The following is a 132852-nucleotide window of genomic DNA, read 5'->3' as shown; positions in this document are numbered from 1 at the left end:
GATTTACAACAAGCAGAGAGTGAGTATATGAAGACCAGAGACAGAAAGAGTGTTGAGCCACAGGCACTTTCCTATCACCCTGCTTTTCCCTCCCCTTGATCAAAAACATGATCTCTCTGAGGTCTCTGAGCCAGTACACACACACGCAGGCACGCAAACACACATTTCACAGGTCCAGATGGAGATGCTATTTGAATTCCATTAGTGCAATCCATCCCATCTCCTTTTGTTGAGTCTTTGACCTCATAAGGTTGGTGATAACATTGGGGGCAGTAAATCGTGTGAATGGAATCTACCTAGTTACTCATACAGGCAGAAAGGTGGGGTCCAACTCCTGTGTCTCATGGATATTCACATGCATATACAACACACTATAGGGGGAGTTAAAATAAATAGAAACAGAAATGTCATGTCATAGGAAACCTGTAATATCGGTTTCATTCAGTAGGGTATGTGAGTGTAATGCCCATTCCAAACTTTCTCACCGGTCCTAAACCAATAATGACAGACACTAAAAAGAAAGAAAAAAAGAAAGCCCACACACCTGGATTTAACCTTTGCATTTGGAAACAACATATTATGCCCTGGACAAGCTGTCTTTGTTTCTTTATACTGTATCGCAAAATGTACCTCTCTCACCACATTCAACCACATATGAATCTGTAGACAGATGCTTTGGCTTGCTAAGGAACATATTAACCACTAACCAGCTTCACAATGTCACTACCAGTAACACTTTTTCCACAAATCAGCCAATCCTTCAAAAATAAATAAGCCTTACCTCCTTTGCTTGTCTCCTCTCCTGCAGTAAGCTAATGTTTACCTACTGCTCCGGATCCTCCTTTTGGGAACTCAGACTCATAGCACATAACAAGGAGGGTGTTACTTTTTGAGAGAGAGAGAGAGAGAGGGGGGGGGGGGGACTAAGAGAGTAAGGGGGAGAGAGGTTGACAGAGAGAGAGAGAGAGGGGGGAATAGGAGAGTAAGGGGGAGAGAGGTTGACAGAGAGAGAGAGAGGGGGGGGATAAGAGAGTAAGGGGGAGAGAGGTTGACAGAGAGAGAGAGAGAGAGGGAGGGAAATAAGAGAGTAGGGGGAGAGAGGTTGACAGAGAGAGAGAGGGGGAATAAGAGAGTAAGGGGGAGAGAGGTTGACAGAGAGAGAGAGGGGGAATAAGAGAGTAAGGGGGTGAGAGGTTGACAAAGAGAGAGGGGGGGAATGAGAGAGACAGAGGATGGGGGGGAGAGAGAGAGAGACAGAAGATGAAGGTAGAGAGAGAGAGACAAAGATTTGGCCAGTAGATGGCAGATAGCAATACTGGGTGATTTGAAAAGTCATAGTCAATCGATCAATAATATAATTGTTTTACTAATTGACATCATTTGAGTCAATTGGAGGTGTACCTGTGGATGTGTTTCAAGGCCTACCTTCAAATTCAGTGCCTCTTTGCTTGACATCTTGGGAAAATCAAAAGATTTCAACCAAGACCTCAGAAAAAAATTGTAGACATCCACAAGTCTGGTTCATCCTTGGGAGCAATTTCCAAACGCCTGAAGGTACCACGTTCATCTGTACAAACAATAGTACGCAAGTACAAACACCATGGGACCACGCAGCCGTCATACTGCTCAGGAAGTTGTTGTCTCCTAGAGATGAACGTACTTTGGTGCGAAAAGTGCAAATCAATCACACAGAACAACAACAAAGGACCTTGTGAAGATGCTGGAGGAAACAGGTACAAAAGTACCTATATCCACAGTAAAACGGGTCCGATATCAACATAACCTGAAAGGCCGCTCAGCAAGGAAGAAGCCACTGCTCCAAAACCGCCACAATAAAGCCAGACTACGGTTTGTAACTGCACATGGGGACAAAGATCGTACTTTTAGGAGAAATGTCCTCTAGTCTGATGAAACAAAAATAGAACTGTTTGGCCATAATGACCATTGTATGTTTGGAGGAAAAAGGGGGATGCTTGCAAGCCGAAGAACACCATCCCAACCCTGAAGCACAGGTGTGGCAGCATCATGTTATGGGGGTGCTTTGCTGCAGGAGGGACTAGTGCACTTCACAATATAGATGACATCATGAGGAAAGAAAATGATGTGGATATATTGAAGCAACATCTCAAGACATCAGTCAGGAAGTTAAAGTATGAATGTATGTACTTGTAAGTCGCTCTGGATTGCACTTTTCGCACCAAAGTACGTTCATCTCTAGGAGACAACAACTTCCTGAGCAGTATGACGGCTGCGTGGTCCCATGGTGTTTGTACTTGCGTACTATTGTTTGTACAGATGAACGTGGTACCTTCAGTCGCTCTGGATAAGAGCGTCTGCTAAATGACTTCAATGTAAAATGTAAAGCTTGGTCGCAAATGGGTCTTCCAAATGGACAATGACCCCAAGCATACTTCCAAAGTTGTGGCAAAATGGCTTAAGAACAACAAAGTCAAGGTATTGGAGTGGCCATCACAAAGCCCTGACCTCAATCCTATAGAACATTTGTGGGCAGAACTGTAAAAGCATGTGCGAGCAAGGTGGCCTACAAACCTGACTCAGTTACACCTGCTCTGTCAGGAGGAATGGGCCAAAATTCACCCAACTTATTGTGGGAAGCTTGTGGAAGGCTACCTGAAATGTTTGACCCAAGTTAAACAATTTAAATGCTACCAAATACTAATTGAGTGTATGTAAACTTCTGACCCACTGGGAATGTGATGAAATAAATAAAAGCTGAAATAAATCATTCTCTCTACTATTATTCTGATATATCTTTTTTTGTTGATGTTTTACCCCTTATTCCCCCCAATTGGTAGTAGTTACAGTCTTGTCTCATCGCTGCAACTTCCGTACAGACTCGGGAGAGGCGAAAATTGAGAGCCATGCGTCCTCCGAAACACAACCCAACCAAACCCCACTGCTTCTTGACACAATGCACATCCAACCCGGAAGCCAGCAACCAATGTGTCGGAGGAAACACCGTGCACTGTGCCCGGTCCGCCACAGGAGTCACTAGTGCGCAACGGGACAAGGACATCCCTGCCGCATGGCTCTTCGGAAGTCGGAAGTTTACATACACCTTAGCCAAAGACATTTAAACTCAGTTTTTCACAATTCCTGACAATTAAGTAATTCTGCAAGAAAACGTGGCAAAGAAATGAACTGGTTGTCGTGAATATAAGGCGTTATGTTTGGGGCAAATCCAACACATCATATCTACAAGTACCACTCTTCATATTTTCAAGCATGGTGGTGGCTGCATCATGTTATGGGTATGCTTGTCATCGGCAAGGGAGTTTTTAGGATAAAAGTAAATGGAATAAAGCTATAAGCATGGGCAAAATCCTAGAAGAAAACAGACACTGGAAGACAAATTCACCTTACAGCAGGACAATAACCTAAAACACAAGGCCAATATACACTGGGGGTTCCTTAGCAAGATGACACATTTGCAAACATTTCTAAAAACATGTTTTCTCTTTGTAATTAAGGGGTATTGTGTGTAGATGGGTGAAAAAAATATTTAATCAATTTTGAATTCATGCTGTAACAACAAAATGTGGAATAAGTCTAGGGGTATGAATACTTTCTGAAGGCACTGTAAATAAGGGAAATAACAAAATACAAAAATATTGGCAGTGTCACATTTTTTACATAGCAAAACAAAAACAGTAAAATCCATACTGAGTTGGGCCTCCAGTTCAATAAGAAACTGAGTAATAATCGAGTTTAGAAAGACATTTCACATTGCATGGTGGAGGAAGACATTGCGTCAGTGAGCATTAATGCTACCAGACGTAACTACAGACATCCTGGTCTAGATACAGTCACACTGTATCAACAAGCATCTCCATGACCGGAAACACCACTATCTGTGTCCGTATCCGTACTGAACACTATTATCACATATGACTATTTGTAGTGTTAAATAGCAGATGTATCTAATGAAATAGAAAACACTGGCATCAATGCAATTTGATTCAGTTGTGGTAAACACTTCAGTCATCCAAAAAGACAATGCAAAGATGCACCAAAAGAAGTGCAATGGAAGGCTGGTTAGCCAACAACAACCCCATAGGATGCACTGCACAACATAGGGACTTCCACTCAGGCACTTAGCTAACTGTGTATCTGCTCTCAATTGTGCATCTGTAAAAGTTTGTGAGGGTTTTAGGTGACAAGACACATTTCTTCAGCCTCCTGAGGTTGAAGAGGCGCTGTTGCGCCTTCTTCACCACACTGTCTGTGTGGGTGGACCATTTCAGTATGTCCGTGATGTGTACGCCGAGGAACTTAAAGCTTTCCACCTTCTCCACTGCTGTCCCGTCGATGTGGATGGATGGGTGCTCCCTCTGCTGCTCACTCTGGAGTCCACGATCATCTCCTTTGCTTTGTTGATGTTGAGTGAGAGGTTGTTTTCCTGAAACCACACTCCGAGTGCCCTCACCTCCTCCCTATAGGCTGTCTCGTCGTTGTTGGTGATCAAGCCTACTACTGTTGTGTCGTCTGCAAACTTGATGATCGAGTTGGAGGCGTGCATGGCCACGCAGTCATGGGTGAACAGGAAGAACAGGAGGAGGCTGAGCACGCACCCTTGTGGGGCCCCAGTGTTGAGGATCAGCGAAGTGGAGATGTTGTTTTCTACCTTCACCACCTGGGGACGGCCTGTCAGGAAGTCCAGGACCCAATCGCACAGGTCGGGGTTGAGACCCAGCTTGGAGGGTACTATGGTGTTAAATGCTGAACTGTAGTCAATGTACAGAATTCTTACACAGGTATTCCTCTTGTCCAGATGGGATAGGGCATGCTTACTTATCTTTAGACTCTCAGTTCTAATGCTTACCATCATATGACATCAGCTCATCTATTAGGTCAGCCACACCTAAAGGACACAGAAAACATCTCTCTGTAAGAACACCACACAGGGAGTAAAGCCGTTTTAGTACATGAACAGCCCTCAGCTCCCTCCCAAACCCAAGAGTTTGCCTCCCTCCCATTTCCAGACCCCCACCCTCATCCTCCAACCCTCCACCACCTCCTTCAATTGGTCTCAGGTGTCGGTTCATTTCAGCAGGCAGCCCACTTCCCCTTCTCCCCCTCAAACCCTAATCCCTCCTTCACATTCTCTTTCCTCCTTCAGCTGGTCTCCTATTGAGCTTCAGAACTTCACCTCCCCTTTCACCTCCCTCCCTCACCCTCTCTCTCCTCCTTAATCCCCATTTCAAGCATGGACTGGAGCTCCTGGCCTGAGTGTCCTCCCAGAACCCCTTGTTGGTGCTGGACGCCCGTTGCAGTGCCGACTAACAACTGCTGCGTCGCTAGGCTGGCTGTCGCCTGGGGGTGGCATTCTATAGGAGTGGAAGAGGGACAAAAGGAGTTAACAGTAGCCTGACAACTATGAGCATAGAGAAATGCTGCAGACTTGACAGTGTTCCAATTCTGTCAACCACTCTCGTTGATTTTAGATACGATAACAACGATCATCTTAACCCTCTTTTTAAAAAGTCCCTTCATTTCTTAGATTACTACACGCTAAGATACCACCACCACCACCATTGACCACCAGTCATTATTACAAATGACCGTGAACTCTGAGTGAATGGCCTAGTAGTCCTTACCCATGTGCATGTCTGGTGGGGTGGAGGAGGGTGTAAGATCCTCATTGTGCCTCTGCAGGGGCGCCATCCTGTGGTCAGAGATGTGGTGTGTCACAGGGCTGGGGGACAGGGTAGAGACCGAGGGGAGGGGGAACCTCTGCAGGCCAAAACAGCTTCATCATTTCTTTGTGTTTACATGGTTTTTCTTTTTTCCCCCCGATGTATTGCGACTGTTCAGTTTTCCTCAAGATTAGTTTTCTCAGTAAAGTCCATTAAAATTTCTCTTTAGGTGTCTGTCAGTATTGTCTAGTCTGTTGTGTCCATTAACAGGCTGCAGACAGATTGGCAGTGAGACAGAAGGGGAGGATCTATGACATCACCAACGTGCTGGAGGGAGTGGGGCTCATCGAGAAGAAAACCAAGAACATCATTCAGTGGAGGTGAGTCAAGCGGCTGCCTATCGTCATCAGGCTTAATGAAGTCCCTGGATGGTGTTTATTTCCATGCAACACATCCGAAAGCCCTATGCACACACACTCCCATTCAAACCCCTTCCATCCTGTCCCAGAGGGGAGAACTTGGGCTGCCAGACAGAGGAGGTGGTGGAGCAGGTAGAGGTGCTGAAGGCCTAGCTGTGTGAGCTGGAGGAGCAGGAGAAGAAGCTGGACAGCCAGAAGACCTGGCTGGAGCAGAGGATCAAACACATGAACGATGACTCCATCGCCAGCAGATATCCTTCAGCATAGCGCTTCCTCGCACTGTGGGGGAGGTGAAGTACTATGTGTGTGTCTGTGTTTCTGACTGAAGTCATTCAACACGTGTACGGTATTTCAAAGTTTTGCATAAGTAATGCATTGTTTTGTGAGTGATTTGTGTAGAGGTTTTGAGCTGTGTGAGTGTTTCTCAATCCAGGATTTGGCCCTAAAAGACTGGGCAAACTACTGGATTAGAGAGAGTGAAATTTGAGATTGTAGTTTTGTCCTGTGTTCGTGAAGGGTCTACTATTATTTCTAATGAGGAACGATCGCCAAGGATGAAATACTTAACCAATCCTTTACTAAAAAATGTGACGATTCCATACATTAGTTACGTCAGCTCAGTTTTATGCTCTTTTGTTCTAGTTCTTCCAGTTTATGATTATAACTACTTTGCTCCACGTTAGTCTTAGTCCCTACTCTTTCCTTAACACTAACGCCCACGTATAAGTATTGACCCACGAGGACATTTGTGATGTGTTCACTGGAGACTCTCCTGGCGGTGGTTGCTCCCTCAGGAACACGACTGGAGGTGCAGGTGCCTGAGTCGGTACGTTGGTACAGATCTTAATTTGCGTTGCAGGAAATACAGATGAGCTTCGTGATTTACATAAATTCACTGAAAAGCCACACTAACACACGGTTATATTACCAGTATTGCACTTTCCATGTAGCTAGTTTTGGACAGCTAATAGCCTAACCAATGATCAAGCAACATTATGTTCTAAATGTTCAAATCCTTTTGCTGCAGGATTATTTTGCTGTGACAAAATAGGCCAAATTAAGATCCTACATGTGTAGATACATTTTCTGCTTTTTTTTTTCTAAATGAGAGAGAATGTGACCTAATGTTTTGTTTAAACTTCACAATTACTCTAACTGATAATAAGGTGTATGATGTAAGAATAAATAAATCATATTTTACAGCAACAACCTGGTAGGTCATGAGAATAATAGTTAAACAATATATCACTTTATAGCAACTCGAATTCCCAGAAATAGTCTCCCTAAATGATTAGTAAAGGAGTGTACAGGGATTGACGTATTTTTGGGGGGCTGCCCAAATATGTAAATTAGCTATTTATAGCAGAAGTGCCATATTTTAAATGCTTTTCACCCACACAGGGGAGGAATCCGAAAGATCAGTACCGGAATTCTTTGTATTTTGGTCATTATCAGTAAAATAATTCTCAGAGCAGGCTCAACTTACCCGACTACCATTAATGCAATACATTGTCTGTCTTTCACTTTAACAATGGGGAGGAACCAGAAAGATCAGTTTTACTGTACTGGAATTCTTTGCAGTATGGTTGTTTTCACTTTTTTAAAAGGCAGAAGCTGCGCGACCAGATTGAACGGCCCTGTTCCACACCCCAGGACGCCTCTTTCCCAGAGGTAAACAGTCCTATCACTTTCTACACATGTGTTAGTTTACGTATGTCTCTGCCTCATATTTAATTATTTTTTATTTTACCCCTTTTTCTCCACAATTTCATGGTATCCAATTCGTAGTTACAGTATTGTCTCCTCGCTGCAACTCCCGTATGGACTCGGGATAGGCGAAGGTCAAGAGCCGTGCGTCCTCCAAAACACAACCCAATCAAGCCGCACTGCTTCTTGACACAATGCCCACTTAACCCGGAAGCCAGCTGCACCAATGTGTCGGAGGAAACACTGCACCGGCCCGGTCGCTAATGCGAGATGGGACAAGGACATCCCTGCCGGCCAAACCCTCCCCTAACCCGGCCGATGCTTGGCCAATTGTGCGCCGCCCCATGGGTCTCCCGGTCGCGGCCGGCTTCGACAGAGCCTGGACTCTAACCTAGAATTTGAGATGCAGTGCCTTAGAACCACCTCCGTCGAGACGTCCCTCTAAGGCCCTTCTGCTAGCCCCGGCCTGCTAGGTGTCTGAATCGCCGTGTCTCACACCAGCCCAACCACTCACTGGACACCTATTGATCACCCGGCTACACATGCCCCTCCCTAATATCAATATGCCTTGTCCATTACTGTGCTGGTTAGTGATTATTGTCTTATTTCACTGTGAGCCTCTAGCCCTGCTCAATATGCCTTAACCTATCATTTAGTTCCACCTTCCACATATGCGGTGACATCACCTGGTTTAAACGTCTCTAGAGACAATATCTCTCTCATCATTACTCAATGCCTAGGTTTACCTCCAACGAGCTGCAGACGTTGCTGAATGGGGGCAGCAGCAGGGACGGGACACAGACCTATAGCCAGTGCTACAGTGGGTAGAGGCGCAGGTGAGGCCACCATGGGAAGAGGTGACAGCGCTCTCACTCGCGACCAAAGGGTTGTGGTCAAAGTTTGAGAGACTGCGGCTGGCTGATGGCGTGCTACAGCGGGCATGGAAGGAGTCAGCTACGGGAGAGGAGAGGTGGCAGGTGTTGGTCCCAAAAGCACTGCGGGAGGCTGTGCTCCAGAGTACTCATGTGTTAATGCCAAAATAACATAAAACAGGCAAGCCTCCCCCCCAAAAATGTGGGGCTCTGCCACACCTGCCCTGAATGACGGGTCACCACTGGATACAGTACCTTGATACTTATCTCGGATCTGCTAGTTACAATCAATTCGATTTAGCCAAATATTAGATTTTGTCATTAGTTGGAGGTTATCCAGCAAGTTTAGCAACTTTGGTCATTTTACCTTTTTGTTTGACTGCCATTACAAAGTTTGTATGATTGACAACGCCATTGCCTACTCGTGTCCTGAGTGTGCTCAGTGGAAATAGCATAGGCCTACTGCTGAAAAATCACTGAATTGAGGAACATGATAAAGCTCTGAATTTATGAACGTTCTGTTTCGCAATTAACGTCACTGGCAATCAAAGTTACTGTATCATGACTTGCTGTGAAATCTTTACATAGCAGCTGCAGCAATAATCTTATTTTAGGAGAACCCTGGCATAGCAACCGTTGGTTATAAATGCTTTTAATAGGCACTTAAATTAGGTATTTCCCGGGAATCTGGATAAATATAAATTATTCCCGGTATTGAAACTTGGTAGATCTTTGGGAAATGATTAATGCCTACAGCAGACTGGGTCTAGAGGTCTGAGTTGGTGCTTCAGTTATCCATTGAGCTGTGTTGGGCAGTGTTCAGCTCGGTCCTCCACAGTTTGGGTTGGGTAAAGATGCAGGGCTGACTGGCATTACCAAAAAGAGAGAATGTGGAGTTATGCAGGTTAATACTTGCCCTGAAAGATGATCACTCATTTTGCCATGCAAAGTAAAACAAGACACAAATAGCAGAGTTAGCAATATCATTTAATCCTTCTCCCTCAGCATAGAATCACTGTTGTACATAAGATATTTTTATTTCTCAATTTCACAGGTTAATTTCTCTCTTCAAACTTCCAGTTTGACTTAACTCTCATATCAAACAAAAATAATAAAGCAGATTGTATTATACAAAAATGCAAACCAATTTTCACACAGTGAATTCTCTTACAAAGTCATAAAATGGCGTAATAATGTCTACATCCACATAGGAGGAAGATAATTCTAAACATTCCTTAATGGAGTATAATATACATATAAAAACGTTTTTTCTTTCTTGCTGAAATCAAACCTGTACCTTAATTTAAGAGATATATTACAAGGAAGTAATCATATAAAAAAGCCATTGTGTTTTTCAAAAAAAAAAATGAAATGAAAATGTGAGCCCAAAACAGCAGTAACACAATTGTGATTCCAGGGAGAGTTGGCTGCGTGAAGAAGGGGTAGGCAACAGTTAACTTAGAAACAAATGAAATCAGGTCGACTGACATGAACATTGCTCTTCCCAGAAACCACATCCTTGTTACTTCTCCTCAGCTATGGAATTTAAAGGGACAGCTCACTCAAATCAAAGTTTGTTGCACATTTTAGACCTCAAGTGGTTTAATGTTGATTTGAGTCTACATCCCACCCCATCTAGTGTTTATTCAGCTATATGCCTAAACCCAATGAGTAGAAAAAAAATAGGCACTGAATTAGAATGCCCATCTTTGCCATTGGTTTTGGGACTGAGGCTTAGAGCTGGATCTACACAACAGATGGCATGGAATGTGAGCTCATGTTTGCCTAAATGTAAAACTGTTACCATTGTTACTCGATGGATTTTCAGTTTGACCAAGTCCCCCTAAAAGAGACGCAATAGTCCATAAGCCAGAATGAAGAAAATTATATTTACACTTACTTTCCTGTTTGGTCCTTTTGGTGGTAGGTGGCGGAGATACGGTATTCACAGGAAAGTGTTGTTTACCCGACTTTTTGCGGCGGTGGTACATTCTGTCGCTTGTATTTTCAAGCTCTTGACGCATTGCACAATATGTAAAACAATAGCATAATGTAACCGAATATAGCCGACCGAACGTGCAATCAGCTGGAAGTGTTTGCCATTCTGTCTGTTCGGTTTGGCCATATTGTGCAAGTGTCTGTAACGTGCGAATTGCATCAGTATTGGAAAATAAAACCAGAAATACACACCGATATACAGACCTGCGTACTGAAGGTCGGGTTGATAACACTTCCCTGTGGATATTTTGTATCAGATTATGTCCAACATAGGGACAAAATCAGCAGACAACAAGTAAAGTAAGTTGAAATGGAGTTTGTTCAATATTCTGACTTGTATTGGGATTGTTTGGGCATGCTGAGCCTACATTTTAGAGACGACTGTTTAAGTATGTCACTCTTGGATTCAAAAAGAGGCTAGCCTCATGTCAACATTAGACCACTGTTGAGATGGGAAAACATTGTACAACATTTGGAGTGAACTCGCTCTTTAAGGGTCATGGCTGGAGGGACCTTGATAGTATTTCCTTAAGCAGAAATAACAAGTGTGGGCAAGCTAATTTTCATGACTATTCTGAAGCAAAGACAACCTGTGTGTGGATGAGAGCAATGCTGCGTTAGACAGTTTCCCTGGACAACATGATGCTTTGCCTTGTGAGGCGATACGTAGATCACCGTAAGACTTGGAAGTCAGTGATTTTTCACTCAACAACGACCGAAACAAAAACAGAAACACGTTTTGTTATAAATATGACAAAAGGTGACTGACAGGTGAAGAGAAAAAACATGCATGCCAATTCAAATTGCTTTTAATTTGGTTAGTGTGCTTCCAAATTATCTTACTGTTGGTGGATGGCCGAGGAGTATTCCTTGAGAAGCAAGCCTTTGACTAAATTAAAGGCTTACCCGGCTTACCTCTTAAAAAAACAAACATCACATTTCTAATATTTCCACACTGTCACCCAGTACAGCACACTTCACTTTGAAAAAAATCCATAGTGTACCTTTTCTACAATACAACCTAGCACACACAACAACAAAAAACTGCAATTTTCATCATTAAAATGAGTCTTCTTTCGGAAGCATATTTCAATATTGAACTTATTTGTTTGAACACAAAAAGATTAAGTGAATACACATCAATGCGCACAGAAGTCCTTCAACTGGGTAAGGATAAAGTCTGTGTTGGCAACCAGTGGACAGGGAAAAAATAACATTTAGCTGATTCTAAGTAGAGATCATTTAATATAAATGCTGAGCGAGTAGAATAAGAGTTGGCACGTTAATAGTGCTTAGTATATTAATGTATGTATACATACTCATATGTATAAGTGAGTTTTTTACCTAAACAATAAAATGTATTAAAGAGCAGCCTGAGGCTTGAAGTGTGGTTGGAAAAAAACAAAAACCATTGCCCCCCCCCCCCCCCCCCCCACACACACCTTAAACCCAGACAAAAAGCTGTATTTCCCCTTCCCCAAACTATGAACCCTGATCGTCACCTCTATACTTATCGTTAACCGTTTGAGCACCAGGACCCACCTTTTTGCATTTCAGAACAACTCTTTTCGATGGCCAATCATGAGGATTGTTTACAAAAGGGAGAGCGCTCCTTAACGAGCGCCAACAATTTCCAGGACAGGGAAAGCAACAATAATGGAATGATAATGATGATAATAATACTATATAAAACTATATTGTGAAAAATATCATGAAAGTTTGCACTAAAAGTTTTCAAATTGAAGGTTGGGTAAGACTTTGGGCAGAGGCTTTGAGGGGCAAGACTTTCTGGCTGCTTGCTTTAAACCTCGCCAGGTTGAGGCCCAAGATTCTGGTCTTGAATCTACTAATCCACTGAATATGTGTCTCGATCCTGACTTGTTCTAAAATGAACTAATAGTATGTGGTTAAAAACAAATGGAATAGAAGGATTTTTTTAAAGTAAGCTCGTAAGATGACAATTTTTTATTTTTTAAGACAATTCGCCATTCTTTCGTTGATGATTGAGACGCACAAACCATTGAAATTATTGTTTGGCAGACTACAGCCACTTTCTACATGTATTAAGACAAAGATGATACATTTTTTTTGCATATTAATCCATTTCTCACTTCCCCTCCAATAACGGACCAGCGTTCAGGTAGTCCACAGCCCCTTAACGGCGATTTATGTGAGCGAGAGAAGAAAAAAAAGGGAAAGTAACTTCATAGAAGTTAAAGAGAACCAATGACAAGATAATCCCAATGGGGAGGATAACCAGATGAGGAGTTCTGAGGAAGATCAAAACTATCACCCCATATGATTCCATCCACACATCAATTCATTTTGCACCGAGGAAAATGTTCCTACAATGTGAAAATGCATGTTTTCTAGAACTGTGTTAACACTTATTACACTCCCTTGAGTGCATTTTCCACACTGCAGGTTTGATTGAATTCCAGCCCATCAGTACAACAGACATTTCCACGGCCAGCAGCAAGTCACACTACATCCCACGAGAAGCACATAGTAGGTTCCCTTATAGAAAACATGAGGAAAGCTCATTATCAAAAAGATTCATTTTGCAATCTTTAAAACAGAATGCTTTGGTTAATAATATACTGCTTTTCAAGTATGAAACAGATATGATGTATTCATAAAATGCACTAATAAAATCAGACTTCTCATGTGGTCTCATGTGGCTTGAAGCGGCCTAGTCTCGTTTGGTTCTGAAGATTGGCGGAACATCTTCACTCCCCCTTTCCCTGGCCTGCCTCATCTGGTCAACCACGTTTTACGATTCTGGGGGTGGTGTATTCCTGAACACTAGCGGTTACAACACTTATATTACTGAACGCGAACTGAACAGTTACGGAACAGTTACTATACTGACTATAATTGGTTATAATTGCCTTCGTAAGCTGTCAAAGGTATTGGAAACTATCAACAACTGTCATATCAGGCTATAATGGATTATAACAGATACTTATGTGATGCGTACGACCGCTGACATAACTGTCATAAACACCAAGACTTATGATACCGTTATTGATTTAGTATTTGGGGTCTTAAGGTCCCTGCAAGCTGCTTACCCTTAATGTGCCTCGTAATGGGAACAAAGACACAGAGGGGGAGAATTGAGAAATACTCTACCGATCGATCTACAATGGGTCTTGGTATGTGATGTCTATGTAGGGGGATAGCCCTCTGAACAATTATCATCATCATCATCATCATCTGCTTTTCCATTACTTTGAGAGGCTTGTTTTATCGTCCCAGTAAGAGAAAAGAAAACAAAAAAATAAATGTTATCAAATGCCCTGGTTTCCAGGCAATGAAAGTAAAAAAAAGAAAGCTCATTCACAGAACAAAAAAAGAAAGAAAAACTCCTATCACAGCAGATACTGCTCATCTTCTGTCTGTATGTTTTACACCACAGTGTCTGAGTAGGTGTTGTGTGTGTGGTCTAGGAGCAGGAATGGACCACACCGTTCTTCTGCAGCTCTGAGACTCCGGGCCCCGGCTCAGTACACAGGCTGAGCGAAGACGCTTTATTGGTCAGTGACAACATGGCTCCGCCCACACCACCATCCTGACCTAGACCGCTGGAGCCATTAGATACCTCACTACACACACCGAGAGAGAGAGAGCGCGAGAGAAAGGAGCGAGGAGAGAGGGCGAGAGCGAGCGAGAGAGAGCGAGGAGAGAGAACGAGAGCGAGGAGAGAGCGGAGAGAGTGAGGGCGAGAGCGAGAAGAAAGGGAGAGGAGAGAGCAAGGAGAGAGCGAGGAGAGGAGAGGGCGAGAGCGAGGAGAGGAGAGGGCGAGAGCGAGGAGAGGAGAGGGCGAGAGCGAGGAGAGAGGGCGAGAGCGAGGAGAGAGGGCGAGAGCGAGGGCGAGAGCGAGGAGAGAGGGCGAGGAGAGAGGGCGAGGAGAGAGGGCGAGAGCGAGGAGAGAGGGCGAGAGCGAGGAGAGAGGGCGAGAGCGAGGAGAGAGGGCGAGAGCGAGGAGAGAGGGCGAGAGCGAGGAGAGAGGGCGAGAGCGAGGAGAGAGGGCGAGAGCGAGGAGAGAGGGCGAGAGCGAGAGTGAGGGCGAGGTGAGAGGGCGAGAGCGAGGCGAGAGCGAGGAGAGAGGGCGAGAGCGAGGAGAGAGGGCGAGAGCGAGGAGAGAGGGCGAGAGCGAGGAGAGAGGGCGAGAGCGAGGAGAGAGGGCGAGAGCGAGGAGAGAGGGCGAGAGCGAGGAGAGAGGGCGAGAGCGAGGAGAGAGGGCGAGAGCGAGGAGAGAGGGCGAGAGCGAGGAGAGAGGGCGAGAGCGAGGAGAGAGGGCGAGAGCGAGGAGAGAGGGCGAGAGCGAGGAGAGAGGGCGAGGAGAGAGGGCGAGAGCGAGGAGAGAGGGCGAGAGCGAGGAGAGAGGGCGAGAGCGAGGAGAGAGGGCGAGAGCGAGGAGAGAGGGCGAGAGCGAGGAGAGAGGGCGAGAGCGAGGAGAGAGGGCGAGAGCGAGGCGAGGAGAGAGGCCGAGAGCGAGCAGAGAGGGCGAAAGCGAGGAGAGAGGGCGAGAGCGAGGAGAGAGGGCGAGAGCGAGGAGAGAGGGCGAGAGCGAGGAGAGAGGGCGAGAGCGAGGAGAGAGGGCGAGAGCGAGGAGAGAGGGCGAGAGCGAGGAGAGAGGGCGAGAGCGAGGAGAGAGGGCGAGAGCGAGGAGAGAGGGCGAGAGCGAGGAGAGAGGGCGAGAGCGAGGAGAGAGCGAAGAGAGTGGGAGAGAGCGAGGAGAGTGGGAGAGAGCGAGGAGAGAGGGCGAGGAGAGAGGGCGAGAGCAAGGACGAGAACGAGGACGAGAGCGAGGAGAGAGAGAGGAGAGAGAGAGAGAGGGCGAGGAGAGAAAGCGACAGACAGAGAGTGCGACAGAGAGAGGGTTACGATCATAAGATCATTCCATGTACAATGACGTGCTGTCCTGCTGAGGTGTGTGTATGTGTGTTCACTCACCCGAGGGCCAGAGCAATCTCCTCCAGCTGGGTCTTGTGGTCCTGCTGGCCATTCTGTGCAGCCTTCATCTTGTACTGGACTTCATGAGCCACCTGGCTGTCCTGTAGAGACCATATCAATACACTGTCAGCTCACAGTGGCACGCCTGTCTGTGCCTGTCAATCTGCCTGCCTGTCTGTCCCTCCGTCCGCACCTGTCCGTCCGCTCGCCCATTTCTGTCCGCCCGCCCGCGCCTGTCCGCTCGCTTGCCCGTCCGCGCGCCCGTTTCTGACCGTGCCCGCCCGCCTGAACGCCCGTTTGCCCGTGTCCGTCCGCCCGCACCCGCCCACCTGTACGCCCGTGCCCATCCGCCTGTTTGTCCGTCCCCGCCCGCCTGTACACCCGTTTGTCCGTGTCCGCCCACCTGTACGCCCGCCAGCACTACACACGTGATTCAAATCAAAGCCAGATGATAAGTTGAGTCAGGTGAGTAGTGCTAGGGCAAAAATCTAAATGTGCACCCGTTGGGCTCCCCAGGACCAGGATTGAGAACCACTGCTATAGGGTGTTGTGAGCAGAGCCAAAGAATTCCCATTGTAATTCCCATTGTACATCTTGGCCATGTTCTGTTATAATCTCCACCCGGCACAGCCAGAAGAGGACTGGCCACCCCTCATAGCCTGGTTCCTCTCTAGGTTTCTTCCTAGGTTTTGGCCTTTCTAGGGAGTTTTTCCTAGCCACCGTGCTTCTACAACTGCATTGCTTGCTGTTTGGGGTTTTAGGCTGGGTTTTTGTACAGCACTTCGAGATATTGGCTGATGTACGAAGGGCTATATAAAATAAACTTGATTTGATAACAGGCAGACAAACTACAGTTCTCCCCTCCATCTCTCCCGCACCATGGCCACCCGGCAGGTCCTCTTGCCAATCTCCCTCTCCACCTGGTGCAGCTCCATGCTGAGCTGTTCGCTGGACACCAAGGCAGCGTTGCTGGAAACCCCCACTGGACCGGGCCACTTCCCCTGCTGGCCCTGGTTCTGACATGGTTGGGAGGGCTGTGCCGCCAGGGCACTGACCTCCCTCTGAGGATGGGGAAATCAGGTCAGTCTTTTCCCAACGAAAAACCCCTTCCTACCATTACTCACACGCTTGGTTGCCCCCACACAAAAAGTCTTTGCCTTAAATGTTTTCAATGCAAAAAGTTGTGTTTGTCCCATATCTGTGTGTGTTTGTGAGAATACCCACCTCCATGCCATGGATCTGGGTCTGTTGGGTGATCTGCTGGTTGACCTGTTGGAGCTCAATCTTCAGATGCTCTCTGTCCTGAGCTGGCATAGACAGCCTGGGAGAGGGAAGAAGAGACCCAAGCCATCAGAGTTACTTATACATAACACATTAAAAGATGGATGGATGGATGCAGTGATGAGAGTGTTTGGCAGTACTTTTCACTGAAGTGTCCCTGAGAGGAGGAGCCAGTCTGGTGGGAGGGGTAGGAGGAGCCACCCCAGCCTCCGTGGTGCCCATAGGAGAACTCCGCTGTGGGCGGACAACGACACGTTAAATCGTATGTCTTAAACACGGTTTCGACTCGGTCATATTAAATTGTCCAATATGCTCATTTACTAAAGTCTCCGTTGCGACCTCTAATGAGCTCAACCCAGATGACAGATTGATCGAAGTAAAGTTGTAAGTAAGTTGATTGGTCTCCCTACCGGCCATGTGTTTGGGTCCCTGGGCGGAGGCCATGGCCTGCACGGGGCCTGTCGTCTGGTAGCCTGTCTTGGAGGTGCGTGAGATGGCCCCGAAGCGCGACACGGTGGGCTGGGGGCCGAAGGGGATGATGGGGTCGTCGTCTTTTACCTCCGCTCCCCGTCTGGACTGGGCCTCCATGGAGGGCTCCCCCCGTAGACCTTTACCATCCACATTCTAGAGGGGCAGAATGTAGAAGTGTCATTTAGCAGGCCACTCATTTAGTCAGTAAGAGTAGCAGGCCCTCAATTTAACATAATTTAACAGACATTCTACAGATAGATGGGGGAGAAAAATAAAGGTATGGATGTGTGGGTGAGATTGTGGGGGGACATTTAGCAGACATTCATCCAGAGTGAAATACAATAATGACAAAATGGACAGAACAACTAGCAAGTTAACAGATGCTCTCATGCAGAGCGAATCAGAAAAACGAATAGGGGAGAAAGAGGGGGTGGGAAGATGGTGAAGGAGGAAAAGAGAGAGACGACAGGAAGGGAGAAAGAATGAGAAGAAAAAGGGATGGTAGAAGGGCCGAATGAAAGCTAAAATCCTCCTAATCAAGCACATTTTCAATATTGCTCCTGTGATAACTGAACCAGTAATACTTTCAGAAACTCACTAAGACACGCCGCCACTATTCCAGCTGTCACTCACCATCATCTCCATGGCGCCGGGCGCCATGATGTCTTTGGGCTTGGCGTCCTTGGTGACAATATAGGAGCCGATAGTGTCACAGGACCAGGGAGAATACTGGCCCGCGTAGTCCGACTCCCTGCACTTCCCAAAGGCTTTGGAGCTTTCCTCCCCATACTATGGAGGCAGACACCGTTGTGTTAGTAAGTTACTCGTGCTAACAACACTGTAGAGCAACGCTAACAACACTGTACAGCAACGCTAACAACACTGTACAGCAACGCTAACAACACTGTAGAGCAACGCTAACAACACTGTAGAGCAACGCTAACAACACTGTAGAGCAACGCTAACAACACTGTAGAGCAACGCTAACAACACTGTAGAGCAACGCTAACAACACTGTAGAGCAACGCTAACAACACTGTAGAGCAACGCTAACAACACTGTAGAGCAACGCTAACAACACTGTAGAGCAACGCTAACAACACTGTAGAGCAACGCTAACAACACTGTAGAGCAACGCTAACAACACTGTAGAGCAACGCTAACAACACTGTAGAGCAACGCTAACAACAATGTAGAGCAACGCTAACAACACTGTACAGCAACGCTAACAACACTGTACAGCAACGCTAACAACACTGTACAGCAACGCTAACAACACTGTACAGCAACGCTAACAACACTGTATAGCAACGCTAACAACACTGTAGAGCAACGCTAACAACACTGTAGAGCAACGCTAACAACACTGTAGAGCAACGCTAACAACACTGTAGAGCAACGCTAACAACACTGTAGAGCAACGCTAACAACACTGTAGAGCAACGCTAACAACACTGTAGAGCAACGCTAACAACACTGTAGAGCAACGCTAACAACACTGTAGAGCAACGCTAACAACACTGTAGAGCAACGCTAACAACACTGTACAGCAACGCTAACAACACTGTACAGCAACGCTAACAACACTGTACAGCAACGCTAACAACACTGTACAGCAACGCTAACAACACTGTACAGCAACGCTAACAACACTGTACAGCAACGCTAACAACACTGTACAGCAATGCTAACTTGGAAACATAACTTGAACGTGCTAAAAGGCATTTTAGAAAAGTGTCATACAGGGCAGAATAATATAAAATAGTATAAAATTTGTGAAACAGGGTCGTCGCTAGATAAATGAGTGTCATAGCTAAAACAGCATCAAAAGCCCTGTTTTGTAAATGCTATAAAATGATTATAGTTCAACTTCCCAATTAGATAATGTCATGACCTTAATCCTCCCAGTTGGGAGTTAGGAAGGCTTACCCTTGTCAACAGTAACGGTTTGTTTTTGGTCTGTACCACGCAGAGCTCTGACTCCTTAATGTAGGGGTTCTCAAACTTTTTGGGCTGGGGACCCATTTTGTGAGAGCAAATTTATCAGGGAACTCTCATAATCAGAACACAACTCGAGTGCAATAAAAAATATTCTACAAGGAGTTGTATTATGACGTTTGCAGTTCATGGCTGGACAAACCAAGTCTATTGACTGAGCCTGGGATAGAACATTTAAAAAGGCCTCTTGGCATCAGAGAAAATGTTGCAGTTCTCAAGATAATTTCCAACAATTCTACAAATATTTTCATGAGATATTTTTTGTTGTTGCAGCTTTAAAGCTTAAATTACAGTGTATTTATGTAAAATAGTTTTGGGGAATAGTTTAGAGTGGAAAAAGTGATAATTGTACTGTGGATACCAATATCCCTGGTAGCCTCCCAGGCCCATGTTGCCCAGGGTTAAGAACATAGATTGTTGATTCAAGATATTACATTGTATTACACACATTCCACAGAATTCTTGGCCAAATGTCACTTAATATGTTGTTAGTAATATAGTATATTTTTCAGATCCTGCCGCGTTGCGTTATGTAACCCCGGTTCTCTGAAGGAAATGAAGACACCTCACTATGCGACACGCCCTCTTTTGTGGGTCATTGGTTGAAGCCTTAATCAAATCTTTCCCAACAGGCCAATCAGAGTTTTGTGGGTGTACACCCTGCGTGTCTATATAACACTCTGCACTGCTCTGGTTTCCTCATTCTACGTCACTTCACATGTCTATTTGGTTACTATCTGGTTACTAGCCCGTTAAGCAGCTTTCTTCTCAACTTAACTGTTCCTCTCGGTGTGGGATACCACCCCACCACAGAGCATTGAGTGTCTAATTTAGTATTTTCAGGAATTCTGCTATCAGCAGCTTCACTTTATCGAGTGAAGTTACCTCAGTTTGTTAGCAGCGCCTTTTGTCGTCGGCTAGCTACAGTACACCTGTTGCCTGGCCTACACACAATAGCAGGTTCTCACAATTATTTGCTACTTCTACCCAGGGTCTCTAGCTATCTGTCAGTGCCCACAGTGTTTTAGCTAGCAACCACTGGGCTAAACTGCCATTTGGTTTGTTTGGCTAGCACGAACGGTGCTTTTTCTTCAGTGTGTTACCCAGCATTGAAGTACCATCCCTTTAACATTCCCCCATAGAAGATAACCCAGCCGTGAGTTCTACCTCGAGTTAGTTGGTTTACACACCGTCCCATAGTGAGATGTCGAACCGATTAGACTGAAATAGAACCCACTTTGAGAACCTCTGTTTTAATGTGTTGACCCTGAGTGACCTAAGTTGTGTGTGTTGGTCTTACCTCTGGGGGGTAGTCACTAGGGAAGGCATGGGGAAGGGTGGGGGAGGCAGCGAAGGGTGGTGGGGAGATGACCTTCCTCTCTTCTAGTTGGGCCATCAGCTCCTTGCGGCGGTGGTGCAGGTAGTCCAGGCTGGGCTGGGAGGAGCGTCTGTACTGCTCCTACATAGTACACCACAGGACACAGTTTATCAGACGTGTTGAGGGGTATATGGGGTGTAGTGGATGTTGAGGGGTGTAATACTCAGTATTTCCATAATGATACTAAACTACCTGCATATTAATGATTAGTACCACGCATATAAAAATGCATACTATCAATAAAACGATTAAATATACCAGACTTCTGGTCAACTAAAGAGACAAGTGTAAATCTCAAGGAAGCTGCAGCTCACAAGACAACAACTACATAGTAGTCAGTCAGTGTATATGTTCACCAATGATCACCAACCTCCATCCTGGAGTGTCACAGGGTGCGTTAGCTGTTTTCTAAACCCAGTACTAACACACCCTGATTCAACTGATCAACTGCTCATCAAGACTTTACTCAGGTTGAATAGGGTTTTACTGTTGGCCTGAACAAAAAGTCTATATACCTGGGTTGCTGACCACGGACGTACACAGAGAAATATGACAGATTGTGGAGAAACCAAACTCACCCTGACGTTGGACCTCATGGATTGGGGCTGGGCCCCAGTTGGGTAGTACCCCTCTGGGGGGTACCTCTCCCTGGCCGGCTGCTCCTGTTGGTAGTGGTGGTTAGGGGGCATGTCCAGGGGAGCAGGGCTCATCCGGACCATGTCGTCCCTCTGCGAGGGGTATGGCTGGGGGCCAGGGTAAGGGCCATGGCGGCCCCGGGTGTCATAGTGGGGAAGGTAGGAGTAGGGGGGGCCGGAGTGGGGAGCTGGGTAAGGGCGCTCAGGAGGGCCATAGCCGGGATAGGGTTCCTGGTAGGGTGGTCCAGCGGGCTCGCTGGGGGCAGGGAGGTTTCGGATGTAGCGCTGGGTGGAGTACTGGGGGGGCTGCTGGTAGGGGTAACCTGGAGGACAGAGGGGGACACATTGACATGTTGATTTTCTTTACACGTTTTAAGTTCATATTGGTAATTTAGCAAAATCATAGGTTCAAAACACATTTTCTATTGACAGAGCTGAAATCAGTTGCTGGGAAATAATAAAACAGAAAATGTTTGCCATCAAATAAAATAAATGAAAACAAACAAACATTTGAACAACATAAAACGTTTCATCAACGTTCAGCATCACCTTGGGGGTACTGCGAAGGCTCGTACTGGGAGGCGGAGGGCAATGGGCGTGAGTCGGAGTAGTACATGTCAGGCAACTGCTGGGGGTACATCTGAGGCCCCCGGGGCATCACACCTACGGGCATCTGTTTGGGCATGGGGTCGCCTGGCCCCCTGGGGTGGCCCATGGCAAGGGGAGGCTGGAGGAACCCTTGTTTGGGCCCTGAATCCAGACTGAGGGAAGAAAAACAGAGCTCTGAATAATGCTACAATAAGTTTTTGCATCAATGTAAGAAGAAAAGTGCCAGATTTTATAGCTAAAACTCGTAAGTGGGTTTCCTACTTACAAGTCAGGGGGCGATCCCGGGGAGCTGCTGCTCCCGCCGTCCATCTTGGGCTTGCACAACAGGTCGTAGGTCACGCCGTCCGTGCCGCGAGTGATGAGCTGGGGCATGGGGTGTCCAGCTGAGCCGTTGGTAAGGGGCGAGGGTTTCCGAGTCACCCCCATGTCCAGAGGGAGACAGTCATCCGACAGCAGGCCGGATGAGCCAGGGAGGCGAGCCGCCAAACGCTTGTTCATCTTCCGGTACCTACGAACATAAAATACAGTTATCCTTGTGACCTGGGTGGCCTGCTATAAACATAATACAGTTATCCTTGTGACCTGGGTGGCCTGCTATAAACATAATCACTTATCCTTGTGACCTGGGTGGCCTGCTATAAACATAATCACTTATCCTTGTGACCTGGGTGGCCTGCTATAAACATAATCACTTATCCTTGTGACCTGGGTGGCCTGCTATAAACATAAAACACAGTAGTTATATAGTGGCTTTAAAAACAGAAAAGTCATCCTACTGTAGATTAAAAATAGTTGAATCTACACCAACGGAATAGGTTTTAAAACAGTGGCCTACTAAGCAATAACTCCATAGACTATAAACTAAGAATGAGGTTATCTGAGCAAAATACGATGTGGGTACAATGATGCAAATGGAAGAGAGAGCAGAGTTTGTGCCATTTTTTATTTAACCTTCACTTAACTAGGCAAGTCAGTTAAGAACAAATTCTTATTTTCAATGATGGCCTACCAAAATGCAAAAGGCCCCCTGAGGGGATGGAGGCCTGGGATTAAAAATAAATACAATATAAATAGGACAAAACACACACTACAACAAGAGAGACAACACTACATAAAGAGAGACCTAAGACAGCAACATAGCAAAGCAGCAACAGATGACAACACAGCACGGTAGCAACACAACATGGTAGCAGCACAAAACATGGTACAAACATTATTGGGCACAGACAACAGCACAAAGGGCAAGAAGGTAGAGACAACAAAATACACAAAGCAGCCACAAGTGTCTGTAAGAGTGTCCATGATTGAGTCTTATTATTTAAATTCAAACGGTGCTGGTTGTGAGATGTGGATATTTATATAATTAAATAATTTATACTGAACAAAAATATAAAACGCAACATTGAACAACTTCAAATATTTTACAGATTTCCAGTTCATAGAAGGAAATCAGTCATTGAAATAAATTACTTTGGCCCTAATCTATGGATTTCCCATGACTGGCAGGGGCGTAGCCATGGGTGGGCCTGGGAGGGCATAGGCCCACCCACTGGGGAGCTATGCCCAGCCAATTAGAATTAGTTTTTCCCCACAAAAGGGCTTTATTACAGACAGAAATATTCCTCAGCATCCCCCCTCCACCTCCCCAGACGACCCCGCAGGCGAAAAAGCCGAATGTGAAGGTCCTGGGTTGGAAGTCTTGCCAAATTCTCTAAAACAACGTTGGAGGCGGCTTATGGTAGAGAAATTAACATTAAATTCTCTGGCAACCGCTCTGTAGAACATTCCTCCAGTCAGCATGCCAATTGCAGGCTCCCTCAACTTGAGACATCTGTGGCATTATGTTGTGTGACAGAACTGCCCATTTTAGAATGGCTTTTTAATGTCCCCAGCACAAGTTGCACCTGTGTAATGACCATGCCATTTAATCAGCTTCTTGATATTCCACACCTGTCAGGTGGATGGATTATCTGTGCAAAGGAGAAATGCCAGGATGTAAACGAATTCTTTCAAAAAATTGCACCGGGGCCTCCCACTTCTCTTTCTATTCTGGTTATAGCCAGTTTGCGCAGTTCTGTGAAGGGAGTAGTACACAGCGTTGTACGAGATCTTCAGTTTCTTGGCAATTTCTCGCATGGAATAGCCTTCATTTCTCAGAACAAGAATAGACTGACGAGTTTCAGAAGAAAGTTCTTTGTTTCTGGCCATTTTGAGCCTGTAATCGAACCCACAAATGCTGATGCTCCAGATACTCAACTAGTCTAAAGAAGGCCAGTTGGATTGCTTCTTTAAATTAGCACAACAGTTTTCAGCTGTGCTAACATAATTGCAAAAGGGTTTTCTAATGATTAATTAGCCTTTTAAAATGATAAACTTGGATTAGCTAACACAACGTGCTATTGGAACACAGGAGTGATGGTTGCTGATAATGGGCCTCTGTACGCCTATGCAGATATTCCATAAGAATCAGCCATTTCCAGCTACAATAGTCATTTGCAACATTAACAATGTCTACACTGTATTTCTGATACATTTGATGTTATTTAATGGACAAACAATGTGCTTTTCTTTCGAAACCCCCAAACTTTTGAACAGTAGTGTATATATAATATATATTTCTGAAGATGGAGGGGGACTTACTTCTCCAGCTCCTCCTGAGAGTGGGCGAAGGTACAGCTGGCTCCTCGGGGACAGCCCCCCTTCTGCTTCATGTCCCGACACATGTACGTCTTGTATTTACTGTGCTGGGGAGGCTAGAGACAGAAAAACATATCCAATAAAATAATAGTGTCATTTTTAAGTTCAACATTCCAAATATCTGGAACAGTATTTACAAAACGTCTCAAAGTAGGAGTGCTGATCCAGGATCAGTTTAGCCTTTTATTTAGATCATAATTAATAAGGTTACATGGACAGTATGACGCAGTATGAATACGGGCCCTGATCAGTGACAATGAGCCAGAGTGAGAAGGACCTGTTGTGGGTCGGCTCCCTTCTTGCTGTGGTTCTGGATGAAGTCCACCAGGCCGTGGACCACCGTCTTCACCGCCACCAGACCCTTCTCCAGCTGCTCCCACATGGGAGGGGGGGCGTCTAGAGAGCCAGAGGGTAGGGGAGATATGAGTAAATACTTGACATGAAGGAGTATAAGACACATTATAATAGTGATGCTGATAACTTGGACATCTGGGACTGTCTTCAGCAATAACAATAACTTTACAATATAAATGATTGAAAAGGCATTGCACGCAAAGTACTAAACAACACAAATAGTCTTCACGCCCTCTCTTTCATACATAGGCTATTGCTTAAAGGGCTCTTAAAGGCCCAGTGCAGTCAAATACTGGATGTTCTTTTATTTACAGTACTGTTATATACAGTACTAGTCAAAAGTTTGGACACACCTACTCATTTCAAGTTTTTTTTTTTTTTTTTTACTATTTTCTACATTGTAGAATAATAGTGAAGACATCAAAACTATGAAATAAAACAGAATCATTAAATGAAATGGTCCAATACTGAAAGATTGTAATGACATATAGGTCAAAATCCATGGGTGAGATGAGTCTTAAGGGCCAGTGAGTCATGCCAATTTGAATCAGTCTGATAACACAACTTCTCCTTGACCACATCCACGTGAGCGCAGCTATAACAAACACACCCAACCTGTTCTACACTGATTGATTGATTCTTGACCACTTAACTAGTGGAAAGTACTGGGCAGCATTTCATTGCAGAAAGTTAGAGAAAGCTCCCTCTCCCCTCTGCCTGTGTTACCTGCCCTTCACTGATCTGATGGGGCTGAAAAGGGGAAAACAATAGTTCCTGGTACTGCTTTCATCCATTTTAGCCCTATCAGTTCCACAATGGGGACAACAGAAAAAGAGAGGTTGAGGGAGGTGGCAACATTTGGGAATGGAATACAACCCCAGTATGTCTGGTCTGAATTCTATTTTCAGTTGTATTCATTGTAGAAGGTAGAATAAGAATGTAGGTGTTGAGCATGCGTGTCTGTGTCTCTCTCACCGGGGCTAGGGTCGATGTTGGCCAGTAGTTCCAGGTGTGGTCGGAGCTGGTTAAGGTTGGCGGGGTCGCCCGTCCTCTGCAAGGCGATGGTCAGCTCCTGAACGCTCTGGGCAAACGACGCTGGCGTTTGCAACTGGAGGGACACAGGATGGGAAAGGATTAACGTAAATCCTATCAGCATCTGAGTGCCTGAACCTGGATCTTCTACCACTTTGTGTGGATATGATCATTCCTGTTCTCCTTGATCCTATTAGCATTGGTTTAAATAACATGTTTTCTATTGTGAAGCAAGAATGAACCCCCTGACAGAGGGCTGCTCCTTTAGTGGAAGCTCAGTACAATGTCTCTTATGTGGTTTCATGTGTGTCATACAGACAAATTCAAACTGATAAGCAGATGTTTACATGAGTTAACGTGGGATTTGTGTGAATGTGTGTCTGAATAAGTAACGGACACACACACCTTGTTGATACTGAACCACACAGGAGGTTGGTGACACCTTAATTGGGGAGAACGGGCTCGTGGTAATGACTGGAGAGGAATCAGTGGAATGGTATCAAATACGTCAAACTCATGGTTTCCATGGTTTCCAGGTGTTTGATGCCATTCCATTTGCGCCGATCCAGCCATTATTATGAGCCGTCCTCCCCTCGGCAGCCTCCTGTGTAATTAACAATACGACGTACATCAGGGATCATCAACTAGATTCAGGGCGGGCAGATTTGTTTCTTGAGCGGATGGATGGTCAGGGGGCTGGACCATAATTACAACTAATTTGTAGATTGCAAATTGACCGCAAGAAGCCCAAACATATATAATATTTGACTAAAACATAATAATTTCAAACCTTGCTTACATTTGTATACAATCACATATATCTCTCTTTTATGTGTGGGAATACTTATGAAAATATTTCATTTTTTGGGCTCAGAAAACCTGGGGGGCAAAATAAAAATCACCCGTGGGATGCCAATTGGGGAACCCTGATGTACATGACAACAACTTCTAGGACCAGTAACACACACCTTGTCGATGATGGACTGCATGTGGGACTTGTGGGACTGGTCCCCATAGAGCAGGGAGGACCACTGGTCGGGAGCGATGCGGAGGCCACCCTCCATGGCGATCTGCACAATCTGGGAGTCGTGTTCGCGCCGCAGTGCCTCATACGTCCTGAACTCCTCTTTCAGCTGCATCAGGGACGAGTCCTCGTCGCGCTTGGTCACCTATGCAGCCGTGGAGAGAGGGAGGGGTACATTAAGGTACGGTTTCTCTAAATGGTGGGTCATGATCAGGTGGTTGGTTGCAGCTGGTCCAGAAAGACTTTGGGAGGTCATGGCACAAAAATGTTTGGGAACCACAAGGCCTTTGCTGGGTCATGTTCACTGGGGCACACCGAAGCAAACATTTAAAAATGCTGCGCAACGGAAAACAGAAATGTATGCTTCTTGTTGGACAAGTTCAGTTAGTAGCTCCTAGTTTCCGTCCGGTTTCCTGTTTGGTGCCTAGTGAACATGACCCAGACCCAGGTCTGCGTTTCTGTATGTCATGCAGGTAGTCAGACCTACCTTGAAGCAGGAGGCCCTGTAGAGGAGCTGCACCACGTGGCCTATGCTGGTCTTGGAGGCCTGGGGGAAGCGTGGCTCTAACCTCTGGACCACAAACAGCACCAGAACCTTCCTGGACAGGGCCAAGCCATCCTCCAGAGCCAGCAGCACCAGCTTCAGAGCCTCCTCCTGCATGGCTGGGAGGGAGAAGGAAGCAGGTGGATTATTAGACCACAAATACACACATCAATTCAGACAGTTATGCAAATAAGACAACATAAACACACACTTACACTAGTAAATGTCATTGTATAAGACAGCATTTCTCGAAACTCACCTTGTGGACCCCCAAACATCTCACAATTTTGTTGTAGATCTGAACTAGCAGTGATTCAACTAGTCAAGGGCTTGAGGATTAGATCACTAGTTGAATCAGGTCTGATAGCTATGGAATAGATCAAATGGAACAGTTGGGGTTCTCCGAGGAGAGGTTTGAGAAACTCTGGTATAGTCAGGGCGTGTGTGTAACTTCCTCTCATCTTACCTGGGCCCAAGAACTGGCAGCCCCGGGCCCGGACGGCGGCCCACAAATTGGATGACAATTGCTGGGGGTTCTGGTGCTGTAGGATGAGCTCTGTGACCGTGCGCTCCCCTAGAGACCTGGCTGCCCTCATGGCCCGCACCCGGCCCTCCTCCTCCACCAGCTGACAGTGGACCAGGGTCACCAGCTTCCTCTGCATGGGCCGACTCAGCATGCTCTGGGCTGTGCTGCTTAGACCCACCCCTGGGGAGAGACGGAAGGGGGGGGGGGGGCAGACACACACCATTGAGAGTGGCATTGTCATCATTGTCCAAAGTCAGAGTTAGTTCATTTTTGTGTGGTGTGTATGTTACCTCTGTTGTTGCTGAGGGGTTTGAGGTAGAGGGCCAGCTCCTCTACACATTGCCTAGCCTCCTCATAGTGCTGTGAGTCCTCTGGGCTGGTGATCAGGGCCACCGGCTGAACCTTGGGAACCTGGAGGTAGGACACATAGGCATAATGGTATATTAATATAGGAAATTAAAACACGCATCACCTGTAATAGGATGATGAGCTGGTAAACGTGTCACTGGGTTCATTTACAGTCAAATGATTGAACAAATAACGTTATTATTAGTTTATAATATAATTAGGTTTCTTAATAATCAATAGTTATGTGTTGGAGCTTTGAGCGTGCAGTCCCTAAATTCACTATATGCAGTGACATGGAATTAAAATGGCCATAGCACTAACATCCACAGGAATGTCACAGGCCACCCACACAGTATGGTTGCTCAATAAAAGCGTTGCATCATATGTATAACTTAGAAAAAGGTGGAGAATTCTGAGGTGTGGTGTGATAACCATCAATTATGCAAACATTCCAAACAGCACACCCAATATAGCCACTAGTCCACCCACCCATAGATTGCTCTGAATGGGAATAAGCTGGTCTGGGGAAGGCAAGTCCAGGTAGTCCCTCCTGTTTCAGTTCACTTCATTTTGTTGGGTGCATAAGGAACACAACACAATTTGAATAATTGTAATTCAATGGGCAGACATTTTGCCTGGCTAACCAGACTCCAAGCAAATGCTACGCGACGCCTGCGGACGGTTTTCTCCAAAATGAGTCTGGATCCGAGTACCTCCCTGACCCTTCACCAAATGCAAACACATTCGGGGCTGTCTGATTGGTCCAGAAAGCCAATGGGTTGGGCCAGAGCCAGAACATGTGGGTAAAGCAGCAGTTTGAAAATGTGTCATTGGCTTTGATACTCAGATTGGTTAGAGACAATACAAATCGTTGATTGCTTTGTACAATAGCCCTCGTCACAACCAACGACTTCAATGATGGCAGTCTCAGACTAAATGATGTAGCAAGAGACAGAGGAGCAGAAAAATAATAATAGCAGTGTGAGTCATCAGGCTAACACTCACTGAGCAGAGAAAAATTACCTGACCCACCTCACAGCTATAATACCATTATGACACTAGGTTTGAGTAGTACCCAGATTTTCATACTGTTCCTGTACCATACCGGGGTATACAGGATTACCAGCAGCGCAAGGAGCGCTATTTCATTCCAAACATATAAAAAAAAGTTGTTTTACACACAAAACTAATTTAGGGATCTTGATCCAGGGGGGGATTGCTTGTCTCTGATGTAACCAAGAGGCTTGATCTTGCAAGCTAGCGACAAAGCTAGCAAGTTAGGAAACCAAACGCATAGCTGGAGCCCTGAGCTGACAATTTATTTGGCACATTTTAGATAGTTAACTTAGTTATAAGCAGTGGCGTAGCACAGAATTGCCCCCAGGCACAAGGTATATGTGATACACCGCCCAAGCGTAATTGACATACTTGGCTGGCTACGTGTTGAAACTTGTCAAGTCTAATCAAATTTCATCATCACAGCTTCTCACTTTTTAAAGAGGGAAAAAGTAGGTAGACAGTGTGTCTTAGCAGAACGCCTGGCAACTTCACAGATGAACGTTGCATCAAATTCCACGCCAAACCCTTCTGAGCAATGTCCTCTCACAACAAAATTATTGATTCCATAACTGGCTGACTACAATGTCATTACGACGCCAACAAAACCCATCCAATAAAGAATACATGGCATGTTAACAATCTTTCGTTTTGGCAAGCCAGTTAAGACATCTACTTTGTGCTTGACACAATACATTTTTCCAACAATTGTTTACAGGCAGATTATTTCACTTATAATTCACTGTATCACAATTCCAGTGGGTCAGCAGTTTACATACACTAAGTTGACTGTGCCGTTAAACAGCTTGGAAAATTCCAGAAAATGATGTCATGGCTTTAGACGCTTCTGATAGGCTAATTGACATAATTTGAGTCAATTGGAGGTGTACCTGTGGATGTATTTCAAGGCCTACCTTCAAATGCAGTGCCTCTTTGCTTGACATCTTGGGAAAATCAAAAGAAATCAGCCAAGACCTCAGAAAAAAAATGACCTCCACAAGTCTGGTTCATCCTTGGGAGCAATTTCCAAACGCCTGAAGGTACCACGTTCATCTGTACAAACAATAGTACGCAAGCCCCGTGTGGCTCAGTTGGTAGAGCATGGCGCTTGCAACGCCAGGGTTGTGGGTTCGATTCCCATGGGGGGCCAGTACAAAAAAAAAAAAAAAAAGTATGAATGTATGTACTTGTAAGTCGCTCTGGATAAGAGCGTCTGCTAAATGACTTAAATGTAATGTAAATGTAAGTATAAACACCATGGGACCACGGCAGTCGTCATACCGCTCAGGAAGGAGACGCGTTCTGTCTCCTAGAGATGAACGTACTTTGGTGCGAAAAGTGCAAATCAATCCCAGAACAGCAAAGGACCTTGTGAAGATGCTGGAGGAAACAGGTACAAAAGTATCTATATCCACAGTAAAACGAGTCCTATATCGACACAACCTGAAAGGCAGCTCAGCAAGGAAGAAGCCACTGCTCCAAAACCGCCATAAAAAAGCGAGACTACGCTTTGCAACTGCTTATGTGGACAAAGATCGTACCTTTTGGAGAAATGTCCCCTAGTCTGATGAAACAAAAATAGAACTGTTTGGCCATAATGACCATCGTTATGTTTGGAGGAAAAAGGGGAACGCTTGCAAGCCGAAGAACACCATCCCAATCGTGAAGCATGGGGGTGGCAGCGTTCATGTTGTGGGAGTGCTTTGCTGCAGGAGGGACTGGTGCACTTCACAATATAGATGGCATCATGAGGGAGGGAAATTATGTGGATATATTGAAGCAACATCTCAAGACATCAGTCAGAAAGTTAAAGCTTGGTCGCAAATGGGTCTTCCAAATGGACAATGACCCCAAGCATACTTCCAAAGTTGTGGCAAAATGGCTCAAGGACAACAAAGTCAAGGTATTGGAGTGGCCTAAAGAAAATCTGTGGGCAGAACTGAAAAAGTGTGTGCGAGCAAGGAGGCCTACAAAGCTGACTCCGTTACACCAGCTCTGTCAGGAGGAATGGGCCAAAATTCACCCAACTTATTGTGGGAAGCTTGTGGAAGGCTACCTGAAACGTTTTACGCAAGTTAAACAATTTAAAGGCAATGCTGCCAAATACTAATTGAGTGTATGTAAACTTCTGACCCACTGGGAATGTGATGAAAGAAAGAAAAGCTGAAATAAATCACTCTACTATTATTCTGACATTTCACATTCTTAAAATAAAGTGGTGATCCTAACTTACCTAAGACAGGGAATTTTTACTAGGATTAAATGTCAGGAATTGTGAAAAACTGAGTTTAAATGTATTTGGCTAAGGTGTATGTAAACTTCCGACTTCAACTGTATTTATATATATATATATATATATATATATATATATATATACACACACATACATACACACACAGTATAAAGTTAACACACCTCTCATTCAAGGCTTTTTCTTTATTTTTTTACAATTTTCTACATTGTAATATAATAGTGAAGACATCAAAACTATGAAATAACACATGCGGAATCATGAAGTAAGCAAAAAAGTGTTAAATCAAAATATATTTTATATTTCAGATTCTCCAAAGTAGCCACCCTTTGCCTTGATGACAGCTTTGCACACTTGGCATTCTCTCAACCAGCTTCATGAGGTAGTCACCTGGAATGCATTTCAATTAACAGGTGTGCCTTGTTAAAAGATCATTTGTGGATCTTCTTTCCTTCTTAATGCATTTGAGTCAATCAGTTGTGTTGTGACATGGTAGGGGTGGTATACAGAAGATATCCCTATTTGGTAAAAGACCAAGTCCATATTATGGCAAGAACCGCTCAAAAAAGCAAAGAGAAACTGCATGAAAGTCAGTCAATCCGGAACTTTCAAGAACTTTGCAAGTGCAGTTGCAAAAACCATCAAGCGCTATGATGAAACTGGCTTTCATGAGGAACGCCACAGGAAAGGAAGGCCCAGAGTTACCTCTGCTGCAGAGTATAAGTTAATTCGAGTTACCAGCCTCAGAAATTACAGCCCAAATAAATGCTTCTGAGTTCAAGTAACAGACACATCTCAACATCAACTGTGTAAATCAGGCCTTCATAGTTGAATTGCTGCAAAGGAACTACTACTAAAGGACACCAATAATAAGAAGAGACTTGCTTGGGCCAAGAAACACAAGCAATGGACATTAGAACAGTGGAAATCTGTCCTTTGGTCTGTCTGACGAGTCCAAATTTGAGATTTTTGGTTCCAACCGCCGTGTCTTTGTGAGACACAAAGTAGGTGAACGGATGATCTCTGCATGTGTGGTTCCCACCGTGAAGCATGGAAGAGGTGGTGTGATGGTGTGGGTGTTCTTTTCTGGTAACACTGTCAGTGATTTATTTAGAATTCAAGGCACACTTTACCAGCACGGCAACCACAACATTCTGCAGCGATACGCCATCCCATCTGGTTTGCGCTTAGTGGGACTATCATTTGTTTTTCAACAGGACAATAACCCGACATACCTCCAGGCTGTGTAAGGGCTATTTGACCAAGAAGGAGAGTGGTGGAATGCTGCATCAGATGACCTGGCCTCCACAATCACCTGACCTCAACCCAATTGAGATGGTTGGGGATGAGTTAGACCGCAGTGTGAAGGAAAAGCAGCCAAACAAGTGCTCAGCATATATGGGAACTCCTTCAATACTGTTGGAAAAGTATTCCTCATGAAGCTGGTTGAGAGAATGCCAAGAATGTGCAAAGCTGTCATCAAGGCAAAGGGTGGCTACTGTTTAACACGTTTTTGGTTACTACATGATTCCATGTGTTATTTCATAGTTTTGATGTCTTCACTATTTTTCTACAATGTAGAAAATATTTAAAAAAATAAAAATAAAAAATAAACTGGAATGAGTAGGTGTGTCTCAACTTTTGACTGGTACTATATATATATATATATATATATATATATATATATATATATATATATATATATATATATATATATATATATATATATATATATATATATATATATATATATATATATATATATATATACATACATACATACATACATACATACATACATACATACATACATACATACATACATACATACATACATACATACATACATACATACATACATACATACATACATACATACATACATACATACACACACACACACACACACACACACACACACACACACACACACACACACACACACACACACACACACACACACACACACACACAGTGGGGCAAAAAAAGTATTTAGTCAGCCACCAATTGTGCAAGTTCTCCCACTTAAAAAGATGAGAGAGGCCTGTAATTTTCATCATAGGTACACTTCAACCATGACAGACAAAATGAGAAAAAAAATCCAGAAAATCACATTGTAGGATTTTTTATGAATTTATTTGCAAATTATGGTGGAAAATAAGTATTTCGTCACCTACAAACAAGCAAGATTTCTGGCTCTCACAGACCTGTAACTTCTTCTTTAAGAGGCTCCTCTGTCCTCCACTCGTTACCTGTATTAATGGCACCTGTTTGAACTTGTTATCAGTATAAAAGACACCTGTCCACAACCTCAAACAGTCACACTCCAAACTCCACTATGGCCAAGACCAAAGAGCTGTCAAAGGACACCAGAAATAAAATTGTAGACCTGCACCAGGCTGGGAAGACTGAATCTGCAATAGGTAAGCAGCTTGGTTTGAAGAAATCAACTGTGGGAGCAATTATTAGGAAATGGAAGACATACAAGACCACTGATAATCTCCCTCGATCTGGGGCTCCACGCAAGATCTCACCCCGTGGGGTCAAAATGATCACAAGAACGGTGAGCAAAAATCCCAGAACCACACGGGGGGACCTAGTGAATGACCTGCAGAGAGCTAGGACCAAAGTAACAAAGCCTACCATCAGTAACACACTACGCCGCCAGGGACTCAAATCCTGCAGTGCCAGACGTGTCCCCCTGCTTAAGCCAGTACATGTCCAGGCCCGTCTGAAGTTTGCTAGAGAGCATTTGGATGATCCAGAAGAAGATTGGGAGAATGTCATATGGTCAGATGAAACCAAAATAGAAACTTTTGGTAAAAACTCAACTCGTCGTGTTTGGAGGACAAAGAATGCTGAGTTGCATCCAAAGAACACCATACCTACTGTGAAGCATGGGGGTGGAAACATCATGCTCTGGGGATGTTTTTCTGCAAAGGGACCAGGACGACTGATCCGTGTAAAGGACAGAATGAATGGGGCCATGTATCGTGAGAATTTGAGTGAAAACCTTCCATCAGCAAGGGCATTGAAGAGGAAAGATGGGTCTTTCAGCATGACAATGATCCCAAACACACCGCCCGGGCAACGAATGAGTGGCTTCGTAAGAAGCATTTCAAGGTCCTGGAGTGGCCTAGCCAGTCTCCAGATCTCAACCCCATAGAAAATCTTTGGAGGGAGTTGAAAGTCCGTGTTGCCCAGCAACAGCCCCAAAACATCACTGCTCTAGAGGAGATCTGCATGGAGGAATGGGCCAAAATACCAGCAACAGTGTGTGAAAACCTTGTGAAGACTTACAGAAAATGTTTGACTTCTGTCATTGCCAACAAAGGGTATATAACAAAGTATTGAGATAAACTTTTGTTATTGACCAAATACTTATTTTCCACCATAATTTGCAAATAAATTCATTAAAAATCCTACAATGTGATTTTCTGTATTTGTTTTTCTCATTTTGTCTGTCATGGTTGAAATGTACCTATGATGAAAATTACAGGCCTCTCTCATCTTTTTAAGTGGGAGAACTTGCACAATTGGTGGCTGACTAAATACTTTTTTGCCCCAATGTATATATACTACCGTTCAAAAGTTTGGTGTCACTTAGAAATGTCCTTGTTTTTGAAAGAAAAGCACATTGTTTGTCCATTTAAATAACATAAAATTGATCAGAAATACAGTGTAGACATTGTTAATGTTGTAAATGACTTGTTGCTGGAAACGGCTGATTTTTAATGGAATATCTACATATGTATACAGAGGCCCATTATCAGCAACCATCACTCCTGTGTTCCAATGGCATGTTGTGTTAGCTAATCAAAGTTTATCATTTTAAAAAGGCTAATTGTTCATTAGAAAACCCTTTTGCAATTATGTTAGCACAGCTGAAAACTGTTGTGCTCATTAAAGAAGCAATAAAACTGTCCTTCTTTAGACTAGTTGAGTATCTGGAGCATCAGCATTTGTGGGTTCGATTACAGGCTCAAAATGGCCAGAAACAAAGAACTTTCTTCTGAAACTCGTCAGTCTATTCTTGTTCTGAGAAATGAAGGCTATTCCATGCGAGAAATTGCCAAGAAACTGAAGATCTCGTACAACGCTGTGTACTACTCTCTTCACAGAACTGCCCAAACTGGCTCTAACCAGAATAGAAAGAGGAGTGGGAGGCCCCGGTGCACAACTGAGCAAGAGGACAAGTTCATTAGATTGTCTAGTTTGAGAAACAGACGACTCACAAGTTCTCAACTGGCAGCTTCATTAAATAGTACCCGCAAAACACCAGTCTCAACGTCAACAGTGAAGAGGCAACTCCGGGATGCTGGCCTCCTAGGCAGAGTTCCTCTGTCCAGTGTCTGTTCTTTTGCCATTGTTAATCTTTTATTTACCAGTCTGAGATATGGCTTTTTCTTTGCAACTCTGCCTAGAAGGCCAGCATCCCATTTGTGCTCTGTTGTTAACCACCATCCTGTATCCCTAACCCTAGAGACCCTGACGCCCTATCTAAAATCAAAACACTGGTGGGTAAAGAACAGATTCTAAATAGATTGAGCCACTCCCCTTCACCGGGTCTCAAGACTCACCTGTCCCCCCACAAGCTGCAGTAGGGCTGTGTTTACCGGCAGCTGCTCGATGTCGGTGGCGATGGCTGTCTGGTCGAAGGGGCAGGCCTTGCGGTGGAGCTTGTTCAGGCACATCTTGCAGACGGTGTGGCCACAGCCCAGCGAGATGGGCCGCCGCACCGTCTCCTCGAACGTCTGCGTGCAGATGGGACACAGCAGGAACTCCGTCCATTGTGGGGCTTGCACAGGCATCACTGGACAGTTTTTTTTTTTTTTTTTTTACAAAGAAAAAAATATATGGAAGATTCCACTGGAATCAAGATTTTTCTCCCGAACTTAATTGTTCTTCAAACGTTGTCACACATCGTGGATGCGCATCATGTCACGTGACAAATCCTGAAAGGGAGAAGGAATACAATCATAGTGGGTTAATAGCCTGTGGATAATACTGACACAGTGACTCATGCACAATGACATTAGCTGAGCCAATTACCTTGATACATCAGGGGTGTATTCACTAGGAAGCAAACAGAAACAAACGGGGAGGGACCCACCTGAATTTGTCCAATAGAAACTCTAACTGTTTGAACTTTGGACTAATGATTACACCCCAGATGACCCAAACCAACATTGTTTACATTTATGGCTGGCAACAAATGACATACCTACAGGCCACATAATATAAACAGCCCAAGCTTCAGGAGCTGATAGTGGATCTAATTTATCTTCTTGGCACAGGTCAAGCAAGCAATGTTACATTTAGCTACAACAATAAAATAACGTTAGATAAAACCCTTGGCCAGTCAGTGTTATGTTCGTTAGATAGCCAATTAGATAACTGACAGTAACGTTGACCTATCTCTCTCTCTCTCTCTCTCTCTCTCTCTATATATATATATATATATATATATATATATATATATATATATATATATATATATATATATATATATATATATATATATATATATATATATATATATATATATAATTGTATTATTTTATTATTAAATAATACCAGGCACAATATGATGGCTAACTTAAAAATGTACGTCTATAGTAAATAAGATATGCTGGTTAGCTGCACCAGGCGAATGAGTTCAACGCCCTTACAAATTCAAAACGGTTAGCTAAAAAGACAATCCACCAGCAAGGTGAATAAGGTCAGTTCAATGCCCTTACAAATTCAAAATGGTTAGCTTAAAAGACAATCCACCGGCAAGCTGAATAACGTTAGTTAGTATGATCACCATCCAGTGTCTGCTTTAACCAACTATCTGATTACATCTGGTTCAATAATTTTCAGAGAGCCAGGAAATTCAGTCTTCAGATAAATAATAAATGGCTGGCAACCCATGGCCAAATAACCGAACAAAACAACGACTGGCGTTGTTAGCCTATGGCCTGGCAAGTAGTAGACAAAGAGGAGGCGTAGCTAGTTACTACTGTTTGTGCTTGAGGTAACTTAACGTTAGCTAGCTATGCTGCGCAGAATGATCTAGCTAACAGTTTTAGCTAACAAGTTGATCATGCAGGATATAGCTACATCAATATATTGGTTTTTATTTAAAATAACAATTAGCTAGTTAAACACGCAACGTTACATTATCATCACATAACGGCTAGTTACCTGGCAAGTAGATACATATTTGGCGTTAAATTCGAGCGTCAATTAAGGTTACTTTAGCTAGCTAACGTTAGATAACTGGCTAGCTATGTTACTAGGTAAACAACGTTAGCGATGGGACGTTATGTTAGCAGTTAGCTAGTTGAGGTTAGATGGTTTCATTACTGACATGGAAACAACAAATGCATCAAACGTACGAATGTACTTAAAACTAACTAATTATATAACTAGCTAGTTAGCTACAGTAGTTACAAGTACAACAAATGACTAGCTGCAAGGGAATCGTTCAAGCTAACCAACCAGAATTGCATGTGGCAATATCTAATATTATGTATCTAACTAGCTATTTAGTTTTGGTATTTAGCTCGTTTTTTAGACGTCTACTTAACTCAACATCTATTATTTAACTAGCTAACTTTAGCTACTAATGGTGTGGCAATCAAATCGCTAAACCAGGTTGAATAATGTTGGCAAATAAATTGCAGCTAGCCAGCTAACGTACTGCTACGTACTTAGCGAGCTGTCTGGGACGCTAATGCTAGCTCTCAGTTATGCTAGCTGGCATTAGTACGCTAGGCTATCTCAGAAACTAGGCGTCCAAAATAAATAGCTAGTTAATTAAACATGCCTTTGTTAACTGTTCATAACATTTTTCGATTACATGCTCAAGTTACTCACTCATTCCAAAACACTTGGAAGATTTATCTGTCTTTAGGAAAATATTGCGTTATTAAATCGGTCGCCATGTCGACTGTGCAGCTTGGCTGCTACCGAAGTTTGAGACCAGTTCGAGGGTGTTAACTGGGGTGTATGCATTACTCTGATTCTGTTGCAAAACGTTTTGTCTGTTGCAAACGGAAACCATTTTCTCCAATACATTTTGCAACTATAACGAGAGTTTCTATTGGACACATTCAGATAGGTTCCTCACCGTTTGCTCTGTTTGCTTCTGTTTGGTTCCTAGAGGACACGGTAAAAGGTTTCCGTTGCACAACGTTTTTGCAATGGTTAGCTAACTTTGGAGTTGAACGAGGAGCGAGTCCACCCCCTGTTGGTGAGAGAATGCCAGTGTACAGTAAAAAGGTAGAGCAGCATTGTCACATCCAGTTGTGACATTTGCTGGATATGGCACGTTGCCCCATATCTCCATCACCAAAACATTTTTAAACAATCTCAGGGACATGTCAGTTCTTTCATCCAAAGCTCCGTTCATTTTAGGGTGGTAGATGGTAGGCTACATCTCCCCAGCTTCTCCCCTCAGCCAAACAGTGACAGACTCAAGCTTGAAATTAGGCATTTTGCCTTTAATTACAACATTACATTTTGTTCGCAAGCTTTGGGTAGCCCACAAAAAAAATGTGATGATAATATCATGTTGGGCGAGGTTCCACCAAAGATGCTCCTGCGCAGATTGTTTATGTGACTGAGCGCACAGACTCAGCCGTGTGTGTGCGGTGGGTAGCCTGCTATTGCATCCACTTACGCAACGGATAGCTTCAGTCAGCCAGGGTGAAATGAAAACACGCATTTTGTATTTCCATTTTTGTCTAATCCGTCTGATTTCTGAAGGGATTAACGGACCAATCATGAATATTGAGAGACCGCCTGTTCGCTCACTGGGAGCAGGTCACCGTCCGCTCGTGGACTCACTCCGTCTGAAGCTGGGCTGGCTGCCGTCAAACCATAACAGTGCAGAATAAAACGGAGAACAACAACACAGGAGAAAGTTACTTTACTTTTTATGACAAATGTTTCCGACAGCTAGTCAGTCGGGTCAGAGGATGTGTTCAAGCTAGCCGACTAAACTCCACTCTATGGTGAAGGACGTTTCTGATACTGGAGTTTAGTCCATTACGCTCAAGCTTGTGCCACAGAGCGCAGGTTTAGCTGTGGGTCGTTGTGCCTGCCCAATTTAAGTCGGCACGGAACGTGAGTTTCTTCAACTGTGGTGAATTGCATCTAAATAAGATATCACCAAGATCTTTCCAGGTAAATGATTGACCTTGTCATGATGTGTTTTTGTCCTGTCATTAATACCATTGTTTTTTTTGTCACTTTTAAATCATTTTGTGATAGTGTGTTATTATCCTGTTTGGTTCAATTGAAATGTCAGGGGAATTCTTTCAAAGTCAACTAGGTCATTCATCCATGTGTGATGATAGCCTACAGTTGGGTGCTTAGTAATAGATCATTCTTGTCCTTTTACTTAGTTTTATTAACACGTAACAGAACTGGACAAATCCAGTGCCTAATCATTCTGCAACTGATTATAAAGAAAACTATTTTTATTCTATTAGAATAAAATTACATGTAGCCAAATCCCTATTTTATTTTCTATAACCTCTTCATCAAATGTCTTTGATGACAACAACACTTTTATATTGTCAGTACATGCCAGCCACACACAGGCTTCTCATGCACTGGTGGCCTATTTCCATTCCAAAGGATTATCCTACGCAGTAATCATTGGATAAAGAGTACAAAGTGAATTGAATCCACTACTTTAGGCATCCTAGGCCTAGTGAGACTATTTTACCAGAGGCAACAAACAATGATCCTTTTTCCACATTAGGTTCCAATCAGACTTTTCCTCTTTGCCTTGCCAGCCAATGGAGGAGGAAGAGGTCCATATCACACAAACATTGGCTCCTGCCAGCTCTCCGCTTCGGTCAAGAGCCTCTGATGACCGGGGCCTCATCCTGAGTCTTGTCCCCAAGCCCAGCACACTCTCTCCCTCCTCTCCCTCGCTTTCCCCTCCCCCCCTCCATCCTTCAGGCTCTGCCGTCTATTCCCTGCAGTCCAAGGTGAATAATCTCTCCCAGAGAACCGGAGGGAAAGAGAGAAAGAGGGAGAGGGTGAGGGAGGACAATATGGCCTCAGAGCTCCAGGTAGAGGGACCTGTCTCATTCCAGGCCCTGCCCAAGCAGAAGGGCCGCGGCAGGGGGGAGGTGCCACCGCCTGTGCCCTTCCGGCACTTTGACCAGAGGAGGAGGTCCAGCAGTAGTGAAGACGAGGTAGAGGAAGAGGTGGTGGCCAGGGTACAGCTCCACACCGACCCGACTGAACCACAGAGGGAGAAGGAGAGCTGGGGTGCCATGGGGAAGGGAGCAGAGAAGGGGGAGAGGGGAGGCCCAGCTGGGAGTGTGCCGGGGCAGCCTCGCGGTTTGGGGGAGGGGGCCAGCTTGGAGAGCTTGGAGAATATCCAGTCAGACAGCACCGGCGCAACCAAGGAGGACCACCCTCCTTCTTCAAAGCCCGCTCCTGCATCCTCCTCCACCTCTTCTTCCTCCTCTCACAGACACTGGGCACCTCCTAAAGGATTCTGGAGGGTAGCACGCCCAGAGACTCTGATTCTGAATAGGGTGAGCACTCAGTCTACTGTGGGCACTCAGACTACAATGCCCATACTCTCGTCATTTGTACGTCTGAAGGACGAACCCCCTGCAAATGCCACCCTCTCAGGGCCCCAGAGTAAGTCAAGACTGGCTTCTGTGGATTCTGTAGATGAGGACAGGGACGAGAGTGAAGGGTGTTGGAACATGCTGCGTTCGGACAGCCTGGACTGCTACCTGGAGAGGTGTGATAAGAAAGAAGCGAAGGAGCCTATGGATCCCGTGGGGGGGCTGTGGAGGGCGGAGAGCTGGGAAAGTGTGTACTCGCAGGAAGGGGCGCTTTCGCTGGGGGATACAGTGGAGGCCAACCAGAGAGCCAGAGGGCGGTCAGTGAACAGACGAAGGAACACCAAGAGAGTCGAGGAGAAAGGCGGCGTGGACATCCCGTACCTCTGTGTTGACCAGATAGACAAGAGAGATGGTATGAAGTTCCAGTTTAGAAAATACATCTTGGTACACCTTGTTGTTAAACAAGTCTTTGAGAGGTAAATTCAATAAAAAAAAGAATCATATTTACCATGGCTGCATTTACAAAGGCAGACCAATATTTTTTTCCACTAATTGGTCTTTTGACAAATCATATCAGATCTTTTCACATCAGAATGTTTTTCAGATCTGATCTTGTTGGTCAAAAGACCAATTAGTGAGAAAAAAAATCAGAATTGGGCTGCCTGTGTAAATGCAGCCAAAGTATCCCATTCTGGGCCTCTCATGGTTTAAGAACATGGTAGAACATGTGCTGTGGGACAAAGTGTCCATCAAGAGAATGGGAGGTAAACAAATCACACTTTGGAACACAAATAATTTGCTCAATCATGATAGGGTTGGGGAGGAGGGCTTAGTTGCACGTTTTACATGCACCTCCTTTTAAATTAGATAACAATTGTTTTGTAAGCAAGCCAGGCGTAATTGATTGTTAAATTCAGGAATTATAAAGCATATCAATGTGTGCTTACAACTGTGATCATGTGTCAGATGAATTACTGTAAATTGACCATGAGATACAGATACAGAGCTATGCATTCTATTTCTGTCAGCACCTCCCACCATCAGGAGCACTTAGAGGAACAGATGTGCTGGTGTTGTGTAGCTATTTTTAGCGCTGTGTGTGTGTGTTACGCTTTGGCTAGTTCAACCTATTCTATTCAATTTGACTGAAATCAAATAACAAATTTGACAGCTCAATGTGATTTTTTGAATTGAATAAAAGCTTCTAAATTGCTTTCAACACCTCATGCGGTTTCACATTGAATAGTGGTGGGGAGCAATGTAGCAGCAGCAGCCTATCAGAAGAGTTGGAGGCACGGCATATTGGGGGTGAGGCTTTCAGTTTGTTCTTTTTGCCCACCTGTGAGAGTGAATGTCATTCCAGTTAATGTGGTCTATAGTATTTGTTATTCAACCAAAAATGTGTATTCACCTACATTTGTAGTGATACTTGCATAAGTACATCTGATACTAAAGAGCCAGATAAGGTTACATTGTTAAGGTAGACAATGCTTGATTGAGGCTACTAAATTTGGGCGTCTTGTGAAAAGAATATGTTTGGAAACATTATTTAAAGTTATTGAACCAACTTAATTTCTTGATTTACAAGAAATTGATTTTGATTGCTTCAAATCAAGTTTTTATTGTCACATGCTTCGTAAACAACAGGTGTAGACTAACAGTGAAATGCTTATGGGCCCTTCCCAACAATGTAGAATACTATAAAAAATATAATAAAAATGTAATTAAAAGTAACACAAAGAATAAATACACAATGAGCAATGATAGCTTGGCTATATACAGTACATGGGTACCAGGACTGAGTTGATGTGCAGGGGTAGGAGGAAATTGAGGTAGATATGTACATATAGGTAGGGGTAAAGTGACTAGGCAGCAGGATAGATAATGGACAGTAGCAGCAGTGTGTGTGTATGTGTTGGAGTGTCGTTGTAAGTATGTGCGTGTGTGTGTGTGTGTGTTTGTGTGTGTGTGTGTGTGAGTCCAGTGTGTGTGCGTAGAGTCAAAAAGAGTTAGTGCAAAAAGGGTACCGTTTGCTGTGCGGTAGCAGAGAGAACAGTCTATGACTTGGGTGGCTGGAGTCTTTGATAATTTTTTGACAATTCATCCTCTGACACTGCCTGGTATAGAGGTCCTGGATGACAGGGAGTTCGACCCCAGTGAGATACTGGGCCGTTCGCACTACCCTCTGTAGCGCCTTACGGTCAGATGCCGAGCAGTTGCCATAGCAGGTGGTGATGATATCGTTCAGGATGCTCTTGATAGTGCAGCTGTAGAACCTTTTGAGGATCTGGGGGCCCATGTCAAATCTTTTCAGTCTCCTGAGGGGGAAAAGGTTTTGTCGTGCCCTCTTCACGACTGTCTTGGTATGTTTGGACCATGATAGTTCGTTGGTGATGTGGACACCAAGGAACTTGAAACTCTCGACCTGCTCCACTACAGCCCCGTCGATGTTAATGGGGGCCTGTTCGGCCCGCCTTTTCCTGTAGTCCACGATCAGCTCCTTTGTCTTGCTTACATTAAGGTTCAGTGTTGCTTGTCTTGCTCACATTAAGGTTCAGTGTTGCTTGTCTTGCTCACATTGAGGTTCAGTGTTGCTTGTCTTGCTCACATTGAGGTTCAGTGTTGCTTGTCTTGCTCACATTGAGGTTCAGTGTTGCTTGTCTTGCTCACATGCATGGTTCAGTGTTGCTTGCCCTCGAAGCGAGCATAGAAGGCATTTAGCTTGTCTGGTAGGCTCGTTTCAATGGTCAGATCTCGGCTGGGTTTCCCTTTGTAATACGTGATAGTTTTAAAAGCCCTGCCACATCTGAAGAGCGGCAGACCTGGTGTAATAGGATTCGATCTTAGTCCAGTATTAACTCTTTGCCTGTTTGATGGTTGTAACCCAATTGAATACCTTTGGGTAATTCCAAATTAAAAAGTGAACTTGGAACAAGGTGAAAACATGGGTTGTATTTACATTAAATATTAGTTTGTATTTGTTATTTATTAGGTTTAACCAAAGGGGAAAAGTAAGTTAAGTGTTGAAATAAATAGGTTACAACTTGAAATATATGTTAGGTAATATTAAAATAAAACAGTTGTCATTGAATCATATATTTGGTTTCAACAAATGTAGTATTTTTCAATTGAGAAAGCCATACTCATTTACTTGTAACCAGTTGAAGTACATTTTTTCGGTTGATCCACAGTATTTTTTTTTATATAGTGCAGTGCACTGAGTGCAGGGCATGATCAGATGATAATGTTTTAATACCTCTCTGTTCCTGCCGTTATGGCGTTTATGTAAGGCCCATGAATCTGACAGGCATTAGGAGGATCAGAGATGAACTTGGGGACAGTCCATGGGTTTGATGTGATGTGGGGCTTATGGAAACCATTATGGTTGAGTAAAGCCCTTGGCAGTTTTGTACCTGCATACATGCTTTAACAATGCACTTCTGCTGCTATATTTGCATTACAGCTTAACTGTGAGCAACATATCCTGCCATAAAATGTATTTGAAGCATCTCCACCCCAAACTTCAACCATGTGAATTGAAATTGGTTTTGTATAACAATGTAATAGCATTGTGTAATACTCAGCTTGTCGAACTGTTCCTTTGGATTTGTAGCAATTGTTGCGTGAGGGTCCATTTGCATTGCATGGAACTAGGTTTGGAAAGCTTTATTTTAATGGGTAAAGTTCTGTTTTCAGTGTCTCCAGATGCATCTGCCTCCTGGAACAATGAGTGGGATTTAACCATTCCACAACAGGAGCTGCTTGAACTTCCCGGGTAAGGAATATCACACTAGTGTCTGTCTACATAGAAAAGTGGTAAGTGTGTGAGGTGAGGAACCACCTTTTTTAGGGATAGTTTTTGCCCCCTAAATATTATTTGTATGTAAAGCAGTCAACTATCCTGTCCAATTTGTTTTGTAGATTGAAACATAAGCTACGTAAAGATGCTAATATAGCATATAACATCAGATCACACATCTCCCATGAAACTGGAAGTAGAGGATAGGAGGCCTAGTGGTTAGAGAGGCGGGCCATCAACCAGAGGGTTGCCATTTCAAATCCAGCTCCTTACTGGGAAAATCTGTCAGGAAGTGAGCTGGCAACAAATCAAATGCTAGATGCCATTGTCTGCCATTGTGCCCTTGAACAAGGCACTTAACCCCCTACAACAACAGCTCCCCGGGCGTCCAGTGTGACAGCCCCCTGCACCTATCCAAAACCTGTATATGTACAGTTGAAGTCGGAAGTTTACATACACCTTAGCCAAATACATTTAAACTCAGTTTTTCACAATTCCTGACATTTAATCCTAGTAAAAATTCCCTGTCGCTTTTTCAGTTCTGCCCACATATTGTCTATGGGATTGAGGTCAGTGATTTGTGATGGCCACTCCAATACCTTGACTTTGTTGCCCTTTAGCCATTTTGCCACAACTTTGGAAATATGCTTGGGGTCATTGTACATTGGGAAGACCCATTTGCGACCAAGCTTTAACTTCCTGACTGATGTCTTGAGATGTTTCTTCAATATATCCACATAATTTTCCTCCCTCATGATGCCATCTATTTTGTGAAGTGCACCAGTCCCTCCTGCAGCAAAGCCCCCCCACAACATGATGCTGCTACCCCCGTGCTTCACGGTTGGGTTGGTGTTCCTCGGCTTGCAAGCCACCCCCTTTTTCCCCCAAACATAATGATGGTCATTATGGCCAAACAGTTCCATTTTTGTTTCATCAGACCAGAGGACATTTCTCCAAAAACTACACTCTTTGTCCCCATGTGCAGTTGTAAACTGTAGTCTGGCTTTTTTATGGCGGTTTTGGAGCAGTGACTTCTTCTTTGCTGAGCGGCATTTCAGGTTATGTCGATATAGGACTCGTTTTACTGTGGATATAGATACTTTTGTACCTGTTTCCCCCAGCACAAGGTCCTTTGCTGTTGTTCTGGGATTGATTTGTACTTTTCGCACCAAAGAATGTTCATCTCTAGGAGACAGAATGTTTCTCCTTCCTGAGCCGTGTGACGTCTGTGTGGTCCCATGGTGTTAATACTTGCGTACTATTGTTTGTACAGATGAACGTGGTACCTTCAGGCGTTTGGAAATTGCTCCCAAGGAGATATGGCAGCAGTTTTACGGGCGCACAACCAAATCCACAGATGATGCAGTCTCTATTGCACTCCACACTTCCCTTTCCCACCTGGACAAAAGGAACACTTATGTGAGAATGCTGTTCATTGACTACAGCTCAGCGTTTAACACCATAGTACCCTCTAAGCTCATCACTAAGCTAAGGATCCTGGGACTAAACACCTCCCTCTGCAACTGGATCCTGGACTTCCTGACGGGCTGCCCCCAGGCGGTGAGAGTAGGTAGCAACACATCTGCCAAGCTGATCCTCAACACTGGAGCTCCCCAGGAGTGCGTGCTCAGTCCCCTCCTGTACTCCCTGTTCACCCACGACTGCATGGCCAGGCACGACTCCAACACCATCATTAAGTTTGCAGACGACACAACAGTGGTAGGCCTGATCACCGACAACGACGAGACAGCCTATAGGGAGGAGGTCAGAGACCTGGCCGGGTGGTGCCAGAATAACAACCTATCCCTCAACGTAACCAAGACTAAGGAGATTATTGTGGACTACAGGAAAAGGAGGACCGAGCACGCCCCCATTCTCATCGACGGGGCTGTAGTGGAGCAGGTTGAGAGCTTCAAGTTCCTTGGTGTCCACATCAACAACAAACTAGAATGGTACAAACACACCAACACAGTCGTGCAGAGGGCATGACAAAACCTATTCCCCCTCAGGAAACTAAAAAGATTTGGCATGGGTCCTGAGATCCTCAAAAGGTTCTACAGCTGCAACATCGAGAGCATCCTGACTGGTTGCATCACTGCCTGGTACGGCAATTGCTCGGCCTCTGACCGCAAGGCACTACAAGGGTAGTGCGTATGGCCTAGTACATCACTGGGGCTAAGCTGCCTGCCATCCAGGACCTCTACACAGGCAGTGTCAGAGGAAGGCCCTAAAAATTGTCAAAGACCCCAGCCACCCCAGTTATAGACTGTTCTCTCTACTACCGCATGGCAAGCGGTACCGGAGTGCCAAGTCTAGGACAAAAAGGCTTCTCAATAGTTTTTACCCCAAAGCCATAAGGCTCCTGAACAGGTAATCAAATGGCTACCCGGACTATTTGCATTGTGAGCCCCCCCCCAACCCCCCCAACCCCTCTTTTTATGCTGCTGCTACTCTCTGTTTATCATATATGCATAGTCATTATAACTATACACTTATGTATATACTACCTCAATTGGGCCGACCAACCACTGCTCCCGCACATTGGCTAACCGGGCTATCTGCATTGTGTCCCACCCACCACCCGCCAACCCCTCTTTTACGCTACTGCTACTCTCTGTTCATCATATATGCATAGTCACGTTAACCATATCTACATGTACATACTACCTCAATCAGCCTGACTAACCGGTGTCTGTATGTAGCCTCGCTACTTTTATAGCCTCGCTACTGTATATAGCCTGTATTTTTACTGTTGTTTTTATTTCTTAACTTACCTATTGTTCACCTAATACCTTTTTGCACTATTGGTTAGAGCCTGTAAGTAAGCATTTCACTGTAAGATCTACACCTGTTGTATTCGGTGCACGTGACAAATAAACTTTGATTTGATTTGAGACTTGTGGAGGTCATCAATTTTTTTCTGAGGTCTTGGCTGATTTCTTTTGATTTTCCCAAGATGTCAAGCAAAGAGGCCCTGTGTTTGAAGGTAGGCCTTGAAATACATCCACAGGTACACTTCCAATTGACTCAAATGATGTCAATTAGCCTATCAGAAGCTTCTAAAGCATGATATAATTTTCTGGAATTTTCCAAGCTGTTTAAAGGCACAGTCAACTTAGTGTATATAAACTTCTGACCCACTGGAATTGTGATACAGTGAATTATAAGTGAAATAATCTGTCTGTAAACAATTGTTGGAAATATTTGTTCTGTCATGCACAAAGTAGATGTCCTAACCGACTTGCCAAAACTATAGTTTGTTAACACGAAATTTGTGGAGTGGTTGAAAATAAGTTTTAATGACTCCAAACTAAGTGTTTGTTAACTTCCGACTTCAACTGTAAATATGTGTCTTTTGGAGGGGTTGGGTTAAAAGTGGAAGTCAAATTTCAATTGGACCTTGTGTGCAATTGACCAATAAAGTGAACTTCTTTATAAATAATAAATACGAGCATTACAAAACTAAGCTGAATGCGTACACAAAATCTTCCTCCATTCTCCGTACATACAGGAATGGAAGAGTGTGTTGGTGACAGGGATAATCCACCGGCGTATCATACTATTTTGGCCACTGAAGCACATAGAACATAGGATCAACTGGAATACAGGGGATGAAGTACAATACCAAGGCTAAACTCGCTACCACGCCCCAGTCCAATCGGCTATTACATAAGAAGGCTTAGCGTAGAAGATTGACGTTCAGAGCTCCATTCTCTTTAACTCTATCCGTAGGGCGTATAATGTTCTTTGGATATGTAACTGTGCAGGATCAGCTCGGTACAACTGAAGGCACCAGATGTGTGGTAGCTTTGCAAACCACCTGATCTCGCAAGTTTACATGAATGTTCGCTACAAGGGAAATAGCGCAGAGGTAATTGGTCTGGTAATTATGAGGCTAGATGTGTGGTGCAGGCAAATGATTCAAGACAAAATACATTTCAAATGATTTCAGGGCTACACAAAATGTGGACTTTGACCTTATCTGTAGACCAGAATTTTTTTAATGAACCTCGTTAATCACATCAGCAATATGCTAAGAGACGTTTAATTCAGCAAGCCATTGATAGTACAGCAATATTGGACTACTGTCTGGTTGCCCCCAACCTCACCCCCCCCATCTTTTTCCCCCCTCCAGTCATTTCAATCGTTTGGGTTCGGATCCCACTGCTACCACCAATTGTGTACGGCAAGGATTTAGGAAAGGGTAGAACAACTTCTTTCTTCAATGGTGAAGGATCAATATCATAGAGGTAGATAGAGGGCACACTTGGACCAAAGCCTGCTTTAGCATGGGCAGCACTCAGCAAGGGCAGCACCATTGAGTGCTTTCACCATTTTGAAGTATTCAACTGGGTGGTACTTGCTATGGGTTAACAAAGAATCACAGAATTCCATCTAGGTCAGCAGCTTTATACCTGTTCAGACAATACACACTCCACCACAGTAGGTGGTGCTAATACACTCATAGAAGTATAATAATAACACATTGAGTATTTTAAAATGGAGATAGCCCCCAACGGTGCTTTCCATGCTGTCACAGAAGACACACCTTACAAAGTTAAAAGGTGTGCTATTTTTCCATATCTACAATAAATAAACAAACATGTAACCACTTCAATCGCTAGCTCAAAGACCACCCTGATCCCAAATTCTCCCAACAAACGATCCCGCATGGTGATTACCCCCTCTCCTGTCGAGAATTGGTACGACATTTCTATCACCTTCCCTATTTCTATGTCTCCCTCTCCAATTCACCCTCCATCTCTGTGTGATTGACAGCTTACACTTCAACCCTGAGGAACTTCCTCTGAGCCCCAGACATGAGCAGGCCATGCTCCTGCTGGAGAGGGCTCGGTTAAAAGCCCGCTTCAATCACGCCAAAGGGGAACGCCCTCAAACCCGCCGCTCCCATTCTGCCCAGAGATACAACCCGTAAGTCAGCTGTATCTGCAACTCTGTTGATCTCTATCCCCCCTATTAGTCTGACTACCTGATCGTCTGTCTGTCTGTCTGTCTGTCTGTCTGTCTGTCTGTCTGTCTGTCTGTCTGTCTGTCTGTCTGTCTGTCTGTCTGTCTGACTGTCTGTCTGTCTTTATATTCCGTTCTATATAAGTGTGTCTACCCCTTCCCACATCTCTCTCCTTTCAGTTCTTAATTTCTCTCTCTGTCTTTTTCTTTCTGTGTGATTGAAAAATCTGACATTATGTAACATCCAATGACTGATCGTTTCAGAATCATAACTCTGGTTTCTGATTGGATGTTCCACAAAGATGCAGGGAGTGTTATATAGTATGACTTATGTAACCATGTTGATGACACACACCATGATGTTTCAGTTTCTGTAATGGGTATTTTGTTCCTGAAATCCCCTCTTATATCAGTGGGATACATTCACAGCAAATGGTATTAGGAATACTGGCACTCATGAGAGAACACACACTCAAACACACACACTTAAACACACACACACTCAAACACACACATACACGGATTACTCATGTGCTTTCATGTATTTGTGTCAGCAGAAGTACTTGTATTTGTGACTATGGAAATATGTACAGGCTGTGAGTAAGAATATGAAGTTATTATTATTATTATTATTATTACATACAGTGTTTAGTGTGTTTCCCTGTTTTATCCAGCAGGAGGCAGCAGTCTGGGATTGATTCAGCACTGGTCCAAAAGGCTGTGGCTGTTAAACCCAAGGAAGAGCTGACAGCCCCTCCCTCATCAGGTCCGCTCCTGGTCCCACAATGCAGAGACCTCTCCCCTGGGGGGCATAATCGTCGGTATGGTAACTCACCCACGAGGGTGCGGTTTGAGGATGAATCAGAGAAGGAGGCAGAGTCTCGCTACCTGGATCGGGTGAGGGAGCGTGGGCGGGCCACGGGACAGAAATCCAAGGGCACTCTGGAAAAGAAGGCGGAGTCTAGCATAAGCATTACAGGCCTTACTCCAAGACTGGAGGACGTTGGTTTCACGAACGCTGCTTCTACCCAGGTAACGGAGGTAGTGGTGGTGTTGAGGAAATGTGAGGCTTGTGGATCCATTCTTAGGGATCCTCCAGTACCCGAACCAGAGACTGCTCCTCCCCAGTCCGGCAACGCGGAGGAGAATCAAAGCAGGAAGGTCTCTAACTGGGGCCCCCCAGCCCAATCAGACGGGATCCCCCAACCAGATCAGCCCAGCAGCATCCACCCCAAAGCGGCAGGGGTCACCTTCGGTGAGGTCCTGATTCTGGGAGAGGATACAGAGGGCGGGGCCGGGGGTGGAGTGGGGGAGAAGTCCTCCGGTTTCGGGAAGTTGAGGAGGCGCAGCAGGAAGGGAGAGAGCCGGCTGAAACGGGTCGGCTCGGGACATGGCCCCTATGGTGCCTCGTGGGCCCACCGTCGAAACTCAAATCCCAGAAACAGGGTCAACGTGTGCAGGCGAGCCGTCACCTTTGCTCTAGGCAGTCCTGTAGCTCTGGACCGCCCTCTGGTGGGAGCCTCCGGAAACAGCAGTCCCAAGGATAGTGACGCCCCCACCCCGCCACTGCCCATTAAGTCAGCTCTGAAGTCAGGCTGCAAGAGCAGGGTAAGTGGGCAGCGTGTGGTAAAGCTCCTGCCCTCGGTTCAGTATCACCTCATCAACCTGGATGAGGGGGCAGGGGGAAGCCCACAGCATGACCTCATCACCACAGAGCATCATGGGGATGGTCCTATCTCTGCCCCACCAGGGTCTCCCCCTAGCGCCGCCTTAGTCCCCTGCATCCGACCGTCGTCCCTCAGGTACTCCCCTGCAAGGATCACCCCTGACCTCCCCCCTGCGGAACTCTGGGAAACTGCTGCAGATGGAGCTGGTGAGTAGATAGAATGTATTGTGTTGGAAGGAACTGTAGACTTGATGTGATGTGCTCACTGAATGCTTCTTTCAGTTACACACATAAAATGTCTTCCAGGTCTGGCATTGAGCGGAGACATGAGTCGAGATCTGCTGGTGGCTCTTCCAGAGTTCCGCCCTGCGCTGCGCTGCTTGGGCGTGTCCCGAGCAGAGGACCTGAGGGCAGAGTTACTGAGAGCGGAGCACCTGAAGGCAGAGGCTCAGTGGGAGGATGGCCAAGAGGGGGCTCGGTCAGTATGGATCCCACCACTGACACCAAATTCAAGTCAGACCCATATATATGTTTAATGTGGCTCTGGTTCCTTTAAATGGTGTGTTATTCTTAATCTGACAGGGAGGCAACACAGTTTCTCTGAAATATATCTTGCAGGAATTGAACTATGCGTTGTAATCCCTAGGTGACAGATTCAATCGAACATAAACCACTGTTCACGCTTACAGCCTGCTTTTTTACATACAACTGACATGTTTTGCTCTGTCTGTATGTGTTGGTGACTTGTACAGGAGGTCTATGGCAGAGCGGGACGGCAGACCCAAGCTATCTCTGCGACGGTTCTTCTCCTCCATCGGGCTGCACAGTGTGGGCAGGCTGGTGAAGGGAGGGCGCTCCAGCAGCATGGAACAGCTCAGCATCTCAGCGCCGCGGGCCAGCTCCGCCTCACCCAGCCCCACCCACAGCCCTCACACCAACACCCGCCTGCAGAGGACCCCCTCACTACAGGCCCTGCACACAGTAAGCACCAGCTACTCAGCTCAGTTGAGTTCTATTCAATCTAGTTCAATTCAGTTCAGTTACATTTATTTATATTCAGTTCAATTCAGTTCTGTTAAATGTTTTCACTAAATTATTTGTCAAAGAACAGAAATGCATATGCCACTTTACTTTTACACCATTCTTTAACATTTTCTTATTGAGATGCAATTTTCATGGCTGACATTCAAAATACAAGAGACTGGCTGTGCCTGAAATCTGTCTTGCCTACTACTACTGCATAATGTCTACTAATCTAACTACATACAAATTAGAACGTATACTGTTTAGTAAAAACGAATGCAGTAAGCAATGAATATCAGCGTACTAGGCTCATCTTACTGGGAATGCATCCTTTATTGCACAATTGCATTGATTCCCGCCAGTCGTTCATTTTGGTACAGGGCCTCACCTTCTCTGATTATCAGCTGTTGTCAGACACACGTGGGTCTCGAAAGACGATTCTCTTCCTCAACAATGTGCAGCAAATTTTACTACATGAAAATCCAAAATGGGTATGACATCCTGGCATTTAAAGCATATTGAATTTTCTATTTTTGAAACCCACAAAATGCTTACTGTTTAGAAGGAAAGTTAGGTATTCAGACATCGCCTCTGTCTGTGAAGGTCAGGACTCAGGAGACAACATCAACTGCACGGATGATGACACCTGTTGCAATGTCCCTAATAAATACAAATGTCCTTCCCTGTCACCAGGTGTCCCCACTGGCCCAGCTTCGGAAAGCCTCCTCTGTGCAGAGTCTGGAGAGGAGAGTGGAGCGTTCTACCATTCTGGGAGAGGTGTCCGTGCCTAACAGCCTGGCACCCAGGTACTGTGTGTGTGTGTGTGCGTGTGCGTTTGTGTGTGCGTTTGTGCGTCGGTGCGCGCAGAGAGAGAAGGGAAAAAATAGATTTCTCATTGTGTCTAGGCTCTAAATCAACCAGCACTGCCAAAAGTACTCTGTATTTTCCGATTGTTCAAGCGGTAAAAAAAAAGTGTCATGGAACAGAAATGTCATTCCAATCAACAAATTTCAGGACACCATAAGGAACATAAATACTAGGACCGTGAATAATGTAATCCTTATTGACACAACACTACAAATCCAGGCATCTTTCCAAAAGCTCTTGAAGTGATGTCATCTAGACCGTATTTACACTAAGCAATGTTTGACTTGGCAAAATGCCTTACGTATATAAAAACAATATAGCTAGATTATTGTAAGATCCCATTTCCAATAGGAAACTGACCAACTGCCACTAATTTCTCATGAAGGTAAATTACCCCCACTACATTTCACTGAAATGTCTCTATATACTATCTCTACAGGATGATCCAGAGAGCCCTGAGCGTGGAAGATATGTTAGCCCCTCGGGTGGTGCGTCCCATGGGTCCAATGGGTAGGGTCGTCCAGGCCTTCCCTGATGGGACCCTCTGGTTGGAGCTCACCAGACCCCCTAACGGCCCTTTTGGGTTCGTCATCTCTCGAGGCAAAGGTCGACCGGTCACAGGTATATTAAAGCACTATTACTGTGTAACTGGGTTCCATTAGATGTAGCCTACATTTTAGTGTTGTGGATGTGAGGATGTACAGTGCATTCGGAAAGTATTCAGACTCCTTACATTTTTCGACATTTTGTTACATTACAGCCTTATTCTAAAATGAATTACATACATACTACAGTGTTCCTTATCAATCTACACACAATACCCCATTTTTGTAAATGTATTAAATAATATATAACAGAAATACCTTATTTACAAAAGTATTCAGACCCTTTGCTATGAGACTTGAAATTGAGCTCAGGTGCATCCTCTTTCCATTGATCATCCTTGAGATGTTTCTACAACTTGATTGGAGTTCACCTGTGGTTTATTCAATTGATTGGACATGATTTGGAAAGGCACACACCTTTCTATTGTAAGGTCCCACAGTTGACAGTGCATGTCAGAGCAAAAACCAAGGAATTGTCCGTAGAGCTCCAAGACAGGATTCTGTCGAGGTACAGATCTGGGGAAGGGTACCAAAAAAAGTTCTGCAGCATTGAAGGTCCCCAAGAACACAGTGGCCTCCATCATTTTTAAATGGAAGAAGTTTGGAACCACCAAGACTCTTCCTAGAGCTGGCAGCTCGGCCAAACTGAGCAATCGGGGGAGAAGGGCCTTTGTCAGAGAGGTGACCAAGAATCCAATGGTCACTCTGACAGAGCTCCAGAGTTACTCTGTGGAGATGGGAGAATCTTCCAGAAGGACAACCATCTCTGCAGCACTCTACCAATCAGGCCTTTATGGTAGAGTGGCCAGACAGAAGCCACTCCTCAGTAAAAGGCACATGACAGCCCACTTGCAGTTTGCCAAAAGGCACCTAAAGGACTCTCAGACTATGAGAAACAAGATTCTCTGGTCTGATGAAACCAAGATTGAACTCTTTGGCCTGAATGCCAAGCGTCACATCTGGAGAAAACCTGGCACCATCCCTACGGTGAACCATGGTGGGGGCAGCATCATGCTGTGGGGATGTTTTTCAGTGGCAGGGACTGGGAGACTAGTCAGGATTGAGGGAAAGATGACCGGAGCAAAGTACTGAGAGATCCTTGATGAAAACCTGCACCAGAGCGCTCAGGACCTCAGACTGGGGCGACTGTTCACCTTCCAAAAGGACAACGATCCTAGCACACAGCCAAGACAACACAGAAGTGGCTTCAGTACAAGCGTCTGAATGCCCGAGCCCGGACTTTAATCCGATTGAACATCTCTGGAGAGACCTGAAAATAGCTGTGCCGCGATGCTCTCCATCCAACCAGAGGTTGGCGTATTGCTGAGGAATGCTGTGGTAGCCATGCTGGTTAAGTGTGCCTTGAATTCTAAATAAATCACAGACAGTGTCACCAGCAAAGCACCCCCACACCATTACACCTCCTTCTCCATGCTTCATGGTGGGAACCACACATACGGAGACATTCACCTACTCTGCGTCTCACAAAGACACGGCGGTTGGAACCAAAAATCTCAAATTTGGACTCATCAGACCAAAGGACAGATTTCTAATGTCCATTGCTCATGTTTCTTTGCCCAAGAAAGTCTCTTCTTCATATTGGTGTCCTTTAGTAATGGTTTCTTTGCAGCATTTCGACCTTGAATGCCTGATTCACGCAGTCTGCTCTGAACAGTTGATGTTGAGATGTGTCTGTTTACTTGAACTCTGTGAAGCATTTATTTGAGCTGCAATTTCTGAGGCTGGTAACTCTAATGAACTTATCCTCTGCAGCAGAGGTAACTCTGGGTCTTCTTTTCCTGTGGCGGTCCTCATGAGAGACAGTTCCAGGTGACTACCTCATGAAGCTGGTTGAGAGAATGCCAAGCGTGTGCAAAGCAGTCATCAAGGCAAAGGTTGGCTACTTTGAAGAATCTCAAATATAAAATATATTTTGATTTGTTTAACACTTTTTAGGTTACTACATGATTGATTCCATATGTGTTATTTCAGAGTTTTAATGTCTTCACTATTATTCTACAATGTAGAAAATAGTACAAATAAATAAAAACTCGTGAATGAGTAGATGTGTCCAACCTTTTGACTGGTACTGTATATTAATTAACAAAAATGTCTAAAAACCTGTTTTTGCTTTGTCATTATGGGGTAATGTGTGTAGATTGATGAGGGGGGAAAACGATTTGATCCATTTTAGTATAAGGCTGTTGTCACGTTCCTGACCTGTTTTCTGTTGTTTTTGTATGTGTTTAGTTGGTCAGGGCGTGAGTTGGGGTGGGCATTCTATGTTATGTGTTTCTATGTTGGGTTAAATGTGTTGCCTGATATGGTTCTCAATTAGAGGCAGGTGTTTGACGTTTCCTCTGATTGAGAACCATATTAAGGTAGGCTGTTCTCACTGTTTGTTTGTGGGTGATTGTTGCTGTGTCTGTGTTTTGTTGCACCACACGGTACTGTCTCGTTCGTTCATTTGTTTTTCCTGTTTGTGCATTCTTCGTTATATGTAGTTCTCATGTTCAGGTCAGTCTACGTCGTTTGTTTGTTATTTTGTAAATTATCAAGTGTAGTTCGTGTCAGTGTTCGTCTTGCCTATTAAATTCTTTATGTCTACATATCTCGCTGCGTGTTGGTCCGATCCATGCTCCTCCTCGTCTGATTTGGAGAACGAATATGACGACCGTTACAGCTGTAACATAGCAAAGTGTGGAAAAAGTCAAGGGGTCTGAATACTTTCCGGATGCACTGTATATTCAATAAAAACCTAATGGCAGGGATTTTAGGTGGGTGTTTTAGAGGGCATTTTACCCGAGTGTGTAATGACATACTATTTAATGATTTTAAATTGACATATTCTTAGTGTTTGCACCATTACCTATTGTCCCCTCCCTCCCTCCCCATCTCTCTCTCTTTCTATCGCCCTCTCGGTCCTTCCCCCACCCCTCTCTCTTGTCTCAGGTGTGTACGTGGAGCAGGTAGGGGATGGTACTGAGGAGGGCCTGTACTCTGGGCTCCTGGGTGTTGGGGATGAGATTCTGGAGGTGAACGGGGAGACAGTGGCTGGACTGACCCTGGATCTGGTGACACGCCTCATGACCCGTGACAGCACTGCCTCTATCCGTGTCCTGCCACACCGTCGGAACCATCGCTGAGCAATGGAATATTCCATTATCCATTTCAATGAAAAAACACACTGGATACTGCGCCATGATGATGTCATGATGAAAACTTGAGAATGGAAATAGACCTAAAGAGATATTTTTAACTCAGGGAGAACAAAAGGAAGGACATAATACATCTCCTTTTCTATTATTAGGCCTAATCTTTGCAGATTCAGGCAAATGTTTGTGAATAAAAACAGATAAAACGAAGTATAAAGAGAATGTTGACCTGAAGATGCAAGTGAGATGATATACAGTGCCTTCAGAAAGTATTCATACCTCTTGACTTATTCCACATGTTGTTGCTGCAGCCTAAATTCCAAATGGTTTTTATTGATTTTATTTTCTCACCCATCTACACACAATACCCCATAATGACAAAGTGAAATCATGTTTTTAGAAATGTTGCTAATTTATTGAAATTGAAATACAGAAATATCTTATTTACGTAATTATTCACAACCCTGAGTCAATATATGTTAGAATCACCTTTGGCATTGATTACAGCTGTGAATCTTTCTGAGTAAGTCTCTAAGTGCTTTGCACACCTGCATTGTACAATATTTGCACATTATTCTTAAAAAAAATATTCAAGCTCTGTCAAGTTGGTTGCTAGACATTTTCAAGTTTTGCCAATAATTTTCAAGTAGATTTAAGTCAAAACTGTAACTAGGCCACCCAGGAACATTCACTGTTGCCTTGGTAAGCAACTTGGTAAGTGTATTGTTGGTTTAGGTTATTGTCCTGCTGAAAGGGGAATTTGTCTCCCAGTGTCTGTTGGAAAGCAGACTGAACCAGGTTTTCCTCTAGGATTTTGCCTGTGCTTAGCTCTATTCCATTTTTTTTTTTTTTACTCCCTAGTCCTTGCCTATGACAAGCATACCCATAACATGATGCAGCCACCACTATCCTAGAAAATATAAAGTGATGTGTTGTATTGGATTTTTCCCAAACATAACACTTTGTATTCAGGACATAAAGTTAATTGCTTTGCAACATTTTTTGGGCAGTTTTACATTAGTGCCTTAATGCAAAAAGGATGCATGTTTTGGAATATGTTTATTCTGTAAAGACTTCCTTCTTTTCACTCTCAATTAGGTCAGTATTGTGGAGTAACTACAATGTTGTGTATCCATCCTCAGTTTTCCTAACACAACCATTAAACTCTGTAACTGTTTTAAAGTCACCCTTGGTCTCATGGTGAAATCCCTGAGCGGTTTCCTTCCTCTCCGGCATCTGAGTAAGAAAGGACGCCTGTATATTTGTAGTGACTGGGTGTATTGACACACCATCCAAAGTGTAATTAATAACTTCAACATGCTCAAAGGGATGTTCAATGTCTGCTTTTTTTTTTACCCATCTACCATTAGGTGCCCTTCTTTGCAAGGCATTTGAAAACCTACCTGAAATTTGTGGTTGAATTTGTGTTTGAAATGCATTGCTCGACTGAGGGACCTAACAGATAATTGTGTGGGGGTACAGAGATGAGGTAGTCATTCAAAAATAATGTTAAATGCTATTGCACACAGAGTGAGTCCATGCGACTTATTATGTGACTTGTTAAGCACATGTTTACTCCTGAACTTATGTAGGCTTGCCATAACAAAGGGATTGAATACTTATTGACTCAAGACATTTCAGCTTTACATTTTTTGTGAATTTGTAAAAATGTCTACAAACATAATTCCACTTTCACATTATGGGGTATTGTGTGTAGGCCAGTGACACCAAATCTCAATTTAACCTATTTTAAATTAAGGCTGTAACACAACAAAATGTGGAAAAGGGGTGTGATTTCTTTCTGGGGTGTGAATTCTTTTCGAAGGCACTGTAAATAAAGACTGTATAATGATTATTGTGCGTTTCACAATAAATAGCCTATTGTGTCAAAGGTGAAAATGACATCTGTTTATTATTAATTGCCAGTTGCCTTAACTTGCACTTGCTATATGCACAATTAGGGCCTTATATTTGGGAATTTACACAATTTCTGTGCAACCCACTAGTCTACCTTTACCCACCACAAAGCCTACCTTGTCATAACATGAAGGAATCAAATTGCAAAGTTTGTCGAAAAAGCTCATTCATAGTAGGTCTACTACCAATGTGGTAAAAACTATTCTCAAAAGTTATTCAACACTTCGGGCCTTTTATGTTATTCTTATTTGTTTTGTGTGGCAGTGTCTCATTCTGCAATCATTTTATTGACTTGAATGAAATTAGTTGGGAAATAGGCTGTTTGTTTTTCTCTTTTTGTAGCAACAGCGCTCTCAGTCTGCTTCACAGGTAGGACGCTTGTGACCAGTGATCTAAAAGCACGTGATATTATTTCGGTCGTGACAGTCAACTTTACAAGTCGCTAACACAGAGGAAGGAATTATCAGTGGAAGTGGCTCAGGTGTCTCCAGGTGTTCTGTTTAACTTTAGCCGATGAGGTTTTCTCCGCAGTTTGAACTTATCAAGGTTTCTGAATATTAAATGTCTCTCAACACGTCTTTGTAGAATACACATATATTATTGGCCAAGTGTTTTAGCCTAGGCCTAGTTAAGTAATAAGCCTATATCCATCTCTATTCTACGGAAGCCCTTAAGTCAGCGTTTTACAAACTCGGTCCTCGGGACCTCAAGGGGTGCACATTTAGATTTTTGCCCTAACACTATGCAGTATCGAAACTCTTCCACAGTAGTATAGGCTTGTACATCCTTGCCAAAAAGAGGCTATCGAAGAGGGGAGGGCTGTCTTCCGTTTGCCTACTAATGAATTGACACACTCCTCGACCACTTATCGGTTTCCTGGTATTAGAGGAGAGAGGATAGAGGACATAGGTCGGCCTTTTGCCCAAACGAGAAACCCCTTATATGTCATCCAGTGATGGCGATGGCGCTTCACTGCTGATTTCTCCGTTCACTAATCCGACGAATGGGGCTGCTATGGGTTTATCTCTCCCACCCGTGTCTCCCCCGGGGGAACACCGCTAAATTTGCCATGAATCCCAGGCCTGGCCACTCCATACATAGGCTACATAAAAACAATGACACTAGGCCTATCAGAAGTCCTTTGATATTGAATCCATTTGTACATTAAGAAATGTAGCAAAGTATTGTAGTTTATTAACGAATAGAATATAGATTAGACCTACATTCAACTGAAATGTATATTACTATAATGATTATCATTATGATTATTAGGCTATTATTATTATATGGCTATTATTATCAGGCTTACTCTATAAATTATAGGGTTATTTTTTCCTAATGTTGATATGCCCTTAAGCCTTATGCACGACAAAGATAAACATATTATACCTTAAATACATATTTGTTTGTTTTCCAGGGAAAAAAAATTGGATCAGAAACATGTAACCACCTCGCTGAACCTTGAGCCTATTCCTCGCAACGTTGTAGTTACTGGAGCTGCATCCATATCTGTTTATGCTTTGCCCTCCACAAGCCTATATAGCCTACGACAGCCAAATAATAATGAATCATTTCATAAATAATGGGTTTAAGGTCTTATCGGGAACGAAGAGGCCGCTGCCGTGCGCTTATCTCGCCTGGCCACATTGCGGTCGTGTTCCGCTGCACAAACTGAGCGGGCGCCCTGGACGCAATGAGGAATAACTCAAACCTCACTTCCAGTTCCACACTGCACTTCACCAGCACAAAAAAAACTCAGACATGGATGACCCACTCACAAAATGGCTCCACTTTCACACTGACATCAACAACACGTCGGGAACGGTAAGCGCATACAATTCATCTATATTTCATTTTCCATACCTGCTTTGCACGCGAATTATTTTGAATTACAATTAGGAGTGTGTTTGAAGTGCTTTTTCGTTATTGTTCGTTCCGTGGACACGTTGGAAAGCATTAGAAACGCTATAGGGCCTTTTATTTTTCTCAGATTTAACCCCCCCCCCTCCCCACAATTATAGGCTCATTAGCCTAGGCCTAAATAATTATGTGGCTATTGGTTAAAACGGATTGTTTTGGCCTATTTTAATCTGTATGGATATAAATATTTATTGTCATTGTCTCATTGACAGTGGTAGGTTGTATTATTAGCCTACAGTTGAAAAAGATTGCCTTGTGGTTTCTTCGTTGTTTTGAGTTATGGTAGGCTACACACTTCAATACTACAGCATCTAAGCCTATACAGTAGAACAAGAAAGGGAACGAAAAATAAATCAAAAATTCTTACAAAAGCTCTGTTATGCCAACCTTTGTTCCAAATGTCTGTATTGGATCTTAGGCTATTGTTTAAACTATGGGAGAGAGAGAAACATTATAGAGTCGTTATAAAGGCCTTTTGATTAGGGATTTTTAAGAATCATATTCACTTACTCTCTTGTTAATAATATATTAATTAATACATTAAATTAAATAGGCTTATAATAATAGATCATTTCAAAAGCAAATAGGCTTTCAAGTGGCCTTTCTTGCAACAACAAAATAAAAACGTTAGAGGATTTGAATAAAAAAGTCATGTTCTAAAACATAAACACCAATTGCCATTTCAAATGCCACATTGAACGCTTGCTCCAGAGGCCTTGGTCAGGTTGTTGTTGAGATGTGAATAATGTACGAGTCAAAGCCCAGGTGTTTGAGGGGAAAGGACTTCGAAGAACAACACGGACGATTGACCATCAAAAGCAGTTCATTCAATACTGTTTTAGACTGACCTCTCATAATGTAGGCACCTTGTGCTGTTCATATTCTTTGTAGGCTTATTCGTTATTCGCATTGAATGTATTTCTTCTTCTTTCAAACATATTCAATGTGGTGCACTCAAAGACGTCCATAGGTATTCGGAGAATTTCAAGAAGTAGAACTAGGTTATTTTTTCATAATAGAAAACCCTTCGATGAGCCTTCTAGGACTTATTTAGGGGCAAATCCAAAATATGGAAAATAAGTAACTCGACCATAACCGACAAAATGACATGGAAGCGTGTTGGTGATGACTATTTGGGACATTGATGAGGACATGCACCACCCGTTTTGAATCAAAAACACGTAACAATTTGATGTGCAGATGCCTGCATTTTAGGGGTTATTTTCTTGCTAATTTCTAGGCTATACGAAATCAACACATTCTCTCTTTAAAATGTGGGGCTTTATACACACGACCCTTCACAGCAGAATAACAGCCATATAATGATGGAATCATGGAGTGATGAAATTATGGGGGAAAGTCTAGAATCTGAATCTGACTTGAAGAATCAAACACGTTTTTTTATAGATCAGTCTTATTTTAGTCTATCGCATGCATCTATTTACGAAACATGTTTCTGCCCCATAGTGTGGTGTTTTCGACAGCTGATTTATGGAAAGGCAGGACATAACTACAACGTGATGAAATTATGGAAAAAATTAAACCGGAGCTTTGTCCTGGAAGTCCCGGTGCCAAATCGTGCAGCCCACTGAAGCAGGATTCCACCATCAGGGGGAATGGATGCAAAGACCCGGAGGACTCGAAGGAGGATAACTTCACAGGGGAGGGGGTTAAAACAGATGACGCGCCTCTGCGGGACCCGCGCAACCGGACCATCATCCTCAACGGCGTTGCCAAGGAAACAGCTTACGACGCTCTTGACCTGAAAAGGGAAGTACCAGTAATCGAGCTCTCGAGGAGAGACGATATAAAGGCGGGACAGCAGAGAACGGACAGTCCCACGGTACCGATCACGGAGCTTCGCAGACCACCCGTGCCGTTGCCGCTGCCGCACCGAGACGCGCTGAACGACGCCCGAATGGTTCAGCTGAGCCCAAACGCGTTCCCTCTCCCAGCGCGAGCGATGCTTTACAACCTGGCGCAACCTCTCTCCGCAATCAACAGGTAAAATATAATAAACATCAAATAGCCTAGCCTTTATGCATTTGAAACAAATGTTATGTTTTCCTGATAGGTTTATTTCACCCTAAAGAATATAATCTATAAGCCTATAAGTTATTCGTCGTCATTTCTTTTTAAGGTATAATAATTATATGTAGCCTACAGTATTAGGCCTACCGATAGGCATACACCAAAACGTGTTTATAGCCTACCTAAAAATCGAAAAAAATTAGAAACAGACAAAAGTTCATGTAGTTGCTTGTTATCTAGGCAATTGGCTTAATCTACCTTCACAAGGGTATCTGTCAGTGCCTTGACCTCTAGGCTACCTGTGTTGATTAATGCAGTCTTTTCCTTGATTCATTTGAATGTGGAGGATTTCAGGTTAGTCTACTGCCTATACTCACACATAGCTTATGTGTTTTGGTTGTGAGTAGGGACACCGAGACCATCTGTGGTCCTCTGTAGCTCAGTTGGTAGAGCCTGGTGCTTGCTATGGCAGAATAGTGGGTTTGATTTCCGGGACCACCCATCCTGAAAATGTATGCATGTATGACTTAAAGTCGTTTTTCTAAAATCCTCTGCTAAATGGCATATATTATAGAGGCTATAATTAGGCTATCAATTTCATGAAATATTTAGGTATTGCTTCATACCTCATATTGGTGAGCTGTTATAGTCTATATGTGCCTGTGTGTAAATAGTGTGTGTGTGGTCACCTGTGCCTCATATATTTTCTCTGTCACTAGTCTTGGAGGAGAGTCGGAACAATACTGCATGTACCCCAGCAACAGGGTAAAGCACCGCCCAGCGCCTTACGAGGTTGAGCTCGACGAGGGTAGGCGCATTTTAGATCTTTCTAAGTATGGTAAGACGCACCTCTGCTGTGTCCTCCTGCTGCTTACAGTCTTCTCCTCAACCTTCTCCTCATCCCAACGTCATCCCATTCCATTTATCCCCTGGCATGGCTGTAACATGGGTAGGTATTTAATAAAATAGTCTACTGACCACCAACTTATAGAGAACTCCTAACTAAACCTAATCTTCTGAAATAGTCAAATATACATCTGATGTCTATGGTTTTAGCTTCTTAGAAACAGAATATACTGCATCTCATTTTCTCTATCCCCCACTCACAGTCAAATGCAGTTGTAGCATAAAGGGAGGGTGGAGGGAGTTAGGTGCTGTCATGCCAAGGCTTTGCTGCATAGTAAACTGGAGGATTAAGGGAGGCTGGGTGTGTTCCAAGAGAATGGCATGCACCAATGGGATATTCTATTTCTCAAATGCATCCCACAGTTTCTGGCAGAGCGGCAGATATTGTTAATCGGCTTCATGTACCAATATCTAAAAAACAACTTTGGAAAATACACTACATGACCAAAAGAATGTAGACACCTCGTCGAACATCTCATTCCAAAATCATGGGCATTAATATGGAGTTGGTCCCCCCTTTGCTGCTATAACAGCCTCCACTCTTCTGGGAAGGCTTTCCACTAGATCAGGGCTACCCAACCCTCTTCTTGGAGATCTACCGTCCTGTGACTTTTCAGTCCAAACCTAAATTAACACACCTGATTCTACTAATTAGCTGCTCAACAAGACCTTAACTAGCTGAATCAGATTTGCTAAATTAGGGTTGGACTGAAAACCTACAGGATAGTAGATCTCCAGGAACAGGGTTGGACTGAAAACCTACAGGACAGTAGATCTCCAAGAAGAGGGTTGGGCAGCCCTGCACTAGATGTTGGAACATTGCTGCGGGGACTTGCTTTCAGCCACAAGAGCATTAGTGAGGTCGGGCACTGATGTTGGGTGATTAGACCTGGCTCGCAGTCGTCGTTCTAACTCATTCCAAAGGTGTTCGACGGGGTTGAGGTCAGGGCTCTGTGCAGGCCAGTCAAGTTCTTTCAGACTGATCTCAATAAACCATTTTGTGTATGGACAAACCCAGATTTGTCCGTCGGACTGCCAGATGGTGAAGCATGATACATCACTCCAGAGAACGCGTTTCCACCGCTCCGGTGATCTTAGGCTTGTGTGCGGCTGTTCGGCCATGGAAACCCATTTCATGAAGCTCCCGATGAACAGTTCTTGTGCTGACATTGCTTCCAGAGGCCGTTTGGAACTCGGGAGTGAGTGTTGCAACCGAGGACAGACAATTTTTACTCGCAATGCGCCTCAGACCTCAGCAGCCCCATTTTGTGAGCTTGTGTGGTCTACCACTTCGCGGCTGAGCCGTTGTTTGTCCTAGACGTTTCCACTTTGCAATAACAGCACTTACAGTTGGCCAGGGAAGCTCTAGCAGGGCAGAAATTTTACGAACTGACTTGTTGGAAAGGTGGCATCCTATGACGGTGCCACCTTGAAAGTCACTGAGCTCTTCAGTAAGGCCATTCTACTACGAATGTTTGTGTATGGAGATTGCATGGTTGTGTGCTCGATTTTACACAGCTATCAGCAATGGGCGTGGCTGAAATAGCCGAATCCACTAATTTGAAGGGGTGTCTACATACTTTTGAATATGTAGTGTATATGATAATGGGTAACATACAGTCTCAGTCAAAAGTTTGGACACACCTACTAATTTAAGGGTTTTTCTTTCTTTTTTTACTATTTTCTACAATGTAGAATAACAGTGAAGACATCAAACTATGAAATAACACATATGGAATCATGTAGTAACCAAAAAAGTGTTAAACAAATCAAAATATATTTTATATTTGAGATTATTCAAAGTAGCTCCCTTTGCCTTGATGACAGCTTTGCACACTCTTGGCATTCTCTCAACCAGCTTCATCTATAATGCTTTTCCAACAGTCTTGAAGGAGTTGCCACATTTGCTGAGCACTTGTTGGCTGCTTTTTCTTCACTCTGCAGTCCAACTCATCCCAAACCATCTCAAAGTGTGTTGGGTCATTGTCCTGTTGAAAAACAAATGATAGTCCCACTAAGCGCAAACCAGATGAGATGACGTATCGCTGCAGAATGCTGGGGTAGCCAAGCTGGTTAAGTGTGCCTTGAATTCTAAATAAATCACTGACAGTGTCACCAGAAAAGCACCACTCCTCCATGCTTCACGGTAGGAGCCACACATGCGGGGATCATCCATTCACCTACTCTGCGTCTCACAAAAACACAGCGGTTGGAACCAAAAATCTCAAATTTGGACTCATTAGAGCAAAGGACAGATTTTCACCGGTCTAATGTCCATTGCTCGTGTTTCTTGGCCCAAGCAAGTCCCTTCTTCTTATTGGTGTCCTTTAGTAGTGTTTTTTTTGCAGCAATTCAACCATGAAGGCCTGATTCGCGTAGTCTCTCCTAACAAGATGATGTTAAGATGTGTCTGTTACTTGAATTCTGTGAAGCATTTATTTGGGCTGCAATTCGGGCTGTGAAGCTGGTAACTCTAATGAACTTATCCTCTGCAGATGAGGTAACTCTGGGTCTTCTTTTCCTGTGAAGTTCCTTATGAGAGCCAGTTTCATCATAGCGCTTGATGGTTTTTGCGACTGCACTTGAAGAAACGTTCAAAGTTCTTGACATTCTCCAGATTGACTGACCTTCATGTTTTAAAGTAATGATGGACTGTCATTTCTCTTTGATTATTTGAGCTGTTCTTGCTATAATATGGACTTGGTCTTTTACCAAATAGGGCTATCTTGTAAAGTGGCTGTTCCACTGGATGTCATTAGGTGAATGCACCAATTTGTAAGTCGCTCTGGATAAGAGCGTCTGCTAAATGACTTAAATGTAAATGTAAATGTAATCTTCTGTATACCACCCCTACCTTGTCACAACACAACTGATTGTCTCAAATGCATTAAGAAGGAAAGAAATTCCACAAATTACCTTTTAACAAGGCACACCTGTTAATTGAAATGCATTCCAGGTGACTACCTCATGAAGCTGGTTGAGAGAATGACAAGAATGTGCAAATCTGTCATCAAGGCAAAGGTTGGCTACTTTGAAGAATCTCTTGTTTACCACTTTTGGTTACTACATGATTCCATATGTGTTATTTAATAGTTTTGATGTCTTCACTATTATTCTACAATGCAGAAAATAGTACAAATATAGAAATATTTGTAGGTGTGTCCAAACTTTTGACTGGCACTATACATCACTGGAGGATGGTGGCACCTTAATTGGGGAGAACTGGCTCGTGGTAATGACTGGAGCGGAATCAGTGGAATGGTATCAAATACATCAAATACATGGTTTCCATGGTTTCCAGGTGTTTGATGCCATTCCAGTTGCTCCGTTCCATTATTAGGAGCCGTTCTCCCCTCAGAAACCTCCTGTGACATACATTTATGGACTCGTATCACCTATCACCGGATGCTTAAATACTTTCCCATACACTGTGGCGTAGTGACCCTACTGAACCCTACTGAATCTCCTATCCCACTTCTGACATCAATGTAGCAAAGCCAAGAATAGAGTCCAACCCCAGCAACATTGTGCTCGCCAATCCAACACTGTAGTTGGTGTGCCAAAGTCTGAAACCTCTATACATATGGCAGAGCTTTGACAAATACATGTATTCAGATTGTAAAAGTGCAATTGTCTAAATAAGTATGACAGCTCACTGCGTAATATCTTGTGCTAGTGTTTAAAGACCCCTACTTCTGGTTGCTTTATGATACATAATCAGCTCTTTAACCACAACACCATAGCTGTCTTCATAAATGCACAAGGCAGTCTCTTATCACTACGCTGGCTTCTTTCATGCCTCTATTCTCATTTTGTGTCACACTCCACTACTTTACCACCTTTAACACATTCTCATCACTTCTCGTTTTTAATTTACCTTGTGAGGAGGAAGGCTTTCATCTGAAGTGTCCACTTCAATTTTGTAAAGGAGTTAAGAGAATGAGCAAGCCTGACTTTAACAATGAAATTGACAAAATAAAACATTTGGACTGACTGAGTCTTACTTTTATTTGTGCATCTACCTTCCTACATCCCGTATCTCTCCCTGTTACTCCTGATCACCTTCTCCTCCCCTTCTCCTCCTCCCCCATCCTCTCCTCCTCCTCTCCTCCGCCAGCTGGCCAGCCAAAGATTGTACGACGGATCTTCACCAACAGCCGGGAGCGCTGGCGGCAGCAGAACGTCAACGGAGCATTCTCAGAGCTCCGGAAGCTCATCCCCACCCACCCACCGGACAAGAAGCTGAGCAAGAATGAGATACTGCGTCTGGCCATGAAGTACATCAGCTTCCTGTCCAACCTGCTGGATGACCAGGACGGAGGGGGCACAGTGGCCGTGGGCGACGAGACAGGGCTTCTGGTGGGGGGCTGTGAGGGTCGACCCCAGGGGCCCCGTCAGGACGTGGTGGGACTGGCCACGGAGGATGACCTGCTCCTCCAGGGCACGTTGTCGCCCGGGTCCAGCTGCGGGAGTCTGCCAGATGGGGACGGCAGCCCAGAGAGCTTCACCGAGGACCGGGACTCACCCACAGCCCAGAGGACTGTGCCTGCCCCGCGCGGTAGGGAACTGCGACGCAACGTGCGTCCACAAGACAGCGGCAGCCAGCGATGACGGTGATGATAATGGTGGTGACAGTCATAACGATGATGGTGATAGAGTTGACGATGAGGGAGTTGATGGTGGACCGCAGGAAAACACATGGATTGACTTATTTCCCTGAAAGATGGATGACTTAAATATGGATGACAAGGGATTCATCTAAAGAGCGGTGCTTTAGGTTCTGGAAGCATGCTGATGACAGAATATCACTTCGTCAGGATTCTAATCAGCTCATACTGAAGTCAATGGCAGCTTGCTTGGCATGGTCATTATTTGTTCAATTGGTTGACAAAACAACAGACTTGTAAATTCTGCATGCTTTTAATGCTGTCTATGACCTGGGTTGAGGGACACCTCATATTTCCTGAGTTGTGAATGTTCAAATACAGTGTGCTTCTGTTACACTATCATGTCATGAGTAGTATACATCCTATGTCATCATCATAGAAGTCACTCATGCCATGGTACCATGAGGTGACGCAATGGAGGTTACACCAGGAAATGGCAATGGGAATGCTGTCATGTTCTCACCTTGGGTTAAGATCCAACTTCACCAGTTGTCAATGAGGGCATTCTAACTCTTCTGAATAGTCAAGTTTACGACAACAACACAGCAACAGCATAGCTGTTTCACTGATAGCAATGGATTGATGTCAAATCCTCACAATAAAATACACACTTAAACAAGCATTAAAGACAATTATTTGCTTGAAAAATGTGTTATCTTAAAGTTTTAGCACTCACAACACATGATCAAACATGCACATATACCAAAATATTTTTACAGTGGTTCATGTCAAGTGATGTGATTCGGCAGTTTGATATATTTTAGACAGGGTTTTCATTTTTTTTTTTTTTTTTAGATTCTGCTCAGTGCTCCTTATTACATTCATTCAACAGTGGACAAACAACATGTTCTCTAGAAAATGTTTGACAAACACATATAATTATATAAATGTGGTACCTTATTTATATTTTTTGTCACACATAACTGATTAGCATTAAGTAAAACACCCCAGAGTAACATGGCAACTGACCGTGAACCATGTGCACACACACACACACACACACACACACACACACACACACACACACACACACACACACACACACACACACACACACACACACACACACACACACACACACACACACACACACACACACACACACACACACACATATCAAGTACAATCTGATTTCTGAGACACACTGCCATAGCATGTAGATGATGGACTTATGTGCAGCAAGGTAACTAGCAATTACATCTACCAGAGGATAATACATTTTCCTGTCAAGAGGTACAAATAGTGTTTCCGTAACTGATGTCCAATGAAATCATATGATGACTCACCCAATCATTTTGTGTATTATACATTTCTATTTCAGTGTTTTTTTCATTGTAATGCAGTTGTGATTTGGTATGGTACACTTAGTATATCACCTTCCTCTTCTCTGTTGGGATCAGCAACGACATCAGCAGTTTTATGTCAGTAAACAGTGAGATGTACATCCCTGCTGTTTGGTTATTTGATTGCTGCTTTTTCAGCAGACATTTAGTAGCCCGTCTTGGTACCTTTGGTTACTATTTTATGAACTACAGTAAAGCAAAGGGACATTGTAGTTTTAAGTAAAAAAGCATGTTTGTTGTATGATAAATATATCTATGACTATATGCAATGACTTTTATATAAAATGCTGAATAAAATGAACACACAAAAACGCAAAATACTGCCATACAAAATACTCCTTATGTGTGTTGTAAACCATGACAATTGTGTGTTCTAAACCAGACAATTTTTTCAATCATATTTATAACACAGATTTGTACATTTTTGTTTTGCATTTTTCTTTATTTACTTATTTCTCAGGAATCATTACCCATATATAATTAAGACTATGGAACTAATGTGTTAGGAATATTTGAAAACAACTTGTTCTTACATTTTAAAGCTGAATTCATCTCAAATGGACCAATCTCTCCCTGTAACACATCCTACTGCCAAGCAATGTGAAGTAAATCCATAACCCCCCACAAGGCATGCAAAACACTCCCACTCGAGTCTGGAATCCTCACTTCCTCTAAGCAAGTGACAACTTCCTGCAAAGGTCAGCATGGCTCAGTGACCTTCAGGATATCCTGCCATTGTGAAAGTGGTTCACAGTTTTTAGATTCTCCACACTCGCAGACTGTCTGCAGCATTACCAAACAATCACAACCAACATGGAGAGTTATTCAAAAAGTAAACCACAGACAAAGTAATAATCCATAAACGCTACATATAATGCATAATCGCTGTATCAACCATTTTATTTAATGATAATATTGCAGTAAAAATATGTTTCTGTTTTTGTATGAATTATTGTGATATCAGCTCTACTTGCACACATCACAAAAACAAAGTACAGTGTTTCTAGGAACACGGAGACACCCAGGTGTTTTAGGACCTCTCCAGTATTCCACAGTCGGCTATGACTGGACTGTGACCTCCATAACTATCTCTGTGACTGGACTGTGAACTCCATAACTATCTCTGTGACTGGACTGTGACCTCCATAACTATCTCTGTGACTGGACTGTGACCTCCATAACTATCTCTGTGACTGGACTGTGACCTCCATAACTATCTCTGTGACTGGACTGTGACCTCCATAACTATCTCTGTGACTGGACTGTGACCTCCATAACTAGCTCTGTGACTGGACTGTGACCTCCATAACTAGCTCTGTGTCTGGACTGCAAACATACATTTACCTGTAAACTGGAGACTATAGTCATACTGTCCATCTAAAAATAGTGTTTGAGAGAGAGAGAGCGAGAGAGAGAGAGAGAGAGAGAGAGAGAGAGAGAGAGAGAGAGAGAGAGAGAGAGAGAGAGAGAGAGAGAGAGAGAGAGAGAGAGAGAGAAAGAGTGACAAAAAGACAGGGTAAGTGTGTGTGTGCATGTGTGCGTGCACGCATGTGTGTGTGTATTTATCATCTCAGTGCAGATGGATGGCAGAGTGTCTCTTGCAGCCAAATTATTCTGTATGTTAATGAGTTGTTATCTGACGTGCTGCAGGAACAATACACTGACTCTCACACAGTGGGGATCCAGCCTGCTGGGTACAGATTACACTGCCTACACCACCATGGCAGTTATTTATATTTTCACACACAGTATACAGTATAGCAACACACACACACACACACACACACACACACACACACACACACACACACACACACACACACACACACTCAAACGTAAACAAACGTAAACAAACAGAAATGGTTTATCTCTTTTAATTTACCTGGAAAAGTAGGATGGTTCAAAACTCCTGGTGAAAGACGCTTTTCTCCTTCTCTACCCACAGGTGGCGATGTCTCTCCTTTTATGGTTTATATTGGATGAGCAGGTAACTGCCAACATAAAGGAAACAGTTGAGTTAATGAGAGATACAAAGTATAATGAAAGCAGGTGCTACCACACAGGTGCGGTTCCTGAGTTAATTAAGCAAGAAACATCCCATCATGCTTAGGGTCATGTACTGCCTGGAAACTCAACGTGGAATTACATTTAATTCTACATCGGGCAGAAATTTGCATTTGAATCAGGAAAGTTTCCTCACAACCTCTACAAGCCAGAATGTTGAATAAAATTATATTTTATCTTACCTTACTGGTTGTCTTTGCGGTTGGTCCTTTGGCGGTAGGGATGTGAGACAATATTTCCACAGGAAACTATAATTACATCAACTTTCAAAGCACTGGTAATGCATTCAGATTTCTATCACCTGAAGCATGCATACAATATAAAAAATACATGCACGAGGTGCATGCATACTTGCCTAGCTCGTGCACGTGTTGTTTACATTGCTCTGTGCATGCTTCAGGTGATAGAAATCTTAATGCATTACCAGTGCTTTGAACATTTGATTTAATTTTACTTTCCTGTGGATATATTGTCTAACCTATATCCACAGGAAAATCATGTGACTTCTTGCAAATCCCAATGTCATTAGGTAAAACAAAACAGGGGTACAGTACTGTATGCAGGAGACAAGACTGCGTCAGAAAGTAACACAGTTTTCTTTTTTATATTTCATTCTATGAAATTCATAGTCACTAACTTCTGTATTTGTGTTGAGTGCTGAATGTGCAATGCAACATGTAAATCCCCCGAACAAAGTATAATTTTAGGAATACTGTACAACAGAGGTGAGGGTGAAATGAATGCTTTCTAATCCAATGCTTATGGTACCTTTTTTATTTTACCTTTATTTAACTAGGCAAGTTAGTTAAGAACAACTTCTTATTTACAATGACAGCCTACCCCTGCCAAACCCGGACGACGCTGGGCCAATTGTGCACCGCCCTATGGGACTCCCAATCACGGCTGGTTGTGATACAGCCTGGAATCGAACCAGGGTCTGTAGGGACGCCTCTTGCACTGAGATGCAGTGCCTTAGGAGCCCTATTTGTGTGCCAGCAGCATAACACCCTGCATCCCACTGTTGGCTTTCATTTGAAGCTAAGCAGGGTTGGTTCTGGTTGGTCCCTAGATGGGAGACCAGATGCTGCTGGAAGTGGTGTTGGAGTGCCAGTAGGGGGCACTATTTCCTCTGGTCTGAAAAAAATATCGCAGTGATTGGGGACATTGCCCTGTGCAGGGTGCTGTCTTTTGGCTGGGACATTAAATGGGTATCCTAAATTCCCAATCTGGCTCTCATACCATCACGGTCACCAAATCATCCCCAGCTTCCAATTGGCTCTTTCATTCCTCCTCTCCCTTGTAACTATTCCCCAGGTAGTTGCTGTAAATGAGAATGTGTTCTCAGTCAACTTCCCTGGTAAAAGAAATGTGTGTGTAAAATATTACTGTCCTCAGATGTTTAATTCATAGATTTGAGATGTTACAATTGGTTTGGTTCGAAAATGCTATATCCATTGCTTAGCTAAAAATGGAATGTTCGTATCTTGTATATTTAAAATATAAATTCAACACGTCATTAATCTAGCGTCATGCTATAGTGTTAGGTTAGAGTTAGGCCTCATCCCAAATGGCACCATATTCCCTATACAACGCGCTACATTTGACCAGAGCCCACATCTCATTTTACTGAATTGATAAATGTTTTATTATACAATGTATATTTTTAAATATCAATGTCACAATTGTAGAATTTGTACAGTTATTTTGTTAAAATTTGACTGTGAAAACCTTGCATTGCTACTTTTTTCTCTGAGTGAGGCAGAGGTATCTCGTTTTGCAACTAAATGTGATTGTTTGTCTCTCTGAAATGAAACCATCTAGTGATAGGTTTCAAACAAATAAACGTATAATCTATCCTGTGTCTGTGTTTATGTAATTCTGTGTGATTATATAGTTAGTTAGTGAATAAATAATTAAGCTAATTTGTGTATCGCTGTCATCATGTAGACTACGGTTCGTGCAGATTTATATAATATTACGACGTTCAGAATGAGACTGATATGAGGTAAAGATACTGTACATTTTATAAGAGTTTAATTCGGGAGAGAGTTACTTGTTAAATAAGTTTTCCCGTGGTGCCCCAAGTTACTGAGTTAATTGTTACATGATTAATTTAATCACATAATCAATTAAACATAGTTAATCCCAACACAACACTTATTTATCCAGGGATTACAGTATATCCTGCTGAATGCTAAATGAGACAAGACAGCATTCAGTGACCGTTACAGAAGAGGAATATGTGTATGTGTATACACTGAGTCTATAAAACATTATGCTCTTTCCATGACACAGACTGACCAAGTGAATCCAGGTGAAAGCTATGTTCCCTTATTGATGTCACTTGTTAAATCCACTTCAATCAGTGTAGATGGGGAGGAGACAGGGTAAAGAAGGATTTTTAAGCCTTGAGAAATGGATTGTGAGTGTGTGCCATTCAGAGGGTGAATGGGCAACACAAAATATTTAAGTGCATTTTAGCAGACACTCTTATTCAGAGCAATTAGGGTTAAGTGCCTTGCTCAAGGGAATATCAACATATTTTCTTTACCTAGGCAGCTCAGGGATTCAAACCAGCAACCTTTCACGGTTACTAACCCAATGCTCTTAACCGCTAGGCTACCTGCCTTTGAACAGGGTATGATAGTAGGTGCCAGGCCAGGCACACTGGTTTGTGTCAAAAACTGCAATTCTGCTGGGTTTTTCACGCCAAACAGTTTCCTGTGTGTATCAAAAAAGGTCCACCACCCCAAAGGACATCCAGCCAACTTGACAAAGCTGTGTGAAGCATTGGAGTCAACATGGGCCAGCATCCCGGTGGATCACTCTCGACACCCTGTAGAGTCCATGCCCCGACGAATTGAGGCTGTTCTGAGGGCAAAAGGGAAGGTGTATTTTTTTAGAAACTAATCCAATCTGTAAGTGGTTGGATTTATATCAACTGTCAGTGAGATAGTTGTTCCAGTTTACATGGTGTAGGTAGTCTTCATGTACTGTATTTTCTTCCCTACACTGACAAGTATTCTTAATGCAATATGTGAGTGATGTAAAAGTGTTGTATATCTTCCTGCAAATAGGCTTCCAACAGAGAATTGATTTCACATTGTAAACCACGATGTGACACATTAAGAAATATTCAAATAAGGTTTTACACCCTTATAACTCAAAGGAGGCAAATGGCAAGAGAGTTGATTAAAAAATGACACTGACAAGAGTAAAATGGTAATTGGAGTTAAAGTCAACTGACAAGCTAGCTAACTAGCTGTTTAGCTGGCTAGCACAAGCACAAACACCAGCTAGCTAGCACATTATCTTGTCAACTGTTAAATGAGTAGCAAGTCAGCTACAAGTGATGCCAAATAACAAGTCTTATAAACTGTCTTATACAGTGAGATGTGCAGAATGCAATTGGCACCATGCTAAAAACCAACAACAAACTTCTGGGGTGATTTTCTCTGAACAGCTCATAAGGGTAACAGACCTCCGTCGAAACTAGCTATGCTGCGCTCAATATGAACAGTTCATATACAAGTTATACATTATACATTGTTTTGAAGCTAAGAATATCCTTTTTCCAGCTGTGTATACAAATCTACATGTGTTTTGGGGTCAATGTGACTGATTATGAGAGAGCAAGTCATATATATATGCACCATGTCATTGCTCTCTCTCACTCTGTGTTGTGTTTTCTTGCTAGTTGGTGGGGAGCTGGATGTCATTGGCTGGAAATCGAATTGCTAGGGGGCTGGCCCACGTGGGGGGAAATGTAGGGAAAATGCCACAGCAGAGCTAGCAGAAAACAGTGGCTTTCAAACTAGGGATTACGTGGCTAATGGAGGGAAAACAGTAATTCTGCTCATAGATTATGCATGTATGAACTATACATTGACACATCCAGCCCAATGTACCACCAGCTCACCTGCTTCCACACTGTGATTTGACTTTTTGTTGTTGTTGTTGTTGAAAGGAATAGTTCCACCATACTAAAACAAGAGTTCAGTTCACGTAACAGGGTTGACCTTAAAATGAGGGACAGACGTAAATGAATCACTAATCACATGAAATAAATAATCATCTTCTGAAATTATTTTGACAAACCAACAGTATAACTAGGGCTTCACAATGATGAGAAATCTTGGAGACATTTTGCGGTTAAGTCGATTCAAATCTTCCTAGAAGTCACAGAGGGTGCACAGAGGAACATTCTCCATATGGTCTATATTAAAGGTCACTTCATTGAATATAACAGGCTGTTAAAGTTCAATATTGAATTCATTTCATGGAATTATGCTTTGCTTTTTTCATGCCTTTTTCAGTAGTACATCTCATAAACAAATAGTCTTCTCTCCCTCCATCCAACTCCAAGCAGGTAACATAATGGAGTCATGGGGAGGTCATGGGGAGAATCTCAGTTGAATTTGCTCGACTCCTATCGCCTCTCCCCTACGTCCTCTCCTCGCCTGCTTTTGAAAAAGGGCAAAGATAATCCAGGAGTGGAGATGAGGAGAGGAAATGAGGAAAATTAACTCATATGAAATGAGACTCCTTTTCCACTCAGGCGTATTACATTTACGGGGGTGGATCCTGTGCATCTTGTGAATCTTGTGCATCCTCTGTCAAAGCAGGTAATTGATGATGGGCGCAAACTCCTTTGTTCGCCTACTAATGAATTGACACTCTCCTCGATCACTCGACCACTTATTGTTTTCCGTGTCACACAGGAGAGAGGAGACTTTATCCCATTTGAACTCCAGGACCGACTCCAGATTGATTTTGTTAGTCATTCTCACTCAGATATCATATTAACATGGCATAAGTAATTACAACATGTGTAGAATTGCAGGAAATTAGCTTTCAAACTGCAAACATTTCTCTCCACCCCAAGGCAAAATAGGCAATTGCTGTAAATTAGCTGTAAAACTTTTTTTACAGAAATTTGCCCCATGGCATAATTAGTAGAATTGCAGAAAACTTGCTTTAGAGGTCCAATGCAGCTCTTTTTATCTCGGTATCATTTCTGGGTAACAATTACAGTTGAAGTTGGAGTCATTAAAACTCGTTTTTCAACCACTTCACAAATTTCTTGTTAACAAACTATAGTTTGGGCAAGTCAGGTAGGACATCTACTTTGTGCATGACACAAGTCATTTTCCCAACAACTGTTTATTCCAGTGGGTCAGAAGTTTACATACACTAAGTTGACTGTGCCTTTAAACAACTTGGAAAATTCCAGAAAATTATGTCATGGCTTTAGAAGCTTCTGATAGGCTAATTGACATAATTTGAGTCAATTGGAGGTGTACCTGTGGATGTATTTCAAGGCCTACCTTCAAAATCAGTGTTTCTTTGCTTGACATCATGGTTAAATCCAAAGAAATCAGCCAAGACCTAAAAAAAAAAATTGTAGTCCTCCACAAGTCTGGTTCATCCTTTGGAGCAATTTCCAAACGCCTGAAAGTATCACGTTCATCTGTACAAACAATAGTACGCAAGTATAAACACCATGGGGCCACGCAGCCGTCATACCGCTCAGGAAGGAGACGCGTTCTGTCTCCCAGAGATGAACGTACTTTGGTGCGAAAAGTGCAAATCAATCCCAGAACAACAGCAAAGGACCTTGTGAAGATGCTGGAGGAAACAGGTACAAAAGTATCTATATCCACAGTAAAATGAGTTCTATATCGGCATAACCTGAAAGGCTGCTCAGCATGGAAGAAGCCACCGCTCCAAAACCACCATAAAAAAAGCCAGACTACGGTTTACAACTGCACATGGGGACAAAGATCGTCCGTTTTGGAGAAATGTCCTCTGGTCTGATGAAACAACAATAGAACTGTTTGGCCATAATGTCCATTGTTATGTTTGGAGGAAAAAGAGGGAGGCTTGCAAGCCGAAGAACATCATCCCAACCGTGAAGCACGGGGTTGGCAGCATCATGTTGTGGAGCTGCAGGAGGGACTGGTGCACTTCACAAAATACATGGCATCATGAGGGAGGAAAATTATGTGGATATATTGAAGCAACATCTCAAGACATCAATCAGGAAGTTAAAGCTTGGTTGCAAATGGGTCTTCCCAATGGACAATGACCCCAAGCACACTTCCAAAGTTGTGGCAAAATGGCTTAAGGACAACAGAGTCAAGGTATTGGAGTGGCTATCACAAAGCCCTGACCTCTACTATTATTCTGACATTTCACTTTCTTAAAATAAAGTGGTGATCCTAACTGACCTAAAACAGGGATTTTTTTACTAGGATTAAATGTCAGGAATTGTGAAAAACAGACTTTAACTGTATTTGGCCAAGGTGTATGTAAACTTCCTACTTCAACTGTAAGTACCTTACTCTGATTGTTTTCAATGAAAATTGACATAAAGAAATAAAAATAGCTTCTTAGCAATGAGCAATTTCTCAAGCAAGAATTTTGATAAGACTGTCTGAGAGTGGTCTGAGTAGGGATTTCACAGTAATATTCTAACCTCAATATGGAAATTTACATAAAACACAGAAATCTATTTTTTGCATGCAGTAAAACAGTAAAAATTTCTCTACAACCCATGTTAAAATGAGTAGAACTGCAGCAAACTTTCTGTAAAACTACACATGTTTTCTCTCTGCTCCATGGCAAAACGTGTTGAATTGCAGTAAACTTGCTTAAAAACTGCAACATTTTCTCTATGCCCCATGACAAAATCTGTAAAATTGCAGGAAATTAACTTTACTGCGAGGTGGGGGGATCCCCATCCAATCTGGCACATGGACAAACGAACACACGCACATACACAACTTAAGCATTTATGCACTCAGAAACACCACACACACACAAATAGAAATGGTGGCAGACGCTTTTTCTCATTCTCTACCCACAGGTGGCGATGTCACTCCCTTTTATGGTTTGTATTGGATGTATGAGTTCAAGACTGTCAACAGGAAGCCAGTCTTGTACTTTACTTTATATCGAAGTTATGGTAAAAATTTAGCAGATCAGGTTTATTATGACAAACTCTCTCTCTCTCTCACACACAGTTTAGATAAAACTTGGTTCTCTTGAGAATGAACGTACTATGGACATCATATCTCATGAACATTGAAAGTGTAAAAGGTCAACAGTACAGGCAGTGCTGCTGTACAAATATGAGGCAAAATAATCAGTTTGTCTGCAGACAGAAACAGTTGAGTCTAAACCTTTTTCAATGCTAGTTAAAGATACTATAGGCCTAGTTATCACGTTTCACGTTGGATTTATTAACTACAAAAAGGCAAGACATGTTTTTAAATCTGGTGCCCTCTGCGCACACACAAGCTTGTTAGCTTGCAAGCTCAAAGGACATTCAAAGTTCCTTCATAGAAGCTGCTCCTTCTAGGTATAATTCTCTGGACCTAATTCAGTTCATGCATTTCATAACAAGATGCCCAGCGCTTCAAGTCTGCTTCTCAACCCTCTCTCGCACTCTCCCTACCAGCAACATTTCTGTCATAGGCTACACTTGTCTGTCCATCATGCATATAAAGCAACTATCTTGCCTGCTCTATTCGCACTGATTGGTGAAGTCATTTAATGAGATAAATGTAAAAAACTGTTTATCACAGGTTTAAAAAGGAACAGAAAGGAACGATAAAAAACTGTACTTTCTTGGGGTTCGAACCGGTTCAGAAGTGTATTTTGCTGATCGGAACAGTGGAACCGAAACAAAAAATTGTGGTTCTGTTCAGAAAGAAACGATTGGAAAATAATTTTGGTTCCAACCACTCGAAGGCAGTCTATGACCCAGAGGGCTGGGAAAGCGAGATTGCGGTTTGTTTACATCCATTTGGGTGTTTGTGGGCTTTCATTCTGCACATGGCCGAAACTACACGAGGACACCGAGGTCAGAACCTCAGCCATTTTTTTCTAATTAGAAATAAAAATACAATAATAAAAATATATATTTGTACACAATAAAGAAAATCAATTACGGGTCAACATCTAAATATTGCTCCCAGCATTGATCAAAGCTCAGAACGCTTATATTTTAGATATGACTGATCTATTTACACCTGCCTATTCGCGAACGAGTGGAACCATGAACAGTGGTTTGTTTGTTCGTTATCTCCCCCTGGTTTGCCTTTTTAGTAGCACATTCACCACTCTCTCAAAAGGCTAACCCCGCCCTCTCGTGGCACAGACCGAGGGCCTGAGACATAAAATGAAATACCACAGTTCGGCTCTGCTGACACTGTGTTTGTGAGATGTCAGACAAAAGGTAATTTTAAAACCGCCCCGTGACTCCTGCCATGTCTACAGATATCCTCCAAACAAACAAAAAATGACTCTTGGAGAATGAGTGCACAACTGGTAAATAGTTGCTTATATACTGAACAAAAATGTAGACGCAACATGCAACAATTTAAGAGTTACAGTTCCTATAACGAAATCAGTCAATTGAAGTAAATTCATTCAGGCCTAATCTATGGATTTCACATGACTGGGAATACAGACATTCATCTGTTGGTCACAGATACCTTAAAAAAAAGGTAGAGGCGTGGATATGAAAACCAGTCAGTATCTGGTGTGACCACCATTTGCCTCATGGATAAGCACAGAGTTGATCAGGCTGTTGATTGTGGCCTGTGGAATGTTGTCCCACTCCTCTTCAATGGCTATGTGAAGTTGCTGGATGTTGGCGGGAACTATAAACACGCTGTCGTACACCGATGAATGGCACGACAATGAGCCTCAATGAGCCTTCAAATTGCTGTCAATAAAATCCAATTGTGTTTGTTGTCCATAGCTTATGCATGCCGAACCATAACCCCACCGTCACCACGGGGCACTTTGTTTACAACGTTGACATCAGCAAACGGTTGTACGTACTGCCAAATTCTCTAAAAATGACGTTGCAGGCGGCTTATGGTAGAGAAATTAACATTCAGTTCTTTGGCAACAGCTCTGGTGGACATTCCTACAGTCAGCATGTCAATTCCAAGCTCCTTCAAAACTTGTGTGATGAAACTGCACATTTTAGAGTGGCCTTTTATTGTCCCCAGCACAAGTTGCACCTGTGTAATGATTATGCTATTAAATCAGCTTCTTCATATGCCACACCTGTCAGGTGGATGGATTAGCTTGGCAAAGGAGAAATGCTCACTAACATGGATGTAAACAAGTTTCTGCACAAAATTTGAGAGAAATACGCTTTTTGTGCATTTGGAAAATGTCTGGGTTCTTTTATTTCAGCTCATGAAACATGCAATGTTGCGTTTTGTTCAGTGTAGATATGTCAGTCAGTGGATAGCTGCCAGCAGAGACTTCTATTGCACTTTGAAGAGCTCTGCCTCTGGCTAGTATTAGGCTGCTTTGCCAGCTAGAAGGATGAAGTAAGAAGCTAACGTTAAACGGAGCATACCTCAGCAAGAGCAAAAAAGAGGCTACTAAGTTCTCATAATAACTTTGATTCAGAGAGTAGGCTACTGAGACAGACAGTGATGTGGCGCTCAGTGGTGAGGCTGGCAGGCTGCAATGCATGCAGGAGGAAGCAGAGGAAACAGAGAGAGGTTCGTACAGTGGTTCCCAAACTTGGGGTCATGGCACGTGGGGTCCCCTGAGAAAATCCGTACTAATCTTATCAAACAAGTTAGGAACTTAAAAACTTAAAATATGTTTTAAAAGGAACATCTCCACATGGCCTGTCTTCCCTATAGGCCTCGGCATACATTACAATGCAAACAATACAGTTCTAAAAATGTCAGACATTTTGTTTAGTCACTGAAGTGTCAGCACAAATAATTTCTCAGAGCGAACCATTTCTGATTTTTCACCGCTTTCTGAGGTATAACATTAAAATTGTATAGCTAATAGGCTATGTGTTTGCAGATCGACTGTGGTTAATGAATCTAAAGCAGCCAAGGGGATAACTGCTGGGGTAATTTTGCCTTGTTTTTGCTCTTCTTCAAATAGCATTAAAAAAAATGTTATTGTAGAGAAATTCAGTAAATGAGCTTCAACTTTGAAAACATTTTCTGGATGCATTGAACGTTCGTTCTCTGCGTCCGCATCCACACAACTCCTTGGAAAAGTGTACTGCGGACGGGAGCCACACACACACTAACAACTATTTCCTGTATTTTTTTCTCCACTTGAGTATGGATGTAATATGAATAGAATATCTTATGAACAGTGAAAGTGAAAAAGGTTAACAGCACAGGCAGTGCTGGTGCACAAATATGAGACAACATACTCAGTTGATCAGCAGACTGTCACGTTCCTGACCTATTTCTGTTAGTTTGGTGTATGTGTTAGTTGGTCAGGACGTGAGTTTGGGTGGGCATTCTATGTTTTCTGTTTCTATGTTGGTTTAAGGGTTGCCTGGTATGGCTCTTAATTAGAGGCAGGTGTTTGGCGTTCCTCTAATTGAGAGTCATATTTAGGTAGGTTGTTTCACAGTGTTCGTTGTGGGTGGTTGTCTCCTGTGTCAGTGTTTGTCGCACCATACGGGACTGTTCGGTTTGTTTGTTCATCGTTCTTTTGTGTAGTCTATTTTCCCTGTTCGTGCATTCTTCGTGTTATTTGTAAGTTCGTATTTGTTCAGGTCTGTCTATACATTTCGGTTTTGTTATTTTGTAGCTTATTCAAGTATAGGTCGTTTTCTGTCTTCATTGTTTTGTCGTGTCTTTATTAAATTATGTATTCACAACCCGCTGCGCCTTGGTTCAATCACTACTCCTCCTTTTCGGTTGAAGAGGAGGAGGACTACCGTAACAGAACCACCCACCTTATAACCAGAACCAAGCAGCGGTGTAATCGGAGGAAGGGACAGCACAAGAAGGAGGAATGGACATGGGAGGATGTTTTGGACGGGAAAGGTTGCTACACATGGGAGGAGATCCTGGCTGGAAGGGATTGCCTCCCATGGGAACAGCTGGAGGCACTGAGGAGAGCAGAGGCAATCGGAGAAGGGAACCGGCGTTATGAGGGGACACGTCTTGCACGGAAGCCCGAAAAGCCCGTGAGTACTACCCAAAAAAATTCTTGGGGGGGGGGCTGAGAGGTAGTGGGCCAAGGGCAGGTAGGAGACCTGCGCCCACTTACCAGGATAACCGTGGAGAGCGGGAGTACGGGCAGACACCGTGTTACGCAGTAGAGCGCACGGTGTCTCCTGTACGTGTGCATAGCCCAGTGCGGGTTATTCCACCTCCCCGCACTGGTCGGGCTAGATTGAGCATTGAGCCAAGTGCCATGAAGCGGCTCTACATATCTGGCCACCAGTACGTCTCCTTGGGCCGGCTTACATGGCACCAGCCTTACGCAGGGTGTCCTCGGTTCGCCTACATAGCCCGGTGCGGGTTATTCCACCTCCCCGGGGGAGCATTCAACCAGGTAAGGTAGTATGCTTGCACGGTCCGGTATTTCCGGCACTACCTCCCCGCCCCAGCCCAGTACCACCAGTGCCTACACCACGCACCAGGCTTCCAGTGCGTTTTCAGAGCCCTGTTCCTCCTCCACGCACTCTCTCTATGGTGCGTGTCTCCAGCCCAGTGCCTCCAGTTCCGGCACCACGCACTAAGCCACCTGTGCGTCTCCAGAGCCCTGTACACACTGTTCCTTCTCCCCGTACTCGTCATGATGTGCGTGCACTCAGCCCGGTGCCACCAGTGCCGGTACCACGCACCAGGCATATAGTACGCTTTGAGAGTCCAGTGTGCCCTGTCCCTGCTCCCCGCACTAGGCTTGAAGTGCGTGTCTCCAGTCCGGTGCCTCCAGTTCCGGCACCACGCACCAGGCCTACAGTGCGTCTCAGCCGGCCAGAGTCTGCCGTCTGCCCAACGGCGCCTGAACTGTCCGTCTGCCATGAGCCTACAAAGCCTTCCGCCAGACAGGATCAGTCTGAGCCATCCGTCTCCGCAGCGCCATCTGAGCCATCCGTCTCCGCAGCGCCGTCTGAGCCATCCGTCCCTGCAGCGCCATCTGAGCCATCCGTCTCCGCAGCGCCATCTGAGCCATCCGTCTCCTCAGCGCCATCTGAGCCATCCGTCTCCCCAGCGCCATCTGAGCCATCCGTCTCCCCAGCGCCATCTGAGCCATCCGTCTCCCCAGCGCCGTCTGAGCCATCCGTCTGTCCCGAGCCATTAGAGCCGCCCGTCTGTCCCGAGCCGTCAGAGCCGTTAGTCAGTCAGGAGCCGCTAGAGCCATTCGTCAGTCAGGATCTGCCAGAGCCGCCAACCAGACAGGATCTGCCAGAGCCGCCAACCAGACAGGATCTGCCAGAGCCGCCAACCAGACAGGATCTGCCAGAGCCGTCAACCAGACAGGATCTGCCAGAGCCGCCAACCAGACAGGATCTGCCAGAGCCGTCAGTGAGCCATGAGCGTCCAGAGCCGTCAGTGAGCCATGAGCGTCCAGAGCCGTCAGCCAGCCATGAGCGTCCAGAGCCGTCAGCCAGCCATGAGCGTCCAGAGCCGTCAGCCAGCCATGAGCGTCCAGAGCCGTCAGCCAGCCATGAGCGTCCAGAGCCGTCAGCCAGCCATGAGCGTCCAGAGCCGTCAGCCAGCCATGAGCGTCCAGAGCCGTCAGCCAGCCATGAGCGTCCAGAGCCGTCAGCCAGCCATGAGCGTCCAGAGCCGTCAGCCAGTCATGAGCTGTCCCTCAGCCCAGAGCGGCTATTTATCCAGAACTGCCCCTCAGTCCAGAGCTGTCTCTCTGTCCGGAGCTGCCTTTCAGTCCGGAGTTGCCCCTCTATCCTGAGCTACCTCTCTATCCTGAGCTACCTCTCTATCCTGAGCTATCTCTCTGTCCTGAGCTACCTTATCCTGGTGCTGCCCCTTAGTCCGGTGCTGCCCCTTAGTCCGGTGCTGCCCCTTAGTCCGGTGCTGCCCCTTAGTCCAGTGCTGCCCCTTAGTCCGGTGCTGCTCCTTAGTCCGGTGCTGCCCCTTAATCCAGTGGGGTTAATGTGGAGGGTGACCATTTGGAGGAGGCTACGTAAGCGGGTAGTGACTATGGTGGGGTGGGGACCACGACCAGTGCCGGAGCCGCCGCCGTGGAAGGACGCCCACCCAGACCCTCCCCTAGACTATGTGCTGGTGCGCCCGGAGTTCGCACCTTAAGGGGGGGGTTATGTCACGCCCTGGCCTTAGTATTCTTTGTTTTCTTAATTATTTTAGTTAGGTCAGGGTGTGACATGGGGAATGTATGTGTTTTTTGTAGTGTCTAGGGTGGTTGTAAGGTTTAGGGAGTTTATTAGAGTAGTTGGGTTTATGTTTAGTATAGTAGTCTAGCTGTGTCTATGGTTGAGTGTAGGTTTCTAGGAAAGTCTATGGTTGCCTGAATTGGGTCTCAATTAGAGACAGCTGGTTATTGTTGTCTCTGATTGGGAGCCATATTTAAGGCAACCATAGGCTTTAGATGTTTGTGGGGAATTGTCTATGTCAGTGTGTAATGGTCAGTGTCAGCACCATTTTGTATTTATAGCTTCACGGTCATCTGTTGGTTGTTTTGTTTTGTTTGTTCCTTCTTTAAATAAAAAAAGAAGATGTACTTTCCACGCGCTGCGCCTTGGTCCTCTCTCAGTCCCTTTGACGATCGTGACACATAGTGGTGAAATAATTACAATTTAACACTGGAGTGATAGATGTGCAGAAGATGAATGTGCAAGTAGAGATACTGGGGTGCAAAGGAGAAAATAAAAAAAATAACAATATGGGGATGAGGTGGTTGGGTGGGCTATTTACAGATGGGCTATGTACAGGTGCAATGATCTGTACGCTGCTCTGACAGCTGATGCTTAAAGTTAGTGAGGGAGATATGAGTCTCCAGCTTCAGTGATTTTTGCAGTTCGTTCCAGTCATTGGCAGCAGAGAACTGGAAGGAAAGGCGGCCAAAGAGGAACTGGCTTTACGGGTGACCAGTGAAATATACCTGCTGGAGCACGTGCTACGGGTGGGTGCTGCTATGGTGACCAGTGAGCTGAGATAAGGCGGGGCATTACCTAGCAAAGACTTATAGATGACCTGGAGGCAGTGGGTTTGGTCGACGAGTATGAAGCAAGGGCCAGCCAACGAGAGCGTACAGGTCGCAGTGGTGGGTAGTATATGGGGCTTAGGTGGCAAAACGGATGGCACTGTGATAGACTGCATCCAATTTATTGAGTAGGGTATTGGAGGCTATTTTGTAAATGACATCGCCGAAGTCAAGGATCGGTAGGATGGTCAGTTTTACGAGGGTATGTTTGGCAGCATGAGTGAAGGATGCTTTGTTGCGAAATAGGAAGCCAATTCTAGATTTAATTTTGGATTGGAGATGCTTTTTATGAGTCTGGAAGGAGAGTTTACAGTCTAACCAGACACCTAGGTATTTGTAGCTGTCCACATATTCTAAGTCAGAACCCTCCAGAGTAGTGATGCTTGACGGGCGGACAACTGCGGGCAGCGATCGGTTGAAGAGCATGCATTTAGTTTTACTTGCATTGAAGAGCAGTTGATGGCCATGGAAGGAGAGTTGTATGGTATTGAAGCTCGTCTGGAGGTTAGTTAACACAGTGTCCAAAGAAGGGCCAGAAGTATACAGAATGGTGTCGTCTGCGTAGAGGTGGATCAGAGAATCACCAGCCACAAGAGCAACATCATTAATGTATTAAGGCCCGACCTCACTTTATTGGCTCACAACAACCAAGATGTACAGATATCAACTTAATTTATATTGCGTTTGAAGATCTTGGTCTGTAGATGCTGTACACTAAGTTTCAGGCAAATCAATTTAGTGGTGTCTGAAGAGATGTGGTTTAAACATTTTGATACATTTACAACCTTTTCAAAATGGTGGACAATCCATAATGATGACGTCATTGCTCAAAGAGCCAAATTTGTTCCTTGGGTAGACTCTACCCAAATTCCAAGACTCTAGGTTGAGTTAGGGTCCGTCCTTTTTATGTCAAAGGTTGTTTATAGTGCCACCATTTGGCATAGTTGCATCACGTGTAACCAGGTGTATTTGTGCATCATTTTACACCATCCCACCAAGTTTGGTCTCTGTAGGTCTTACCATTTCAAAGCTATAGCTCTCTGAAAACAATTAAATAATAATCTCTTCAATAACGAGAGGGTTCCAGCCCCTTCGGGGCTTGGGAACCTAATAATGAACACCAACAAATACAATAGGGTTTCACCAGTTTCAATGCTTGAACCCCTAAAAAGCACTAATTAAGATCCAATTAGTGGGTGCGGCAAACACACCTGAACACACTTAACAAGATAGAGGATAGAGTTTTGTTGATGCTGATAATGGAATGTGTATGTTTTTTAATAACATTCTTAAATCGTTCTCTGAAGGTTAACTTTCTCGCCCTGTGGTTCCGCTAGCGGAACACCCACAACATTCCGCTGCCTTCGGAGCGTGCGAAATTCAAAAGTATTTTTTAGAAATATTTAACTTCCACACATTAACAAGTCCAATACAGCAAATGAAAGATAAACATCTTGTGAATCCAGCCATCATTTCCGATTTTTTAAATGTTTTACAGTGAAAACACAATATATATTTATATCAGCTCACCACAATAGCCAAACACACAACGCCATTTATTCACCGCCAACATAGCTTTCACAAAACCCACAAATAGAGATAAAATGAATCACTAACCTTTGAACAACTTCATCAGATGACAGTCTTATAACATCATGTTATACAATACATTTATGTTTTGTTAAAAAATTGGCATATTTAGAGGTATAAATCGTAGTTTTACATTGCAGCCACCATCACAAATAGCACCAAAACAGCCAGAATAATTACAGAGGGCAACGTGAAATACATAAATACTCATCATAAAACATTTATGAAAAATACATGTTGTACAGCAAATGAAAGATAAACATCTTGTGAATCCAACCAATATTTCAGATTTTTTAAATGTTTTACAGCAAAAACACAATATATATTTATATTAGCTCACCACAATAGCCAAACACACAACGCCATTTATTCACCGCCAACATAGCTTTCACAAAACCCACAAATAGAGATAACATTAATCACTAACCTTTGAACAACTTCATCAGATGACAGTTTTATAACATCATGTTATACAATACATTTATGTTTTGTTCAAAAATGTGCATATTTAGAGGTACAAGTCGTGGTTTTACATTGTGAATACGTAGCCATGATGCACCAAATTGTCCGGAGAAATTTTGGACAGTCACGTAATCTAACCAAAAACCTCATCATAAACTTTACTAAAAAATACATGTTGTACAGCAAATGAAAGATACACTGGTTCTTAATGCAACCGCGGTGTTAGATTTAAAAAAAATAACTTTAGTACAACGTACAGCATGCAATATTGTGAGACAGCGCTCACCAATTCTCCGCCTTGTTGGAGCCAACATAAACCACAAAAATACGAAATAACATCATAAATATTCTCTTACCTTTGATGATCTTCCATCAGAATGTAGTGCAAGGAGTCCTAGTTCCAGAATAAATCGTTGTTTTGTTTTAGAATGTCCATTTCTTCTTTCGAATTAGCAACTTTGGCTAGCCATGTGGAGCGCACATGTCCAAGAACTCTTTGGGCATGGAACGAAAAATTCACAATAAATGTTGAATAAACTGGTCAAACTCGGTTGAAAATCCATCTTTATGATGTTATTATCATATGTATCCAATAAAGTCCGAGCCGGAACATTTCGTCGTGTACACCTAACGCATTTCAGAAGACAATGTGAGGTTCCCTGGTGCGCAGTTGAATACTGCCAAAAGAGCGGACCTGTCACTCCAAAAGCTCTCATTTTTGTCTCACATCAAGCTAGACACCCCATTCAACATTCTACTGCCTGTTGACATCTAGTGGAAGGCGTATGAAGTGCATACAGATCCATCCAGTAATAATAATATGCATATTGTATGATCTAGAACAGAGTACGAGGCCGTTTAATTTGGGCACGATTTTTTCCCAAAGTGAAAATAGCGCCCCCTATTCACTAACAGGTTAAAAAAAAATTATGAAATGTTTTTTTAATGTTCTGGTTCAGTTTGAGAACATTAGTTCAAAACGTTAGATGGTTGTTCTGTTATACATCTGTGTGATGTGATCAGTCAGTTTATTCAAGTACAGAATTTAAATGATTCATTGTATTTTAACAGCATCAGTTCCAACCTAGACAGATATGTAAGAGTGTTTTTAATGCGGGAAAAATAAACATGAATAGCTATTTATATGGGTATTTCATTTAATTGTTATTTGTCTATGTTGCATTTGTTAATGGGCATAAGGGCAATGAAATATATCAATATTTACGTATAGTTGCATGTTTCCATAAGTTTGGGTCCCAGGAAACCACAGAAATTCTAATTTGCGTCCCGGACTGAAAAGGTTTAAGAACCCCTGTGTTAAAGTAATGAAATACCAAGAAAATACTTTTTTTTCTTCAAGTTCCTTTAATGTGCTGAGAATGTTCCAAAGCCAAGCAGCTATCTTGTACCATTCACAGAATGTGCGTTAGACTTGTAACCGAAAGGTTGCAAGATTGAATCCCCGAGCTGATAAGTTACAAATCTGTCGTTCTGCCGCTGAACAAGGCAGTTAAACCACTGTTCCTAGGCCGTCAGTGAAAATAAGAATTTGTTCTTAACTTCTGACTTGTCTAGTTAAATAAAGGTCAAATTAAAACTACAGACCCGGGTTTGATCCAGGCTCTTTCACAACCGGCCCTGATCGGGAGTCCCAGAGGTTTTGGCCGGGGTGGGCCGTCATTATAAGTAAAGATTTGTTCTTAACGGACTTGCCTAATTAAATAAAGGTTAAATCATTTTATTTTTATTTTTATTTAACCTTTATTTAACTAGGCAAGTTAGTTAAGAACACATTCTTATTTAAAATGACGGCCTAGTCCGCCAAACCCTAACCGGGACGACGCTGGGCTAATTGCGCGCCGCCCTATGGGACTCCCGATCATGGCTGGTTATGATACAGCCCGGGATCGAACCAGGGTCTGTAGTGATTCTGGGCCACTTGGGAGCCCAAAATGTTGCTGATAGGAGATATGAGGGCTGAGGGCTCAGTGGCAGGCTTGAGGAGGGGCGTCATCCAACTGGTCATCCACCTGGTGGGGCTTCATTAACAGATCCAGAAAGAGGGTTTCACAGAGGGAAAGGACCCCAACACTGTCCTTTCAAGCCTCGGACCCACTCTCTTGAAGGATGCAAAACTTGTCTGGATAACTGGGATACGATTCCAGACTGAGGGTCTCGGTGGTCCCGCAGAGGTGAAGAAACCCCTTCATTCTAAGCATCAAGGCTGCCAAACGGCCAGACTCCAGAAGACTCCAGAAGACGCAGCATCCCCGCGTCCAGCAGGGATGCTGGCCGCTGGTCAAGACATCCAGCTGGAGCCAGTAGAAAAGCATCTTTGATTTTAGTTAATAATATGAACGCATCATTGGCCTCTTTATAATTGCTGAATCTTTTGAAACATTGCCAGAGAAAGCAGAGAAACCAATTTTCTCAGATCAAACTATCAGATACTTATAGCTGTTTGACAATGATAAACATCAAGTACTGAGGTTTCTGTAGGTGCAAACAACAATAATATTTAAATCCTTTAAATCCTTGCTTTGAGGTTACATGCGTATAGCATATACAATGTCATATTGTACAGTTTAATAACATGCAGTCTCACTGAGCGAAAAGGGTCTATATCAGGGGATATCTTTACCCAACACGTTTTCGATATTCTTGAGAGTCATACTATTTCCAATACATATTTTGAGTTTTGTGGATATGCACAATATCCTGGCAAATTCTAAATCCAGATGTGTCTTAGAAATATACACTGAGTGTACAAAACATTAAGGACACAATTGTCTTAAGGCTTAAAACTCCTTATTTAACCTGTCCCCTCCCCTTCATCTTTGCTGATTGAAGTGGATTTAACAAGTGACATCAATAAGGGATCATTGCTTTCACCTGGATTTTGAGATTACTCAGAATACCACACATGGACATTTCCTATTGCCGGATAGGAACTAATTCGATAACCTGAGATATGTGACATGCCATTTCTCTCCATGTTGACAAATATTGACTGTACACATAGCAAATAAGATGAGATTGCATCATCTGTGGATCTGTTGGGGCGGTATGTGAATAGGAGTGGGTTCAGAGTTTCTGGGATGATGGTGATGATGTGAGCCATGACCAGCTTTTCAAAGCACTTCATGGCTACAGACGTGAGTGCTACGGGGCGGTAGTCATTTAGGCAAGTTACCTTGGCGTTCTTGGGCACAGGGACTATGGTGGTCTGCTTGGAACATGTAGGTATTACAGATTGGGTCAGGGAGAGATTGAAAATGTCACTGAAGACACTTGCCAGCCGATCATTACATGCTCTGAGTACGCATCCTGATAATCTGTCTGGCCCTGCAGCCTTGTGAACATTAACCTGTTTAAAGGTCTTACTCACATCGGCTACGGAGAGCGTGATCACACAGTCGTCCAGAACAGCTGGTGCTCTCATTGTTGGTCCAATGTTGCTTGCCTTGAAGCGAGCATAGAAGGCATTTAGCTTGTCTGGCAGGCTTGCGTCCATGGGAAGCTTGCGGCAGGGTTTCCCTTTGGAATGCGTGATAGTTTACAAGCTCTGCCACATCTGACGAGCGCCAGAGACGGTATAGTAGGATTCAATCTTAGTCCTGTATTGACGCTTTGTCTATTTGATGGTTTTTCGGAGGGTATAGCGGGATTTCTTATAAGCGTCCGGATTAGTGTACCCCTCCTTGGAAGCGGGACACTATTAGGGCAGGCAGGGGTATTGAGGGTGGCAACTTTTATTTTCTGTTAAATAAGACATTTTTCGGAAAGATTTCCCTACGTTTGGAACTCTGGATTTGCTATACTGCATTTAAAAAAAAGTAATAGCAGATACAGTGGGGCAAAAAAGTATTTAGTCAGCCACCAATTGTGCAAGTTCTCCCACTTAAAAAGATGAGAGAGGCCTGTAATTTTCATCATAGGTACACTTCAACTATGACAGACAAAATGAGAAAGAAAAATCCCCAAAAATCACATTGTAGGATTTTTAATGCATTTATTTGCAAATTATGAATACTTATCAATCCAATGATCTAGATTATAATCTTCAAAAAGTGTTTCACTGTTTAATTTTCTCAATTGTCTAATCCACTCATGAACTTGAATAGTATAAACAGTTTCAATGTCTTATTTTTCTAACCAATTTTAGAACTAAAGCTTCTTAATCCTTGTTGTTTGAAAAATGTAAGTTGAAATATTGGTGTGGTTAGGAAAACCAGGTGATTTCTAAATATGTGGTTCAAGTGGACGGTACCATGCAAGCACACACAGACACACAGGCGTCATTTCAGCTAAACCTAGGGTATGGCAAAGTGATGTTGGGAAGGGGGAGGGGATTCTTCCAAGGATTTAAAACAACATTTCAACTCATTTACTGCATTTCTACACAATTAAAAAAACAAAAAAATGCACATCTACTACTGCAATATTTACCTTTGCAAGTGTTTGTGTTGAGAAAAAATCTGTCTGTTCCCTGCAGCTAAGTTAGCTAGTTAAGCTAGCTAGCTAGCTATTTAATGTGAGCCTATTAGGCTACAGCTAGGCTACATATTGAACCTCAATCGTCTCAGGCCAGTGGTACAACATATTCATTTATAGTTAGATCAGAATTGGCGTCAGAATCATTGCCCTGTGCAGAGCATTAAGTGGGGTGGGGGGGGTGGGGGGGGGGGTCAATCAAACGCTTGCTGAAATCAATCAATCAAATGCTACAGCGGCAATATGTTATGCTCTTTTCGTTTCCATTGCTCGAAAGATTTCTCTGGTGAGATTCAGCCACTTGAGAATTGACGTAAAATTATAAAAACACAGAGAGAGACGAAAGAGAAGTGAAACCAGTAAAAAAAAACTATTGGAAAGTTTTTTTTTACTGGTTGCACTTCTGTATTTCATCACTAGGTGGAGACATTGACCGCACACCACACCAGGAGTACCAGCCTGTATGGTCTACCACACTGTCTCTCATTAGCACCACCAGCTGAAGAGAGTTTTCCCCCTAATTGTCTTCCCCATGCCCTATATGATCTTGTAATTTTCCTTTGTGATTATTCTGAAGAAGTCCATTGGAGGCTGCAACGTCAATCTTTTAAACTTCTATAATAAAACTACACATTTTTAATGGTGAACGAGCGTTGTGCCTTTTCCTGTCCAATGATGTCTCACATTTTTAGGTTGCATCTCTACTCACCTTGGTTGACCACATTCTACTTCTTTCCAAAGACACAAAACATCCACATCAAATAAACTTTTTTTTAAAATCTAATAACATGGAAAACAACCACTTTTTGTGCAGTATTAATTGACCATCCTTACAAACCACTTAATGTAAATGTACATGACTGTATTGTACATAGGCTGGTCATCTAGGTTTGTAGACTTTCCATCACCATGAAGAAAAACAATGACCACTACAGTAATTGAGTACATTCAGACGTCAAGTGGTTTATGATTATGTGGTGTGATGTGTGGCTCACTTGGTAGAGCATGGCACTTGCAATGGCTGAGTTGAAAAAACTGGTGCAATGGATTATGGTCATTGTAGTTTACCACCTTTCTGCACTGAACTAGGTTGAATATTTGCTTAATGAAAACTACTACCCTCTTCAGCCCAGCCTCCCACTTAGTTTTTTAGTCGATTTCTCTCTAGAGAAATGTTGTGTTCACCAAAAAAACGAACAAAACTGAATTCAAGTATTTTAACTGACATCGGTCAATTAGTTGTTTAATAACCCAAAAAATAAACAATGGAATGTCTAATTCTTCAGCGCTACTAAATATATGTATTCCACCCAACCAGACCATTATGCTCATTACGCATTGTGGCTGTGTAAACAATTCAAAACATGGATATACTAAAAGCATTTTTACGCATAATCAATCATCAACAATCAGTGGTACAAGCAGTGAACATCTGAAATTCACGCTCATCTTTGATGCGCATGAAACTTGTTTTCTGGACATTTTGGTACAGAGGGAAGGAGGAGGTGGCATTAGCACTGACCTAGGAACCCAACAGACAGGAATTCCCTACCAGGAGATAACTTATACTCTACATCCCTTAAAAAATACTCCTGTCAGCCAATACAGTCATATAAGTACACTGAACAAACATATAAACACAACATTCAACAATTTCAAAGATTTTACTGAGTTACAGTTCATATAAGGAAATCAGTCAATTGATTTACATTCATTAGAATCTAAACTATGGATTTTGCATGACTGGGAATACAGATATCTATTGGTCATAGATACCTTTAAATAAAAAGTTAGGGGCGTGGATCAGAAAACCAGTCAGCATCTGGTGTGACCACCAATTGCCTCATGCAGCGCGACACATCTCCTTCACATAGAGTTGATAAAGCTGTTGATTGTGGCCTGTGGAATGTTGTCCCTTTCTTCTTCAATGCCTGTGCAAAGTTGCTGGATATTGGCAGGAACTGGAACACGTTGTCGTACACTTCGATCCAGAGCATCCCAAACATGCTCAATTGGTGACATGTATGCATTTTCAGCTTCCAGGAATTGTGTACAGATCCTTGCGACATAGGGCCGTGCATTATCATGCTGAAACATGAGGTGATGGATGAATGACACGACAATGGGCCTCAGGATCTCGTCAGTATCTCTGTGCATTAAAATTTCCCTCAATAAAATGCATTGTGTTCGTTGTCCATAGCAGATGCCTGCCCATACTGTCACTGCTCCTCCTCTGTAGTGCAGGGGGCGGTTCCTCCTGCAGGCAGAGGAGGGTCGTTAGTGATTGGAGCCACCTGGGCTCAGGGTATAAAACTGTTACTAATCACTTCTCTCTCTCTCTCTCTCTCTCTCTCTGCTCCTCCAGGTATGCTCATGATTTGTTTGTTCCTTTGTAGTTTTGCATAGTTTTCACTCAGTCATGTTCACACACACATATTCATGCATCCATGCACTTTACATACACCTTACATTATGATATTTCCACACCTCATTCTTTTTTCTTAGTTTAAGTTAATAGTTTGTTGTAGAATAAAGAACCTTTTTAAGAACTAGTGTATCTATCATTTCCTATACAACATGTATTTTTTTGTAATGTTTATGAATAGCTATTTGGTCAGAATAGGTGAGAGTCTAATAGAAATATCCTCACATTCTGGGAAAAAGAAGCTACGTTAGCATAATGGATAACCACTGATTTCAGCTCTAAATATGCACATTTTCGAACAAAACATAAGTGTATGTATAACCTGATGTTATAGGACTGTCATCTGAGGAAGGTTTATGAAGGTTAGTGAAAATTAATATATTTTGCTGGCTTATTCGCTAACGCTAACGTGCCTATTGCTATCACTAACGTGCCTTGATGAATGAATGCGGTAGTGTGGTAGGCTATTGTAGTAAGCTAATATAATGCTATATTGTGTTTTCACTGTAAAACACTTAAAAAATCTGAAATATTGGCTGGATTCACAAGATGCTTGTCTTTCATTTGCTGTACACGATGCATTTTTCAGATGTTTTATGATGAGTATTTAGGTATTCCACGTTGGTCTCTATAATTACTCTGGCTGCTTCGGTGCTATTTTTGACGGTAGCTGTGATGGTAGCTGCAATGTAAAACTGATTTATACCTCAAATATGCAAATTTTTCGAACAAAACATAGATTTATTGTGTAACATGTTATAAGACTGTCATCTGATGAAGTTGTTTCTTGGTTAGTTTGGTTGGTTAGGTTGGCTTTGTGCATGCTACCTGTGCTGTGAAAAATGTCTGTCCTTCTTTGTATTTGGTGGTGAGCTAACATAAATATACGTGCTGTTTTCGTTGTAAAACATTTAAAAATTCGGACATGTTGACTGAATTCACAAGATGTGTATCTTTCATTTGCTGTATTGGACTTGTTAATGTGTGAAAGTTAAATATTTCAAAAAAATATTTTTTGAATTTCGCGCCCTGCACTTGAAGTGGCTGTTGTCATATTGTGCCCGGCTTCGGGCTTGCAGCCCAAAGAAGTTAACTTCACCATCTCCTACCGCCCAGGGTCAAAGAATGTGAAGCCTGACGCCTTCTCCCGCCTATACAGTTCCTCTGCCACACCCTCGACCTCTGAAACCATTGAGAACCTGGTCAGCGAGGCACAATGCTCCCAGCCTGAATCTGAAGGGGGCCCGGCTAACCGGCTGTTTGTCCCTAATCCAGCTCGGTCCCGGGTCCTGGAATGGGCTATTTCCTCCAGGCTGACCTGTCATCCAGGGTCCTGTCGTACACTAGCCTCCCTCCGACAACGTTTGTGGTGGCCCACAATGGTCCTTAACGTCTCTGCCTTCGTCGCCGCATGCACAGTGTGTGCTCAGAACAAGACTCCACGGCAAGCTCCTTCTGGCCTCTTTCAGTCACTACTGGTCCCTCATCGTCCCTGGTCTCATAAATCTCTGGACTTTGTCACTCGGCTCCCTCCGTCTGATGGCAACACTGTCATTCTGATGATAGTCGATTGGGTCTCCAAGGCCGCTCATTTCATCCCTCTCACCAAACTACCTACCTACCAAGGAGACGGACCAGCTTATGTTGCAGTATGTCTTCCGGATCCATGGGCTCCCGGTAGACATGGTCTCCGATCGGGGTCCTCAGTTCTCGTCTCAGTTCTGGAAGGCATTCTGCACCCTTATTGGGTCGTCGGCCAGTCGGTCATCCGGATTCCATCCCCAAACTAATGGTCAGTCGGAGCGAGCCAACCAAGACCTGGAGACCACCTTAATGGTGTCTGGTCTCAACCAACCCCACTACCTGGACCCGTCAACTGGTCTAGATGGCCTCCCGGGTGGCGCAGTGGTCTAGGGCACTGCATCGCAGTGCTAACTGCGCCACCAGAGTCTCTGGGTTCGCGCCCAGGCTCTGTCGCAGCCGGCCGCGACCGGGAGGTCCGTGGGGCGACGCACAATTGGCATAGCGTCGTCCGGGGTAGGGAGGGTTTGGCCGGTAGGGATATCCTTGTCTCATCGCGCTCCAGCGACTCCTGTGGCGGGCCGGGCGCAGTGCGCGCCAGCCAAGGGGGCCAGGTACACGGTGTTTCCTCCGACACATTGGTGCGGCTGGCTTCCGGGTTGGAGGCGCGCTGTGTTAAAGAAGCAGTACGGCTGGTTGGGTTGTGCTTCGGAGGACGCATGGCTTTCGACCTTCGTCTCTCCCGAGACCGTACGGGAGTTGTAGCGATGAGACAAGGTAGTAATTACTAGCGATTGGATACCACGAAAAATTGGGGCGAAAATGGGTATAAAAAAAAAAAAAAAAAAAAAAAAAGAAATGGTCTAGATGGAGTATGCCTGGAACACCCTTCCCAGTTCCCTCGGCCCAGATGTTTGTCCGCCCCTGTCGACATACCTGGAGAAGAGCCAGGGAGGCTATTCTCAAGACCAACTCCAGGTATCGTCGACAAGCGGACCGTCACCAGACCCCAGCTCCCCACTACCGCATTGGGCAGAGGGTATGGCTTTCAACTCGGGATCTGCCCCTTCGGGTAGAGTCCCGCAAGCTGTCTCCCGAGTTCATTGGTCCTTTTCCGTTCTCAAGAGTCCTGAGTTCCACTGCTGTCCATCTTGTGTTACCCCGTACCCTCCGTATTTACCCTACCTTCCATGTGTCTAGGATTAAGCCCGTCTCTCACTGTCTTCTATCTCCAGGCCCCCCCCCCCCCCCCCTCCGGGTTATCGGTGGCCAGCCAACGTATACGGTGAGACGCCTCCTGAAGGTTCAACCACGGGGCAGGGGTTTCCAGTACCAAACTCATTTGGATTCCATCTTTTGTTTTTCAGCGAGATGATTTCTCTGATTGCAGCATCCTCGTGCTGTGCAGCCTTGATATCCTCTGGTGTGATGGCAGGCATGCCTTCAGGTGACACCCCACCCTCTCTAGAGTTGACTTGCAGTGTAGCCACCCATGGAACATCCTCATTTTTCACTGTTGTGCTGGGGCGGCCAACTCCCGGCCCAGTGGTGACCTACTGCGTTGAGTCTAGCTGTGCTCAGAACATAGGTCAAAGGGTTGTTGTCTGTGTATACGGTAAAGGCGGGTGCATAGTATAGATAGTCTCTAAATTTGTCATAGATCGCCCATTTAAGTGCTAAAAACTCAAGTTTGCCAGAGTGGAGGTGGTAGTTTTTCTCTGCTAGAGTTAGCGTTCTGGACCCATATCCGCTTACACTGAAGTATCTTGTTCTGATGTTGGTAAAGGACAGCCCCTAGACCCTCATTGGAAGTGTCAGTGTGTAGCACAAATGGTAAGTCACAGTCTGGGTATGCTAGTATGGGTGGATTGGTTAGCATGTCCACCAACTTGGCTATGATGGCTCTGTGTACAGCTGTACACTAGACTGGTGTCTTGGGATGCCGTTGTCCATTGCTAATCTTTTTGGCCTGGGTTTTTCCTCTGGTTGATTTGGGCTTGGCAGTTTTTCTTCTGATGGACTTTGTAGCAGCTGAAATAGGGGTTTGGCCATCCTGGAGAAATCTTGGATGAACGATCTGTAGTAGATGAAGAATCCCAGCAGTGTTCTGACCTCTCCAACTGTCTGTGGCTCCCTCTCCTTGAGCCGCAACACAGCCTCCAAGTCTTTCTATATGGAGAACAGCAGTCGTCTCTCATACCCTCTAAAACCCCTTCCATACACCTCTGGAAAGCGAATGGTGCGTTGGTCAAACCAAAGGGGATGCGGACCCACTCATAGAGCCCCCAGGGGGTGCTGAATGCGGTGGCTTATCTTGAGCTTTCATCCACAAAGCCTTGATGGTAAGCACTGCCTTGGTCGAGAATCGAGAACTATGTGTAGCCCCCTAGGTTTTCCAGCAGGTCTTGTATCAATGGCAACGGATGATGGTCAGGGATGGTCTTGAGATTCAGATTCCTGAAGTCGAAACATAGCCGCAGGCTACTGTCCTTCTTGCACACGCAGACTACCGGGGATAAATATGGAGATGTGGATTTCTTGATCCAGCCTCTCTCCAGGTTTTGAACTTCTTTGTATAGAGGTTTCCAAATGGAGTTGTAACTTTTCTGGACAGATCCTTCAAGTTAAGTTTCAGCTTAAGGTTCGGAATGCAGCAAATATCTGTCTACCTGTGCGAACACATCAGATTCTTCATACAGCATTTTTCTGAATATTTTCTGTAGATGTTCTAAGTCAATAGCTGGGTGCCATTTTTCTCTGGACCCAACTGGTGTGTCTGTCTTTTCTCTGCTCACCATGGTAAAGCTGAGTGGAGCATTGGAAAGCATCACTAGACTGACTCACATGCTTCTTCTGACTGTCAGGTGCTGTGATGACAGGTCTGATGTCATCCATCAGCTCTACCCAACCCAGCACTGCTCTCTCACATGTTGTGTGGAATTCTGAATTGGAATCTTTACCATATTTGAGGCTCCACAGAGCACATCCACGAGGCATGGAAGCAGCTCCAAATCTTCTGGGCGATGGCCGTCCATGGCTGGCTCGAACATCATTGTTCCTCCCTCCGGCCAGGCTCTGATTCTACATTTCACCTCAGCTATTTGACCTGTAGGAATTGTAAGTCCTTTCTCTCCCACTTTTACCAAACAGGTCAAAGACATTTCTTCATGGGCCATCACTTTAATGGCAGAGAGCATGGTTTCAACAGCTTTTTCTTTTACATTCGTCACCTCACTCAGCAGTGCACTGAGATTGACACCATCAGTCTGTTCACTGTTTACTCTGAGTTCCTCTATGACTTTAAAGCCTAGTAGTGGATGGTCTACATAGCTGTGACTAACTAGCATAGGCACATGTACGGCCATTTTCCCATGTTTACTACTCAGAAGCTCCAGGGACACTTCAATCCATCCATCAAAGGGGACAGTTTTGCAGTTTGCTGCAGTTACGTGGAGCTGGCCTTCAGTTAACAAAATCTCAAGGGGTTGGATCTCAACACTTGGCAAAGCGTTCTCTACCCAGGCTCTCCCTACAATGCTAACCTGTGCCCCAGTGTCTAACAACATCTCAACTTTGACTCCATTACATAGGCATGAGACCATACATCTATTGCCAATAAGTTGTGCGACGCGGTTCACCTTGGGTGTCTTAAAGTGTTTGTTGATATTCCTGTGTGTGGACGTGTAGCTGGTTTCTCTGTCTTCACACAGTTGATTTGGAGTGGGGATGTTTTGTTTGCAGCGGTCACTATCTGTCCCTTGCCAGCGACCTCGACCCGTTTCCCGATGTCTGTCTTGTTAGGCAGGCGACAGCTCTTTCTCCTTCTTGTCCACAACGGAAGCAGTGAGGCATTCAATTCCCTGCTGGACACAGTCTTGACATATACCCTTAGCGTGGGTCCTGTCTGTCGTCGTTGCTCTGGATGGTGGTGAAGAGGCATATCTCGGTGCCTCTCTTGTCGGTGCTCTGGAGGATAGGTGATGGGCATATCCCTGGGCCTCACCTCTTGTCTGACCTCCGGAGGGTAGGGTATGTGTGTACCCCTGGGCCTCTCCTGCAGCAGGTTTCATCATTGTCTCCAAGTTTTTAGCCAGTGCAGACACTGTTGCGGTCAGCTCCTGGATGGCTGTGCGATTGGCCATCACTTCACCATCAACCTGAGTGGGGGAAGACTGGTCACAATATTCACTGTTCCCTTGTTGCTGTGCTGAGTTGACGTCTTACTGTTCTGTGTCTAGCACTGCAACCTACACGTTTCTGTCTATCTGCTTCCTCACTGGCTGATTGTGTTATCTGCTCGAGGATTAAGTCGTCAGTCACACTACAATCAGAGGTACATTTTATGAGGTCAGCTCTGATTTTAGTGTATTTTTCACTGAGCCCTTGGTAAAGTGTGTGAAGGAGCACACCCTGAACCAGCTTCTTGTCATAGACAAACTCATCACCACTCTGCTGTGATGTGAACAGTACACGCTGTTTAAGCCCCATTAACTTGTATGCAAACTGCTGAGGTGTTTCCCTGTCCTGTTGTATAGCATTATTCAGCTCCTGAAAGAGCTCTGTGATACTTTTATCCCTGAGATGAGACCTAAAGAAGTGTTCCAACTCCGCTATAGTAAAACCCTCTGTTTGTCAACATGTCCCTGAAATTGCCTGGCTTGATTACTCTTACAACATTTCGGACTACCTCTGACTCGGGATACTGGTCTCGGAGACCCTCATCAGTTTGTTTACGCATACTACCGTAAGTAAAATCAGAAACACAATCAGAGATTTGTGGGGAAAGTGCTGCTATATCAGTAACTCTCATCAACCCAGATACCTGTTCTGCAACCAGGGATGCTGCATGTCCTGACCTATTGCTCACAGTATCTTTGGTTGTTGATGTGTTGTTGGTCTCGTCGGCGTAGTGTTGTGTAGCACCAGGTTTGTATGCTGTGATATGATGTGAGGACGACATCCTAAGAACAGGTGGGTTCAAGAAGGATGGAAACCTACAGTTCCACATGAGGGACATGTTCCAGAGGAGATACCCAGACACACACATGTGTATTCTGTAAGTCCCGTGTGGCTCAGTTGGTAGAGCATGGCGCTTGCAACGCCAGGGTTGTGGGTTCATTTCCCACGGGGGGACCAGGATGAATATGTATGAACTTTCCAATTTGTAAGTCGCTCTGGATAAGAGCGTCTGCTAAATGACTTAAATGTAATGTAAATGTATTGAACACACAGTTTACTGGGTTGACACAAAGGTTACAGTACCAGAGATTTTAGTCGCAAACATTTTATTTGCCACATGCGCCAAATACAACAGGTGTAGATCTTACAAGGAAATACTTACTTACAAGCCTTTAACCAACAACGCAGTTTGAAGAAAAAAACAATTGTTAAGAAAGTATTTACTAAATAAACTGAAGTAAACAATAAATTAATTAAACAATTTAAAAATGTTAAATTTTTTATTGAGCAACGATGAAATAACAGTAACGAATATATATACAGGGGGTACCAGTACACTGCGGGGGCACAAGTTAGTCGAGGTATTTGAGGTAATATGTACATGTAAGTAGAGGTAAAGTGACTATGCATAGATAATAAACAGAGAGTAAAAATGGGGGGTCAATGCAAAATAGTCTGGGTAGCCATTTGGTTAGCTGTTCAGGAGTCTTATGGCTTGGCGGCAGAAGCAGTAAAGAAGCCTTTTGGACCTAGACTTGGCGGTCCGGTACCGATTGCCATGCGGTAGCAGAGAGTGTGTGTGTATGTGGCATGAGTTGGCTATACGTAGAAGTTGGTTATCTGACACAAATAGATCAAAGACCACGCTTACAGAACAGAAAAAGTGAAACTATAATGTACTGGATGACTACTCTAGAAATTTTTTGCTTTGTTACCGGAAGAATAGGAGGTGGTTTGTTTGTGTAGCACCTGAATGGTTATGCATCGTAAGGGACCAAAATTGTTTTAGGTTGTGGCACACAGTGAGTGTGAATCATTGCGGAAATAGGCACTAGTAAAGGTAGCTATCAATGATGTCTACATGGATGCCCCGTCTAAGGAATAGGGTGCCATTTGGAAAGAAGCCCTATCATTGAAAGATGATAAACTATTGTCCCTCCTCTGCAGGGTGAACCTGGCATTGGTCTACACTGAGTTGACAGAGGAGCTGGGTTGTGTGAGAGGTCTGGCTGTCAAACACACTGAGATCCTGAGGAAGGCATTCCACAAGCAGATGGGTCAGGATGTTCCAACACGTGATCCAAATATTAAAGATTATATATGTATGTTTTCACTTCCTTATCCCATACATCCTGTATGCTAGCCTGCCTTCATTTTTGATTCATGACTCTCATCCTGTATGCCAGTCTGGGGAACTACACCCTGGACTACGCCCAGTGCTTCATGTCTGCCAGTGCTGCCTGCCTGAGAAGGGCCCTGGGGGGAGAGCGGCCCCATGACTGTAGGTTGTGAGCTGTGAGCTGCTATGCTATCTGTTATCTCATTCCTGAATATGTCACTATCTGGTGCTGTTTTTGATCAAATCTCTAACTTTGATCTAAAATAGAATATTCATGCTTGAGACTGATATCTATCCTCATGTGGTGACACGTTTCAGATACCAATTCTTCTCTCTTTCTTATGATAGGTGACAAAGGAGATCAAGGAAACATGGGGATTCCTGGTGCTCTGGGGCTACTTGGGAAACAGGAAGTGAAAGGTCTACAATACTCCCTAGATTTAATCAGAGTAATGTGTAGTATCACTAGCATCATGGAGTAACAATACAGAGTAACATGACAAAATGATAGTGCTAGAAGATCACACTATATTGGAGGAGAATATTAGTCATCTTAGACTGACTAAACACCTCCCTCTGCAACTGGATCCTGGACTTCCTGACGGGCCACCACCAGGTGGTAAGGATAAGTAACAACACATCCGCCACGCTGATCCTCAACACATGGGCCCCTCAGGGGTGCGTGCTCAGTCCCCTCCTGTACTCCATGTTCACTCATGACTGCACGGCCAGGCACGACTCCAACACCATCATTAAGTTTGCCGATGACAACAGCGGTAGGACTGATCACCGACAACGACGAGACAGCCTATAGAGAGGAGGTCAGAGACCTGGCCGTGTGGTGCCAGGATAACAACCTCTCCCTCAACATGATCAAGACAAAGGAGATGATTGTGAACTACAAGAAAAAGAGGACCGAGCACACCCCCATTCTCATTGACAGGGCTGTAGTGGAGCAGGTTGAGAGCTTCAAGTTCCTTAGTGTCCACATCACCAACAAACTAACATGGTCCAAACACACCAAGACAGTCGTGAAGAGGGCACAACAAAACCTATTCCCCCTCAGGAGACTGGAAAGATTTGGCATGGGTCCCCAGATCCTCAAAAGGTTCTACAGCTGCACTATCGAGACATCCTGACTGGTTGCATCACTGCCTGGTACGGCAACTGCTTGGCATCCGACCGCAAGGCACTACAGAGGGTAGTGCGTACGACCCAGTACATCACTGGAGCCAAGCTTCCTGCCATCCAGGACCTCTATAACAGGCAGTGTCAGAGGAAGGCCCTAAAAATTGTCAAAGACTCCAGCCACCCCAGTCATAGACTGTTCTCTCTGCTACCGCACGGCAAGCGGTAGCGGAGTGCCAAGTCTAGGTCCAAGAGGCTCCTAAATAGCTTCGAACCCCAAGCCATAAGACTCCTGAACAGCTAATCAAATGGCCCAGACTATTTGCATTGCCGCTGCTTTTCTTTTCACTACAGTGCCGTCCGCTCTGACTCTGGTCCCTGTCTCGTCAGTCCTGCTTCCCTGCCCTGGACCCCCGCTTTACTGCTTCGTTTGATTCCGCTCCAGACCTGCTTAGCCTGCCCCTACTCCCCTTGCTCCAGCCTCAGGTCCTGTTTCCCTGCTACCCGCCCAAGCTTCCACTGGCCTGCACCCCATCTCCCCCCGCTTCTCAATAAATACCATAGTTACCTTATCCCTGTCTCCTCGTCTGAGTTTGCACTTGGGTTTACCTGCTCCGCCCCGCCTAACACTACACCTGTTGTATTCGGCGCATGTGACAAATAAAATTTGATTTGATTGAGGATCTTATTACAGATTAATATGTTTATTTTTTATGACCGTGTTTTCTTTCTGCTTACATTTAGTATTTTTATTTTCATGCATGTATTTTCTGTAATTTATGTAATTCAGGGCTCATCTGTAAAATAGACCTTGGTCTCAGTATGACTCCCTGATAAAATAAAGTTTAAATTAAATAAATACAGTTGAAACCGGGATTCATCCATGAAGAGCACACTTTCCAGTGTGCCAGTGGCCATTGAAGGTGAGCGTTTGCCCACTGAAAGCAGTTACGACGTCGAACTGCAGTCAGGTGAAGACCCTGGTGAGGACGACGAATACGCAGATGAGCTTCTCTGAGTTGGTTTCTGACAGTTTGTGGAGACATTCTTCGGTTGTGCAAATGCACAATTTCATCAGCTGTCAGGTAAGTTGGTCTCAGACCATCCCTCAGGTGAAGAAGCCAGATGTGGAGGTCCTAGGCTGATGAGATTACGCATAGTCTGCAGTTGTGAGACCGGTTGGGCAAACTGCCAAATTCTCTAAAACTAAGTTGGAGGCAGCTTATGGTAGAGGAATGAACATTACATTCTCTGGCCACAGCTCAGATGGACATTCCTGATGTCAGCATGCCAATTGCACACTTCCTCAAAAGTTGAGACATCTGTGGCAATGTGTTATATGACAAAAAAATCACTTTTTAGGATGGCCTTTTATTGTCCCCAGTACAAGGGGCACCTGTGTAATGATCATGCTGTTTTATCATATTCTTGATATGCCACACCTGTCAGGTAGATGGATTATCTTGGCAAAGTAGAAATGCTCACTAACAGAGATGTAACAAATTTGGGAGAAATAAGCTTTTTGTGCGGATGGAAGATTTCTTTTATTTCAGCTCATGAAACATGCGACCAACACTTTACATGTTGTGTTTATATTTTTGTCAGTATAAATGTAGGTGCTATGTGTGACTAGAGAATAGGAACTTTGTGAATAGAAAGTTACAGTGTGAGAAAAAGTTAACAGAAAGTACTGTATGTCTAAAGTCTGTTGAGAAACACAGACATAGTGTTACTGGTAAACATCATGAGGACATGGTACAGAGGAACAGCTACCAGACTGCTCAACCGCGAAGACCACAGCGCAACAGTTAGGCAGTTCTGGGAAACAGATGAACAGTTCTGAGAAGTCACACCCCTAATCTAGTCTTGACATGTAAACACTTGTTTGGTTTTGTACAAGTCATGTTTGCAGCTGAAGCATCCAGTGGGTTGAATAAACATAGTTTGAGCTTTCTCTGGTGCCCGTTTGAGTTCATACTCTCTTCAGAACCTAACACTATTTAGTGTAAAAAACCCAGCAGCGTTACAGTTCTTGACACAAACCATTGCACCTGGCACATACTACCATACCCCGTTCAAAGGAACTTCAAACATTGTCTTCCCCATTCACTTTCTGAACACATTCACAATCCATGTCTCAATTATCTCAAGGCTTAAAAATCCTTCTTTTACCTGTCACCTCCAATTCATCTACACTGATTGAAGTGGATTTAACAAGTGACATCAATAAGGGATCAGATTTCACCTGGATTCACCTGGTCAGTCTGTCATGGAAAGAGCAGGTGTTCATAATATTCACTTTTTCCACATATTGTTACATAACAGACATTCTTTTTCTAATAGAAAATGTGCCTCAATCTACACACAATACCCCATAATGACAAAGCGAAAACAGGTTTGTAGAAATGTTTGCAATTTCTTTTTTTCTTTTTTTAATGAAACAATTAATTTACATAAGTATTCAGACCCTTTGCTATGAGACTCGAAATAGAGCTCAGGTGCATCCTGTTTCCATTGATCAGCCTTGAGATGTTTCTACAACTTGATTGGAGTCCACCTGTGGTAAATTCAATTGATTTGACATAATTTGGAAGGGGACACACCTGTCTATATAATGTGCCACAGTTAACAGTGCATGTCAGAGCAAAAATGAAAAGATGAGAACGAAGGAATTGTCTGCAGAGCTCAGAGACAGGATTGTGTCGAGGCACAGATCTGGGGAAAACATTTCTGCAGCATTGAAAGTCCCCAAGAACACAGTGGCATCCATCATTCTTGAATGGAAGAAGTTTGGAACAACAAGACTCTTGCTTGAGCTGGCCACCTGGCCAAACGGAGCAATCAGGTGAGAAGGGCATTGGTCAGGGAGGTGACCAAGAACCTGATGGTCATTCTGACAGAGCTCCAGAGTTCCTCTGTGGAGATGGGAGAACCTTCCAGAAGGACAACCATCTCTGCAGCACTCCATCAATCAGGCCTTTATGGTAGAGTGGCCAGACAGAATCCACTCCTCAGTAAAATGACATTATCCATCACGGAGACAGGGAATGTGTCAAAGGGTGTATAGTTCATATTTGTAACATGTTAATCAGTTCAGTCACAAACACATACAAGGCAACATGTAAAGAGGCACAGTAATAGGGGTGATGGCGGCATCGGCATGGAAAAACAAACACAACACTTATCATCCTCTATTTAGATGTCCGCTGTTGAAAAAAGGAAGAGGAGTGCCCCTCACTGCACTGAAGGCAAGCAACAGAGTATTACATTTGATGCAAGCAGCCTCAGGAAGCCAGTGGAGGAGTGGTGTGACATAGGAGAACATGGAAAGGTTGTAACACCAGATATTGCTACATTCTGGATCAGTTGCAGAGGTAGGGAGCTGGACTAGCGGGGAGTTGCATGCAGTAGGGTGCAGAGACAGCAAGGTTGACTCAGAATGGACAGCTCTATGGAACCTGTGGGAATAGCATTACAATATTGAGTGAGATGTCAACTGGGTCACACACACCACTTGTTACTCAGAACAAGACAAATGAAATACCCTGTTACTAACCAATATTATCACGTTTTTAAGGGCATCTCCATAATTACGCTGAGAATCAGTTTCACTTTAAAATGTATGCCAAAAAAAACCATTGATTTCAAAGTTTAACAAACCATACAACTACGCACAGGGACTACATTTAACAATTTCCACCGAACATTTTTCAAAAACTAATTTAGTGGAAGAACTATTTATACTTTGGTAACACAATTAAGGCAGAATTCCCCTCTGGTTTTTATCCACGTTTACCAAAACCTCTTATACTGTATATCTGCTCCGAATTACGAGTGAAGTGGATTTACACACAGTAACAGAATTACATCATGGGATCTGTACTACACATAAATGCATAATTGTGTATATAAATGTCATTCTCCTGATATTTCACAAGTTTGAACATCACAGTGCAGCACAGCAGAGCACAGTAGTTTACAATGCAGTAGAGCAGGGTAGAGTAGAGTAGAGTACAGTGCACTAGAATAGAGTTCAGTAAAGTATAGTAGAGTATAGTTCAGTACATCAGATTACTTGAATTTGAAAACATCTAAACTTTGATTTTGAAGTCAACTTTCCCTTTTATATTCCTTTTGAAAAGCAGGGAATTTTAGGGAATGCACTTTGAAAGATATGGTATAGAAATCAGAGAACGCTCACCTATTTCTCTAGGAACTGGTGTGAGGGACATTGAGGAGTGTCTAGCTTTTGGGGTAGAGCTGCTTGGTTGAGGTCAGCTAAGAGGGAGACACGCAGAGCAATACAAACTCAAAGCATGAAGGGACACTCACAACTGAAAATGATACAATATTACAATTCAAAACCTGATACGGCATCTTCACCTTTTCCTCATCCCAATTTCCCTCGACTGTGCTGATCTTCAGCAATTGAGACAGAAATATACTTTTATTAAACGATGTACAGTACAGTACGTATATTTCTATTATAACAAGGAATGAGCACCCTTATCAATTTACCTGCCAGGTTCCAAAGACTGCATGTGCATTGGATTGTGCTGCAGTAGGTAGCATCTGAGCTCTGATTGGATACGTGGCAAAGAGGGAAATGCAGACCTAAATTCTGTGACGAGCAGTGACAGGTTGGCCAGGACTTGACAATCAAAAGGTAGACGCATTTCTAACAAACTATGAAAGTAGATTGCTCGTGGTGCTACAGTACTATCCTTCTTCAATGCCACTCCTTTCAACCCATGCATGCTCACACACTTGGAGCGATAAACAGACAAACACACTTCTACCCACTACTCTATATCTTTCCTCAAATTCTAATAAAAAACACAACATTCACCAAGCACTATCAAAAAAAATAAGAAAACCACGTTGTAGCCCTGTCGTCTACTTACGGTCTTCCAGGTGGTGAGCAATTGCCTCCACATATGGACACCTGGGGTTGATCACCAAGGAGACAGAGGGACACACGTTGAACAGCGGCGGGTTCTGGAAGTGGGTCTGGTGGAGCCAGATGTACACTGGAATATTGTATGTGTTACTTGCTTGGACAACAAATGATTTTCATGGGTCACTTCAATAAGATGGAGGGAGAGAGTAGTGAACATTTTCTCAAAGTGGCAAGTTAGATAAACAAACTATACTGAACAAAAATATAAACGCAACATGTAAAGTGTTGGTCCCATGTTTCATGAGCTGAAATAAAAGATCCCAGAAATGTTCCAAAAGCTGATAAAAACAGCATGATCATTACTCAAGTTCACCTTGTGCTTGGGACAATAAAAGGCCACTCTAAAATGTGAATTTTTGTCAAACACCACAATGTCACAGATGTCTCAAGTTGAGAGAGCATGCAATTGGCATGCTGACTGCAGGAATGTCCACCAGAGCTGTTGACAGATAATTTAATGTTAATTTCTGTACCATAAGCCGCCTCCAACATCATTTTAGAGAATTTGGCAGTACGTTCAACCGGCCTCACAACCGCAGAGCATGGATTCGTATGTATGGACTCGTATGGGTGAGCGTTTTACTGATATCAACATTTTGAACAGAGAGCCCCATGGTGGTGGTGGGGTTATGCTATGGGTAGGCATAAACTACGGAAAATGAACACAATTTCATTTTATTGATGTCAATTTGAATGCACTGAGATGCAGTGACGAGATCCTGAGGCCCATTGTCGTGCCATTCATCAGCCGCCACCACCTCATGTTTCAGCATGATAACGCACGGCCCGATGTCACAAGGATCCGTTAACAATTCCTGGAAGCTGAAAATGTCCCAGTTCTTCCATGGCCTTCATGTCACCCATTGAGCATGTTTGGGATGCTCTGGATTGACATGTACGACAGTGTGTTCCAGTTCCCGCCAAAATCCAGCAACTTTGCACAGCCATTGAAGAGGAGTGTGACAACATTCAACAGGCCACAATCAACAGCCTGATCAACTCTATGCAAAGGAGATGTGTCACGTGCGTTAGGCAAATGGTGGTCACACCAGATACTGACTGGTTTTCTAATCCTTCCTTTTTGTAAGGCATCTGTGACAACAACAGGTGCATATCTGTATTCCAGTCATGTGAAATCCATAGATTAGGGCCTAATTTATTTATTTCAATTAATCGATTTCCTTAAATGAACTGTACCTCAGTAAAATCTTTGAAATTGTTGAATGCTGCATTTATATTTTTGTTCACTATATTTATTTTCTCACCCATCTACACACAAGAGCTTTGCACACCTGGATTGTACAATATTTGCCAATTATTTTTTTAAAGTATATATTCAAGCTCTGTCAAGTTGATTACTGCTAGACAACAGTGGCGGTCAGTGCCGTTAAAGATGAGGGAGGACAATTTTTACAGCATATTGGATGACTGTTCTTCATATTCCATTCACCCAGTTCAAAGTAACATCAACAGCTTTAGGCTACTACATGACACAACATGTTCCCTATACCCATCATGAGGTTGCTACAACCTAGCCTATGAATGAAAGATTACAGTGTAGGTTGAGGCTATAGCCAGTGACAGATGGACAGACAGTCACACATTTAATACCACCTTGCACACTCTTGCATACATCTAGCTGATCTGGGGTGTAATCATTAGTCCAACCGTTGCAAATGAGTTTCTATTGAACAAATTCAGGTATGTACAGTATATTACCGTTTCGTTCCGTTTGCTTCTGTTTAAGAAACACTTAACAGAATCTGTGAAATGAATACACCTCTGGTAAACACATTCATAGCAGCCACGTTGTATTCCTTCTCGCATCTATGCGCTATCCTCCTCTCACCTTTTCCCTTCATTTGTGGACTTCAATGCACAACACATTAGCTGTAGGTGACCAGGTGAAAAAAACTTTCCAAACCAAACCATATCATAACCATATCATACAGCCTACATCGATGTCACCATGTTAGCTAAAGTAACATCATAGTCAACATGGCTAATAGTACTAACGCGTTAGTAAACCCGCTACAATCATGCAGTAACTTTATGTATAGTCAGTAAGCAATTTAGCAGTTACACCGGCTGGCCCCGGTGGCAATAAATTAGTAAATCCAAAAGCTTACCTTGACTTGGAAGAGTTCCAGTGTTGGGTTGGATAGTCATAGCCAGCTAGCTAACATAACATCCCTCTGTTTGAGCCAGGTGTTTGAGTAGGCTAAACTAGCTAGCTGCATTTGTGTCGGAGGAAACACCGTACACCTAGCGACCTGGTCAGCGTGCACTGCGCCCAACCCGTCACAGGAATCGCTAGTGCGCGATGAGACAAGGATATCCCTGCCGGCCAAGCCCTCCCTAACCCGGACGATGCTGGACCAATTGTACGCCGCCCCATGGGCCTCCCGGTCGCGGCCAGCTGCGACAGAGCCTGGGCTCGAACCCAGAATCTCTGGTGGCAGAGCTAGCACTGTGATGCAGTGCCTAAGACCACTGTACCACCCGGGAGGTCTTAGTTTAACCATTTTAAACAAATTAATTTCTTAAATGAAGGAGAAGCAAGAGAGAGAGGTTTCGCAATATTTTTTCAGTATCAGTGAAATGTTCTTGTTACTTACAACCTCATGCTAATCACATTAGCCTATATTAGCTCAGCTGTCCCGCGGGAGGTGAACACCGATCCTGTAGAGGCTATTAATGTGTGGTCCTCAAACACCACATGGGTAAATATATGCATACCAGTGGAGGCTCCACAGAGAAGGAAGGGGAGGACCATCCTCACAGAATTTCATATTTTTTCCTTCCTTTTAGATAAACTATACTTCACTGAACAAAAATATAAAAGCAACATGTAAAGTGTTTGTCCCATGTTTCATGAGCTGAAATAAAATAAATGTTCCATACACACAAAAAACGTATTTCTCTCAAATGTTGTGTACAACTTTGTTTACATCCCTGTTAGTGGGCATTTTTCCTTTATCAAGATAATCCATCCACTGGACAGGTGTGGAATATCAAGAAGCGGATTAAATGGCATGATCATTACACAGGTGCACCTTGTGCTGGGGGCAATAAAAGGCCACTCTAAAATGTGCAGTTTTGACACAACACAATGCCACCGATGTCTCAAGTTGAGGGAGTGTGCAATTGGCATGCTGACTGCAAAAATGTGCACCAGAGCTGTTAAAAGAGAATTAAATGTTAATTTCTCTACCATAAACCACCTCCAATGTGGTTTTAGAGAATTTGGCAGTACGTCCAGCCGGCCTCAAAACCGCAGATCACGTGTATAGCGTTGTGTGGGCGAGCGGTTTATTGATGTTAACACTGAACAGAGTGCCCCATGGCGGGGTTATGGTATGGGCAGGCATAAGCTACGGACAACAAACACAATTGCATTTTATCGATGCCAATTTGAATGCAGTGACGAGATCCTAAGGCCCATTGTCCTGCCATTCATCACCCGCCGTCATCTCATGTTTTAGTATGATAATCCACGGCCCCATGTCGCAAGGATCTGTACACAATTCCTGAAAGCTTAATTAAAATGTCCTAATTGTTCCATGTCACCCATTGAGCATGTTTGGGATACTCTGGATTGATGTGTACGACAGTGTGTTCCAGTTCCTGCCAATATCGTACAACTTCACACAGCCATTTAAACAGGTGTGGACTAACAGTGAAATACTTACTTACAGGTCCTTTTCCAACAATGTAGAGTTAAGTTATAAATACAACATTTAATAAAACAATTGACATAGTGGCACAAGGAATAAATGCACAGTGAATAACGATACAAAAGTGAGAATAAAGTGACTAGGCAAGAGGCTAGATAGACTGTAGAGGCTGGGCAGGAAGCTTAGCGGTTAAAATGGGGAAATCTGCCGTTCTTCCCTTGTGCAAGGCAGTTAACCCATAATCGAATGTCAGGGCAAATCCCATTCTGCTTCCTATTTTAGACAGCTAATTTTTTTTAGAAAAAAATCTATATTTGAATTCCAGTCTGAAAACCATAGTGGCTCATTAATCTATCAACCTTGATTATTTGTGCCATTTTATGATCGTTGTCGACCGGCTCGAGTCATTAAAAAACAAAGAAACATAGGCTATTCATAAACTGAAATGCATGTTTTTTTGTTTGTATTATCTTTTACCAGATCTAATGTGTTATATTCTCCTACATTAATTTCACATTTCCACAAACTTCAAAGTGTTTCCTTTCAAATGGTGTCAAGAATATGCATATCCTTGCTTCAGGTCCTGAGCTACAGGCAGTTAGATTTGGGTATGTCATTTTAGGCAATAAAAAAAGGGTCGGATCCTTATTAAACCAAAAAAGTTAAATTACAACAATTTTATAAAATGGATATATAGCATTTTGGAATGAAACTCTTCAAATGTTAATTGATAATTGGCAGTTCTCTTTCCAAGTGTTTTGCTAGTAATGATATGGGTCCTTTAGTCCTCTGAATAGCACACCTGTAAAATGGAACTGTTAACATACACTGGGTGGACAAAACATTAGGATTAACTTTCTAATATTGAGTTGCACCCCCCACCCATTTTGCCCTCAGAACAGACTCAATTCGTTGGGGCATGGACTCTACAAGGTGTCGAAAGCGTTCCACAGGGATGCTGGCCCATGTTGACTCCAATGCTTCCTACAGTTCTGTCAAGTTGGCTAGATGTCCTTTGGGTGGTGGACCATTCTTAATACACACAGGAAAATGTTGAGGTTGAAAAACCCAGCAGTGTTGCAGTTCTTGATACAAACTGGTGCACCTGGCACCTACTAACATACCCCATTCAAAGGCACTTACATATTTTGTCTTGCCCATTCATCCTCTGAATGGCACACATACACAATCCATGTCTCAATTGTCCTAAGGCTTACAATTATTATTTAACCTGTCTCCTCCACTTCATCTACACTGATTGAAGTGAATTTAACAAGTGACATCAATAAAAGAGCATAGCTTTCACCTGGATTCACCTGTTCAGTCAGTCTACAGTATGTCATGGAAAGAGCAGGTGTCCATCATGTTTTGTACACTCAGTGTAGTTCCTGAATGTTTTAAACAGTAAGTATTTGACAGATTGTAAACTCTGATCTGACTTATTCATCTCATTGTCCAGTGACAGTTATTTTTCCAGTCAGTCATACATTGCGGTTTAGATGTTAATCCCAGTAAATTGTGTTTCTTAGTGTCAACCTTATTTTAAGACATGATCATCCCCGTACATTTACTGAGAGGCATTCTAAGAGGATTCAAAAAGTGTTCTACATCGGATAGGTTTTTCTCCCAATTTAACAAGGTTGTGCTAATGATGCAGGAAATGTGTATTTTGTTCTAAAACAATTAATCAGTCTTAATTTACTCAGTTTAAAATTAGGACTGCATGGGGACAAAAATAAAATAGCAGATTTTTATTAACATATTAAAAATACAAAAGATATCTACATTTAAAACATAGAAGGAGCAATCATCGATGTTAGTATGATAGTAGTTTAACCTTATACTGTATCAAGGGTGACAAACAGTTTTTGATGTAGGGCACATTTTCTACAGCTCAATAAAGCTCAAATGGTTAGTATGCCGTCCTTCTGTCTACCTCCTTCGTGTATAACTCATGCTCCATGCAATGTTAATTGTGATCTGACAGTCACTTGAATTCAAGTAAGCCATATATACATGCAAATTACATCAAACAAATATAAATATATATATAAAAATATATAAATAATCTGTTGAAGGGACAGTTCTTACTTATCTAGGGTGTTGTTGATTAATCTAAACAATTAACAAACAGTTTGTTAGCTGGTTCAAAAGCAACGTTGTGCCATGCTTTAGAATGATACATTTTCCATGCTTTCCAGGATTTTCTGAACAATGTTAAAGAGCAATTCCGCTATTTCTCAACCTTATATTCATCAACTCCAAGACAAAACCAGTGTCTAAATATGTGAAAACAGGGCATTTCTATGATCTGTGGTTTAAAAGACAAGGTCCTTAAAAAGGCAGAGGTTAGGATTAAAAGTGATTTTCACAACCTTCAACAAGTTTCTAGCCCAATGGAGGCTATTATCTTGCTCCCCAGGTTACCGTGAAAATCACAGATTTTTAAATGTTTTAACTTTTGATGTCTTTTTATATCATTTTTCTACAAAACGCGCAAATGTGCCGTTTTCACATATGTTGACACTGGTATTGTGCTGGACATAATGAGAATGAGGTTAGAAAGTGGTGGAGATGCCCTTTAAGCTAATATACTTAAAAACACCCTAGGTGAGTCAGAAATAGACTAAAACAACTGTCTCTTTCAGGCCTAAGACCTGATGTAACATTTGCATCATCGGCGACTTAGAAAGTGTTGCCTCAACCTTTTTGGGGTTAGGCGTTATACATTTGGGGAGGGACCATAACAAAGGACCTGTTATATCACCTTTTCTTGCAGCATGACATTTGATTTCAAATGATTTGTGTAGCCTCTATGTAGGATATTATGAAGGTGTCATGAAGGCTTTATTAGATACAGTACACCTGGTTTAAAGTGTGACAATGTATCTCTGAAGTATACATAAAGCTACATATGTTTCAGTGTGCATGTTACAGCTCTACTCAAATTTGGTGGAATATTTAAGCTATTCCTACGTTTGCGTTGAGAAGAGTCTATGCCATTGTTTTTCACTCTCAATGTCTGATCATCTGCATCTTTACTTATGTAGATCTCAGTTTCTGAACTAAAAAATATAGGCTCATCCATGCTTTTACTACGTTTCAGTTTGTACAAAATCTTTGTCGCCTGCTCAGCGTCAGAAAAATCTTCTGCCTCAAGTTCCACTCCAAAGGACATTTTTACGTCACGCACAATATCAATATTACAAATCTTTTTTAATTTAACCATATATATCTCAAATTACTGACACAGGATAGTACCGGGTTACAGGGTCACCAGTAGCAATCAAAAATAGACTGACCTGACAGGCGTAGAGGTTCTGAACTACAATACAATATATTTACAAAATAACATGGTCACACTTTAAACTCAGCCTGTTTCATTCCAGGAAGATGTTCTCTCCTGTCCCTGTTCACTCCCCTTAATGGATCTGATAGTGGATGTCAAAGCAAAGCTGAATTGTGTAACGTTAGTAAGTGGGCGCTTGTTAAGTCTTGAATCCATGAAGGGGAGTAAACGCAGACTCTTTTATCAGTCTTCATCGCTTCACCTCACATCAAAATGAAGGTAATCCGCAAGAGAGAGAGAGAACCACAGAGAGATATGGAGAGAGGGAAAGAGACGACAGAGTGAACTTGAATTTTATTAAGATCCCCTTTAGTTGACGCCATGACGTCAGCTAATCTCCCTTTGGGGTTGGCGCTATCGCTCGTCACCAGTTACCACAGCCACAAAGTCATAAACCCCGCCTATTTCTACAGTTTATCTTCTTAAAATGTGATTTTAAACCTAACCCTAACCTTAACCACACTGCTAACCTTATGCCTAACCCTAAATTAAGCTAATTTTTTTCTTGATAAATGTCTACAATTTAGCCAATTTTGACTTTGTGTGGCTGTGTTAACTACTGACAACCCAGAAACAGGAGGGCAGCGATGGCACATAGGTCTCCATGTGGTCCATGTGTTCTCCATCCGTTACCTTGGTCCTGGCCCTGGTCCTTGTTACAGCCCTCGCCCTGGTCCTTGTTATAGTCCTGGCCCTGGTCCTTGTTATAGTCCTCGCCCTGGTCCTTGTTATAGTCCTGGCCCTGGTCCTTGTTATAGTCCTCGCCCTGGTCCTTGTTATAGTCCTCGCCCTGGTCCTTGTTATAGTCCTGGCCCTGCAGTGGAAAGAAAGGTTCTCTGTTCAAAAACATGTTCTGTCTCTCAAACAATCAATAATTAGGTCTGAACAGTATGTTATGGATAAAGAATTCGCTGATGATAACGATAATAAATATTAAGGTGATGATACTGAGGAGGATTGACATAACAATTGACAATATTTCATTCATGCAACAGAATGGAGCCTTAGAAAATGAAAAACATTACATATTGGATAAAAATATTGGAAATTCATATTTTAGCCATTAATAATGAAAACACATCATCATTTTTTGGACAGTGCTTCAGCAAGATTTGAACCTATTGTCTTCCATTCTCGATCAATGGAATTAGTCCACTGCGCCATGTTTTTTTTTGGTTTTTTTTACACATACAAAGCTGTTAATTGTATTCTATTCAAACAGACCCCATTTCAAGTAAACAAGCATTCATTAACATCAGGTGTGGCCATGGCCAACACACATGAACACATTTAGATGAGGATAGAGAGTTTTGTTGATGCTGAGAACGGAATGTATATGTTTTAAAATAACATTCTTAGAATGTTCTCTGAACATCACTAAAGTGAAAACAAATTTGCAACATTACTTTAAATAGAACCCTGTAGCAAATGTTGTGATGAAGTACTGAAATTCCCACAGAAGAACATTGTTTCTTAACGTTCTCTGAACTATCTGAGAACATTACCAAAATTGAAATGAAATGTAACCATGTGTGTGACATGTGCTCATCTTAATTGTTCTATGGTATCATGGCGGTCCGTAAACAGATGTTTAAGGTGCATGCCACCACCTACTGTGCTGGAGTGTGTGAGCAATCATGGTCTGCCTAATAATGTACTACTAAGAAGAAAAAAAACATCCCAAACCCCCCAACTCCATTAAACCTGATCTACATCATGCAGAGACAATCCGCCCTTAGGATTATTCAGCATGTCAACAACAATTTGGACAGTAACATCTGTTACCCCCAATAACTATTTTGCCATTTACGAAATAACCTTCAACCTGGCATTTCTGCTTTCCTCAATTTCCATGATAAGCTTACCAATGAAAGCTACATATTCACTATCAAAGTGTGCTTTGACACAACATTCATGAGCACAAATTTTCTGAACAGGCCTCGAAACCATACCAGGACCAGCAGAAGTACCGGCCCTGACAGTAGGTCCACTTACTGCAGGAGCAGCCATGGAAGCTACATCAGGCCATTCTTTAGTTCTACCAATATGTTTCACAGCCTCTGCATGACACATCATGACTGATTTTATATCTCTGAGCTTCTCTAGCCTCTCTCTGCACCTGGTATCCACCAAATGCCAGGTGCAATTACAACACTTCACATTGCATCTAAAACACTGCAATGGGGATGGGACACATTCTCTGACATTGAAACTAAGGAATCCTATCTGTACTTTTCCAGACAAAACCTTCTCAATCCTCAGCAGCACTGATAAGCTTTCACTGCTTTGACCCTCTTTCCTACTGATGAACCTTTTGTCCTCAACCACTCTGCCTCCCTTCACATTTTCTTTAATATCATCTATGGACATAGATATTGGGACACCAGTGATGACTCCCCTCAACCTAGAATAATCACCAGGGACATGGCTTTTAATGTTCAAATTAAGCTTTCCTTGCTGAGCCTGGCTACCACAAAATATTACTAAACTACCATTTCCAATGAACCGGGCTATTTTGACTTCACTAATCTATTTCTTCACGGCATTGGTTAATCCAAAGCTTTGTTTCTCTTGTTCCCTACCCTGGCCCTCTTTACGCTTTCTATGCGCCACTGCTTTCAGTATCATGATCTCTGTTCTTCTCATTCAAATCTTTGACCTTCATCCTCCCGATCCATATCGTCAGAGCTGTCACCCATATTGATCGCATTCCAGCATAGCTGTTGCTTATCCAACTTTACCTCCATTCGCATCATCGCTTCAACAGTACTACTTGCCACCATTCCATGCGGTCAGGGATTGTCCATACAAAACATCATGCCACAGGCAAGCCAGCAACCATCCTCCCTCAAGCTATCCTCCACTAGCCTGCCCCCAACTTGAGCGGTCTTAATTAACCCAGGTGTATGTATTTGTCTCCAGGTGCACCTCATTGCAATTAGGGGCAGGGTTGGCTGACATACAGTTCCTTCAGAAAGTATTCAGACCACTTGACTTTTTCCACATTTTGTTACTTTACAGCCTTATCCAAAATGTATTAATACATTTAAAAAATATCATCAATCTACACACAATACCCCATAATGACAAAGCATAAACAGGTTTAGATTTTTTTTTGCAGATTTATTAAAAATGAAAATCAGAAATAACATATTTACATAAGTATTCAGACCCTTTGCTATGAGACTCAAAATTGAGCTCAGCAGGCGTCCTGTTTCCATTGATCATCCTTGAGATGTTTCTACAACTTGACTGGAGTCCACCTGTGGTAAATTGAATGGACATGATTTGGAAAGGAACACACCTGTCTATGCAAGGTCCCACAGTTGACAGTTCAAAAACCGTGTCATTGGGTCAAAGGAATTGTCCGTAGAGCTCCGAGACAGGATTGTGTCGAGGCACAGATCTGGGGAAGGGTACCAAAAAATGTCTGCAGCATTGAAGGTCCCTAAGAACACAGTGGCCTCCATTCTTAAATGGAAGAAGTCTAGAAGCACCAAGACTCTTCCTAGAGCTGTCCGCTCGGTCAAACTGAGCAATCGGGGGAGAAGGGCCTTGGTCAGGGAGGTGACCAAGAACCCGATGGTCACTCTGACAGAACTCCCGAGTTCCTCCGTGGAGATGGGATAACTTTCCAGAAGGACAACCATCTCTGCGGGACTCCACCAATCAGGCCTTTATGGTAGAGTGGCCAGACGGATAGCCACTCCTCAGTATACTGCACATGACAGCCTGCTTGGAATTTGCCAAAAGGCACCTAAAGACTCTCAGACCATGAGAAACAAGAATCTCTGGTCTGATGAAACCCAGATTGAACTCTTTGGCCTGAATGCGATGCGTCACGCCTGGAGGAAACCTGGCACCATCCCTACGGTGAAGCATGGGGTGGCAGAATCAGGCTGTGGGGATGTTTTTCAGCAGCAGGGACTGGGAGACTAGTCAGGATCGAGGGAAAGATGAACGGAGCAAAGTACAGAGAGATCCTTGATGAAAACCTGCTACAGACAGCACAGTACCTTAGACTGGGGTGAAGGTTCACCTTCCAACAGGACAACAACCCTAAGCACACAGCCAAGACAACACGGGAGTGGCTTTGGGACAAGTCTCTGAATGTCCTTGAGTGGCTCAGCCAGAGCCCGGACTTGAACCCAATCAAACTTCTCTGGAGAGACCTGAAAATAGCTGCGCAGCAACGCTCCCACATCCAACCTGACAGAGCTTGAGCAAAGCTGCAGAGAAAAATGGGAGAAACTCCCCAAATACAGGTGTGCCAAGCATGTAGCTTCACACCCAAGAAGACTCGAGGCCAAAGGTGCTTCAACAAAGTACTGTGTAAAGGGTCTGAATACTTACGCAAATGTGATATTTCATTTGTTGTTGTTTTTTATAAATGTGCAAAAATTCTAAAAAAATGTTTTTGCTTTGTCATTATGGTGTATTGTGTGTACATTGATGATGGGGGAAAAAACAATGTCATCCATTTTAGAATAAGGCTGTAACCTAAAAATGTAGAAGAAGTCTAGGCTTCTCCAAAACTGCTCCCTGATGCCACTGATGGTCATTTACAATTGGCTCATTCATCCCCCTCCTCTCCCCTGTAACTATTCCCCAGGTCGTTGCTGCAAATGAGAACGTGTTCTCAGTCAACTTACCTGGCAAAATAACGGTAAAATAAAAAAATAAAAATAAACTTAGTAGCCAGCTACCAAACTGCCAGTTGCTAATGGCCTGGTACTCAGCGCTCTATTGTCCATCTAATCACTCTGACATCAATGCAATCCAAAATCAAATCAAAACCTTCATGAGAGCCCCTGCGCTCATGTTACGCAACATTTCCATAGGCTCATGCCTCGAATTTCCTGCCGGCATTGACAACCTAATGCTAAATGTGTTTATATTCATTAATGGTCAGTTACCCTGAGACCGGCAATTATTTGCATGACAATCACCAGCTGACAACATTTTGTGACTGCAACAGTCCTAGGCATGCCTCCCTAAGATTGCTGGTACGGATGTTTTTAATGTAACTATATCATGTATCTACATTATGCTGAGCACTTAATGTCAATGGAATGAGCTGTGAACTCTGTGAGAATGGAAACTCTTAGCTAAGAAATTAAAATAGCGTTTCAATTGCAATCATGTCGTCATTTCCATGCTCCACCCCTGATGTGAAGAACCTGTTTTGTTAATGTTTAGTTGTAATTAGTTATTTATTAGAGGTCCTCACCTCGTATGAAAAGGTGGTGAAGCGGCTAAAACCTTAACCTATTACACATTTGAACTTTTAGGTAAGGTCCTGTTAAAGTAAAGTAATGTGTCAAGTTCCTTAAGTGTGCTGAGAATGTTCCAAAGCCAAGCAACTATCCTGTACCATTCTCAGAAAGTTGTGGGAAGGTTGTATACAAAATAACCATAGGACAACCACACTCTCACCAAGCTCTAAGAAACATATGGTTCTCAGAATGTTATGTGATAGCTGGGAAGTGTTCAGTGACCATTACAGTAGAGAAAAATGTATAATTAGTATATTTACCCATGTGGAGGCTGAAGACCACACATCCGGAGGAGGAGTAGTAGTAGCTTGGTCTTTTTGTAGTAGCTCCGACCATCTGCCCTTGTCTACACATTGCTTCAGGCCTGGATCGGTTGTCACGGCGGAGGAGAAGAGATGAAAAGTATTTTGGAGTTGCTGATAGAACATACGAAGGCTCTTTAGGGCCTTCAGCTGAATGGTGAAAGTATGGATCGGAGCAGGGATCCAAGCATTGAACCAAACACTGATTGGAGCTTCGATACGAAAATTGATCAGAGCTTCGATCAGAGTATGCATCAGATCATCAGTCTGAAAATTGATCAGAGCATCGATCAGATCACCGATCAGAGCATGTTTCCCAAAATCGATCCGAACATTGCCCTGAACATTGAGCAGAGCATGGATCAGACTATGGATCAGAGCTTCGGTCTGAACATCCATCCGATCATCGAGCAGAGCATCGAGCAGAGCATCCATGAAATCGAACATCTCCAGAAGAGCAAGTGAAGGACGTATGTTGCTGGTGAAGACATCCATCTGAAGCCAGTGGAAGAGCAACACTGCTTTTAGTTAATAATATTTATTTCCATTTTATAATTGCTGAATCTTTTGAACAATTGCTAGAGAATGCAGAGCAACCAATTTTCTCAGATCAAACTATCGTATACTTATAGCTGTTTGACATATACTGTAGAATAGACACTGATAAATATCAAGCACTGAGGTTGTTGCTCAATCAACATGTAGATGCAAATAATATCTAAAATCGTTGCTTTGAGGTTACATGTGTATAGATTAAACAATGTAATATTGTACAGTGTAATAATGTTCAGTCTTAATCAAATAAAACAAATTACCTCAAAACTGGTCAAATCACAGGTTTTAGCCTCAGCAAAGCAAGTTGACAGTGTCTGGACAGTGATACTCAAATGACAGATGAAAAAATATGCTTCAGACGCTTTTTATAAACCTGTTCACATGACTGTACGTGTGTTCATGATTGGTTTCTGAAATAGCCGGATTGTACGTATATGTTCATGATTGGCCCTTGACGGTAAAAAAAATGAAAACACCCTGTTTTTCTTTGAAGAGAAAACGATAGAAACAAAGGAATTACCAGTGGTCGGAGATAGGGATGTGGCGGTCATGAAATGTTGTCAGCAGGTTATTGTCACGAAAAAGCCTGCAGGTCTCATGGTAATTGACCGTTAATTAACGTAAACATGTTTAGCATCTCCAGGAATCCACGCTCACAAGCCGCTGCGTGCCTTTGGAATATTTACTTTTTGAAAAGTCTAATTAATAAATGTAATATACACCATCACAATACAACCAATATTTGATTTTATCAGCTCTAAAGAAATATTATGATATCATGAACATGTACCTGTATTTTAGAAGAACAGAATATAGGCGTGATGCAGAATTTAAAAAATTGCCTGCGCTGAAGACGTCTATAGTGGTCCGCTAATGAAGGATTAGTAAAGGCCCAGTGCACTACTTTTGGGAAAACATTTAAACTAAAAAGTATTTGAGCGTATATCAGCATTTGTAACTTGAGTCTCATAATCATCTGTACGAAAAAGTTAATCTGATAATACTAGTGGAATATAAAGTTTATTGATATGCTTGATATGTTTTCCAGTTTCTTGAAATACTTTGCAAATGCAACTTATTTCTCTGTGAAAACTGAAATGGTCTATTAATTAATTTTCAGCAGCAGGGGTGTAATGTACTTAGTAAAAAATACTTTAAAGTACTACTTAAGTTCTTTTTTTTTTGTATCTGTACTTTCCTATTTATATTTTTTAACAACTTTTAGTTTTTCTTCACTGCATTCCTAAAGAAAATTATGTACTTTTTACTAAATACATTTTGAATGCTTAGCAGCACAGGAAAATGGTCCAATTCACACACTTATCAAGAGAACATCCCTGGTCATCCCTACTGCCTCTGATCTGGCGGACTCACAAAACACAAATGCTTTATTTGTAAATTATGTTTGAGTGTTGTAGTGTGCCCCTGGCTATGCATAAATAAATAAAAACAAGAAAATTGTACAGTCTGGTTGGCTTAATATAACAAATAAGAAATGATTTACACTTTTACTTGTAGCTACATTTGATAATTAAGTATATTTTAGCTATTACTTTTAAAATCAAATAAAATGTTATTTGTCTCATGCGCGAATACAACAGGTGTTATTATCAAGTGCCATTATCCAGTTTCATCCAGTACCATTGTCAATACTTACTATATTTGGTTATATTTAAAACCAAAAACTTTTACAAAAGTAGTATTTTACTGCATGACTTTCAATTGAGTCATTTTCTATTAAGGTATTTTTACTTTTACTCAAGGATGACAATTGAGTACTTTTTCCAGCACTGTTCAGTAGACACCATTATCCAGAGCAACTTACTTTATTTGAGTGCATATAGTACATGTTTGGCACTGGTCCCCCGTGGGAATTACACACACAACCCTAGCATTGCAAGTGCCATGTTCTACCAACTGAGCCACCCTGAGGACAGGGTTTTGTTCTTTCGGGAATTCAATTAGAATGACAACCCCAGAGAAAGGGACAGGGCAAATACTCTTTCAAATACAACTATTGAATCTTGCATGATGCTGTTCCTAATTATACAGCTACTTTGTTTTGCCAAAGGCAGATTCGGAAGAAAAAAATGCCCACGCCACAGACCTCTCTATCGTCTGCTAATACTAGTAAAGACCCAGTGCACTACGTTTGTTAAAAAATGTGTATTCATATTTATTTAATTTTTCCGATTTTTCAGGGTGTGCTACAGTACTCTCAGCACCCTTACTTCCCACAGCTATTGCTATGTTGACCATAAAAGTGATCATTTGAAATAGGTCCTATATGCTAGATTTAGAGTTATTTGGCAACTTTAGTTGTGAATAATACAAACCTTTGACTGTCTGAAAAATCAAAACATATATGGGCTGCATGATGCGACTATAGGCTATTGATGATCTGACAAGTAGCAAAAAAAGCTTGTGCTCTGTTCTTTCCCCCAGGCTGCACAGCTGTTCTCTCATCAAGTGATCATATTTTCACCCATCAGACTATTCTCAGTTTGATCTCGTCTTTATTAATATGTCAAATTAGTTTCGATTTAGAATTGCCCATTATCAAATAGGCAGGAACAGGGGCAGGGGAAAAAAGACATGGCTGATATGCACAAATTGAATGTGAGGTTGCACAGTACATTTGAAAGTGTTAAATCAACACTTTAAGTGTTACATTTAACACTGTCAGTGAGTACATATGGTCCCACTCTACACAGAGTAAAAAGTACAATGATCAAAGTGTTAAATGTCTAGTGTTGATTTAACACTGAGGAGTGAAAAAAGTAAACACTGCACTACCTTGGCCGTTGTTGATAAAATGTAACACAACATTTTGAGTGTTATAGTGACACTCACTAGTGTTGATCTAGGGTGACTCCTTTTAGAGTAAAACTGTGTTTACTCTATTCAGTGTTCATTTATTTACTCTTCCCCCATGTAAATGGGAATTATATTTTGTAAAAGCACTTGGAATTTCACAATAAACTCAAGCAAAGTTGTTTCAACATTCAAATATGTTTATTATGACCAAACCATAAGTCCCAGCCCTGGCTTAAACTGTAATCAAGTGAGAGTTGAATGTAGTCAAAATAATCCCTTGCTCCATATGACATGAGCAAATCAATAGGTTTGTTGGAAAATGCTGACATTTACATTAAAAACAAATATGTTTCTCACAACCTAACCATAAGTATCAGCCCTGGCTTAAACTGTTATCAAGTAACAATAGGGGACAATGTAGTTAAAAAAATCCCTTGCTCCATATGACATGAGCAAATCAATAGGTTCGTAGTACATGATGTCATTTCCATGAAATACCTTGCATGGTGGACTTTGTTTCAAAATAACTTTAAATGCATGCAAATGATCGTCAAAACATAAGGTTTCAAGAGCTGACCCAACCAAAAACATTTTTCCTCTTTCAGAACAATAGACTTAAATTTGTAAAATACTGGCATTTCGATGACTACTTCACCACATATGACCAAATCAAGATGATATTCTGTACCATGGTGCTTTACCCATTTAACTGACAAAACATTTGTGTGCACTGAGACATTCAACTTGGCAGAAATCTTATGGCTTTCTTTCAGGTCATTGAGCCTTGACATCTTTCCTAGTCTATCCTGGCTGAACGTTTCCCAATTATATGCCATGTAATTTTGGTGTTTCTTGGCTAAGGTCATCACGACATTCTTAACACTCTTCAGTTGCTTTTTAAAGAAATAATGTTTTTCCTCGTAGCGCATACACCACAAGTGCAGATTGGGCCCAATATTCCTTATACAACGAGGATAATGTATCATGAAGTGGTGTTTCGGGAACAGATTTCTATCAGGAAACAAATACTTGAAAAGCCTATGATGTTCAGCAATTAAGTGCTTCAGATAGATAATCATGCCCTCTGTTAGTATAGGAGAAAACACAATATTTACAATTTGTATTAGTAACAGAAGCAGCTTCCAGTATTTATAATCTTTCTTTACCAGATCACCAAATATCAATGGCAAATTACAGACAAGACACCAAGACTGAACAGCATTTTGTCCCAAATCATTGCTCCCATCATCCAATTTGAGTGCAGGTGGACGATTCAATACCCTCAGTCTCAAGCACTTTCAAATCACTTACTATTGGCTCAAGAATGGAATCAAATCCATAAGATTTAAGGTCTTGGGTATGGTAGAGTGCGCACATAAGTGAATATTTACCAAAATTGAATTCAACTTTGGGGTACAATTTCTCAAATGAAGTATATACCTCCCAACTTGTGAATACCCTTTTTTGATCCCAATGGATTAGAGTTGAATTTGCAATGCATTTTTCTCTTTAGAAAAGAGAGGATGTCTCTTCATATATAGTCCCTCTTCCAAATCAAAGTAAACTCCATCTTTAAAATTGTGCCCCGAGTTAAACATGCCACTTGTGTTTGGGTTCTTCAAAATTGACTGCAATGTCTGGAGAATCGGAACGGAAGAAAATGTATCAGTTATGACTATTTGATCACAAGTTCCAGTAGTTTTGTTTCTTCTATTGTCAAATCTAACACCAAGGACTTTCTCAACTGGTTTGTATGAAATAAGCACTTTGTTTTGATACAGAATTCAACAATGTGATTTTTCTGACAGTTTGCGTCTTTTGAAGATATACATGTAAGAGTGTTCGCTTTAGCTTGACCCTGTATCTCTTGAACTGCTTCTTTCATGGAAGATACAAAACTATTACGTCTGACCTACACCTGCAGTTGTGCAATAACAGACGCACACATATCAAGTGTGTTCTTGTTAGATATTGGTACAACATGGTTACAACGAGAATTTGAAGGAAAATCAGCATTACTTGGCTGATTATCAACAGCTGTATTAGCATCAATGTTAACGTTGAACAAAATTTGACAGTCTCCGGAATGTGCCCTGTTCAAATGCTTCCTAAAGGCCTGAAAATGTACCAAATACACAACAATCTGCTTGACCACATTTTAGTCTATGAGTTCTACCAGGGCACATTCCAGGCATCAACTTGAGATGCCTCACGAGCAAGTTGATACTTCCATGACTAGCATGGCAAACAAATGGAAAACAGAAAGGAAAACGCTGCACACTGCTGCTCATGCTCCCAGGTGATATTTATTTACAACATTCCGACCCTTAGGTTTTCATCAGGCATCCGTATCCCAGGTGGGGCTGGAAGGTCCTATATATTGTGGCAGCACTCAGTGACATCACTTCCTGAAACAGGAGGTAAACATGTATAACATAGTTTCACAATATTAACATTCAATGTATCAAAATATGTGATCATACAGAGAATGTGATCAATATTTATACTAATATACATACACATACAATATTCAACTGGGATTTAAAAAAAGTCAAACTCCTCGTTAAGTCAACTCCGGTTTCAAGTCAAACTCCTCGTTAAGGCCAAGAGGAGACAGTGTGTTCAGCCTGTGAATCCAGAAAGATTCCCTTTGAAGAAGTTCTCTCAATGTCCCCTCCCCTGCCTGACATCTTGACCATTTCTATGCCAATATATCTCAGAGAACTAATAGGATGTTCAGCTTGTACAAAATGAGCAGCAACCTGATTATTTGGCTCACCTGTCCGTATATTGCTGTGGTGCTCACTGATCCATGTCTTAAGGCTTCTACGGCTTTTACCTATGTAAGACAGACCACAAGGACATTTCAACATGTAAATAACATTGGTGGACATGCAAGTAATCAGGCCCTTGATCTTAAATCTTTGTCCTATGCGGGGGTGTGTAAATGAGTTGCATTTGTACGTAAAGCTGCATTGAGCACATTGGCCACATTTGTAATTACCCTTTGGAACCTTGACCAAAAAAGTTTCCCTTTTCTCTGGTGGGTAAACAGATTTAACCACAAAATCTCTCAAGTTTGGAGGTCTTTTAAAAACCATACGTGGGGGATATTTAAAAATGGGTTTCAATTGTGGGTCAGCATCAATAATGTACTAGTGCTTCCTGATAATGTCTTTAAATGCCTTCCCCAATGTTGAGTATTGGGTAATGCATGATGGGACATGTTCTGCTTTTTATTTTCCTTTTGGTTTTAGGCTTTCCAATTGTGTTAGTCCTTCAAAACGATTATTGGCATGTTTTACCCAATTGTCTTTGTACCCCCTTTCCTTAAATCTTTGTGTGAGGTCCGTGGTCTGTTTCAGATAAGCAGCATCAGAGCTGCATATTCTTCTGATACGACTGAATTTACTTATAGGGAGACTTTTAATAAGTGGACGTGAATTGTCACGCCCTGACTTTAGTTATATTTGTTTTATTTATTTTTTGGTTAGGTCAGGGTGTGACAAGGGTGGTTTGTTTAGTTTTTGTATTGTCTAGGGGTTTTTGTATTGTCTAGGGGTTTTTGTCTTGTCTAGGGGTTTTGTTTATCTATGGGGATTTTGTATGGTCTAGGGGTATGTAGGTTTATGGTGGCCTGAGTTGGTTCCCAATCAGAGACAGCTGTTTCTCGTTGTCTCTGATTGGGGAGCCTATTTAGGTTGCCATTTTCCATGTTGGTTTTGTGGGTAGTTGTTTTCTGTTTTGTGTTGCTGCACCTGACAGGACTGTTTCGTTTTCGTTCATGCTCTTTTGTTATTTTGTTTAGTGTTCTGTTTAAATAAATTAACATGAACACTTACCACGCTGCGCTTTGGTCCGATGATTCCTCATCTTCAGACGACGAACGTTACATGAATGAAAGCTTTCACCTCTAAGGAGGGTATTCCTGTCCGTAGGTTTCCTATAGAGATCTGTAGAGAGGGAGGTTTGTCCTTAATAACCATCACATCAAGAAAACTGATTTGTGATGGGTCATAGTTAATGGTGAAGTGAAGGTGTTCATTCATAGAGTTTAGATAAGCATGGAATTCCAAAAATTCTTCCTGAGTGCCTGTATAGATCACAAAAATGTCATCCAAATATCTCTGAAATAGGATATATATAGCATGGCAAACAAAACATATCATAACTTAATCAGCATTAGTGCAGGAGTCTAGCTCTGAGCTCAGCAACCCTTGGAGTCTCCTTAACCTTCCCAATGTCCATGTTGTACACAATTGTCTGTATGAAGGTGTACATGTTGCGCAGCACTGTATTGTAAGCAGTACCAAAACAAGTCTTGAAAAGCTCATTGAAGGCACCAAGAGAGGTCGTTGAATTGCACGGCAAGGCTCGCTTGTCCAGGATGATGAAGTAAGCATGGATGCTGCTCTTCCAGGTCCAGACTGCAAGAAGATATGGTTGGTGGCTCTGGTCAAGCACATCAAGGTGCTCCTGGATACTGGTTCCTGCCTGAAGACGACAAAAACTAACACCATCATTAGTTCATCATAACGGCTGCAGCACTGTCCAAGAATAAGAATGCCAATTCAAACCTTTTGGAATATCACAAGACGCTGTTCAGCTTGGGATGCAGACATCTTGCCTGGTCTTTTGCGACCTTGTGATGAAGGCGGAATCAAATGGAGCAGAAGGAGGAATCAAATGGAGCAGGAGAAGGACCGTCCCATCCGAAACAGAGATCCTGATTAAAATGGTAAATTCCATCAGTGACATTAACATTTCAGAGTTATTTGAAATATAAATGATAACTTATGATAATCTAACCATCAGCATTCGTGTCAGCTCCCTCATCAACTGCAGATTCTGCCATCTGGATCAGCTCCTGAAGTTCAGCTCCCCGAGTGGCCTTGCTAGGGTCTTGCTTAGCATTATGATCTTTTGCTTGAATGTAGATGGCCACCTCTCCAAAAACTTGGCTGATGTTCCCTCTCCAAACAGCAGCATAAAATCCTGTTCAATCTGAAACAAATAAGACAAAAACATTACACTTTAACCTCCAAAACCGAGTTTGAGTAAATCACCAGCCTACACATTAATTTAACTACTATTTCTGGCCAACCTAAATTGGCATCTAGAGATTAAACTCAATTTATACAACTCAAAATTGTTTAAAAAAAGTCTTACCAAGCCCTTCACATCCAGAAAGTGTGGAAATTCAGTTAGGATGGTGGAGTATTTACTCGGGTCATCTTCTTCCTGTACTCAACGGTCAATTTCATCTTCTGTTTGACTGTTTCTTCATCAGAAGAATGCTTCATAAGAGAAATGGCCTCACGGCACTGGTCTTCACTCAGGGTAGCCAAGGTGGATGGACTGGACTCCCTCAGCAGTTGGCCCTCCATAGTATAATTGAGTGGGCCGTTTCTCTGATGAAGCCAAATTCCTCTGAATGGTTTTGATTCTATACGAGAGGTACCCTTCTCCACTATTAGAGTCGTAATAATGTTCCTTAAGAAAATGAACATGGTTACTAATCTTGAAAGAAAAAAACAAGTCCCATTTGCTCAGATACCATACCAGACGAATTAAACGCAGATGCCCTTAATCAGTTGTAATGTATACTTACATATCCATTTGCGGTATAGGGATACTTCAGGTATGGGAACAAGGAGACGATGCCTTGTGCAAACGTTTCTCTCGCACTGCGCGGTGGTGATGTCCTGACAAGAATATAATGTTATGTTTAGGCGGAAATCAGAATCTCCACAAGCAGCATTGGTCCCCAGTCAGCTAAATATCAGGAGTGATTTTTGAATCAGTATCTTGCCCATCGAGTTTGATACAAGAGAAATATTCTACTAATAGCAGTGGATGGTCAGCAGTAGCCTAACCAATTATGTGACTGAGATACTGATGCAGAAATCATTTTTAACATTCAGCAGATATGGGAGAAAGTAATGCTCAACATTTTTCATTAAGAATCTTTCCTTTAAAAACTTACACATGAGTCGCTGTCATCGCCGAAACAAGAATGTTGATCATCTTTAGTCTGGTGCGGTCACTCAGGCTTTTAGTTTTGGAGTATTCCTTGATGACAACCTCTCCACCAGGCTTTTTCTTCAGTATGCTCTCTAATAACTGTAAAAAAAACAGCAGTGAAAAATCCATTTGATCCCAAGTGAATTGAAGAATATTACAAGCATACATTTTTTGCTTCGTCATCAGATCTTTGACGCTTTCGTGAGGCACTCAAAATGATTGTATCAAGCGACTCATGGTCTGAACCACCCATCACAGATCTGGCAAAGACAGGACTCATCAGGAAAGATTCTGAAATACACAAAGATGACAATGCAGGCATGTCAAATGTATGGTTATATTGAAAGTGATGCCACAAGTAATCAAGACATGAAAACCAGCACATACATTTTAGCATCATTGTTCAGTGTGAGCTTGAAAACAAAAAGATCTGGCCATGTCACCACCTCCTCAAATACATCCCCATCAACTTCAGTTCCAGACCCATCATGCAACTTTGCCTCTGATAAACTAATAAGTGAGATCTCACATTTCAGGAAAGCTGTGACAAACATTAAAACAACAACCTACAATTAGAATTGCAATCGTAATGGTAAGAGTAATCAGACTGACTGGTATGAATACAATACATTTATTTCCAATCATAAATTAAAAGTTTACCTCCAATCAAAAGGTTTTCAAGTGTCAAGTCAGTGATCTTGACATATTTTTGTTCAACATTGAATTTCACCCTGATCAACATGACTAGGTCTGAAAGCAATTATGGTACGAGATAAGACCAACATGGATGAAAAGGCATTACATTTGTATTTCAAGGATGACTACAAACATTTTCACCAATACTCCTTTAATTAGCAATGCTAATTTCAAAGTATATTATGAAAATATTGGATCATGACCACAACTTGTCTGATATTACTGGAAGCAGGTCCCAATCTACAGCAAACAGACTATTCAACTCACATTCACGGCCTAATAAGTCCAGTAAAATGCACTCATAATTCCAGCTATTCACTGTATTATGTTGTCATGTTCTAGGAGCAGTCTTACAAGACCGCCAAAATCAACTGGTTATAAAGCGAGTGGGAAACGCTTACAGTAAGTAGCTGAAATAAAGAGAACAAACTAGCATGAGGCGAAAAAAGCTTGGTGCTGAAATGAGACACGCGCCCATGGAACCACCACGTGGAGCAGACTAACTGCACAGGACAGGGGCGAGCTAGTAAACTAGCATGCTAGCTATCTAGCAAAGATTTGCAAGAAGTGTAATGCAAGTAACTCTAACATTAGCTGCACACACACACAATCAAAACTGTTAGACGTTTTATGTTACACTGCAGTCTGACAACCATGTATCAAGAATTAAAATTAAAATAGCTTAATAATATCAGTGAAATAATTGTTTAAAACTCACCTTTGCTTGAAACAAATTAGGATTCTGTTGATCCAACAATGGTGTCGAGAAAAAAGGAAATTGAACGCAGAAACTACATTTATGGGCGGGGTTGTGATGATGTTTACACTTACTGAGTAAAAGTCTACACTAATAGAGTAACATTTTACACCTTAGAAATTAACACCAGTTATCAGCACTGACCCTAGGGGTCATTTGGCACTGCCAGTTGCTAAAACAACTCTATGGGAGTGG

General features: G+C 43.0%; 5 protein-coding genes and 1 pseudogene across 11 annotated transcripts in view; 3 read left to right on the top strand and 3 right to left on the bottom strand.

Moving 5' to 3' along the window:
* Window positions 1-894, bottom strand: part of LOC129823898 (atypical chemokine receptor 4-like) — a 2975-nt gene extending 2081 nt beyond the window's left edge. The window contains exon 1 of the mRNA XM_055882981.1: window positions 782-894. The gene's annotated coding sequence lies outside the window, so the exon portion shown is untranslated. The remainder of the gene's footprint in view (window positions 1-781) is intronic.
* A 4804-nt stretch (window positions 895-5698) lies between these two features.
* On the top strand, window positions 5699-6343 carry LOC129824592 (transcription factor E2F5-like; annotated as a pseudogene).
* Window positions 6344-12076: 5733 nt separating this feature from the next.
* On the bottom strand, window positions 12077-38988 carry rc3h1b (ring finger and CCCH-type domains 1b). Of its 3 annotated transcripts, none has more exons than XM_055882978.1 (20): window positions 38934-38988; window positions 36397-36771; window positions 28452-28572; window positions 28102-28341; window positions 27579-27754; window positions 27036-27236; window positions 26011-26143; window positions 24959-25077; window positions 24625-24737; window positions 22250-22492; window positions 21925-22136; window positions 21319-21698; window positions 20663-20821; window positions 17998-18153; window positions 17304-17517; window positions 17034-17127; window positions 16837-16933; window positions 16491-16673; window positions 15613-15713; window positions 12077-14258 (listed from the first exon to the last, which is right to left on the bottom strand). In XM_055882978.1, the coding sequence occupies exons 2-20, from the start codon at window positions 36625-36627 to the stop codon at window positions 14099-14101; spliced, it is 3333 nt and encodes a 1110-aa protein (XP_055738953.1). In that variant the 5' UTR covers window positions 36628-36771; window positions 38934-38988; the 3' UTR covers window positions 12077-14098. The 3 variants fall into 3 exon arrangements, with proteins under 3 accessions (XP_055738953.1, XP_055738952.1, XP_055738954.1); XM_055882977.1 differs by lacking the exon at window positions 38934-38988 and adding an exon at window positions 38681-38786; XM_055882979.1 differs by lacking the exons at window positions 28102-28341; window positions 28452-28572; window positions 36397-36771; window positions 38934-38988 and adding an exon at window positions 27895-27991.
* si:ch211-13f8.1 (uncharacterized) lies at window positions 38882-59388 on the top strand. 4 transcript variants are annotated; one of them, XR_008754698.1, is made up of 11 exons: window positions 38882-39991; window positions 40575-41815; window positions 45100-45178; window positions 49982-50134; window positions 50845-52043; window positions 52143-52314; window positions 52589-52817; window positions 53553-53665; window positions 54166-54347; window positions 56105-56226; window positions 57284-57369. XR_008754698.1 is itself a non-coding variant. In XM_055882975.1 (10 exons), the coding sequence occupies exons 2-10, from the start codon at window positions 40612-40614 to the stop codon at window positions 57475-57477; spliced, it is 3525 nt and encodes a 1174-aa protein (XP_055738950.1). In that variant the 5' UTR covers window positions 38882-39991; window positions 40609-40611; the 3' UTR covers window positions 57478-59388. The 4 variants fall into 4 exon arrangements, 3 of the variants coding, with proteins under 3 accessions (XP_055738950.1, XP_055738951.1, XP_055738949.1); XM_055882975.1 differs by lacking the exon at window positions 56105-56226 and having other exon boundaries at window positions 40609-41815; window positions 57284-59388; XM_055882976.1 differs by lacking the exon at window positions 56105-56226 and having other exon boundaries at window positions 50848-52043; window positions 57284-59388.
* A 1548-nt stretch (window positions 59389-60936) lies between these two features.
* Window positions 60937-71219, top strand: LOC129823894 (T-cell acute lymphocytic leukemia protein 1-like). Of its 2 annotated transcripts, none has more exons than XM_055882972.1 (4): window positions 60937-61227; window positions 62791-63327; window positions 64074-64192; window positions 68378-71219. In XM_055882972.1, exons 2-4 carry the CDS (start codon window positions 62852-62854, stop codon window positions 68869-68871), a joined length of 1089 nt encoding a protein of 362 aa, XP_055738947.1. In that variant the 5' UTR covers window positions 60937-61227; window positions 62791-62851; the 3' UTR covers window positions 68872-71219. The 2 variants fall into 2 exon arrangements, with proteins under 2 accessions (XP_055738947.1, XP_055738948.1); XM_055882973.1 differs by having other exon boundaries at window positions 60945-61227; window positions 64074-64162.
* A 43398-nt stretch (window positions 71220-114617) lies between these two features.
* LOC129823893 (uncharacterized) lies at window positions 114618-122683 on the bottom strand. The gene is made up of 3 exons (XM_055882971.1): window positions 122624-122683; window positions 121767-122303; window positions 114618-117044 (listed from the first exon to the last, which is right to left on the bottom strand). The coding sequence occupies exons 2-3, from the start codon at window positions 122301-122303 to the stop codon at window positions 116787-116789; spliced, it is 795 nt and encodes a 264-aa protein (XP_055738946.1). The 5' UTR covers window positions 122624-122683; the 3' UTR covers window positions 114618-116786.
* Window positions 122684-132852: the final 10169 nt, after the last annotated feature.

This window comes from Salvelinus fontinalis, chromosome 26 (genome assembly GCF_029448725.1).
Source record: "Salvelinus fontinalis isolate EN_2023a chromosome 26, ASM2944872v1, whole genome shotgun sequence".
In the NCBI taxonomy this organism is placed as follows: domain Eukaryota; kingdom Metazoa; phylum Chordata; class Actinopteri; order Salmoniformes; family Salmonidae; genus Salvelinus; species Salvelinus fontinalis.
The sequence above is the reverse complement of the archived record's forward strand: the minus strand, read 5'-3'. Positions and strand labels throughout refer to the sequence as shown.

What these genes read in the sequence shown, in the direction of transcription:
- rc3h1b (XM_055882978.1), bottom strand. Translation starts at nt 36,627, where the DNA reads ATGCCTGTGCAAGCCCCACAATGGACGGAGTTCCTGCTGTGTCCCATC. An exon ending in CTGCCAGTTCTTGGGCCCAG is followed by an intron (nt 27,755 to 28,101) that starts GTAAGATGAGAG and finishes TCTCCCTCCCAG; the next exon opens with CCATGCAGGAGGAGGCTCTG. An exon ending in CCCAGATCCATGGCATGGAG is followed by an intron (nt 16,674 to 16,836) that starts GTGGGTATTCTC and finishes CCCCATCCTCAG; the next exon opens with AGGGAGGTCAGTGCCCTGGC.
- si:ch211-13f8.1 (XM_055882975.1), top strand. Translation starts at nt 40,612, where the DNA reads ATGGAGGAGGAAGAGGTCCATATCACACAAACATTGGCTCCTGCCAGC. An exon ending in GAGCTGCTTGAACTTCCCGG is followed by an intron (nt 45,179 to 49,981) that starts GTAAGGAATATC and finishes TGTGATTGACAG; the next exon opens with CTTACACTTCAACCCTGAGG. An exon ending in CACTACAGGCCCTGCACACA is followed by an intron (nt 52,818 to 53,552) that starts GTAAGCACCAGC and finishes CCCTGTCACCAG; the next exon opens with GTGTCCCCACTGGCCCAGCT.
- LOC129823894 (XM_055882972.1), top strand. Translation starts at nt 62,852, where the DNA reads ATGGAAAAAATTAAACCGGAGCTTTGTCCTGGAAGTCCCGGTGCCAAA. An exon ending in CCTCTCTCCGCAATCAACAG is followed by an intron (nt 63,328 to 64,073) that starts GTAAAATATAAT and finishes CTCTGTCACTAG; the next exon opens with TCTTGGAGGAGAGTCGGAAC. An exon ending in TTTAGATCTTTCTAAGTATG is followed by an intron (nt 64,193 to 68,377) that starts GTAAGACGCACC and finishes CTCCTCCGCCAG; the next exon opens with CTGGCCAGCCAAAGATTGTA.
- LOC129823893 (XM_055882971.1), bottom strand. Translation starts at nt 122,303, where the DNA reads ATGGATGTCTTCACCAGCAACATACGTCCTTCACTTGCTCTTCTGGAG. An exon ending in GGTCTTCAGCCTCCACATGG is followed by an intron (nt 117,045 to 121,766) that starts GTAAATATACTA and finishes TTTCCACTGCAG; the next exon opens with GGCCAGGACTATAACAAGGA.